This window comes from Oncorhynchus masou, chromosome 28 (genome assembly GCF_036934945.1).
Source record: "Oncorhynchus masou masou isolate Uvic2021 chromosome 28, UVic_Omas_1.1, whole genome shotgun sequence".
Classification (NCBI taxonomy): Eukaryota; Metazoa; Chordata; class Actinopteri; order Salmoniformes; family Salmonidae; genus Oncorhynchus; species Oncorhynchus masou.
Window position 1 is genome coordinate 71,484,493 of NC_088239.1, and position 144,179 is coordinate 71,628,671.

Genomic DNA, 144,179 nt, shown 5'->3' on the forward strand with positions numbered 1-144,179 from the left:
CCTCGACTTTGCGCTCTCCTGCTATCAGATAATTATTGGGAGTGGCGTTAAATCTGTCCTCTGCCCACCTGGTTAGATCGGATGCTGAGGCGAGGTTACGCCATTCAATTTTGTTGCCCCCTCCACCTTTTGTTGTAGAAACAGTGATGATGTAACCAGAGAAGGTTACAGTTCTGAACAAGGAAATTGCAGAGCTTCTGGTGAAGGAGGTGGTAACAGTAGTTCCCCAAGAGCAGAGAAACAACGGGCACTACTCACCCTATTTTCTCATGCCAAAGAAGGCAGGGTGGTGTGAGGCCAATTCTGGATCTGTGGGCTTTAAACAAGTCTGACTTTTCTGCATGATCACGACAAAGCGCGTTCTGGAGCATATCCAGCAGGGCGACTTCTGCACGAGCATCGACTGGAGGGACATGTACTTCCATGTGCCGTTGCTTCGGCATCACAGGACATTTCTGATCTTTGCTTTCCAAGGAGTGGCATACGAGTACACAAGATACGTCCTAGCACCTCACGTCTTTTCCAAATGCGTGGAGGCGGCAATAGAACCGCTGCATTGCCAGGAAGTCAGGGTTCTGGCATACTTGGACCTTCTGCTGGTTCTCACCCCATCAGTAGAGCTGGCGATCGTACACATGACCCGACTGGTGACTCATCTCACGCGTCTGGGTGTCCTGGGAATGGAGCGGAACATGACAATAACTGAGCTACGGCACATCGCACCCATGAGCTACGGCACATGAGCTACGGCACATCGCACCCATGCATCGAGGACACCATGTGTTGGTTTGCTCAGACAACCAGACCACAGTGACTTATGTGAACCGCCAAGGTGGGGTGAGATCTCCTGCTCTTCACACCTTCGTGGAGGAACTGTGGCCGTGGACTCACCAAGTGTCTTCTTTCATTGATGGTACGCCACATTCCGGGCCACCACAATGTGGGGGTGGACCTCATGTCAAGAGGAGGCCCTTGACCCTCGAGACGACGAGTAGCGCCTACAACCCGACATTGTCCACCAGCTATTGGAACTTTCGGGAGAGCCGAGGTATCTTTTTGCTACAAAGGAGAATGCACATTGCGGCCTCTGGTATCTCTCTTTGGGCACAGGACGGACCGCCACTGGGATTGGATGCGTTCACACACTACCCGTGGCCAAGAGTTCTCCTACATGTGTTATATATTTGATAAGGCCATTAGTTATTATTGCCTAGTTATCCTCAACATTGTGGTCTGAAAATCTTGGCTCATGAACCACATCCGACCTGCAAATATGTCAAGGCTCAGGAGAAGACCCAGATGCAGACAGTTTTGAAGAAACAAAAGTTTATTACAAAAGCAGGGGGCAGGCAAACGGCAGGTCAAGGGCATGCAGAGGTCAGTAATACAGAGCAGAGTCCAAAATGTACAGAACGGCAGGCAGGCTCAGGGCAGGCAGAATGGTCAAAGGAAAACAGTAATTAGAGAAAGACAGGAGCACAGAAAAACACTGGTAGGCTTGAAACAAAATGAACTGGCAAGAGACAAACACAGGTATAAATACACTGGGGATAATGGAGAAGATGGGAGACACCTGGAGGGGATGGAGACAAGCACAAAGACAGGTGAAACAGATCAGGGTGTGACAAAAATCACGATATGATGGTATGTGAAGCGAATAGTAATTCCTATTGGAATCCAGCCAGAGAGAGGAAATTCAATAATTTGAATATTTTACCACCCACAACATGCATTCAGAATGACTGCTATGGCGAAGGACTTGACAAACCACACTTACCTTAACACTGAGATTTTAACAATTACAAATTTACTGTGAATATGATTGAGAAGTGTAAAAGAGAACGAATATGTATTTCTTCATTGGTAATCATTTGGGCTGTTTTATGAACGCCTAAAATAATTGAGGCCTATCAGAATGAGAGAACCTAAGGACGCTTTGTGTGATTCCAGTGGAAACAAAACTTCCCTGTGTCCCTACCTGAAGTGCTGTGCATAGCATACTGTATGCCCAGAAGACAGAGCTAAACTCACTACCTGGTCTGGAGGGTCAGTGTGAGCTCTATAGGCTCAGCAAGGTGCCAGGCAGTGTTAAGTTGCAAACCAATGTAACGGTTTTCTTGACTTGAAGGAGAGGCGGACCAAAGCGTAGCGTGGTTATTTTGATTCATGTTTAATAAAGCACTTCACATGAACGAACTAACAAGAACCGTGAATACCCAAAACAGCCCTATCTGGTGCAAACACAGAGACAGGAACAATCACCCACAAAACCCAACACCAAACAGGCTACCTAAATATGGTTCCCAATCAGAGACAATGACTAACACCTGCCTCTGATTGAGAACCATATCAGGCCAATCACAGAAACAGACAAACTAGACACACAACATAGAATGCCCACTCAGATCACACCCTGACCAAACAAAACATAGAAACATACAAAGCAATGGTCAGGGTGTGACAACCAATTTGTTATTACCCACTTACTTGGAAATTAGTTCATAATCAGACAGTCAGTGAAGAGCCTTGATCAAGCGGGCCCTCGCAGCAAACTGCCTGTTATCTGCACAATAAAATAGGTTGTCACAGGTGAAAATGTGTACCGGTAAGAAACCTTTCATGTGCATGAAATATTCAGTCATGGCCTAAAATTTTGAGAATGACACACATTAATTTTCACAAAGTTTGCTGCTTCAGTGTCTTTAGATATTTTTGTCAGATGTTACTATGGAATATTTAAGTATAATTACAAGCATTTCATAAGTGTCAAAGGCTTTTATTGACAAGTACATGAAGTTGATGCAAAGAGTCAATATTTGCAGTGTTGACCCTTCTTTTTCAAGACCTCTACAATCCACCCTGGCATGCTGTCAATTAACTTCTGGGCCACATCCTGACTGAAGGCAGCCCATTCTGCGTAATCAATGCTTGGAGTTTGTCAGAATTTGTGGATTTTTGTTTGTCCACCCGCCTCTTGAGGATTGACCACAAGTTCTAAATGGGATTAAGGTCTAGGGAGTTTCATGGCCATGGACCCAATATATCGATGTTTTGTTCCCGAGCCACTTAGTTATCACTTTTGCCTTGCCTTAAGGCAAGGTTCTCCATCATGCTGGAAAAGGCAGTGTTTGTCACCAAACTGTTCCTGGATGGTTGGGAGAAGTTGCTCTCGGAGGAGGTGTTGGTACCATTCTTTATTCATGACTGTGTTCTTAGGCAAAATTGTGAGTGAGCCCACTCCCTTGGCTGAGAAGCAACCCCACACATGAATGGTCTCAGGATGCTTTACTGTTGGCATGACACAGGACTGATGGTAGCGCTCACCTTGTCTTTTCCGGACAAGCTTTTTTCCAGATGCCCCAAACAATCGGAAAGGGGATTCATCAGAGAAAATGACTTTACCCCTGTCTTCAGTAGTCCAATCCCTGTACCTTTTGCAGAATATCAGTCTGTCCCTGATATTTTTCCTGGAGAGAAGTGGCTTCTTTGCTGCCCTTCTTGACATCAGGCCATCCTCCAAAAGTCTTCGCCTCACTGTGCGTGCAGATGCACTCACACCTGCCTGCTGCCATTCCTGAGCAAGCTCTTTACTGGGGGTGCCCCGATCCCGCAGCTGAATCAACTTTAGGAGACGGTCCTGGCGCTTGCTGGATTTTCTTGGGCGCCCTGAAGCCTTCTTCACAACAATTGAACCACTCTCCTTGAAGTTCTTGATCCGATAAATGGTTGAGTTAGGTGCAATCTTACTGGCAGCAATATCCTTGCCTGTGAAGCCCTTTTTGTGCAAAGCAATGATGACGGCACGTGTTTCCTTGCACGTCACCATGGTTGACAGAGGAAGAACAATGATTCCAAGCACAACCCTCCTTTTGAATCTTCCACAACTACAGGTAACTGCCAAAAATAAAGGAAACACCAACATATAGTGTCTTAATAGGGTGTTGGGCCATCAATCCGTCTTGGCATAGATTCTACAAGTGTCTGGAACTGTATTGGACGGATGCAATACCATTCTACCACAAGAAATTCTATAATTTGGTGTTTTGTTGATGGTGGTGGAAAATGCTGTCTCAGGTGCTGCTCCATAATCTCCCATAAGTGTTCAATTGGGTTGAGATATGGTGACTGAGAGACACAACCCTTTAAACCCCCTAAGCTCCTTTGAGACTCCTCTTTCAAAGTCACTGAGATCTCTTTTTCTAGCCATGGTAGCCAACATAATGGTCACACCTGCCTTATAATAAGGGCATGTGTTTTTACCCTTTATTTTTAACTAGGCAAGTCAGTTAAGAACAAATTCTTATTTTCAATGACAGCCTATGAACAGTGGGTTAACTGCCTGTTCAGGGGCAGAACGACAAAATTTGTACCTTGTCAGCTCGGGGATTTGAACTTGCAACCTTCCGGTTACTAGTCCAACGCTCTAACCACTAGGCTACCCTGCTTGACCCTAAGCATGATGGGATGTATTAATTGCTTAATTAACTCAGGAACCACACCTGCGTGGAAGCCCTGCTTTCAATATACTTTATATCCCTCATTTACTCAAGTATTTCCTTTTGTCTGTTACCTGTAGAAGAGCGTTGAGTGCAGTTTAGTGCAGTTACATTTGGTAGAGTTCTTGGTTTGCCAAAAGTGTGTGGCCACTCCAGCCCTTTATAAGGTGCTGCATAGCAAAGTTATGTTTCTAACTCAAAGTAGTGGATTACATATTTTATTAATCACATTTGTCAGTCATTTATCTAAAAAATACAATAATTGTGTGGTAGGGCCTATTTATTGGACATTTATTAAATATTTTATAATAATTTATTATAGGCCTTGGAGTGTTGACCTATAATTAATTTGTTTAGAAAGTAATCAGAGGCCTACACATCAGTTTCACCATGAGTTTTTTTGTGTTTTTACACCGTGCTGCTGACAAATGAACTATTGGTTGGATGTGTAGTAACTACATATCCAGCGGAGCCCGCATCTAAGGACATAGATGTGACTATATTTATCTGGTATTTTTGTTAAGAAAGCTGTTTGGAGGGCAGTAGTGGAAAACATCCTGTTATCACTGACTACAGTCAAGTTATTGGTAGAGGGATGAGAAGGGTTTTCCAAGAAAAACAATGAATCTATGGCAGCACCCAAGGGGACTGAATGTTTTTAGCTCTACCCATAGATGTTGCTCTCACATATTGTCCCCATGAGTGACAGAACACAGAGCAAGGCTGAAACACCTGCATTTTAGAACTGCCTTACTCAAGAAAGCAAAAAACAAAAAAATGTTTTTATGCGGCTTTATTAACTCAATGATTGTTTTTACATTGTTTGCAAACTGATATGTGACATGTATTAATGCAAAAATAACATGCAAAACAGGTGGGGCTCAAAACAGGTGGGGCTCTGCCCAACCTGCCCTGAATGACGGGCTGCCACTGAACAGGTGACACGTTTCAACGTTACTCTTCCTTATTAGTACAGGGATATTGATAAATGCCGCGTTCATGTGCTAGTCGGTACTAGGAAACTGACATTTCCGACTTGCTAACTGGTTGAACGTGGCACGTTTATGACTACAAGCAGTTAGCAAGTCGTACATTTCGGAATTTCCTAGTACCGACTAGTACGTGAACACAGCAAAAGACAGCTACATACATATGTTTCACTTATGGAAATTAGTCCCGAAGAGCTGCTAATGTTAATGTTTCATGTTGAGAGTAAACACCAATGCTACGGCCGATATCACAAAAGGCCATTAGTTAGACACACACACACACACTAACTTGTTTTCCATTTAATTGGAGACAGATTTTCATGCAAATATTCTAGAATCCGCATAAAGAAAACAACATGTGAATTCTTCAACTAGTGTTTTTTTTCCTCAAAGTGGACTTGCTTTTTTTAATACAAATTACCAGCAATCAACAATTTACATCACTACATCAAACATGTCTAACGCAAAACAAACCACACAGGTAAAAACAAGAAGAGACTTTAAATACATATGTACTAAAAAGAAGGAAAAAAGGGCAATTGTATTCACTCAGACAAAATCGAATTTTAATGACTGAAGAACATGTCATTCTTTTTGTTAGTAACTATGGATGTCTTAACTAGATTATTACATTCAATCAGAAATATTTTACATTTTGGTGTAGAATTATAACAAATTTTGTTTGATTTATTTAACCTTTATTTAACCAGGAAAAGCCCATCGAGACCAAGAGTATTTTTCAAGGCAGCAGCAACAATCAATACATTACAGAACTAAATCATACAATACAATACAATTCAACAACATGATCCGGCCTCAATAAGCATTTACACTCCTCTGTAACAGTCTCCCATCAAAAATGTAAATTCATTCAGAGGCACTAACATATCTAGATGCAGCATGGATTGTAGACTATTCCTTGGCTCTGTTGCACAAGATGAGAAGGCAGTCTTGCCTAATACTGTAAATGTCCTGGGGGCCTTATTAAGTAGCAAACACCTAGCAGACCGGGTATGGTAACTGTTGGTGGTAAAGGAGTCCAGACTACAGAGGTAAAGAGGGAGTTTACCCAAAAGCGCTTTGTAGATGAACACATACAAATGTATCTTTCTGCGCATATAAAGTGAGGTCCAACCAAACATTTGGTACAAGGTGCAATGGTGGGTGAGTGACTTGGCCTTTGTAATAAAGCTCAAGGATGCATGATTAACAGAGTCCAATCTCTGTAAGACAGAGGAGGCTGCATGCATATACAACAAGTCACCATAATCAATTGCAGCGCGAAATGTGGCCTGAACAAGCTTCTTTCTAGCGGGAAGCAAGCCTTATTACAAAAGTAAAAACCCAATTTCAATTTAAGCTTCCTCACAAGATGATCAATATGAACTTTAAAGGACAACTTGTCATCCAACTATATAAAAAGTATTTGTAGGATGACACTTTTTCAATGGATAAGCCACCAGATGTGAAAATGCTAACCTTCTCTGTCTGAGTACGAGCTCTGGTAAAGGTGATACATGTTTTGTACATTCAAGACCAGTTGTAGACAATAAAGGAAGGCTTGCAGTGACTGAAAAGGCCAAAACCTAGGAAGAAACCTAGAGAGGAACCAGGCTATGTGGGGTGGCCAGTCTCTTCTGGCTGTGCCAGGTAGAGATTATAACAGAACATGGCCAAGATGTTCAAATGTTCATAAATGACCAGCATGGTCAAATAATAATTAGGCAGAACAGTGTATAACAATAAGGCAGACCAATGTTACTGAGTCTAGCTAGCAACAATTCATGGTCAACTGAATCAAATGCCTTTGATAAATCAACAGAGTAGCACAATGCTGCTTTTTATGAAGTGCATTAGTGATGTCATTTGTCACTGCCATAGCTGCAGTTGTGGTGCTGTGCACCGATCTAAAGCCAGACTGAACCCCACTCAGTATGTTCTTTTCAATGAAGAAGTTTTTTAACTGGGTTCACTAGGGATTCATTGACTTTGGCCAGGTTAGGGAGTTTGGAGATAGGACAATAGTTATTAGCATCTGAGGGATCTCTACCCTTTAGCAGTGGGAGTACATAAGATGATTTCCAAATGCTGGGTAGGGAATTGGTCAAGAGACTCAAGTTGAAAATGTGAGCCACAAGTTCAGATCTCACACCAGCTGTTACCTTTAAGAGGTAGGGATCCAGGTTGTCTGGACCTGCAGACATTTTAGTGTGTATTGCCTTTAGTGCTTCCTAGACCTCAGCATAAGAAACAGGCTCAAAGTTAAAATGGTTCACATGACGGCCTATATCTTAGTTTACTGTAACAGAGCTTACATTAGAGGCCTGGGACCCACCATTATCAAAAATTGAGCCAGCAGATATGAAGTGCTTGTTAAAAACCCCATACAATATCAGCTTTATCCTTCACTTCACTAGAATCCACCATTAATAAATGGTCAGGAAGGTCAGAGGAGACATTAGAACCTGACACTGATTTGATTGGCTTCCAGAACTTTGTATGGTTGTTTAGGTTCTCTGTGACTGCATTTAGATATAAATCGGATTTGGATTTCCTGGTCAATCCTGCAAATTTGTTTCATAGTGCTCTGAAGGAGGCCCAGTCAACCGGAGCCTTTGTATGTTTGAGCCCAAGAGACAAATGGACTTGCTGCAGATAAAAATGGGTAAGTGATGACAGTGCACAAAATTGTTTTTTTTGCTTAAGTTTTCATGTATCGAATAAAAATCAAAAGTTCAATTCAACGGATAGTTTTGTCACAAAAACTGCTGGGTTAAATAGAGAATGTGCCTATTCTGGTCTTGGCACGTGCGCTCAAACCAACACCTCACAGACACAGTGCAGGTAGGCTGTGCTGGTACAGTAGGCTAGTCTACATGATTAGATTATTATGGATAAAGAGCGAGAATATTTGTATTGGTCAAAAGGCAGTCAAGCATCGATCATCATGTCACCAGAATAAGACCCTCTATATTTATTGTAAAGCAGCATCAAGTTCATCACCGTGCACTTTCACCACCCTGTGAAGTTCATCATAATTTAATCTGTATCCTAATAAACTGCATGGTTTCCGGAGTTGTAGTAGGAGGACCACACACCATATCATCACGTGACACTAAGTTTACTTCCATATGATGGTTATTATATCAATATCTGCGTTTTCACCGCCATTTCACACATAATTAATTTTACAGACACAAAAAGATTCCACCATGGAACACATTTTTTTTAATAAGGTATGACTTTACTCAAATAAAAACTTGATGGAAATGTGGTTATTGATATGAATTAATCTTTTACTTCCTGTCCAGTTGCAGTACTGTCATCCTTTCGCACATCCAAGCATTGCTCCACATTGTATCCACATCAAACACTTGCACTGACCTGAAGCACTAATTACACTCACTACACTCATTATTCATGATGTGCTAACAGCTTGTTGTGTGCTTTTCATCAAGGTCAAAGAGTTTCTCAGTACCTTGTAAACATTAGCAGATCACCGTCACAGTTTGCCCTGGAGGGGAGCCAGTGAGGAGATGTGGAACCTGTCAAACAAAGTGACACTGTATTTGATGCCGTTTTGTAATTAATGATGTCAATGATTTTCAGGGGCGCAATTTCACTGTGGACGGGAACGGGGGAATGTCCCCCCCCACATTCTGAAATTGCATTTTTGTCCCCCCCCAGTCTTATCATTGGAATGTGATACAAAACGAGGCACGGGTGTGCTTTCGGACCATGCAGACACCTCCGAGCAGTCCGGTAGGCTGTTGGAAGTGTTTATCTGACCTGATAAAAAATAAATTATAATAATTATGTCCCCCCCCACTTCTGAAACCAAAGTTGCGCCCCTGATCATTTGTATATATATAAATATATATTTAAAGCCTTTTAAATGTATTGACCTGCATGGGTACTATAATGAGTTTGGATAGCTTGGTTTCACTTTCATGCCTTGTGTGTTTTTCAATATGAATGAGAAAGGGGGGAAAAACATGTATTTCTTCATTGGTAGTCATTTGGGATGTTTTATGAACGGCAAAAAAAATAGGCTACCATTATGAAGGACCATAGGGATGTTTTGTGGGATCCTTGAGGAAACATTCCCAGTTGGTCCCTGCAAAGCCTACCTGAAGTGCATAGCATATGCCTAGAAGATGGAGCTATACTAACTTCCTGGTCTGGAGGGTCTTTGAGCTTTATAGGCTGAGCAAGGTGCCGCGGGCAGTGTTAAATTGCAAACCAATCTGTTATTACCAATTTACTTAGAAATGAGTTGATAATCAGACAGGCGGTGAATCTACACAATAAGAGAGGCTGTCAGGTGTAAATGTGTACCTGTATGATAGACCTATCATGGCCATGAAATATAGATGAACTTTGAGTGTAGGTGGTTTAGTGCAGTTATAGTTTATTTATTCGCATACAAAGATTTGCAGATGTCATCTCATGTGCTGCAAAATGCTTATGTTTCTAGCTCCAACAGTGTAGTAATATGGGGTGGCAGGTAGCCTAATGGCTAGAGTGTTGGACAAGTAACCGAAAGGTTGCAAAATATAATCCCCGATCTGACAAGGTCAAAAGAAAATCTAGCGTTCTGCCCCTGAACAAGGCAGTTAACCCACTGTTCCTAGACAGTCATTGAAAATTCTAAACAAAGTTTTTTAAATTTTTATCTAGCAGTGGAGCTATAGGAGGACAATCTCATTGTAATGGCTGGAACGGTATCACACATATGGAAACCAGCTTCTCCCACCAGCCTCCACGGATACAATAACAATACACATAATCCAAAAAGTACAAAAAGAAATAGCAATTTCTAATTCATAGTAGTGGATAAATGTATTAATCATATATATTAATCATTAGCCTATATTTATGAACCACAACAAAAAAAATGGGTAAAAAAATTGTAATTTGGTGATTTCACATTTTATAATTATCCCTTATCAATAGGCCTTGGAATGTTGACCCATAATTCATTTGTTTAGATGGTAAACATAGGCCTACGCATCAGTTTCACCTTTACTTTTTTTTCTTTGTACACCGTGCTGCTGAGAAATTCATTATTGGAAAGATGTGTGATAACTAGAAATCCAGCAGAGCCCAATATCTCTAACTTTTTGACCTCTACCTCCCACTTGTGGCGTGACGTTGAAAGAGGGATGGAACTTAAAAAAATGGAAAAAGACACGCCGCACTCAGAGCTTCTTCAGACACGCGCAGAGAAATACGAAAACGATCGCGAAACTTCGAATATTTACTTAGAATGGTGTGATAAAAGCTATCGCGGTATACATAATCTAAAAGTCCGTTTCTATATGTGTTGTCGAACCGATTAAATGTAATTGATTACTGCCAGATAGTTGTATACGCATTTGAATAACTTTTCTTTAAGTCTATTCTTTCTTCTCAAAGGCAGGAGAGAGTTGCTTAATGGAGTGAGACAAACGTTGCTAAATTGTTTCGTGTAATACAGTTTGTACGCATTGTTTTGAAACAAATCTCAACAACTTTGTTGCTTTCATTGAGCAAGGCGATTGGGACATCGGCTTCAGTCTTCTGGAGTCATCCCCGAGGAAAAGCTGGACAAAACTCCGGCAGAATGAGCACCGATAAAAACAAGTGAGTATGAAACAGTTTTTTTAGTGACCATTTCCTAAAGTTAATATTTATTTTCCACTAGACTATGTGGTTTTGGTGGTGTCTGTTGGACTGGGCATGTTGCGCTTCAAATATTGTCCCGGTCAGAAGTGAGGTAATTTAATAGCATATCACGTTACTGCTGAGTAACGTTAGCAGATGTTCCTAATACTAGCTACTTGGATTGAGTTCATATTTCAACACACGCTAACCTCGGCCATTATACTGGAATCTACGCGTAATTACGCAAAGCCATTTTGTCGCCAAAAGTGTTCCATCATGGAAAATCTTTATGGCATGGCATTGTTTACCTTTTGAGAAACCTTAAAAACAGGGGGAAACTATGAAATAATCAATTACAACCATTCAAGGAAGGTGCCTTGTGGTAAAGCCAATTAGCCACGTTAAATATTTAGCACCCTACATTGATTAATTCTCAGTAGCTAACAGATCTTAAACACAAATGAGGTCTGGATAAGCTGCCTGTTACCGCCGCTTCTCCAAGGCTGAGGCATGAGAGTGCACGATAATCTTCTTTTCCGAGAGCCTGTCACAACCAATAGATTGTACGTGTCTAAATAAGACACCAGAGCCAAGTGTTATCGCTCGTCAGGGTGAAGTAATTTATGAATACATATATGTCTGAATATTGACAACACCACAAAACGTGGTAACTCTCCTTCGGTCTGTGGAAGAAGCAAAGCGAGAGCGTTTACTCCGCCCTAGCCTCTGCTGAGTCCCTAACAACCGGATGTTCCGGTTTTCAGGGGAAATAGAAAGGTATGTGACACGACTTCCGCTTTTGGACATTAACTTGGCAAGAGGGTGGCGCCTTATATTAACTCCTCCTCCACATTTACTGGATTGGTTGAACAGTACAGAAGATAACCTTAAAACAACGTTTTTTTTCTTGTCCTTAACGTCTGTGTTGTGGATCTAGTTTCAGGCATTTCTTTTACGTTTTCTACGTTCGGTTAACAACATCTGTCCACGAAAATAAGACCACAAAGTGAGATTTTTTTGTATGGTGACTGAGTGAATTTGTAAAACAAAAAATGTAATTGCTAATTTGCAAAGTCGGGCTTATTTGATCGAATAGAAGTTTCGTAATGTTTATGTTTTGATTGCACTGATATGTAGAAGAACGTGGCATTTCGGCAACTTTGCGAAAAACGACTTTATATAGACGTTATCCGTTGTTCACGTGAATATCTGCCCTCTCATTGGCTAGATTGGTCCCGCCTGACTGTCTGGATTCCATCTTCAAGGACATGTCTTTTCGTTGTTAGAGCAGACACTCAACTTTCTTGTTAATATAATAGATCATCTATGGTATAGCCAACCAACATCGCTTGCCTCTCAGGAACATGCACCCTGGTGGAAAGTTTGGTATTGGTTGTATAGGTTTCTAAACTACACGCTCTTTCTCCTTAGATCTAAACCTCCAGATTACATTATTACATTTAACATTTAAGTCATTTAGCAGACGCTCTTATCCAGAGCGACTTACAAATTGGTGAATTCACCTTCTGACATCCACTCTTTGTTTTTTTTGTACATTATATGTAATCCATTCATGCTGTAGATTTATTCTGGTAAAAATGTCTGAAGCAGAAACTGGGTGGTGGAAAAGAGATCATCTGGTCACATGCAATGAAAAATAGAGCAGAGAGAATCTTTGAGATATATTGCCATTTGTGATCTCCTTGTGAATAATTTACATACTCATTCAATATACATTTATTGCTTCATAGTTTGACAAGGAACCACATTGTAAAATACCTTTACTAAAAAATATGATTCCTCATTATTTATATTTAGTTTTCTCAGTGACTGGCCCACTAATCGGATTATGTTTGACAGGGAAATCATTCTTTTCTGTCATGATGTCATCTTTATTTTTTAAATTTTAACTTTATTTTACTAGGCAAGTCAGTTAAGAACAACAAATTCTTATTTATGTTGGCTAGGTCACAATTTTAAATGAGAACTTGTTCTCAACCTACCTGGTTAAATAAAGGTGAAATAAATAAATATTTTTTTTTTACAATGACTGCCTACCCCGGACGACAGTGGGAACTGATTGTGCGCCGTCCTATTGGACTACCAATCACGGCCGGTTGTGATACAGCCTGGAATCGAACCACGGTCTGTAGTGGTGCCTCTAGCACTGAGATGCAGTGCCTTAAACTGCTGCGCCACTTGGGAGCCCCCATCTACTTACTGTCTGGATTTATCAGTGCGTTGTTTCCTGTTGTCTTTACTTTAGAGAGCGGATACAGGAAACCAGTGACAGACGCTTTAGGGTGATTAAGTGCTATGCGGGTTAGATTTTGTAACCTAAAACAAATTTTATTTGTCACATGCTTCAAAAACAACAGATGTAGACTAACAGTGAAATGCTTACTTACAGGGTCGTTTTCCAACAATGCCGAGTTTAAAGATGAAAAATAATGGAAATAGACACAGGAATAAATACACAGTGAATAACAATAACGAGTAAAATAAAACATGGCTATATAGAGGGAGTACCAGTACTGGGCCGATGTGCAGGGGAACCAGGTAATAGAGGAAGACTAGGAAGCTATGTACATGAACAATGCATTCAGAAAGTATTCATACCCGTTAACTTATTCCATATTCTGTTGTGTTACAACCTGAATTCAAAATTGATTAAATATATATTTTTCACTGATCCATCTAGACCTCATAATAACAAAATGAAAGACATTTTTGCAAATTTATTGAAAATCAAATACGTAAATATATAATTTACATAAGTATTCACACCCCTGAGTCAATCAATACATGTTAGAATTACCTTTGGCAGCGACAACAGCTGTGAGTCTTTCTGGGTAAGTCTCTAAGAGCTTTGCACACCTGGATTGAACGATATTTGTACATTATTATTAAAAAAATTCTTCAAGCTCTGTCAAGTTGGTTGTTTATCATTGCTAGACAGCCATTTTCAAGTCTTGCCATAGATTTTCAAGCTGATTTAAATCAAAACTGTTACTAGGCCACTCTGTATCATTCAATGTCGGCTTGGTAAGCAACTCCAGTGTATATTTGGCCTTGTGTTTTAGGTTATTGTCCTGCTGAAAGGTGAATTTGTCTCCCAGTGACTATTTCAAAGCAGACAGAACCAGCTTTTCCTCTAGGATTTTGCCTGTGCTCACCTCTATTCCATTTGACTGGATGTATTGATAACTTCACCACTCTCAAGGGACATTCAGAATCTGCTTTTTATTTTATTTTGACCCATCTACCAATAGATGCTTTTCTTTGCGAGGCATTGGAAAACCTCCCTGGTCTTTGTGGTTGAATCTGTGTTTGAAATTCACTGCTTGATTGAGGGACCTTACAATTATCTGTATATGTGGGGTACAGCGATTAACATGATATTTGAATAATTAACTAAACACTATTATTGCACACAGAATAAGTCCATGCAACTTATGTGACTTGTTTAGCACATTTTTACACCTGAACTTATTTAGGCTTGCTATAACAAAGGGGTTGAGTGTTTATTGACTCAAGACATTTCAGCTTTTCATTTAAAAAAAAAACCTAAACTTAATTCCACTTTGACATTATGGTATTGTGTGTAGGCCAGTGACACAAAATCTCAATTTTAAATTCAGGCTGTAACACAACAATTCAAGGGGTGTGAGTACTTTCTGAAGGCGCTGTAGGTAGGGGTGACTAGGCAACAGGATAGATAAGACAGTAGCAGCAGTGTATGTGGTGAGAGTGAAAGTGTTTGTGTGGCATCATTATGCATATGTGCTTATGTTATGTGTGGGTGGGTGTTGGTGTGAGTGTTTGGGTAGAGTTCAGTGTGTGTGTGTGTGTGTGTGTGTGTGTGTGTGTTGCTGCGACAGAGTTAGTGCAAGAAAAGGGCAATGCAGGTAGTTCGTGTTTCCATTTGACTAGTTATTTAGCACTATTGTTTAGCAGTCTTTTGTCTTGGGGGTAGAAGATATACAGGGTCCTGTTAGTTCCAGACTTGGCGTTCCGGTACCAATTGTCGTGCGGTAGCAGAGAGAACAGTCTATGGCTTGGGTGGCTGGAGTCTTTGACAATTTTTTGTACCTTCCTCTGACACCGCCTGGTATAGCGTTCCTGGATGGCAGGGAGCTCAGCCCCAGATCTACTGCTTCAATGTGCACTATTTCTACACTTCCCGTTTTTACATTTAGTTTTTGGTCTTCAGTTTCGGTATTTTTGGTGATGGAAAATATATATCATAGTGGTTTAGATGGCACAATGATTCTCTACAATATACTTCCTTGTTTTGTCACAAACTGAAATTCAACGCAAAGTTTATTTGTCACGTGCGCCGAATACAACAGGTTTAGTAGACTTACTATAGGTGTAGAATACAACCGGTGTAGTAGACTTACTGTAGGTGTAGAATACAACAGGTGTAGTAGACTTACTGTAGGTGTAGAATACAACAGGTGTAGTAGACTTACTGTAGGTGTAGAATACAACAGGTGTAGTAGACTTACTGTAGGTGTAGAATACAACAGGTGTAGTAGACTTACTGTAGGTGTAGAATACAACAGGTGTAGTAGACTTACTGTAGGTGTAGAATACAACAGGTGTAGTAGACTTACTGTAGGTGTAGAATACAACAGGTGTAGTAGACTTACTGTAGGTGTAGAATACAACAGGTGTAGTAGACTTACTGTAGGTGTCGTATGCTTACTTACCGGCCCTACCCAATAGTGCAAAAAAGGTATTAGGTGAACAATAGCCATTTGATTACCTGTTCAGGAGTCTTATGGCTTGGGGGTAAAAACTGTTGAGAAGCCTTCTTGTCCTAGACTTGGCACTCCGGTAATGCTTGCCATATGGTAGTAGAGAGAACAGTCTATGACAGGGGTGGCTGGGGTCTTTGACAATTTTTAGTGTGACCTATTTGAATTTTAGCAAATGGCAGAGCTATTTCTGCATAGTGCACCCTTAAAAGTGCACAGCGACTAGGAAAGATAGTCTTTGTACAATCCTTTAGAGCTGTTAGTAAGTTTCCCAAATATATTTTTCCAAGCACACTGCAAAAGCAACCATGTGAGAGAGCTAGGGAAGCCAGGGTGCAGGCAATCAAGGTCCTCAACCTGCTCTTCCCCCTGAGCCACTGATGTGGGCCTTGACTAACATGCTGACCAGACTGCCCACGTTGTGTGCGCAAGTTTTGCAAATAAACTACAGTTCAAAAGTTTGGGGTCACGTAGAAATGTCCTTGTTTTTGAAAGAAAAGCAAACATTTTTGTACATTAAAATAACATCAATTTGATCAGAAATACAGTGTAGACATTGTTAATGTTGTAAATGACTATTGTAGCTGGAAACTGCAGATTTTTAATGCAATATCTACATAGGCGTACAAAGGCCCATTATCAGCAACCATCATTCCTGTGTTCCAATGGCACGTTGTGTTAGCTAATCCAAGTTTAAAAGGATACACAGTGAGGACAATGGTTCAGGAGGAAAATAAAAATCCAAGGGCCAAAGTTGGAGAATTCCGGAACTTGGTCGCATCTTCGGGTCATCTACTTCCCACGTGTACAATCAGACATCACCTCCATGTCAATAGGCTCTTTGGAAGGTTTTCTAGAAAAAGCCTTTATTTAGAGGAATCAACAAATGCAAACGCTCGGGGTTTGCTAATCCCTTGGATTGGAACCGACGCTATGGTCAGATGACATGGAAATAGCCACGCACAACAGTGGTGCTACTAGGACATTTTAGCCAAAAACCTGGTTGCCTCTGCCAGGAGACTGAAACTTGGCCTCAGGTGGATCTTCCAGCAAGACACTAACCCCAAGCACACATCAAAATCCAGAAATAAATGATTAATTGACCACAAAAGAAAATGTTTACAATGGCCATCTCAGTCTCCGGACTTGAACCCCATTTAAAACCTGTGGTTTGAATTGAAGAGGGCAGTCCATAAGTGCAGGGAAAGATTCTGTATGGAGGATTGGTCTAAGACCCTCCCAATGTGTTCTCCAATCTCATAAAACATTTTAGAAAAGACTCAGTGCTGTTAACCTCACAAAGGGAGTCAAAATTATTGCTATCCCTATCTTTCTGAAAATGTTTTTATTACTTGTTATACAATTGCTCAGAGAAAGAGATTTTGTTTTAGTTTAAAATAATTTCCCCCCAAAATTGTGCATTCGATATAGCTCAGTATTTATATGATTTATTTTGTACAGTATTTTATACAGTATCGTCATCGTGGTTGCCAGTAATTTTAGAGGTGAATGTATATAGTATAGAATGTGTGTGTCAGACAAGGTGAGAGTCAACCCATGTGGCGGCTTTACAAAAAATATGTTCTTGTGAGGATGTTTTTCATTCATGTTGAAAAGGGGGAAAGGATCTTGTTTTTACCGAGGTGGGAATGCTGAACATTCCACATCTCTCGCCCACCACTGGTGTGGGTATACTGTACGTCTAGCCCTGCACCCCTCGGTGTGTGTACATCCATCCCTGTGCAGTGTTCCCCATAAGACCCACCCTGTTAGAAACCTCATCACAGGCTGATTATGTGGCTCCTGTCCTGGGGGTATATGGGGCCCCTGGTGTGGTAGGAGCTCTAGTCCCATGACCCCGTCCATCCCCAGCATCGAGCCTGCTGCAACATGACTCTTCTCTCTCTCTCGCTTCTCCCCCCTCCCCCTCTTAGGGCCTTCATTCTAGCCTTGCCACATCACTCTGTTACTTGAACCGGCTGCATCCCCTCCCCTCCCTGCCTCACCCCTTCGCACCCTCTGCGTGCAGAAGAAGAAGGCTATCATGGCGAATGCTAAACTAAATGCTACTTGAAGGCTATGTACAGTAAATGCTACATGATTGGATCCGTTAAAGATTTTGTACCTGTCTAGAGGATCATATTTGGTACAAATCAGTCCCAAAGTTCTAGACCTCAGCTGAATCTGGTAATAAATGGTGTGGCTTTTGAACAAGTTGATGAGACTAAATTACTTGGCGTTACCTTAGATTGTAAACTGTCATGGTCAAAACATATAGATTCAATGGTTGTAAAGATGGGGAGAGGTCTGTCCGTAATTAAGAGATGCTCTGCTTCTTTGACACCACACTCCAAAAAGCAAGTCCTGCAGGCTCTAGTTTTATCTTAATTATTGTCCAGTCGAGTGCTGCAAGGAAAGACCTAGTTAATCTGCAGCTGGCCCAGAACAGAGCAGGACATTTAGCGTTTCATTGTAATCAGAGGGCTGATATAAATAATATTCATGCCAGTCTCTCTTGGCTAAGAGTTGAGGAGAGGCTGACTGCATCACTTCTTCTTTCATAAGAAACATTGTGTTAAATTCCAAATTGTTTGCATAGTCAACTTACACACAGCTCTGACACACCAAACCCCATCAAACATGCCACCAGGGGTCTTTTCACAGTCCCCAAATCCAGATCAAATTCAAGAAAGCGTACAGTATAATATAAAGCCATTATTGCATGGAACTTCCTTCCATCTCATTACTTTCCATCATTACCTTCCATCTCCATTACTCAAATGAACAGCAAACCTGGTTTAAAAAAATGGATAAAGCAATACCTCATGGCACAATGCTTCTCCCCCATTTTACCTAGATAGTTTGTGTATGTATTGATATGTAGGCTACATGTGCCTTTTTTAAAGTTGATGTACAGTGCATGTATTCAGACCCATTTCCCACATTTTGTTATGTTACAGCCTTATTTGAAAATGGTTTAAAAATTAAAATGGGTGTTGCACAACGATTTTAAATCAATAAGTCATAGTTTAGTCAAATAATTATATATTTGGGCTTGAAGTGACATCCGAAGTGTCCACTTCGTGCAAATCAGTGTCAATGTGGTGTCTTTTCTTATGATATGACATACACATTATTTTCAGGGGGTGTAGGGGTTTTTGCACCTCCCACGTTTTTTAAACCAGGAACATTTCATAATTTTTCTATTTTAATTTATTTTTTAGCTAGTCTGTATCTTTCAATAGTTATCCATATTACCAGTGCTTCATCCTATAATTCCTAACTATTTCTATGGTGGATTCTCAGCTGCAATTTATGAAAGATTACAAAACTTTGTAGATGGTATAATAATGGTCAAAGAGACCAGTGGTTGCATCTGTGGCAAAGTTTTCACTAAATTAATACTTATGACAAATCCAGCTCCAGAACCAGCCATAGAGCCAGCTGGCAATTTTTTTGATGACGGTGTAGTAAAATGCAACAACTGATAACATTTAGCTTGATGAGGTTAGCATGCTAGCTAGCTATACTGACAGCAGGTTGTTGATGTTTAACAATGCCACATGGAAATTCCGACACCCAATTTGTGAAAATCTACAAGTAGCCTTTGTCATTTCTTTCATTCGGTGGAACCTAAACGTGCATTTCCTCTCAAGGACAGGAAATTAAGTTGAAATAGTGGCAGCAACTTCCTCTGGGTGTATCCTTTTTAAGCTTTTATAAAAGGATGGAAGTAAGCCACTATAACTTAATTCACTCTTGGACCATTATTGCTTGATTTAACATACAACTTAAAAATGTTGAAATGTGGCTTTCTGAGACTCCGAGAGGGTTCTTGGAAACCCTCTCAAACCACCAACCAGATCTTCCTCATCTTTTTAGTTAATGTGAATAGGAATGACCCCTGACCCTGTACATTCCAAGGCTCTCTCACTCTCCCTCTGCGCCTGCAGCTGTCCGAACAGACATTTCCTTAAGTCCTTAAACGGAGCCCCAGAGCCTCAGAGGAAGAGCTGACTTCGTCACATCACCAATGACACCTCAGGGACTCTTGAGAGATTGACTAGTTGAATGACTGACTGACTGGCTGGATGACTGGCTGACTGACTGACTGGCTGGATGACTGACTGTGTGACTGACTGACTGACTGGCTGGCTGGATGACTGACTGAAGCTTTAGCCGGCTCTCTGACAAATATAAGATGATTCTCTATAGCTGTTTGCCTGGAAGGCATGTAGTAACCTGGAGGGGCTGGCTGAACCAATGGCATGCTCTCTGTGTGACAGAGATGACGCTCTGTAACTGTTCTTACCAGGAAGGCACATACTGTCCTAGAGAGACTGTAGAAGAAACAGGACAAGGAGAATGGTGGGAGATGAAGATGGAGTACAGTACAACCCCTCCATTTTACTCCCTACTATACTTCACAATGAAACTCAAGACTGCTTTGATGCTGCTCAACTCTTGAAACTCAACCATTCCTCTATTCTTTCTTCCATTCTTTCAAGACTGAAAAACCAAAGGAGAGTCAGAGTCCAATATTTGTCAGCTCTTGGCAGGATGGCACAACGCCAGGCCCCCAGGCTACTCCTCTCCCCTGTGTGTTTGATGTTGGGGCTTTGCTTTAATGTTATGGTTATGCTCTGGCCCCAATCATATCTCAAGGCCAGATAATGTGATAAGGCTGTCCCTCCGCTGGGGAAATGAAGATGAGATGCTAGTTGGTGCTATCTGTCTCAGGAACAAGTTGTATCCTTCCTGTTGTTGCTTATTTAGTGGTTTGTGTAGAGGCAACCCCCCACAAACTGTATAGCAGCTTTATTCTGGCCTGGGGTGGGGCAGTGTAAAAGGAGAAAGTAAATATTCCCTAGCCTACCTTGCCGTCCAAGGTACTCGAATTAAGGAACAAACTGGATATTCCTGGTGAATATTGGAAGTTTAATTTTAAATACCACATCTTTATCTGCAAAAAACCCCTAATTTGAACATGTCTACAGGACTATATTGGATTATTATTGATAAGTTAAAGTACATTTTCTATTGATAAAAATCTGAGGAAAGTGAGAAGGAGGGATGCTGGTCACAGTTATGACCTCATCCTGTTAATGATCTGTGTTGAAAGCTGGAGGAAAGGGAAAGGGGGATACCTAGTCAGTTGCACAACTGGCTGCATTCAACCGAACTGTGTTTTCTGCATTTAACCCAATCCCCTCTGAATCAGAGAGGTGCGGGGGGCTGCCTTAATCGACGTCCACGTCATGGACACTCGGGAGCACTTGTTGTTGGGGGTTAACTGCCTTGCTCAAGGGCAGAACAGCAGATTTTTCTTAGAGACGGAGGGATGATAAGAAGGGGAACAGCAAGATGGAGAGAGAGAGAAAATAAGAAGGGGGTAGAAAGATGAAAAATGAGCAAACTGTCTTTGTGTTCTGGTTAACCTAAGCCTACGGGTTAATATTTTACTCTTTCTCCTTCTTGCTCCTCTCCCTGTGCTGTTGGTTCTGACTGAGACTGGCTCTCCATGGGGTCTAAACATCTGGTCTTGAAACTAAAGTCACCTATGGGCTACATTCCTATAGGCCTCCCTGCTCCAGGAAGAACCAGCTGGCTGAGGGATCAGGGTAGAGCTGTAGGCCATTTAGCCCCACAAAGTGATCCAACGCTTGGACAGGGAACTAAACATGAGCTCTGAGCTTCCTTATACACCAGGAACTTACCTGTCCTGCAGAAGGTTTTTGGCACAAACTGTTTTGTTCTCTCCGCTCTGACTGGCAGGTGTATTATCATTGTCAGGCGTATGGCTTTAGGCAAAATACACAAGTAGGCCTATATATCAGTATGCACAAATAGGAACCATATTACCATGGACACCAATAAATACCTGCAGGACATGCATGCATGCATGCATGCACATGCTTTAATGGTGTAACATTGTGTAACGAGTGTGTAGAAATCCTGCTCTGAAGAAATCCCGCAAATAATTAATTTCCAGCCCGGGACATCGGGCAGGTATAAGCACAGCCACACACGCTCTCATAGACATCATGCTGTGTTTGGTCAGTCATGGGAATGTGAAAGAGTATCTGACCAAGGCAATGGAGTTGCATTGTGTTTCTTGAGACCTGCAGAGTTGCTATCCAAGAACTTAGTTCTATTATGTTCTATTAAGTCAGGTTCTGTGCCTTCCGATGAAAAGGATGGGCAATAAAAACTGAATGGAGTGAATAACAGAAACTGAACTGATTTTATGTTGTCCTTCTCCATTGTCGTAGGATACTCTGCCCTCTCCTATTGTGATTGCACAATAACCGTTTGACATGTCTGAAATAAAGGAAAGAATTAGTGTTTGTCTGTCAGGACGATGCACAACTGTGTGGGGTTGTGTGTATGTGCATGCTGGATTGCTAAATAGGTTGGGTGTAAATATGTAGACTTGTTTCATGGGAACACAGACCTGACCTTCAAATCAAAGTTTATTTGTCACGTGCACCGAAAACAACAGACCGTACAACCTTACAGTGAAATTCTCACTTACTGGCTCTAACCAATAGTGCGAAAAAAAGGTGTGTGTGTGTGTGTGTGTGTGTGTGTGTGTGTGTGTGTGTGTAGATAAAGAAATAAAATGAGAGTAAAAAGACCTTTGAAAATAAGAGTAGCAAGGCCATATACAGACACCAGTTAGTTGGGCTGATTGAGGAAGTATGTACATGTAGATATGGTTAAAGTGACTATGCATATATGATGAACAAAGAGTAGCAGTAGCGTAAAAGAGGGGTTGGCGGGTGGTGGGACACAATGCAGATAGCCCGGTTAGCCAATGTGCGGGAGCACTGGCTGGTCGGGCCAATGTGCGGGAGCACTGGCTGGTCGGGCCAATGTGCGGGAGCACTGGCTGGTCGGGCCAATGTGCGGGAGCACTGGCTGGTCGGGCCAATGTGCGGGAGCACTGGCTGGTCGGGACAATGTGCGGGGATGTCACTGGCTGGTCGGGACAATTCGGGAGCACTGGCTGGTCGGGACAATGTGCGGGAGCACTGGCTGGTCGGGACAATGTGCGGGAGCACTGGCTGGTCGGGACAATGTGCGGGAGCACTGGCTGGTCGGGACAATGTGCGGGAGCACTGGCTGGTCGGGACAATGTGCGGGAGCACTGGCTGGTCGGGACAATGTGCGGGAGCACTGGCTGGTCGGGACAATTGAGGTAGTATGTACATGAACGTATAGTTAATGACTATGCATATAAGATAAACAGAGAGTAGCAGCAGCGTAAAATGGGTTGGGGGGGGGGGGGGGTTACCTGTCCAGGAGTCTTATGGCTTGGGGGTAAAAACTGTTGAGAAGCCTTTTTGTCCTAGACTTGGCACTCCAGCACCGCTTGCCATGCGTTAGTAGAGAGAACAGTCTATGACAGGGGTGGCTGGGGTCTTTGACAATTTTTAGGGCCTTCCTCTGACACCGCCTGGTGTAGAGGTCCCGGTGATGTACTGGACCGTACGCACTACCCTCTGAAGTGCCTTGCGGTCAGAGGCCGAGCAGTTGCCGTACCAGGCAGTGGTGCAACTGGTCAGGAAGCTCTCGATGTTGCAGCTGAGAACCTTTTGAGGATCTCAGGACCCATGCGAAATCTTTTTAGTTTCCTGAGGGGGAATAGGCTTTGTCGTGCCCTCTTCAAGACTGTCTTTGTGTGTTTGGACCATTCTAGTTTGTTGTTGATGTGGACACCAAGGAACTTGAAGCTCTCAACCTGCTCCACTACAGCCCCGTCGATGAGAATGGGGGCTTGCTCGGCGCTCCTTTTCCTGTAGTCCACAATCATCTCCTTAGTCTTGGTTACGTTGAGGGATAGGTTGTTATTCTGGCACCACCCGGCCAGGTCTCATCGTTGTCGGTGATCAGGCCTACCACTGTTGTGTTGTCTGCAAACTTAAGCAGGTTAGTAGAAGTGGAGGAGGTTACCTGTAGCAGGAGGACTTTTCCATTGTTGCCTTAGAATGAGTACATGAGCATAAAATAACTCTCTTTTGAGATCTTCTACATGGAATCTAATGAGTGTTTATAACCTTCGCTTGATAATCAATCTGTTCATGTTCTTTTCTCTGCATGTATCTGGATATAGACGGTAGGTGGTGTGCATAATATACTTTTTTCAACAGGGCTCATAACAGATCAAAATAAACACGGTGCTCTTGATCTAGTAACTAGGCTCTTATTGCAGATAACTGTAGTAGAGAGGCTTCCCGTGTGTGTGTGTGTGTGTGTGTTTGTATTTGTGTGCTCAGAGAAGGTTTCACTCCTAAGTAAAGCTAGGCTAATCCTGACAGCCAGGGCAGATCATTGTAAGAAGCCCACGTGACTCACAAATAAGGACTCAGGTGATAGAGTGAGAGATAGACGCAGCAAGTGTGAGCCAGATGGAGGACTAAGGCTTTGTGTGTGTCACCCTCATAACAATAGGGGATTTGGGCTGAACGACGTCCCTGGTGTGATGACACACACATCCTGTTCAGAATGCTTCAGCCTCTGTATTAATCCAATCATGTAGCTCATTGTTTCCCAACCGGGTCCTCGAGACACCCTGACCCAGCCTTTCCACATATCTGACCTATTCCAGTACAAGCACACCTGATTCAAATGTGGTAACTAATCAGCAAGCCCTTGATTAGTTGAATCAGGTGTGCTCGTGTTGGAATTAAACAAATATGTGGACTGGCTGCTGGTGGTCCTGAGGACATGTTTCGGGCTCAATTAATGTTGACAGTGGTATATTCCCCTGTTTTACTTATGTTCTAGGTATAGTATCTTGTTCTACCCGTGTCCTAGGTATATTCCTCGGTTCTACTAGTGTCCTAGGTATATTCCCCCGTTCTACTAGTGTCCTAGGTATATTCCCCCGTTCTACTAGTGTCCTAGGTATATTCCCCCGTTCTACTAGTGTCCTAGGTATATTCCCCCGTTCTACTAGTGTCCTAGGTATATTCCCCCGTTCTACTAGTGTCCTAGGTATATTCCCCCATTCTACTAGTGTCCTAGGTATATTCCCCTGTTCCACTAGTGTTCAAGGTATATTCCCCTGTTCCACTAGTGTTCAAGGTATATTCCCCTGTTCCACTAGTGTTCAAGGTATATTCCCCTGTTCCACTAGTGTTCAAGGTATATTCCCCTGTTCCACTAGTGTTCAAGGTATATTCCCCGTTCTACTAGTGTCAAGGTATATTCCCCTGTTCCACTAGTGTTCAAGGTATATTCCCCTGTTCCACTAGTGTTCAAGGTATATTCCCCTGTTCCACTAGTGTTCAAGGTATATTCCCCTGTTCCACTAGTGTTCAAGGTATATTCCCCTGTTCCACTAGTGTTCAAGGTATATTCCCCCGTTCTACTAGTGTCCTAGGTATATTCCCCTGTTCCACTAGTGTTCAAGGTATATTCCCCTGTTCCACTAGTGTTCAAGGTATATTCCCCTGTTCCACTAGTGTTCAAGGTATATTCCCCTGTTCCACTAGTGTTCAAGGTATATTCCCCTGTTCCACTAGTGTTCAAGGTATATTCCCCTGTTCTACTAGTGTTCAAGGTATATTCCCCTGTTCCACTAGTGTTCAAGGTATATTCCCCTGTTCCACTAGTGTTCAAGGTATATTCCCCTGTTCCACTAGTGTTCAAGGTATATTCCCCTGTTCCACTAGTGTTCAAGGTATATTCCCCTGTTCCACTAGTGTTCAAGGTATATTCCCCTGTTCCACTAGTGTCCTAGGTATATTCCCCTGTTCCACTAGTGTTCAAGGTATATTCCCCTGTTCCACAAGTGTCCTAGGTATATTCCCCTGTTCCACTAGTGTTCAAGGTATATTCCCCTGTTCCACTAGTGTTCAAGGTATATTCCCCTGTTCCACTAGTGTTCAAGGTATATTCCCCCGTTCCACTAGTGTTCAAGGTATATTCCCCCGTTCTACTAGTGTTCAAGGTATATTCCCCCGTTCCACTAGTGTTCAAGGTATATTCCCCCGTTCCACTAGTGTTCAAGGTATATTCCCCTGTTCCACTAGTGTTCAAGGTATATTCCCCCGTTCCACTAGTGTTCAAGGTATATTCCCCGTTCCACTAGTGTTAGTGTTCACTAGTGTTCAAGGTATATTCCCCCGTTCCACTAGTGTTCAAGGTATATTCCCCCGTTCCACTAGTGTTCAAGGTATATTCCCCTGTTCCACTAGTGTTCAAGGTATATTCCCCCGTTCCACTAGTGTTCAAGGTATATTCCCCCGTTCCACTAGTGTTCAAGGTATATTCCCCTGTTCCACTAGTGTCCTAGGTATATTCCCCTGTTCCACTAGTGTTCAAGGTATATTCCCCTGTTCCACTAGTGTTCAAGGTATATTCCCCTGTTCCACTAGTGTTCAAGGTATATTCCCCCGTTCCACTAGTGTTCAAGGTATATTCCCCTGTTCCACTAGTGTTCAAGGTATATTCCCCTGTTCCACTAGTGTCCTAGGTATATTCCCCTGTTCCACTAGTGTTCAAGGTATATTCCCCCATTCTACTAGTGTTCAAGGTATATTCCCCTGTTCCACTAGTGTTCAAGGTATATTCCCCCGTTCTCACAGTGCTCCTGTTGTTCCTGCAGGGTGGAGGATGAGGCAGTGCTGGACAGAGGGGCATGCTTTGTCAAGCATGTCTGTGATGAGGAGGAGGTGGAAGGTAAGAGCACTGAGCCTCTGTGACATCCATGATGGCTGCTGTATCAATGATTGGCTAACAATGTTATTCAATAATGTCTCCTCTCATTTCTCTCAAGCACCAACTCCATGGAGTCAACCTATTTCCTTTCTCCTCTCTGTCTTCCATCCCTTGATGTTTCACCACCTCACTCCAGGTCCGGCTCCAGGCATAAGCGACATAAGCAATCGCTTAGGGCCCCTGGCCACTAGACCCCGCCCCCAGTCAGGGTCTCAACTTACTGTTTGATAGTTAGAATAGTGGAATATGCAAGTTCGACATTTGGTTGTGCATCAGCAGTTTCTCTTATGTCAACCATTGACATTCACTCAATTAGCTTTGTCAGCTAACAATTTTTAGATTGGTAAATTAGTCTAGCCAGCTAACAATTTTTACATTGGTAAATTAGTCTAGCGGCAGGGTAGCCTAGTGGTTAGAGTGTTGGACTAGTAACCCAAAGGTTGCAAGTTCGAGTCCCCGAGCTGACAAGGTACTGTTCTGTCCCTGAACAGGCAGTTCACCCACTGTTCCTAGGCCGTCATTGAAAATAAGAATTTGTTCTTAACTGACTTGCCTAGTAAAATAAAGGTCAAATTTAAAAAAAATAGCAAGCTAACAATTTTTACATTGGTAAATTAGTCTAGCCAGCTAACAATTTTTACATTGGTAAATTACTCTAGCCAGCTATCTAAACTTTCAGTAATCATGGCTGAATACTGACCGGGGACCATGAGACCAGGGGCCCTGACCTCAAGTGGGCCCCATTAGATTTTTTTGGGTTACTCTCACTCCGATATCATAACATAACATAAGTCTTGGCAAAATATGTAGAATTGCAGGAAATTTGCTTTAAAACTACAAATATTTTGTTCCACCCCATGGCAAAATGGGTAGAATTACAGGAAATGTAGCTTCCTGAGTGGCGCAGTGGTCATCGCTGTGCAAGCTGTGCCATTGGAGATCCTGGTTCGAGTCCAGGCTCTGTTGCAAGCGGGCGCGACCGGGAGACCTATGGGGCGGTGCACAATTGCCCCAGTGTCGTCCGGGTTAGGGGAGGGTTTGGCTGGCAGGGATGTCCTTGTCCCATCGCACACTAGCGACTCCTGTGGCGGGCCAGGTGCATGCACGCTGACACGGTCAGGTGACCGGTGTTTCCACCAACACATTGGTGTGGCTGTCTCCCGGGTTAAGCGGGCATTGTGTCAAGAAGCAGTGCGGCTGAGTTGGGTCGTGTTTCGGAGGATGCACCGCTCTCGACCTTCGCCTCTCCTATGTCAGTACGGGAGTTGGAGCGATGAGACAAGACTGTAACTACCAATTGGATACCATGAAATTGGGGTGAATTTTTAAAAAAGAATTAAATTCAAAAAAGAATTACAGGAAATTTGCTGTAATTCTACAAAACAATTATCTCTGCCTCATGGCGAAATGAGTAGACTTTCATGAAATATGTTAGAAAATTACGAAATTTCTCTCCGCCCCATGGCAAAATCTGTAGCATTGCGGCTTAGTTGTGCTCCTGATCTCCGTGGCCGACATGAGTAAGACATTTAAAGAAGGCTTGTTTTAAAAATTCAAAATTTTCTGTTCTCCCCATGGCAGAATGTATAGAAATGCAGGAAATTAACTTTCAAACTAAAATGTTTCTCTCTGCAGTCATGGCCACTAAAAGTTTGGCCAGCTGGTTTGCACATGCTCTGAGGACGCGGCTTGGGAAGCTGTCTGGGCCGGCAGGCTTGCCAGTGTTAACACGCTTAAATGTATTACTTATGTCGGCCACGGAGATCAGGAGCACACAGTCTGCGGGGGCCAATGTGAGCGGCGGGGGCCCATGTCGGCGGCTCTAGGTTTTCTTCGAAGCGGGCGAAAAAGGTGTTTAGCTTTTCCAGGAGCAAGGCTTCAGTGTCCGAGACGTAGATGGCTGTGCCTTTATAATCCGTGATTGTCTGGAGTCCCTGCCACATGCGTCTGGCGTCTGAGCCGTTAAATTGCGACTCCACTTTGTCTCTGTACTGTCGTTTTGCCGCTTTTTAATTGCCTTATGGAGGTCATAACTGGTCTGTTTGAACAAGTCCTTGTTCCCAGTCACCTTGCTATGGTTAAATGTGGTGGTTTGCGCGAATGCTGCCGTCTATCCACTGTTTTTGGTTTGGATAAGTTGTAATCGTCACAGTAGGAACAACAGCCTCTATGTAGTTCGTCACAGATTATGCGTATACGTCGATACTCGTCCCAGAAGCGACCCGGAACAGAGCAACGTTGAACAGTCCTTACCACAGGTGCTTCCTGCTTAAGTTTCTGCCTATAGGGGGGAGGAGCAGGATGGAGGTCTGATTTGCCAAAGGCTATATAATACTCTCTCTCTAGGTCTCGCTCTTATTTCAGGATGAAGTATAGGAGGGATTAATATTGAAGATAAAGATGTGGAGCAAATAACTACAGGTTTATCAAGCCACGTAATGCCTGCCCCCACATGAAGATGTTTACTACTTTAATTCCCCTGCAGTGACACACACACTTACTTTTTTCACAAACACACAAACTTGTGCACTCACACATTCCTACATTTTCACTCATTTTGACATACATATATATATATATATATATATATATATATATATATATATATATATATATATATATATATATACACACACACACACACACACACACACACACACACACACACACACACACACACACACACACACACACACACACACACACACACACATAATCATGTCATGTTTGAGTTATAATTGACAGTGTGTGCACAGCCATATCTGCCAGCTAGCTCACCTCTGTGAGATTCTGTGTTAAAATTCAAACAAACCCCAAACCCAGGTTTCACATCACGTGGAGCAACACAGTGAGAAGAATCAACAACCAAAAATACCAGTCCCAGTCACTTTGAATGTGAAATCACTCAGTCAGGACCAACCTCATGTTTGAATGGGTGTCGCCTTTTGGTGAATGACCCCTGGTTAAACTCCTGTTTGTTCTTTGTTTACACAGCCTGTTCTGCAGTGTAGTTGGCACTCTGATTTTAAGTTACCTTTGCAAAGTCAAGTTTATAATATTTATAATATTTGTTTCAAATAAGATGAAAATATATAAGGAACATTATTGAAAAGCGGCCTGTAAAATTCCCTTTTAGATGACCCTCCCAAATCCACTGTAAAGGCTACATACAGGCATGTAGCATGTGTGAGAGATCACACTAGGGAGTGGGGTGTGACTTCTGTAGATTACCCATGCCAACCAATACCTACATTAGTGTTTACCAGTACATGAGGATTGGGTATATAGCCCAGAACATTTGGCCTGTGTGTTAGACAGCTGTTAGCTGGAGCATGTGGCACTCTGTTTCTCTCTCTCTCTCTCTGAAATGGCTTCCTGGATAAGTTTAGCCTTTTCCTGTCTGAGCTGAAGGACAGGAAGTGGTTGGCATTTATTTACATCCTCAGCGTGTGTCAGGATGAGGACAGATTCCGTCCTGATTGGCCCAAGGGAAACGGCCTGACGCACAAAGAACTGACCAAACATTTTACCAAACAAGCTGACTAAATAGCCCATCATCAGTCAGTAGGAGTGTGTGTGCGCCTGTGTGTGTGTGCGCCTGTGTGTGTGTGCGCCTGTGTGTGTGCGTGTGTGTGCGCCTGTGTGTGTGCGCCTGTGTGTGTGCGCCTGTGTGTGTGCGCCTGTGTGTGTGCGCCTGTGTGTGTGTGTGCGTGTTCTTGTGACTCTTGCATGCATTCGCGTGTGGGGTTTATCGGAGGAATTTTGTTCCCTAACAGAAATGCACCAACACTTGCACCAACACCATATTGGTCAGTAAGCTTACATCACTATGGATTCTGTGACATCCAATCCTCCCCTTTATCATATCTAATCCATCCTCCTTATTTATTCTACAGTTTCACTTACCCAACTGATATTCATTGACTTTGTGCATTTCTTCCATTCGATGCAAATTATCAGCATGGTAGTCCAAATCTGACCTGTGTCCCTTGAATGGTGTCCCCTCTTCCTCCCTCAGGTCACCACACCGTGTATATTGGTGTGCATGTTCCCAAGAGCTACCAGCGGAGACGGCGCCACCGACGCAAGTCCAGCCACAAGGAGAGGAAGGGGAGGCCGGCGGACAACGTGGAGGGGGACAAATCAGATGGAGAGAATGCTGAAGAGGCAGCGCCCAACATCCTCAAACCCCTCAGTGAGTAATGACAGCACAAATTACACTACCCAGCATGCAACTCTGCCAGTGCAAACGCATCAAGATAGTTCCAGGGATCTATCAACCAATGATATCAGTGGAAACCAGTGAATAGAATTAAGTAGTGAATTACAACTAAAGGGAATTATCAGCAAATCAGTCGATTGGTCACTTTTCACTCCTGAATATCTTTATACACTACCTACCGTTCAAACGTTTCGGGTCACTTAGAAATGTCCTTGTTTTTGAAAGAAAAGCCATTTTTTTGTCCATTTAAAATAACATTCAATTGATCAGAAATACAGTGTAGACATTATTAACAGCAGATTTGTAGAATGAGGCCCATTATCAGGAGCCTTCACTCCTGTGTTCCAATGACATGTTGTGTTAGCTAATCCAAGTTGAGCATTTTTAAACGCTCATTTATCATTGGAAAACACTTTTGCAATTATTTTAGCACAGCTGAAAACTGTTCTGATTAAAGTAGCAATAAAACTGGACGCCTTTAGACTAGTTGAGTATCTAGAGCAATCAGCATTTGTGTGTTCGATTACAGGCTCAAAATGTCCAGAAACAAATAATTTCTTCTGAAACTCGTCAAGTCTATTCTTATTCTGAGAAATGAAGGCTATTCCATTCGAGAAATTGCCAAGAAACTGAAGATCTCGTGCAACGCTGTGTACTACTCCCTTCACAGAACAGCGCAAACTATCTCTAACCAGAATAGAAAGGAGTGGGAGGCCCCGGTGCACAGTTTTTAGCTGTAATTACATAATTGCAAAAGGGCTTTCTATGATCAATTAGCCTTTTAAAATTATTAACTTGGATTAGCTAACGTGCCATTGGAACACAGGAGTGATTGTTGCTGATAATGGGCATCTGTACGCCTATGTAGATATTCCATTAAAAATCAGCCATTTCCAGCTACAATAGTCATTTACAACATTAACAATGTCTACACTGTATTTCTGATCAATTTGATGTTATTTTAATGGACAAAAAAATGTGATTTTCTTTCAAAAACAAGGACATTTCTAAGTCACCCTGAACTTTCTGAGTTTTCTCAGTTTGTCTGCACTGGAATACTGTATGTTGACATTAGAAAAATATTCATAGACAGCATTACTGACTGAGCAACTAATTCCCCTGGCTTAGTATTGCCTAGAAACACATTGTTGTTAACCAAACCTCACTATGTCAGTGTTCATGGCTGTGTTACTTTTAGCTGTTAGTTCACACTAGACCACTCAACAGTGTTGCTGCGAGTCTCAGTCCAAGGATGCTATTTCTGTACTGCACCAGAGAATAAATGGGTAGAGATGATTGTCCTAACTCTAACCCAGAAACTCACGGTAGACTTGTTCCATAGCTTGTTTCAGTGACACTTTGTTAGTGCCATGTAAATAGAGATGTGTCAAAACCACAATAATTCAAAACACCGTAAGCAACGTGTCACACATTCAGTTCTTCTTGACTCTGCAGTTTTCCCTGCTTACAGTCATCAGATTCTTTAATCCAGCGTGTTCATACTGATAGACCTCAATGTTTGTTTTATTACTTTGGGGCTCAAAGTTGATGACCTAACAGCAGTAAAGAGACAATCACGTGGTGGTCCGATGATTGAGAACGAGGGGACATAAGGAGATTTAATTCTCCTCTGTTTTGGTCACTGGAGGTTAGATCTTGTTGAATAATCCTACTGACCCCATGGATGGAAGTGACCATCAGTAAGCCTACACTTTTTAAAAGGAAGGCAAGTTGAGGTAGACCGAGATCTCAAAGTTATGGAATTGTATAACTCACGTTGACTCACAGAATAACCATCACTGATCACACATGGCTGAAAATGAACTTCTGTGTGTGATTAACTCAAGTTATTTTGGGTTACCTAACCAACCTCCTGTGTTGTATAATGACAGCCAGAATGCCAGAAGCCTCATGGCATTGAGTTGTAACCATAGAGATACTCTTGATGGACATTTGTTATCCATATTATCTCATCTCTGTCAGTGCCTGCCCTTGATTTGCCCGGTAACATTTCTATACGTTTTCGATCCAAACAGCGACACACAGAAATAAAAACAATGCATTATTGGCTTTTTTAATTGAATGTTTTCATCTCTGTTTGGATGCAGTGGAACAGAACGAGACAGACTCAGGGACAGGGGACTCCTTTGGCCGTGACAAGGCTCCCTGACAGCCAGTACCTGCTACTTTATCATAATCTCCTCTCCTCTCCGCATCACCTTGACACCTCAAAACACACACAGACACCTACCCTGCTAGTCTACACTACATACATAATCCTGTTAATGTTGGCAAACTGTGTGAAGCCATTCACTTGAGAGTTGTATTCAATAGCAACATGTAGAAAATAGTCAAAATAAAGAAAAACCCTTGAATGAGTAAGTGTGTCAACTTTGGACTAGTACTGTATATATAGATAAAGTATGTGGACACACCTTCAAATTAGTGGCGTCGGCTATTTCAGCCACACCTGTTGCTGACAGGTGTATAAAATCGAGCACAGAGCCATAAAATATCCATAGACAAACATTGGCAGAATGGCCCAAACTGAAGAGCTCTGTGACTTTTATAAGTGGCACGGTCATAAGATGCCACCTTTTCAACAAGTCAATTCGTCAACTTTTTTGGCCTGCTAGAGCTGTCCCGACCAACTGTAAGGGCTGTTATTGTGAAGTGTAAACATTTAGGAGCAACAACTGCTCACAGAACGGGACCGCCGAGTGCTGAAGTGTGTAAAAATCATCTGTCCTCGGTTGCAACAGTCACTACCGAGTTCTAAACTGCCTCTTGTATACAACGCCAGCGCAAGAACTGTTTGTCGGGAGCTTCATGAAATGGGTTTCCATGGCTGTGCAGCTGCACACAAGCCTAAGATCATCGTGCACAATGCTAAGCTTGCCACCATTGTATTCTGGAGCAGTGGAAACACGTTCACCATCTGCCAGTCCGACAGACAAATCTCGATTTGGCTGATGCCAGGAGAACGTTTGGTGGAGGAGGAATAATGTTCTGGGGCTGTTTTTCATAGTTCAGGCTAAGCCCCTTAGTTCCAGTGAAGGGAAATCTTAACGCTACAGCATACAATGACATTCTAGATGATTCTGTGCTTCCAACTTTGTGGCAACAGTTTAGGGAAGATCCTTTCCAGAATCAGCATGACAATGCCCCCGTGCACAAAGAGCGGTCCATACAGAAATATTTTTTCGGAGATTGGTGTGGAAGAACTTAACTGGCCTGTACAAATCCCAGACCTCAACCCCATCGAACACTTTTCGGATGAATTAGAACGCAGACTGCCAAGCCAGGCCTAATCGCCCAACATCAGTGCCCGACCTCATGAATGCTCTTGTGGCTGAATGAAAACAAGTCCCCTCAGCAATGTTCCAACATCTAGTGGAAAGCTTTCCCAGAAGAGTGTAGGCTGTTGTAGCAGCAAAGGGGGGACCAACTTCATATTAATGCCCATGATTTTGGAATGAGATGTTCAACGAGCAGGTGGGAAATATATCTCTGTCGGCTCCTTGTCTCGTCTGAAATATTCACTCTGGGATTTGTCCCCTCTTTGTTTATTTTGAGCACTTTTGCATTATTTCTTTGTATATGGGTATCTCCTAATGGAACAGGATAAAGTTGTCCTAGAAAATAAATCAGTATAATTAACTAGAACGGAAAACTGTATTTATAGAGCGCAACTACTACCAATGTAGCACAAAGTGATTAGTAATGGATTAAAAGATTACTTTTGAATCCACAGCTAACTATTTCATAATTATTTGCTGAACTATATAAAACAACTCTTAAGTCCTTTCTGGTGTGGTGTGTGAGTGTTTCTTAGTTGTCAGTAAGCAGTGTTTCCCCTATACTCATTTAGCAAAGGCGGGCCACTTTTCTTTTTTTTCCTGTTAAAAAAAAACAAACATTCGGGATAGTCAAATGTTTTAAGTGTAAACTTAAATGACTAAAAGCATATCCAAAGTATGTAGAGATAATGGAGCTATATATTTTTAAATAATAATGTTTGTGTACTATGTCATGATATTGGCCTGATGGGGGAGGTTTATGAGCCCCATAAATATGACCCCCACCAAGAATGTATAACTTTCAGATGAGACTAAAAATAAGGCAAGGATTAAATATTGACTGCCATTGATGTAAAAGATTACTAGGTCTTTAAGAGTTTATTCGGAAGATAACAGCTCTATAAACATTATTGTGGTGCCCCGACTTTCTAGTTAATTACATTCATCTGATTTGCTTAATCAGGTAATATTAATTACAGAGAAATTATTTTATAGAATAGCATGTCATATCACTGCATAACACTGCTGGCTTGCTTCTGTAGCTAAGCAGGGTTGATCCTGGTCATTTCCTGAATGGGAGACCAGATGCTGCTGGAAGTGGTGTTGGAGGGCCAGTAGGAGGCACACTTTCCTCTGGTCTTAAAAAATATCCCAATGCCCCAGGGCAGTGATTGGGGACACTGCCCTGTGTAGGATGCCGTCTTTCAGATGGGACGTTAAACGGGTGTCCTGACCCATGGCACTTATCGTAAGAGTAGGGGTGTTAACCCCGGTGTCCTGGCTAAATTCCCAATCTGGCCCTCAAACCATCATGGTCACCTAATAATCCCCTGTTTACAATTGGCTCATTCATCCTCCTCCTCTCCCCTGTAACTATTCCCCAGGTTGTTGCTGCAAATGAGAACGTGTTCTCAGTCAACTTACCTGGTAAAACAACGGATAAAAATAAATAAATAAAAAATATCACTTAATCCGGCATAGTCAAAGACACAACAACTAACAATTACCAAAATAAAAACTAGACAGTCTGAGATGCTAAAATGTGAAAGTATTCATGGCAAAATGTATAGAATTGCAGGACATTGTCTTAAAAACAGATTTTTTTGTTGTTGTTCTCAGCTACATGACAAAATGTGTAGAATTGCAGAAGCTAACATTGCAACTGCATCTGAAAAGAATCCTGAATTAAGTCAGTCAGTCTGGAGCTTAATAATGGCCACAGGAAACTCTCTTCCTTCAGAGAGTCTGGTGAATAACAGCTTAACAACCTCTTAGAGCCATCACTTCTACAGGTGTTGCAAAACTTTTTTTCTCCTTTTCTTATAAGTGATTGGCGGTGTCAACACTTAATATTTTACTGCATTGCTCACTTATATATACAGTACCAGTCAAAAGTCTCTCTCTCTATCATCCATCCATCTTGTCTGCTCTCTTTCCCCATAGTCTCTGCAGCAGCAGAGAGGATCAGGTTTATCCTGGGTGAGGAGGATGACGGCCCCCCGCCCCCTCAGCTCTTCACTGAACTGGACGAACTGCTGGCCGTCGATGGACAGGAGATGGAGTGGAAGGAGACAGCCAGGTGAGGAGAGAGATTTTCTCTCTCTCATTTATTATTTATATATATGTACAGTACCAGTCAAAAGTGTGGACACACCTACTCATTCAATGTTTTTTCTTTATTTTGACTATTTTCTACATTGTAGAATAATAGTGAAGTCATCAAAACTATGAATTAACACGTATGGAATCATGTAGTAACCAAAAAAGTGTTAAACAAATCAAAATATATTTTAGATTCTTCAAAGTAGCCACCCTTTGCCTTGAAAGCTTTGCACACTCTTGGTATTCTCTCAACCATCTTCACCTGGAATGCTTTTCCAACAGTCTTGAAGGAATATGCTGTGCACTTGTTGCCCTTTTTTAAATTCACTCTGCGGTCCAACTCATCCCAAACCATCTCAATTGGGTTGAGGTCGGGTGATTGTGGAGACCATCACACCACCTCCTCCTTAATTCAGGGTGGGAACCACACATGCTGAGATCACCTACTCTGCGTCTCACAAAGACATAGCGGTTAGAACCAAAAATCTCAAATTTGGACTCATCAGACCAAAGGACAGATTTCCACCAGTCTAATGTCCACTACTGGTGTTTCTTGGCCCAAGCAAGTCTCTTCTTATTGGTGTCCTTTAGTAGTGGTTTCTTTGCAGCAATTTGACCATGAAGGCCTGATTCACGCAGTCTCCTCTGAACAGTTGATGTTGAGATGTGTCTGTTACTTGAATTCTGTGAAGCATTTATTTGGGCTGCAATCTGAGGTATAGTTAACTCTAATGAACTTATCCTCTGCAGTAGAGGTAACTCTGGGTCTTCCTTTCCCGTGGCGGTCCTCAGGAGAGCCAGTTTCATCATGGCGCTTGATGGTTTTTGCGACCGCACTTGACATTTTCATATCTTAAAGTAATGATGGACTGTCGTTTCTCTTTGCTTATTTCAGCTGTTCTTGCCATAATATGGACTTGATCTTTTACCAAATAGGGCTATCTTCTGTGTACAACCGCTACCTTGTCACAATAGAACTGATTGACTCAAAAGCATTCAGAAGTAAAGAAATTCCACAAATTAACAAGGCACACCCGGTAATTGAAATGCATTCCAGGTGACTACCTCATGAATCTGGTTGAGAGAATGCCAAGAGAGTGCAAAGGTGTCATCAAGGCAGCTTTACTACATGATTCCATGTGTAATTTGTAAGTCGCTCTGGATAAGAGCGTCTGCTAAATGACTTAAATGTAAATGTAAATGTAATGTGTGTTATTTCATAGTTCTGACATCTGTAGAAAAATGTAGAAAATTAGTAGGTGTGTCAACTTTTGACTGGTACTGTATACACACACACACACTATATGGTATGTGGACACCTGCTTGTTCAACATCTCATTCTAAAATCATGGGCATTAATGATTATGGAATTGGTCCCCCCCTTTGCTGCCATGACAGCCTCCACTCTTCTGGGAAGGCATCCCACTAGATGTTGGAACATTGCTGCGGGGACTTGTTGGGCGATTAGGCCTGGCTCGAAGTCGGCATTCCAATTAATCCGAAAGGTGTTTAATGGGGTTGAGGGCAGGGCTCTGTGCAGACCAGTCAAATTCTTCCACACAGATCTCGACAAGCAATTTCTATATGGACCTGCTGAAAATGGAAAGGGCCTTCCCCAAACTGTTGCCACAGAGTTGGAAGCACATAATCATCTAGAATGTCATTGTATGCTGTAGCGTTAAGATTTCCCTTTACTGGAACTAAGGGGCCTAGCCCGAACCATGAAAAACAGCCCCAGACATTATTCTTCCTCCACCAGACTTTACAGTTGGCACTATGCATTGGGCAAGTAGAGTTTTTTTGCCATCCTCCAGACCCAGATTCATCCATCGGACTACTAGATGGTGAAGCATGATTCATCTCTCCAGAGAATGTGTTTCCACTGCTCCAGAGTCCAATGGCAGTGAGCTTTACACCACTTCAGCCAACGCTTGGCCTTGCACATGGTGATCTTAGGCTTGTGTGCGGCTGCTCGGCCATGGAAACCCATTTTATGAAGCTCCCAACTAACAGTTCTTGTGCTGATGTTGCTTCCAGAGGCAGTTTGGAACTCGGTAGTGAGTGTCACAACCGAGGACAGATAATTCTTACACACTTCCGCACTCAGCAATCCAGTTTTGTGAGCTTGTGTGGCCTACCACTTTGCGTCTGAGCTGTTCTTGCTCCTAGACATTTCTACTTCACACTTACAGTTGACCGGGGCAGCTCTAGCAGGGTAGAAATTTGACGAACTGACTTGTTGGAAAAGTGCATCCTATGACGATGCCAAGTTAAGTCACTGAGCTCTTCAGTAAGGCCATTCTACTGCCAGTGTTTGTCTATGGAGAGTGCATGGCTGTGTGCTCGATTTTATACACCTGTCCTCAAAGGGGGTTGCTGATATAGCCAAATCCACTCATTTGAAGTGGTGTCCAAATACTTTTATGTGTATATGTGTGTGTATATGTGTGTGCACACACTCATGCATTGGTCCTGTGTGGCTCAGTCGGTAGAGCATGGCGCTTGCAACGCCAAGCGTCGTGGGTTCGATTCCCGCTGGGGCCACCCATATGTAAAAGTAGTGGCCCCAGCCGACTTGTAAGTCGCTTTGGACAAAAGCGTCTGCTAAATGGGATATATTATTACACACTCTTTTTTTGTTGTGTCAATTAATTATATGTATTTATGTGGGAGCAGCACCATTCTCTATTGTCCAAAGTCTAATGTCCCCCTTGGGGACAATAAACTATATTGTATCATAACACACGCACACACACTTTCCTTTAGTACAAGCATCTCAGAGAAGGAGTGGTCAGTTCAACCATCGTGGTCTTACACCGTTAACCCTCTTTGACCTTGGGCCTCCAAGGCTTTGTAATGTTAACCCCCTTGTCACCGACACCTACCCAGCTGTGGTATATCAAAGTCATACTATCTACATCATATTGGTGAGGGACACATTTAACAACATCTCAGCTTGATGTTCTCTCTGTTCGAGAGCTGTGTTTATCTTCATTAGGGTTAAGTGTTTCCTGTTTCAGTGCTCTGCTAAAGTCCAGGGATTGGCTCCAATATGGAGTTGCATGAGTAGGGCAGTAGCGTGTGTATTTACATGTATGCGTGAGTAGGAGGAAGTGTGTGTGTGTGCGTGTGTGTGTGTAGCATGTGTTTGTTTGTGTGTCCATGAATGCGTGCGTAGGGTAGTAGTGTGTCCTCTGGTGAACTACTAGCTCACTCTTATCTGGATGAAACACTGCTCTGTTCCCTCAGTGAACCCAGAACACAACCTCTGTGACCTCCCATGTGATCTGTCCCTCTTCCTGAACAGGTTGCTTTCTGACTTTGGTTCGGACTATGTATCAAGCGTCTCAGAGTAGGAGTGCTGATTTAGGAACCATTTTGCATTTTACATCACAGTGATTAAGATGGACAAGGGGAGACCTGATCCTACACTAGATCAGCACTCCTTCTCTGAGACCCTTGATACATACGGCCCCAGCTGTTTCCAGTTTTACATTAAAGATGACTAAAATCTTAGTTAATGCACATTGTTACATCATTGTCTTACATGGTGACTTTATCTGCACTGATGGTTGGTTGAAGGACTAGGCACCTATTGGAGGACAATTCAATGGAGTGCTTTACTCCCTCCCCTGTAGTGGTGATTGTCCCTGAGGCCTGTCTCCTCCCTCCCTTATAGAAGTGATTGTCCCTGAGACCTGTCTCCTCCCTCCCCTGTAGTGGTGATTGTCCCTGAGGCCTGTCTCCTCCCTCCCTTATAGAAGTGATTTTCCCTGAGGCCTGTCTCCTCCCTCCCCTATAGAGGTGATTGTCCCTGAGGCCTGTCTCCTCCCTCCCTTATAGAAGTGATTGTCCCTGAGACCTGTCTCCTCCCTCGCCTGTAGTGCTGATTGTCCCTGAGGCCTGTCTCCTCCCTCCCTTATAGAAGTGATTTTCCATGAGGCCTGTCTCCTCCCTCCCTTATAGAAGTGATTGTCCCTGAGACCTGTCTCCTCCCTCCCCTATAGAGGTGATTTTCCCTGAGGCCCATCTCCTCCTTCCCCTATAGAGGTGATTGTCCCTGAGGCCTGTCTCCTCCCTCCTCTATAGACGTGATTGTCCCTGAGGCCTGTCTCCTCTCTCCCCTCAAAGGGCCTAAATGGAGGCAAGGTAGGGCAGTTAGATGTGGGAGGCGAGGTAGGGCAGTTAGATGTGGGAGGCGAGGTAGGGCAGTTAGATGTGGGAGGCGAGGTAGGGCAGTTAGATGTGGGAGGCGAGGTAGGGCAGTTAGATGTGGGAGGCGAGGTTAGGTGAGGCAGGTGGAGAACTCTAAAGGGTCAAACCTCTTTGTCTCAGTGCTCTGACCGCCACATCGTTGTGTGTGGTCCTGGTCTCAGTTCAGTGACACGTTGTTGTTTTAAGATGCTTGTTATTTTACACGTACTTGGCAATGTAAAGAAGACCACGATCGGTTCTGTATATGTAGTATGTAGTGTGTTCATTCACTGCTGAACAATGTAAAGAAGACCACGATCGGTTCTGTATATGTAGTATGTAGTGTGTTCATTCACTGCTGAACAATGTAAAGAAGACCACGATCGGTTCTGTATATGTAGTATGTAGTGTGTTCATTCACTGCTGAACAATGTAAAGAAAAATGGGGTAATTCAAAATGGTGTTAGGAAATTTGTTTTGATGAAATAACAAGAGCCAAAGAGTTTTATTGAGCAGTGAACACTTTTTGATCATGCCTGCAAAGGTGGGAAAAAGTATCCAATTGTCATACTTGAGTAAAAGTAAAGACAATTTAATAGAAAATGACTGAAGGGGAAGCCGCCCAGTATAATACTACTTGAGTTAGTCTAAAAGTATTTAGTTTTAAATATACTCAGACATGCAGACATTATTTACAAACGAAGCATGTGTTTAGTGAGTCCGCCAGATCAGAGGCAGTACTAAACACATGCTTAGTTTGTAAATTATGACCAGAATTTTCTCTTAATACAGTAAATGTGTGTCAATTAGACTATTTTCCTGTCCTGCTAAGCATTTGAAATGTAACAAGTACTTTTGGGTGTCTGGGGAAAATGTATGGATTAGAAAGTACATAATTGTCTTTAGGAATCTAGTGAAGTAAAAGTTGTAAAATAGTAAAATAATAGTAAAGTACAGATACTCCAGTAGTACTTTTGAAAGTATTTTTACTTAAGTTATTTTCACTACTGCTTGCCTGTGATGACATTTAATTCACTCTGAACATGCTAAATTCTCAGTGTAAATTGTATGTAACTTTTGAGCCATATGGTAGAGGCATGCGGTTTGGACTATTGTTTTTCTGACAGAATTCTCTATGGAATGGACATATTTGTATAAACCTTGAATTAATTAATCATTTTATGGGTGAACCCTCTATATGTAGATGTGTCCATAAACCAGAATACACATGTATTTGTTGGTAAGATTTACAGCCCCCCTGCTGCCATGGTGGATGCTATTGGTGCTATATCTCTGACTTTGCTGGTTATCCTTCTCAATTTTGGAAAACAGTAAATGCACTGAAGCGTACAAATTCCTCTTCTTCCCTGCCTAAGCGCGTTCTCTCTGATTGCATCATAACTGAGAAATGGGATAACTGATGCTTTTAATCATAATTTTTATCTTGAAGGCTTTATATTTGAGAGAAACAGTGGTTTAACTGACCTTGGTCAGTCAATCGACTGCTCTTCCCTCTGCCAGACTCTAGCTGACTCGACAGAATCTTAGTTTTCATTTGAACAATTTACTATCTGTGAGGTGCTAGATGCCTTGCTTAAGATTGATGTAAAAAAAAAATGTTTTTTAATACACTGGGGCGGATATGCTTGATCCATTTTTGCTGCAGCTCTCTGCTCCCCTTGTTGCTGAATCATTAACCAATATTTTTAACCTGATGATTTTATCTGGTAATATCCCCAAGTAGCCCATGTACTCCCTCTTCACAAAGGTGGTGACCCTTGTGACCTAAATAATTCATCGCCCTGTTTCTCAACTTTCTTGCCGAGCTAAAATATTAGAATCCTTGATTAATTCTCAGCTTAAATCTGATCTTTTAAATGTATTCTAAATGTACATCAGTCTGGTTTTAGACCAAGTCATAACATTGTCTCTGCTGCCTTCCTAGTTTATAAATGATGTGGTTAACTGTATGGATAAAATACATTGTCCTGCCCTCTTCATTGACCTGTTGCTCACTCACTGTGAATTCAGAGGCTTTCCTCAATTGTCCTAGACCAGGCTCCATGTAACTGGTTTAAAAGTTACTTGACATCTTTACTAAACTTGAGACATGCCACACCTGGTCTCAGGGATGATTAACTCTGGAAATTCCATTGGTCTTTACTGAGTTAACTAAAAGCTGATTTACCTTTCCATGTACCTTATTTGTGGAACAATCTTCAAAATGTTCTTAAATGTGATGTTTTTGTACCAACCGGTCAATCTCCAAGCCATTCCTTGTTGATCACCAAACATTTCTGTAAAAAAAAACTATGATAAAGCCTTATGTTCCAATTTTTTATTTTTTTTTCTCCGCTGTTGGCGGTTAGTGCAGAACACTGCCTACCCGGTAGGGCAAGAGAGCACATCAAGTGCAGCTATAACCCTACCGCTGGCCAATCAGATAGCTCAGATCAGTGTCTGCACAGTTTCGTAGCGCCATAGACTGTAAAACTAAGCCTCGAACGCACAGCGAAGTTGATAATGTAAGGTTTCAAAACTTTTAAAACCATAACTAGAGCGAGACTCAACAGATACAGGGCTGCTGTTTTTGAGTAAGTTCATGTTTAAGTTGATATTCAGCACTGTCAACACTTTGTTCAACAGCTTGTTAAACCATAGAATCCTACTTTCGATAAGCTTGCGTTATTTGCAGCTTGTCTTTTTTAATATCAAGGAATATTTCACTTTCCCTGGTCAGAGGAGTAACAACATTAATTGGTGCGTGAGGCATAAGTAATGCAGTGGAACTTAGGTTTCGCCATCAGCTGGAAGACTGTGTCCCCCTTTCTCAGCAGAGAGTGGGAGAAAGAAGGGACGGTGAGTCGGGTGAGAGGCAGCCTCACCACTGCTCCCTCCCTCAGACTGACTATCAGATGCCGGCCGTCACTCCAGTAGAAAAAATAGCCTACTGCGCTAACCTCATTGCTGCAGAACTGTTTTTACTTAGGTAATGTTGAATAGTCTTGTGCTTTTTAAGTAATGTAAAATAAAATGGTAGATCTCGGCATGCATTCTGGCTCAGAAAGTGATCTTGACTCAGAAAAGTTTGCTGACCACTGCTCTATGGCAATTCAAAAAGCTGACTAAGGACGTTATTACTGATGAATGTTCGTTTTTTTTATGACCGTGTTTAAAAATCAAAACAATATGACCGTGTTTTTCTTTCAGCTTGCATTTTGTATTGATATTGATGTTTATAATTTCTGTCATTCAGGGCTCATTTGTAAAATAGACCTTGATCTCCGTATGACTCCCTGATTAAAATAAAGGTAAAATGTACAAGTATTTTTATTGCTTCGTCCCACATCCCCTGCTATTTTCTGTGAACCATGATGAACCCATAACATAGAGGGGTTGTTTTGTAAAGAAAGAACTCTCACTCACACACACTATGTATGTTGTGTCAATTGATTGTATGTACTTATGTGGAAGCAGAAGCACTCTGTTCAGTCAAATTTAACCCTGGAGGACAATTATAGTATATAACACACGGACCCTTTTCTTTAGTCCAAGAGTCAGTCAGTTGGTCAGTAAATCATAGTCACTCTTGTGCGTCAGTTCAACCATCATGGTCTTACACAGTTAACCCTCTTTGACCTTGTGCCTTCAAGGCTTTCTAATCTTAACCCCCTTGTCACCAGCACCCACCCAGCTGTGGTATATCAAAGTCATATCTACATCATATAGGTGAGGGACTCATAACAACACATCTGTACTTGATGTTCTCTCTGTTTGAGAGCTGTGTTTATCAACAGTAGGTTTTAGGGATGGGCACGGATATTCGAATATCCGAAGAGACGTTAGTATTGTAATGAAACAAGCAGGGAACAGGTCTCGAAGACCTTCTAGCCCGAAGGCCAGCGCGCTATCGACTGTGCGCAAAAGCATGCTCAAGCGGCAGTCGATATCCGTGCTTATAAACCCAGGGTCGTCACATTACTCGCTCCTTTCAAAGAGCGCGTCCTCGCGCTAGCTTGCGACTCAACGTCTTATCGGACCGCGCTCACCGGCCGGGCACACGCACTGTCGTGGATGCAAGGTCCGATCACTTCTGACCCCAGTGTAATGAAACGGCAGGGAGCAGGTCGACCTTCTAGCCCGAAGTCCAGCGCGCTATCGACTGTCACAAAAGCATTCTCGGGCGACAGAGTCCTCATACAAATATTTCAAAACAGGCCTATTTTTTTTTAAAGGCTTTGGCTAAAATTGTATTATCTATGGGACATTGCTAAATAACCTACAAGGAAAGACCATGACATTTTACATTCTAATAAACGTTTTATGACCGTTTTTATCATAAACAAGACGCACATATAGTATATTATTGTTGGTCAATCAATGCGGCGCTAGTCGGATGTTCCATATGTCGCAAGTGAAGTGGGAGGTTTCCAATCAATGCAACATTGAATTCAAATTAAATTGGCTAAACGAGGAGTAGGCTACAATGATCAACAAACAGGTAGTCTTGTTTCATATGAATGGAGTTGTTGTAGACAAGGATGCCTCAAAATAACCTAAGTTAGCCTTGCTACTTTAGCTATCAAACTTAGCTTGCAGATATCCAGGAAGATGTATGGACTACCCTGGTATAAATACAGTACACGTCGTTTCGATTACAAAGATCAAGTCAGATAAAGGTTTATTGGGAGATAAACAAGAATACAATGTAGTCTCTGTAACCTTCTCTAATGAAAACATTCAAGTTGAGAACTGCACCCAGACCAAAGAAACGATTTACAAAGATGTCACCATATCCAATATTTTTCCTAATTGGGATCCAAATAAAGAATACATACAGTAAACTTGTGGAAAGTGATCAACTGTTATGTAAACACATACTTGGTAATATATAAATAGACTAGTGCAGTGGTTAAATGGTAGCAGTTGTGTGTTGTAAGGTGCAGTCTGAATTTGGAGCTGTCTGTTGGTACTGCTGGAATGTAAATTGTAGAACAGTTGTCCATGTTCTTATAGTGATGGTGCCTCGTTCTATCCTGCTCACTCATTTGTACAGGGAAAAATACATGTAAACCAAACTGTAATATTCAATAGGCCTACATCATCTATTATGTACAAAGAGTTGAGTATCTCACTTTCACAATCAATACACATCTTGATAATCAATGTAGCTAAATCACCACTTCTACAGATGAAATTAATCAGTGCAGTCTATGATTAGCTTACATTAGGCTGCATTTTCTACTTCACAGAGGTATAGTGTGCCCACAGAATGCCCACTTAGGTTCTCAACAGCTACTAGCTAAGGCTGGGCGATATGGCCAAAATATCATATGGTATTTTTGACAGTATGACGGTATTTTATGTTTTTGATTAATAAAAGTTCTAAATTTGCTTTGAGTAGTGAGTGACCCTAGAGTGGCAACACATATATTCTAAATTATTTTAATGTGTCTTTCTCCATTTTGGATTGTTTTATACTGTTCAATTCAACTTCAACCTAAAATAATTTCCTGCACTCATTTGAGATCATTTCCACAACTGCCACGATATGGGCAAAAATAACAAAATTTAACCAAATGTTGCAATTGTGATTTAGATCAAAACACTTGGGTGAACTTTTGGAATCATGGAAATAGAATGTTTATAATTCTATAGTTAGAATATAAATAACAGTGGGCACTTTGAATACAGTGTTTGACATGACAAAGAATGAAAATGCCATGGAGGAGTCATTGTCACAGGGTAGGAACCAAAGTGATGTTCCATGTTTCCTAGGGGGCCCTATTATCTTTGGCTACATTAAATCTTTATTAATATAGCCAACATATCCATGCTTCTCCTATTCCTCTTTTTTTGATTTAAAATATACTGTTGCACAAACAACATGATGATTTTAGGCCTCCATCAGCACTGGTATCAGGCTGTATTAGCTAGCTACGTTTGCTCTGACTCAGTATTTTTAAATTTTTTTTAATCATGAGCTCTTGAAAGATGGAATTCCAAGTTGGATGACCGTTCAAAACTATTTTTCCCAGTCGGAGCTGGTTTCTTTCAAAGTTCCCTGTTGTCTTGAACGCTTGGAAGTCGGAGATTTCAGAGTTCCAAGTTGTTTTGAACGTGGCATTAAATGGGTTGCATGTTTCGTCACAATATTGTTTTGATTGTTCATTTTAGAACTGATTCCGAACTGAGGATTCTACTCCATGCATTCTCAATGGGCGCAGATTACGTCTCAAGTGCATTGCTGTTGCTTAAAAACGCGATGACATTTCAAAATAGGGCACATTATTAATAGGATAACCTTTTGATATCGCCAGATTGACTTTAGTTTCAGTATAATGTTAGCTAGCTTGCTAAAATTGAGGGGAGGCCACTGGATTTCAGCTAGCTAATGTTGCTAGCTATTTTGAACGGACTTTGCTAGCTAATGACAACATAAGGTTAATTTGATGACATGATGGTGACGGCAGGGTTGTTTCCTACTAAATAATTGCCTTATGGTGTTTCCAGGCCACTATAGTGTAATTTAGGCGAAACAGTCATAGTTTGCTCCCGTTCAAAGTGATTAGCTCCCATTCTACTTTTCCACATCAATATGGCTGCGGTGTCTGTAGAACGTTGATTACAATGACAACGATGTGATCGAGTGAAGTGCAACTCATGAACCCTAACGTTATAGTGTTGTAAGAAGGACAAAGTACTACCAATGCTTGTCAAAGTAATGTTCCGATTTTTACACTGCTTTATCTACAAGTGTGATAGCTATCAAGTTAGCTTGCTAGCTAAAGTCAGTTTGGTAGCTGTTTTTCCTTGTACGTAACATTGCAAAAAAAAAAACTAGAATTATACCCAGTCTATTATGTTTTTACTTGTTCTATATTATATTATAACTCAGCGGAACAATAAACGTCCTCAATGTCAACTGCGTTTATTTTCATCCAACTTAACATGTGTAAATATTTGTATGAACATAACAAGATTCAGCAACTGAACAAGTTCTACAGACATGTGACTAACATAAATGGAATAATGTGTTCCTGAACAAAGGGGGTGTAAAAATAAAAAGTAACAGTATCTGGTGTGGCCACCAGCTGCACTAAGTACTGCAGTGCATCGCCTCATGGACTGCACCAGAGTTTCCAGTTCTTGCTGCGAGATGTTACCCCACTCTTCCACCAAGGCACCTGCAAGCCCCCCCTCCCCCAGGCTCCCATGGCAGAACACTGATGTTCCTGTCTTGCAGGTAATCACGCACAGAACAAGCAGTATGGCTGGTGGCATTGTCATGCTGGAGGGTCATGTCAGGATGAGCCTGCAGGAAGGGTACCACATGAGGGAGGAGGATGTCTTCTCTGTAAGATGCAGCGTTGAGATTGCCTGCAATGACAACAAGCTCAGTCCGATGATGCTGTGACACACCGCCCCAGACCATGACAGACCCTCCACCTCCAAATCGATCCCACTCCAGAGTACAGGCCTCGGTGTAACGCTCATTCCTTCGACGATAAACGCGAATCCGACCATCATCTCCAATGAGACAGAACCGCAACTCGTCATTGAAGAGCACCTTTTGCCAGTCCTGTCTGGTCCAGCGACGGTGGGTTTGCCCGTTTGCCCGTAGGCGACGTTATTGCCAGAGATGTCTGGTGAGGACCTGCCTTACAACAGGCCTACAAGCCCTCAGTCCAGCCTCTCAGCCTATTGCGGACAGTCTGAGCACTGATGGAGGGATTGTGTATTCCTGGTGTAACTCGGGCAGTTGTTGTTAACATCCTGTACCTGTCCCGCAAGTGTGATGTTTGGATGTACCGATCCTGTACAGGTGTTGTTACACGTGGTCTGCCACTGTGAGGACGATCAGCTGTCCCTCTCTGTAGTGCTGTCTTAGGCATCTCACAGTACGGACACTAATTTATTGCCCTAGCCACATCTGCAGTCCTCATGCCTCCTTGCAGCATGCTAAAGGTTCATTCACGCAGATGAGCAGGGACCCTGGACATCTTTCTTTTTGTGTTTTTCAGAGTCAGGAAAAAAGGCCTCTTTAGTGTCCTAAGTTTTCATAACTGACCTTAATTGCCTTCCGTCTGTAACAGTAGCGTGCCGTGTTTCTGGGGCCTGGGCCTTCAGTGAATCCTACACAGTCCCACCCGAATTAATCCACCTCTTATTACCATCATTATGATGCCATGGCTCTTGACACTATACATTTAGACAGAAACGCAGTATAACCAGGCGTTGCGTCACCTTGAAATTGACATTTTTATTCAGAGAATTGCAGGGGAAGAGTACAATACCTTTTCATTGTGCAGCTTTGTTGCCCTGCGCGCTTGTTCGTTGAGCTGTAGATCCACTCGGGTGTCCCCAAAAGTTTTCAAAAGCACCATTGTTTGTAAGTGCCCAGCCGTACTTTGGTGTCTCATTGCTGCTTTGGTTAGACAACTCAGGTTTGCAAAGCCAGTGTGGCTCCAAACACCAAATCGATCACTTGCAAATAATAGGCATTCCCAGCAGTACAGTTTGCAGTGCTTCTCGGAGCCTGTCTTTGTCGCGTCGGCTTTGTAGCGTCGGCGTCTACCTCTCCTGACAATGTCTAACTTTTCTTGAAAAGTTAGTCTTGAGAATGGCGTTATAATTATATCCTCGACCAAATCGATATCTTCTCCTTCCGCCATTGTGGGTTGAAAAAACAGCTTAGTAGTAATTCGTTGATCAATTTCAGTTTCCTAGTTCTGAGACCTGCCCATATAGGACCTGCCTTTCAATATTGGTAATCCAATCAAAAGACGCGCAGGCACTACGCCTGCTAGCTGGCTCCTGTGTAACACTGGAGCCAGCCAGCAGGCATGCAATAGCCAACTCTAAAGCTGATTGGTTGACACTAAATTTTAATTTCCATTCACTTTAATCTACAAGCGCCCGCATTGTTGATTCTGAAGGCCTGAGGGCAGATATTAGACCCCTGGCAACACATGATGGCTGAATATGATTGGATAAAATATCTAACATAAAGACCAGCCCTCCAAATCTTAACCTTGGGCTGGAAGCAGTCCAACCAAGAGGAACGCTATGAAATGAAGAGTGTAACTCTTACTCTGGGGAATAATTTAATATATATTTGTGGGAAAATATATTTAAAAAAAATTATATTCTGATGATGTTTAGGCCAGCAGAGAAGGCCTTGCTGGCCCTGACGGCCCACCACTGGTCTGTAAGCTGTTAGTGTCTTAACGACCATTCCACAGGTGCATGTTCATTAATTGTTTATGGTTCATTGAACAAGTATGGGAAACAGTGTTTACACCCTTTACAATGAAGATCTGTGAAGGTCCTTGGATTTTTACTAATTATCTTTGAAAGACAGGGACCTGAAAGGGGGACGTTTCTTTTTTTGCTGCGTTAAATAAATATATATGTCCTCTGGTGAACTACTAGCTCACTCTTATCTGGATGAAACACTGCTCTGTTCCCTCAGTGAACCCAGAACACAACCTTAACCTCAGAACCCCATGACATAACCTTAAACCCAGAACCCAGGACACAACCTTAACCTCAGAACCCAGGACATAACCTTAACCTTAACCCCAGAACCCAGGACATAACCTTAACCCCAGAACCCAGGACATAACCTTAACCCCAGAACCCAGGACACAACCTTAACCTCAGAACCCAGGACATAAACTTAACCCCAGAACATAACCTTAACCTCAGAACCCAGGACATAACCTTAACCTCAGAACCCAGGACATATCAGGGCAGGTAGCCTAGTGGTTAGAGCGTTGGACTAGTAACCAAAAGGTTTCAAGATCGAATCCCTGAACCGACACGGTAAAAATCTGTCATTCTGCCCCTGAACAAGGCAGTTAACCCACTGTTCCTAGGCTGTCATTGAAAATAAGAATTAGTTCTTAACTGACTTAAATAAAGATAAAATAAAAATAAATAAATATCCTTAACCTCAGGACCCAGAACACAACCTCAAAACCCAGAACACAACCTCAGAACCCAGAAACCAACCTCAAAACCCAGATATCTTGTGATATCTTCCTGGACAGGTTGTTTTCTGACTGTCTCTGAGGCCTTTCTGTCCAATCCCCCCCTCGTTCTGTACATGTAGTATATAAAGTATTTTGGTAACACTTTATTTTAAGGGTCTGTAATAGGTGTTTAAATTGTGTGTTCACCATTTATTAATCATTACTCCCGCATGAATAAACCATTTACTAATCATTAGTAAAATATTTTTGCAAGTTAGTGCTATTTATGCTTTATAAACACTTTATATTAATGTTTGAGTGACCACTGTAATTTCTCCAAAAATATGGGCATTCCAATGGTAGACGTTCCTGCAGTACCTGATAAAAGAGTAAGAACACAAAACAGGATGTTTAAGGAAATATATACAGTATACATGTGTGAATAACTAACTTACTAATGTTTACAAATGTGGGAGTAATGATTACTAAATGGTGAGCAAATAGTTTGTAAATGCCTTCTAAATGATTTACTCTGGACCCTTAAAGTAGTCTTACCAGTATTTTTATTGTGTCATCCCGCATCCGCTGCTATTTTTCATGACCTGTGATGAACCAATAACATAGAGGGGCTGTTTTGTAAAGAAAAGAAAATTCTCCTTGTCTCCTTTTGTCAGCGGCCTGTATTTGGCAGTGAAATGATATGAAAGGTTTTGTCTACAGACCTTTATTGTGATGTGACCTACTGTACCTTGCAGGACCTGCTGTGCACATGCATCTTTGTAATTATGAGTATTATTTTTAAATCAAACTTAAGGTTATTCCCTCTACTTCTGTATCTCCCTCTCTCTCTCTCTCTCTCTCTCTCTCTCTCTCTCTCTCTCTCTCTCTCTCTCTCTCTCACACACACACACACACACCTCTCATGCTTTCGCTCTGTCTGAATCTATTCCTCTCTCTCTAGGTGGATAAAGTTTGAGGAGAAGGTGGAGAAGGGAGGAGAGCGTTGGAGTAAGCCCCACGTGGCCACATTGTCCCTTCACAGTCTGTTTGAGCTGAAGACCTGCATCGAGAAAGGCACCATCTTGCTGGACCTGGAAGCCTCCACTCTACCACAGGTGGTCGGTAAGACAAGTACACTTCCCATAAGTTAGAATTGGAACGTTCCAAAACTGTGCACTTTGAAACCAAGCGTCCTCAGTATTGACATTCTCACCATCCCCTTTTGTCTCTCTGTTATCCTCCCCCTGCTTGTTTCCCCATCCTCTATCAGAGCTGATCACTGACAGCCAGATTGAGATCGGTCAGCTGAAGCCTGAGCTAAAGGATCAGGTCATGTACACGTTGCTACGGAAACATCGTCACCAGACCAAGAAGTCCAACCTGCGCTCGCTTGCTGACATCGGCAAGACGGTGTCCAGTGCAAGTAGGCTGTTTTCCAACCAAGACCAGAACGGTAAGGTAGATGACTGTTTGGTGCAGCCTTTTTTACTAGTATTGTTTGCCTCCTAATTCCTATCTTTTCCCAATCAATTCTACCAATCACATCCTTTTTCCTCTGGTGGTCATCAATACTATAGGATAAGGTGTAGTGTATGTTCAACTTTTATATGCCATCATTTGAGTGCAGTAAAGATGTTACAGGTACATATATCTAGGTGGCTATAGTTTTAACTAGTAATGTGAATGTGACTGGCAACATTATTTTATGCCTGAGTGTTGATGCTTGTTTTTGTTATTCTTCTAAATACTGCTATCTCCAAAGTGAGATTGTTCTAGTTTTCTGTCTTCTATCTGTACTCTCACTCTCCTGCACAGATTAACATTCCCTCGTGTTCTCTTCACTTTTTGCCTGCCTGCCTGCCTGCTTTCTTCGTTCCTTCCTTTCTTCCGTCACTCCATCTCTCTTTCTCTCTGTCTCTCTCTGTCTGCACTAAAGCACGCAGTCTCAATGAGCCCCCCCAGCCCTTTCCCCACTTGCACACCCAGTCCCGACCCCAGTCTGTGCCTTATGCGACCACGCTTGGCCATGAGGAACCGATAAAGGACATCCAAAGAAGCTCCAGCATGCAATACATCAGTAAGTCAGGTCACAACACATTTATAACACATGCAATACATCAGTAAGTCAGGTCACAACACATTTATAACACATGCAATACATCAGTAAGTCAGGTCACAACACATTTATAACACATGCAATACATCAGTAAGTCAGGTCACAACACATTTATAACACATGCAATACATCAGTAAGTCAGGTCACAACACATTTATAACACATGCAATACATCAGTAAGTCAGGTCACAACACATTTATAACACATGCAATACATCAGTAAGTCAGGTCACAACACATTTATAACACATGCAATACATCAGTAAGTCAGGTCACAACACATTTATAACACATGCAATACATCAGTAAGTCAGGTCACAACACATTTATAACACATGCAATACATCAGTAAGTCAGGTCACAACACATTTATAACACATGCAATACATCAGTAAGTCAGGTCACAACACATTTATAACACATGCAATACATCAGTAAGTCAGGTCACAACACATTTATAACACATGCAATACATCAGTAAGTCAGGTCACAACACATTTATAACACATGCAATACATCAGTAAGTCAGGTCACAACACATTTATAACACATGCAATACATCAGTAAGTCAGGTCACAACACATTTATAACACATGCAATACATCAGTAAGTCAGGTCACAACACATTTATAACACATGCAATACATCAGTAAGTCAGGTCACAACACATTTATAACACATGCAATACATCAGTAAGTCAGGTCACAACACATTTATAACACATGCAATACATCAGTAAGTCAGGTCACAACACATTTAAAACACATGCAATACATCAGTAAGTCTGTTCACAACACATTTATAACACATGCAATACATCAGTAAGTCAGGTCACAACACATTTATAACACATGCAATACATCAGTAAGTCAGGTCACAACACATTTATAACACATGCAATACATCAGTAAGTCAGGTCACAACACATTTATAACACATGCAATACATCAGTAAGTCAGGTCACAACACATTTAAAACACATTGGATACGTCAGTCAGTAAGTCAGGTCAGAACATATGGGATCAAATCAAATTTTATTTGTCACATGCGCGACTACAGCAGTGAAATGCTTACTTACAAGCCTTTAACCAACAATGCAGTTTTGGGATACCTCAGTAAGTCAAGTCAGAACACATTTATAACACATGGGATACATTAGTAAGTTAGTTCAGAACACATTTATAACACATGGGATACATTAGTAAGTTAGTTCAGAACACATTTATAACACATGGGATACATCAGTAAGTCAAGTCAGAACACATTTATAACACATGGGATACCTCAGTAAGTCAAGTCAGAACACATTTATAACACATGGGATACCTCAGTAAGTCAAGTCAGAACACATTTATAACACATGGGATACATTAGTAAGTTAGTTCAGAACACATTTATAACACATGGGATACCTCAGTAATTCAAGTCAGAACACATTTATAACACATGGGATACCTCAGTAAGTCAAGTCAGAACACATTTATAACACATGGGATACATTAGTAAGTTAGTTCAGAACACATTTATAACACATGGGATACCTCAGTAAGTCAAGTCAGAACACATTTATAACACATGGGATACATTAGTAAGTTAGTTCAGAACACATTTATAACACATGGGATACCTCAGTAATTCAAGTCAGAACACATTTATAACACATGGGATACCTCAGTAAGTCAAGTCAGAACACATTTATAACACATGGGATACCTCAGTAAGTCAAGTCAGAACACATTTATAACACATGGGATACATTAGTAAGTTAGTTCAGAACACATTTATAACACATGGGATACATTAGTAAGTTAGTTCAGAACACATTTATAACACATGGGATACCTCAGTAAGTCAAGTCAGAACACATTTATAACACATGGGATACATTAAGTTAGTTCAGAACACATGGGATACATTAGTAAGTTAGTTCAGAACACATTTATAACACATGGGATACCTCAGTAAGTCAAGTCAGAACACATTTATAACACATGGGATACATTAGTAAGTTAGTTCAGAACACATTTATAACACATGGGATACCTCAGTAAGTCAAGTCAGAACACATTTATACCACATGGGATACCTCAGTAAGTCAAGTCAGAACACATTTATAACACATGGGATACCTCAGTAAGTCAAGTCAGAACACATTTATAACACATGGGATACATTAGTAAGTTAGTTCAGAACACATTTATAACACATGGGATACCTCAGTAAGTCAAGTCAGAACACATTTGTAACACATGGGATACATTAGTAAGTTAGTTCAGAACACATTTATAACACATGGGATACCTCAGTAAGTCAAGTCAGAACACATTTATAACACATGGGATACATTAGTAAGTTAGTTCAGAACACATTTATAACACATGGGATACCTCAGTAAGTCAAGTCAGAACACATTTATAACACATGGGATACATTAGTAAGTTAGTTCAGAACACATTTATAACACATGGGATACCTCAGTAAGTCAAGTCAGAACACATTTATAACACATGGGATACATTAGTAAGTTAGTTCAGAACACATTTATAACACATGGGATACATTAGTAAGTTAGTTCAGAACACATTTATAACACATGGGATACCTCAGTAAGTCAAGTCAGAACACATTTATAACACATGGGATACCTCAGTAAGTCAAGTCAGAATACATTTATAACACATGGGATACATTAGTAAGTTAGTTCAGAACACATTTATAACACATGGGATACCTCAGTAAGTCAAGTCAGAACACATTTATAACACATGGGATATCTCAGTAAGTCAAGTCAGAACACATTTATAACACATGGGATACATTAGTAAGTTAGTTCAGAACACATTTATAACACATGGGATACATTAGTAAGTCAGGTTATAACACATTTATAACACATGGGATACATTAGTAAGGCAGGTTATAACACATTTATAACACATGGGATACCTCAGTAAGTCAGGTTATAACACGTATAGCACCTGTGATCCATTTAAGTCAGGTTATAATGCATTATAGCACCCTAGTGTGGGATACTTTTGTAAGGCGGGTTATAACACTCATATACAGAGTTTATAACAGGGTATAACACATACCTTCACAATAGTCTGGCCAAGACAATTTGTGACCCACATTCATATTGTTGATATGAGCATTGATGACCGAAAACAATACTGTCATGGGTATATTCTCATGGGATATGACAATCCACCATTTTTTAATGTTTCAAAAAAAGGGCATCATCAAACAGCATCTAAGTCACAGTCCTTCATGCCCAGAGAAACAGCAAACAAACAATTAGCTAATGTAGATGCTACTCGGCTATTGACCAACTTTTATAGGTAATCATAACTCCAACGTAAAGCCAGCCTTCTCACTGAGTCTGATACTGCTGGCTAAAAGAGGCTAAAGAAAAATGTCTATCTCTCCCACCAACCCCATCATGGACTACTAATAACACACTGTCCGTGCCCCCTCTGCTCTGCCGTGCAAGTGAATGACCAGTTGGCATCAGATCAGTGAAAGACAGGGCACGGCAGTGGGACATTTCAGGCAGTACATCTGATCCACTGCAGCTGGCATCAGCCCGAAAGCTTAACTTAGTCCTTGCTGCCTTCCACATTTATATTAGGCCTTGTGAAGTTTCTATTTCTCTTCATCTTCTGTTTCTCTTCATCTCCTTCTCTGAGATCAGTCTAATCTAACTGGGCCTCTGTCTGTTCTGGGAGTTGCGATCTACCTTTCATCCCAGTGACTTTGTTTGACCCCTGGGTTGTGTTCATTAGGCACCGACAAGAAGAAAACAGACTGAAATGGGGAAAGACTGCCTGGTCCAATAAGAAACACTCATTTCTGTTTCAGAAGGCTTTAAGCATTTTATTCCTGTTTTTTTGCCTTAATGAACACGACCCTGGTGAACCCTCTCAGGCCTGGTCTTTGAGCTCTTGACCTCTGATTCCACAGGTAGCCCAGCCACGGCCCATCGGAATCTGACCTCCAACAGCCTCAACGACTTTTCTGACCAACCAGATAGAGACCAGGTGAGGATATAACTGTGTGTGTGTGTGTGTGTGTGAGAGGGAGAGAGAGATCTAAGCGGGAACTTTAAGAAGCGATTGCTGTTCCCCGGGCACTCTAAATCTTAGCTCCTGCTGTAACAATATGCAGGGTCAAGGAGTCGACACCGTGTGTGTGGGAACCAGAGCACGGCCTTACTCTACTGATAAAGTCTGAGCCTCACACACGACGATAAGAGCCCTGACCCTCTCTCTCAAATGTTTGGTAACAATGTTACCACTCCTCCTGAAGCCTGCGGAAACTACACAGACACAATAACTAACTCATGGAATTACACGGACAACAGTAGCTAATTTGTCAAATTGATCTGGTCTTTGATAAAACACCAAGGCCTTGCTTTGTTAATCATCTCCTTACACCCGAGGTCTCTGGTTGCTTAAGTTTTATGCATTTCACTGTGACTAAGTACTCAGTGTACCACTTGGACGTTAGGTTTAATTTAGCAGTCTATTAAGATTAAGATATTAAGGTTAATATCACTTTATTTGTCAATTGTACAAGTTCCAACTAAAATTTGACTTCTGCTCTATCCCAACCCCTCCCAAGACACACATACATATACGGGTTGGAGCAGGGGTCTGCCACACTGGGCACCGGGGAGCAGTTGTTGTGGGGATTAAGTGCCTAGCTCAAGGGCACAACGGAAGGCAATTACATCTAGGATTTGATACCAGAAACCCTCCAGTTTCCAGCTCACTTCCTGTCTGATTTTGTTTTTCCCGTCAGACCCTGGATTCGAACAGTTGCTGGCTCGCGCCTCTAACCACTAGGACCCCAGTCTCCCCTTGACCTAAAGTGAAGGGCTCGTATGCATTCACCTGGCCTGTTCTTTTGTATACAGTTGCACAGAGGTTAATCTTTTTTGTTGCTACCTCATTCTCATTACATATCATTATGTAGACTGGTTCAAGTGTATAACAGCAATGAACAGAAAGGGCTTTATTGTGTCTTGTTAATCATACAGCTTGTGTCATAGTGACTCACAGAGTGGTAACGACGCTTTAATCTGTTTCTAAAAAGCTACGACCTGCAGTGGTGTTGCCACACAATACAACATGTAATGCCTATGTGCCAGGGACGGGCTGTACTCGCCTGCCCCATTTCATCCATGCAACTGTGTACATTTTTGGGGCATGTGAAATGTCCATTGTTACGGTACCTTTACTGCTCTTCTCATACTACTTTGATAAGGACGGTCGTTTCAAGCACCGCTTCTCTCGAATGTGTGTAAAGGCTCATTGCTTTCCTTCTCTTTTTTCTGTCTCACTCTATATTTGTGCGTGTTCCTCTCTTTCTCTCTGTCCATCTTTGTCCCCCCCCCTCTCTAGCTGAAGAATAAGTTGATGAAGAAGCTTCCACGTGATGCCGAGGCATCTAACGTCCTGGTTGGAGGGGTGGACTTCCTGGACACACCCTTCGTGGCGTTTGTCCGCCTGCAGCAGGCTGCCATGTTGGGAGGTTTGACAGAGGTCCCCGTCCCTACCAGGTACCCTACTGATTTACATATATATATCCCATTTAGCAGACGCTTTTGTCCAAAGCGACTTACAAGTCGGCTGGGGCCACTACTTTTACATATGGGTGGCCCTAGCGGGAATCGAACCCACGACGCTTGGCGTTGCAAGCACCATGCTCTACCGACTGAGCCACAACCAACTTAGCAAATCCACCAAATATACCACATATCTCTCTCATAGATATCTCCTATGTCATAGAGGCTGATGCTATATTTATATAGTTTTACCACTAGTGACCACCAGTTATATTCAATTTGGGCTTTTTTATTGAACATGCTTCTGCTTTTCTCTTCATCTCCTTTTAGGTTCCTATTCGTGCTGCTGGGGCCCAAAAGCAAAGCCAAGTCCTACCATGAGATCGGACGAGCTATCGCCACCCTCATGTCTGATGAGGTACATTACCATCGTGTCCAACGCGCATATACAGTAGCTAGTGAAAGTCTACACACCCCTTGGACAGTTGTCACATTTTGCTGCCTTAAAATGTTATCTAAAAGGGGATTCAATTAGATTTACACACACACCCTACATACATTCACATTCACACACACAAAACACACACACACACACACACACACACACACACACACACACACACACACACACACACACACACACACACACACACACACACACACACACACACATGCATATTGATGCCACACACACGCTCACAAATAGACACACTTTTACACTCTTCACATACGTGGATGCTACTCTGTGTATTATTTTTCACGATTGCCTGGTCACTTTTACCCCTACCTCAATGTACATATTATCTCAATTACCTCAATCAACTACCTCGTACCCCGGCACATTGACTCGGTACCGGTACTCCTTGTATATAGCCTCGTTATTGTTATTTTGTGTTACTATTTCAAATTGTTATTTTGTATTTTTTTTTTAAACATTTCAACTGCATTGTTGGGAAAGGGCTCGTAAGTAAGCATTTCACTGTAAAGTCCACCTGTTGTATTCGGCACATGTGACAACTAAAATGTCATTTGATTTTGAACCTGCTCGACATTTTCAAAGTGAAAGAAAAGGTATAAAACAGTTCCTATAATAAAATTGATTGAGTATGTGTTCACACCCCTGAGTTAATACTTGGTGGAAGCACCTTTGACAGTAATTACAGCTGTAAATCATTTTGAATAAGATTCTGACAACTCTGCACAATTCTTAGGGCAACATACAGTGCCTTGCGAAAGTATTCGCCCCCCTTGAACTTTGCGACCTTTTGCCACATTTCAGGCTTCAAACATAAAAATATAAAACTGTATATTTTTTGTGAAGAATCAACAACAAGTGGGACACAATCATGAAGTGGAATGACATTTATTGGATATTTCAAACTTTTTTAACAAATCAAAAACTGAAAAATTGGGCGTGCAAAATTATTCAGCCCCTTTACTTTCAGTGCAGCAAACTCTCTCCAGAAGTTCAGTGAGGATCTCTGAATAATCCAATGTTGACCTAAATGACTAATGATGATAAATACAATCCACCTGTGTGTAATCAAGTCTCCGTATAAATGCACCTGCACTGTGATAGTCTCAGAGGTCCGTTAAAAGCGCAGAGAGCATCATGAAGAACAAGGAACACACCAGGCAGGTCCGAGATACTGTTGTGAAGAAGTTTAAAGCTGGATTTGGATACAAAATATTCAAAATATTCAAACCTTGTCTCTGATTTTCAAGCAGACTGAGACTGGACCCCTCCAGTTAATCATACTGCACCTGACTCACGTTCCCACAGGTCCCAGCCACACCCCCTGCTTCTATCCACACTGTTGGAATTAGACAGGGACTCCCCCCCCCGGGATTACCTTAAGTTATAGTTAAACAAAACCCTCAGGATCCCTGTGAACACTCAGTCCCATAGAGATCTTTATCTGACTGACTGTGGCTCTGAGTGACCTTCCCTGGCCTGGGTGGCCCAACGCTCTGTGTCTGAGATTGACAGGGAGATACTCTGGGGCAACAAGATATAATGGCATATGGCTTATATAGATGGTGATTACAAACACACCATCTGGAAGTGATTATATGATTGGGGATAATTATAATGATTGGGATCCAGTTATTCACAATATCAGGAAGAAACAAGTGTGAAAAATGATTGGTTGTTGGCTGGTGTTGATGTTAACATGGTTTCTGATTGGTTGTGTTGTGGTATGGTGTTCCATGACAAGGACAGACAGGACCTGCGGTGGGTTTGATTAGTTATGTGGGGAAGTAACATAGCTGTTGTTAATGTTAACATTGTTTATGATTGGTTGTGTGCTGGTGTTGATGTTACCTTGGTTTCTGATTGGTTGTGTGGGGTCAGGTGTTCCATGACATTGCCTACAAGGCCAAGGACAGACAGGACCTGCTGGCAGGCATTGAGGAGTTCCTTGATGAGGTTATCGTCCTACCTCCTGGGGAGTGGGACCCTGACATCAGGATAGAACCCCCCAAATCCCTGCCCTCCTCAGATAAGAGGTACAGCTCTGCTACTGACACCTCTAGTCCTAGTACAGTTGTATAATTCTGTAAATTGTCCTAGTTCCAGAAAATTATTTCAATTGTGCATATTTCCTTGGACAGTTTTGAAAATTATGTCAATATTGGGTGCTCGTGATGAACCTTCAACACTGTGTTGGAGAGTGACGTCTGTAGGCTAACCTGCTGTTTGTGACTGTATAGGAAGAACCAGTATAATGCTGGAGGCGGAGGGGATGGGCCCCAGATGAACGGGGACATGCCGGGACATGACGGGGGTCAAGGAGGAGGAGGGGGACATGGACATGTTGGAGAAGAGCTCATGAACACTGGAAAGTAAGACTGCTCATTACCACTAGCCTAGCCCATAGTGTATGGCGTAGTATTGAATAACAGAGCAGTCTTCAACTGTTGCCAATACCAACCAGTGGAGGTTGCTGAGGGGAGGATGGCTCATAATAATGGAGTAAATGCAGTGGAGTTTTTAGCATGTAAATCTTGGTGGGGCCAAGAAAATTGCCAGCAAAGTCACTACACAGCATTAAACCATACATTAATTGCACTTTAACAGTGACAAACTGTGCCCACAAACTGTTAGAGTCTACATAAAGCTGTCCCAACAGCAGAGCTTTCTTTCCAGCACCATGGAGTGAATCTTTACCATCACTACACCTGGCTATCAGCAGAGCCTTGTCAGTGAAACAGTTCATTCAGCCTCATTTACTGCCTTTTTAAAAAACACGGCTGATTTGCTTAAATAAATGCGGTTTCTACTGACAATTGAGATGTACAAACTATGGCATAAAGGAACAATGAGCGGATAAGAGGCGTTCTATAATTTTGATTAAGACATTAATGAGCGAGCGACGACGGATGTAGTCAAAATAACTATGAGTTCAGCATTTTTTAAATGTACATGGGCTGTACATGGGCTGCTCTTACAGTATTTTTCCTGTACACCAAGTCAGAGCCGTAGGATAAATAAAGGGTGAAAATAAGCAGACAATGAAACCTCTTACAATATTAGATGATGATATTTCTGAAAAACAGGTTATATGTGCAGCACCACCAAGTCAGAACAGTAACGTTAGGTGAAAATAAGAGGAGAAAATAAATTATTAGGGTGAGGCACATGGGCTACTAACAACTTTGTATACATACACTTTGTATGACTTTTTTTGCTACAGTATTCATATCTCCCTGGCATATTACATCATTTATGCAGCGGCATATAAGCCATTTTTGGACTCCCCTTGTTGTGTGCGGCAGTCCTCCGTTGGAAAATGTTGTCATCAGAGAAAGAGAAAGGTTTTGAGTTGGATGACCGTTCAAAGCGTATTTTCTCAGTCTGAGTGCTTTTATTCCCGACTTCCCAGGTTAGCTACTGTCACCAATTCCTTCCAAACAACTCATTGTTGAATTTGCAATTTCCAACTTGTTGATGGATGTTTATGGTTGATGAGCACCGATACGTTTTATCTATAATTTCTCTTCATAATTTCTCTTCATATGAAAAGGATTTAAAAGGATTTACCTGTAGATTGTTGACTTGATTCATGATGATGACTGCTAGCTAAGATTTTGAAAGTAAGATGTTGACATGATCAGTCCAATCAAAGCTACTGTAGATTTTATCTGTGGCCAATGATCTTGAGCTTTCTTGGAAGGGCACTTCTAATCTAAGCCTATGGCAGGACCCAAAGGGCTCACATTCTTGATGTCTGCCCTTACTAAAGGCGGGTGATGTAGTGTCCCCATGAGTGACAGAACACTGAGCCAATCACGGTGCATTGCTCCTATTTTCTGCTGGCCTGCTCCACCACCACAGAAAGCCAACTGATATGTGACATGTATTAATGCCAAAATAACACAAAACAGGCAAACCCCCCTATTTTTAAAATGTTTTTTTTTGTCGCTAAAATGTGGTGCTCAAAACTTGATGGGTCCCCACTGAGTAAATGGAATGACATCTAACACATGGAAACCATGTATTTGATACCATTCCACTCATTTCACTCATTTCACTCCAGCCATTGCCACAAGCCCCAACCTCCACAATTAAGGTGCCACCAACCTCCTGTGATACCAACATATAGTACAGTGACAAAATGTTACTCAGCAGGGCCTCTCACTGATATTGGAATACAGTGGTAAAATGATTTACTGTAACACTACGCATGTTACTAAAGAATTCCAGTGAAAAGCATGAGCTGGTTCACACCCAAAATAGTTATTAGAGGTGCTGACTAACAACGAGTAAACTGTAGGATATGAAAATAAAGACATTCGCGCGCTATATACAAGTGCCCCGCAAGTTATTGGGTAAACCACCAACGGTTCGGCATCACTGTGCCTTCTTCAGGGTGAAAGAATTTCGGAAAATAACACTTTACTGTTGCCTTTTAGTTATGCTTTGTGCAGACACTGATTTGTGATGAAACAGCATCTTTACTAGTCTCGTAAATCAGACAAATAGCTACGCTCACCAAAACAGCATGGGGATCGTAGAGATCCGTCTGCTTTACAAGGCTACATCTTAAGATCATTTTACCATAAATAAAGACTTTGTGGCATAAATGTAATGTCTCATTTTCATTGTTAAGGTTTTGTGGTGGCCTCATCCTGGACATCAAGCGAAAGCTGCCGTTCTTCGCCAGTGATTTCTACGACGCCATACACATCCAGTCGCTTTCCGCCATCCTGTTTATCTACCTGGGCACCGTGACCAACGCCATCACCTTCGGAGGGTTGCTAGGAGATGCTACAGAAAACATGCAGGTGAGTCTCTTTCTGTTCTCTCTTCTCGAAACAGAAGCATTTGAAAGGAGAAAAACAGCATAAGTGAATGTAAGTAAGGGCAAAGACCTGACTGTGTCCCGATTCTCCACCCTTATAACATAGTGTGCACTTTAATACTTTCTGACATAGATTTAAAATGACATAACTCCCCTAAATGTACTCTGAACATTTCAAGACTCTAGGACCAAGAAAATGTATTCAAATTAGCTTCTGAAGTTTGGTTGGTTGTTAATTGTAAAATATGGCCATTTTTAAAATTTCCTAAAAAGTTTATGTTTGGGAGATAAGAGGTTTTTGTCAGACAGCGAAGATATTGTTTTATCGCTATGTGATCTGACCAGGTGACATGATTACAGAGAACTCCTGAACCTATAAACAAGCACAGCCACCCCCGGATGTGTTGGTCAAGGAAGGCATGCGCAGGGAGGGCTGGCCTCAGGGGATTTGGCTGCCCTGGAAATAACCACAGATCCAGATTACTCAGATAGCCTTGTCACTGCCCCGTCTCACCCTCCCCTGTCTTCCCAATTGCATGAGAGAAGGGGAAGGGAATCCCTCGACTGACCTCTGACCTTTCCCAGAAGCCTTAACTGTCCAAGCCACAGGAGCACAGTGTTCCAGGTAGCGCAGCTCTGATCCTGCATCCCAGCTGTCCACTGTCTCCCACCCAGGCCTGGATATGCTGTGTAAATGACAGCTAGTTAAAACACATGATGTCACAATGTGAACTTGAATAGGGCTGTCTGTCCTGATGGGGCAGTATAACAGCTTTCTGTGTGTCTGGAGCTGTGTGATGGGGGAAATAGAGATCTCGCTGAGAAATAGAGATCTCACTGAATCAGCAGATTGATATCATGATGTAGTTAGCTTCAATTGCACACTTGACAATTCCCAGTTCCCATACATACACAGAAACTAAATGGATTTCTTTAGATGATAAAAATGTTACCATGTGCTTCGTTTTATTTGTGAGGGTAGGGTGCCAGAACAGTAGTTTGGAACCAAACCTTGCCGCCAGTCTTCCTCCAAACGCTCTCTGTCCAGCCCCATTTGGTTTAAACATATACAACAGTGGGTTGGAATGTGACCATCACTGTTTACTGTGTCCTTGACCTTTACCCCCACCAGGACACCCACTAACACTTTCAATGGATTTGGGACAAACATATCCATCTGCGTGTCTCTATCTGTATGCTGTTTCTTTGACTCACCAGCCTATCTGTGTCCCTCTCCTCTTTCAGGGTGTGTTGGAGAGTTTCCTGGGCACGGCACTGACGGGGGCCATATTCTGTCTGCTGGGTGGCCAGCCCCTCACCATTCTCAGCAGCACAGGTCCTGTACTGGTGTTTGAAAGGCTCCTCTTCAACTTCAGCAAGTGAGCTCTCTTACACCTGCATTTTGAGCACCACAGATATTGATACTTCATCTCTCTCTCTCTCTCTAGCTCTCTCACTCGCTCACTCAATTAAATTCTAATGGCTTTATTGGCATGGGAAACCCATGTTTAGATTTCCAAAGCAAGTGAAATGGATAATTAACAAAAGTGAAATAAACAATCAAAAATGAACAGTAAATATTTCACTCTCAAAAGTTTCAAAGGAGTAGAAACATTTCAAATGTCATATTATGGCTATGTATAGTGTTATAACGATGTACAAAAGGGAAAATAAATAAACATAAATATGGGTTGTATCTCTCCGTCTGTCTGTATCTCTCCGTCTGTCTGTCTCTCTCCGTCCATCTGTCTGTCTCTCTCCGTCTCGCCGCCTCTCTGACTGTCTGTCCGCCTCTCTCTCTCTCTCTCGCTCTGTCACTCCGCCTCTCCATCTCTGTCTGCCTCTCCGTCTGTCTGTTCACCTCTCCGTCTGTCTGTTCACCTCTCCATCTCTCTCTCTCCGACCATTCTTGATACACACCGGAAACAGTTCGGTGTGAAAACCTCGGCTGAGTTGCAGTTCTTGACACAAACCTGTGCGCCAGGCACCTACTGTACTATACCCTGTTCAAAGGCATTTACATTTTTTGTCTTGCCCATTCACCCTCTGAATAGCACACATGCACAATCCATGTCTCAATTGCCTCAAGGCTTAAAAATCCTTCTTTAGCCTGTCTCCTCCCCTTCATCTACACTGATTGAAGTGGATTTAACAAGTGACATCAATAAGGGATCATAGCTTTCGCCTGGATTCACCTGGTCAGTCTGTCATGGAAAGAGGAGATGTCCTTAATGTTTTGTATACTCAGTGTATGTGTCTGTGAGAGAATTCAATAGAAGTAAAACAAATTAGCAGCTATAATGGTCCTAGAGATGTTTTGTTTGTTTTCAGAGTTGGACTGTTGTTGTGAGGATTACCAGTGGTACAGTATGTGGAACTGGCTCAAGGGTACCATGGTGCCCACCACATATCCTAACCCCAACCACAAGTGTTTAGTGTTCCTTTTGGGCAGCGTAGAATCTTGATTTTCTATTGACAACCTCCGGCTTCCTGTTTCCTTTAATAAAAAATCTAGTTAAACAAAAATATAAAAGCAACATGCAACAATTTCAACGATTTTACTGAGATACAGTTCATATAAGGATATCAGTCAATTGAAATGAATTCATTAAGACCTAATTTATGGATTTCACATGACTGGGCAGGGGCGCAGTCACTTGGGAGCCAGGCCCACCCACTGGGAAGCCAGGCCCAGCCAATCAGAATTACTGTAGTTTTTCCCCCACAAAAGGGTTTATTACAGACAGAAATATTCCTTAGTTTCATCAGCTCTCCGGGTGGCTGGTCTCAGACGATCCCACAGGGGAAGAAGCCGGATGAGGAGGTCTCGGGCTGCCGTGGTTACACGAGCTCTGTGGTTGTGAGGCTGGTTGGACATACTGCCAACTTCTCTAAAACGATGTTGGAGGCGGCTTATGGTCGAGAAATGAACATTACATTATTGGGCAACAGCTCTGGTGGAAGTTCCTACAGTCAGCATGCCAATTGCACACTCCCTCAAAACTAGAGACATCTGTGGCATTGTGTTGTGTGACAAAACTTCACATTTAAGAGTGGTATTTTATTGTCCCCAGCACAAGGTGTACCTGTGTAATGATCATATGATAATGCTGTTTAATCAGCTTCTTGATATGACACACCTGTCAGGTGGATGGATTATCTTGGCAAAGGATAAATGCTCCCTAACAGGGATGTAAACTTGTGCACAATTTGAGAGAAATAAGCTTTTTGTGCGTATTGACAATTTCTGTGGTCAGTTATTTCAGCTCATGAAACATGGGACCAACACTTTACATGTTGCGTTTATATTTTGTTCAGTATAATAATACTCATGATAGACATAAACAATATGAATTTCTTCTGCAGTCAGACGTTAGCCACTGTCAAGTATTTGTATCTTGAACAAAAATTATTCACAGTAACAAACAAACTGCCCTCAGTTCCATTGCCAGGCTGATTGTCCCTCAATTTCCCCTGCATCCTGCTCACTACTGCCTACTTCCTCACCTGAATGGGATCACCGGTCCAGACCTGCTCCCACACAGACCAGAGCAGAATTCTCTTCTCCTCTTTCTTCTCTCTCTTCGTTCTCTTCCTCCTTCCCTTCTCTTGCCATCCCAGAGAGTAGACCCTCTTCTAGCATTACATTACAGACAACACTGGCTTAGCTATGTTCCATTATCAATCATTTACATTCATTGAATGTCACACCGTGAATGGAAACTATCAACGATGAGCCGACGGGGGCCATGTTTCCTCGGGTCGGGTCTGACCCTATGCCGCCATGCACTCTATTACTTCATGAGCTGGATTTACAGCCTCCATCAGTCTTTCTTTTGGTACTCTAATACACGCATACATGCTGTGAAAACATTGATTTCCAAGTGCCTTAGAAGGGACTTCCGGTTTCAACAAAGGTTAATACATTAATATTAAACTATGGTTCTACCATCTCTCCGACCTCTCCGTCTACAGAGACCATGACTTTAACTACCTGGAGTTCAGGCTGTGGATCGGCCTGCTCTTAGACTAACTAACCATGGTCGTACCTTCACTCTCTCTCTTTCCCCTCCAGAGACCATGACTTTGACTACCTGGAGTTCAGGCTGTGGATCGGCCTGCTCTTAGACTAACTAACCATGTTCGTACCTTCACTCTCTCTCTTTCCCCTCCAGAGACCATGACTTTGACTACCTGGAGTTCAGGCTGTGGATCGGCCTTTGGTCAGCCTTCTTCTGCCTGGTGCTGGTTGCCACAGATGCCAGCTCCCTGGTCAAGTACTTCACACGCTTCACAGAGGAGGGCTTTTCTTCCCTCATCTCCTTCATCTTCATCTACGACGCCTTCAAGAAGATGCTGAAGCTGGCCCACTACAACCCCATCAACGCTGACTATGACCCCAACTACGTCACAATGTACGACTGCCGCTGCATGCCCCCACCGGACGACGGTACGCTTATCAGCACTGTGCTCGCAGCTCATTGGCTGTTTTGTAGTTTAAACCAATCAGATCAGGAAGTGGTAATGATTAAGGTGGGCCTGTCCAGGTGACAACAGTGGTGTAGCTACCGAAGAGGGTTTAGCCAATATAAATGTAATCTCTTTCTGGTTCTGTGGTTTGGCCCGTGTTTCTTGGGCTCTCAAATTGCTCTAACTTTAAGTCGGTGAGCTCACTTCCTATTGCTGTCGGAACAGTCCAGAAAGCAAACATTACACAATTTTTCACAATATTTAAACTGGAGATAATCACATGGTCCAAGTTTGTGTTCACTTAAGAGATATCATTAGTCCACTTTGTTCATAACAGATTATAGTTTTGGGAACAGAAAACTGTATCGAGATCAAATGTTTCATCGATGAGAAAATGTGCAGAATGACGGCCAAAATCCATGTCGTTCCATCTTCTCCCACTGCCGGCCAGTGGGCTTCCTCTCACTACCATATTTGGTAGTGAGTGGAAACGCTAAGCGGATGCTTCATTTATTTATCCAGTGAAATATCTGTCTCTTTGTTCTATCTGTGGTAACTCTGCATATGCTTGAGGAAAATTCATATGATAGTTTTGACAAGTGCCCTGTAAAGTGGTTTTGTGGAGACCTCACTGTTTGTTTGTTTCCATCCAGGCAATATGACGGGTCTCTATATCGACGCCTCTGCCTGGATAAACAATGCTGATCTGGTAAGCAGCAGTCACTGGAGTATTTCTTCTCTGACAGCCATATATTCTTCAGTCACAAGAAGGTCTGAAGGAAATCTATATTTCTGAGTGTGTCTCAGACAGGAATGTGTCTGAGCTGATGTGGGTTAATTAGGTTATGACAGTGTTATCCATCAACCATACAGACACATTGTTGATAGAGAACACTATCATTGCCTGATTTTAAATTAGATCAATATTTCAATCAATAGTAAAGGTGTTCATTTCACTAATGTTGTGAAAGAATTTTCTGGGCTGGTTTTAGCAGCTTCTGTATGTACTGATTCATTTGAACCCGAAGTCATGACCAATGAGGTAATGGTTTTGTCTGTGTGTGCCTGTCTCTCCCGTAGTCGGTAAATGCCACATGGGCGTCTCTCGACAAGAAGCAGTGTGTGGTGTACGGCGGAGAGCTGATTGGTCCAGCCTGTGGCTTCGTCCCTGACGTCACTCTGATGTCATTCATCCTTTTCCTGGGGACCTACACCTGCTCCATGTCCCTCAAGAAGTTTAAGTTCAGCCGCTTCTTCCCCACCACTGTGAGTGACTGACAGCCCCGACCGCCAGTCACGTTTCAGGATCAAAATTGTGACAGCCCCGTAGGCCGATCATGTTGCAGGTTCTTAGTTTTACTGCCCAGCTGGCCAATCATGTTTCAGGATCCAAGTTTGGTTGATTTTTCAAAAGGGAAAAGGGCGAAAGAAATTAAAAGGTCAACATTGTGTAGACAATACAACCAGGTTATTGTGCATACAGATGGTATTGATGTACAGAAGTCATATGCCATGACGTTCCTACCATATCTTTACATGTTTCCTTGGCGAATTTCCATGAGCCATGTTTGGGTTCAGTGGAGTGAAACTTACTTCAGAGGAACCCCCCCCGACAGCCCTGACCCTTTGATCCGGTTAGTATCTACTGAGATGCTGGTATTCCAGGTTTTATTACGTTGTGATTTCTCATGATGTACAGCACATCGCTCTATACACCCATGCTCCCTCCTCCTTGCTGTGACATTCTCAGGTTATTTGATAGGCTCTGATGTCAAAGAGAGTCTTAGCAGGAAAGTCAGATGTCACTCTCTGACACTGTTTAAGGTGCTATGTATCAAACAAACTCACACCTACACTTGCACTTCAGTGTCCTAAAACACACAAACCTAGTGGACAAACTGCTTAAGATGCTGTGTATTAACCCCACACTTCACACCAACACTAAACAACTACACTTGCACCTCATGAATCCTAAAATACATGAAGAGTCTGATACATGAGAAGTAGTACTCATCTCTGTCTTGCCTATTGAAGATCTACCCACCTCCTCTTGTTCTCATTCACGCAAAGACATTAGTTTTCTTTCCTTTTAGATAATAACTTAAGATCCTATGGACAGGTGGGACCTAATCCTAGATAAGCACTCTGACTGTGAGACACCTTTTGAATACAGGCCCAGAGCAAGGCTCACTTCACCCTGCTCGTTGCTCCTCTCTCTGCCAACTGCCTTATCTGTTCTGCATCTCACGGCATGGCTGGCTGTTACTGTACAGCCCGGCAGGACCATAGATGTTAAAATATCACTCATTCATTTCCCCATGGCAGGGACAGAGAGGGAGGGCTGAACTTTCCCAGGAGGCCATGCACTGTAGCTTTCCTCCATCACCCAGGCCAGGCCAGGGAGGGCCCTATTGAACATCGTAAAGGCTTTGAACTATTGGTTATTGCACAACATGAGTCCAGTATCTGGTTTAGGGGGTTTCTGTGGGTTCAGTCAGTGTTTGAAGATGCCTGCTACTTCTTTACAATATGGCTATATTTATGGAGTTATGAGCTAAATGATACTGTGTAGTGCAATAAGTTAACACTTATTTACATATAGAACACACACATATACAGTCGTGGCCAAAAGTTTTGAGAATGGCACAAATATTAATTGTCACAAAGTCTGCTGCCTCAGTTTGTATGATGTCAATTTGCATATACTCCAGAATGTTAGGAAGAGTGATCAGATGAATTGCAATTAATTGCAAAGTCCCTCTTTGCCATGCAAATTAACTGAATCCCCCAAAAACATTTCCACTGCATTTCAGCCCTGTCACAAAAGGACCAGCTGACATCATGTCAGTGATTCTCTCGTTAACACAGGTGTGAGTGTTGATGAGAACGAGGCTGGAGATCACTCTGTCATGCTGATTGAGTTTGAATAACAGACTGGAAGCTTCAAAAGGAGGGTGGTGCTTGGAATCATTGTTCTTCCTCTGTCAACCATGGTTACCTGCAATGATGGTTACCTTCATCATTGCTTTGCACAAAAAGGGCTTCACAGGCAAGGATATTGCTGCCAGTAAGATTGCACCTAAATCAACCATTTATCGGATCATCAAGAACTTCAAGGAGAGTGGTTCAATTGTTATGAAGAAGGCTTCAGGGCGCCCAAGAAAGTCCAGCAAGCACCAGGACCGTCTCCTAAAGTTGATTCAGCTGTGGGATCGGGGCACCACCAGTACAGAGCAGGATTGGCAGCAGGCAGGTGTGAGTGCATCTACACGCACAGTGAGGCGAAGACTTTTGGAGGATGGCCTGGTGTCAAGAAGGGCAGCAAAGAAGCCACTTCTCTCCAGGAACAACATCAGGGACAGACTGATATTCTGCAAAAGGTACAGGGATTGGACTGCTGAGGACTTGGGTAAAGTCATTTTCTCTGATGAATCCCCTTTCCGATTGTTTGGGACATCCGGAAAAAAGCTTGTCCGGAAAAGACAAGGTGAGCGCTACCATCAGTCCTGTGTCATGCCAACAGTGAAGCATCCTGAGACCATTCATGTGTGGGGTTGCTTCTCAGCTAAGGGAGTGGGCTCACTCACAATTTTGTACCAACACATCCTCCGAGAGCACAGTTTCTGCAGATATTGACTCTTTGCATCAACTTCATGTAATTGTCAATAAAAGCCTTTGACACTTATGAAATGCTTGTAATTATACTTCAGTGTTCCAGAGTAACATCTGACAAAAATATCTAAAGATACTGAGGCAGCAGACTTTGTGAAAATTAATATTTGTCTCATTCTCAAAACGTTTGGCCACGACAAATACATTTAAACTCAGTTTTCACAATTCTTTTATTTATTTCATCACATTCCCAGTGGGTCAGAAGTTTACATACAATCAATTAGTATTTGGTGTCATTGCCTTTAAATTGTATATCATACCGGGTAGCCTTCCACAAGCTTCCCACAATAAGTTGGGGGAATTTTGCCTCATTCCTCCTGGCAGCTGGTGTAACTGAGTCAGGTATGTTGGCCTCCTTGCTCGCACACACTTTTTCAGTTCTGCCCACAAATGTTCTATAGGATTGAGGTCAGGAATTCGTGATGGCCACTCCAATACCTTGACTTTGTTGTCCTTAAGCTATTTTGCCACAACTTTGGATGTATGTTTGGTGTCATTGTGCCAAGCTGTTTAAATACACAGTCAACTTAGTGTATGTTAACTTCTGACCCACTGGAATTGTGATACAGTGAATTATAAGTGAAATAATCTGTCTGTAAACAATTGTTGGAAAAATTACTTGCCAAAACTATAGTTTGTTAAAAAGAAATTTGTGGAGTGGTTGAAAAAGGAGTTTTAATGACTCCATCCTATGTGTATGTAAACTTCCGACTTCAACTGTGTGTGTGTGTGTGTGTGTGTGTGTGTGTGTGTGTGTGTGTGTGTGTGTGTGTGTGTGTGTGTGTGTGTGTGTGTGTGTGTATGTATTTACGTGTATATGTATGTATGTATTTACGTGTGTATGTATGTATGTATGTATGTATGTATGTATGTATGTATGTATGTATGTATGTATGTATGTATGTATGTATGTATGTATGTATGTATGTATGTATTTACGTGTGTGTGTGTGTGTGTATGTATGTATGTATGTATGTATGTATGTATGTATGTATGTATGTATGTATGTATGTATGTATGTATGTATGTATGTATGTATGTATGTATGTATGTATATATGTATTTACGTGTGTGTGTATGTATGTATGTATTTACGTACGTACGATGTATGTATGTACGTATGTATGTATGTATGTATGTATGTATGTATGTATGTATGTATGTATGTATGTATGTATGTATTTACGTATGTATGTACGTATGTATGTATGTATGTATGTATGTATGTATGTATGTATGTATGTATGTATGTATGTATGTATGTATGTATGTATGTATGTATGTATGTATGTATGTATGTATGTATGTAGTGCCTTCAGAAAGTATTCACACCCCTTGACTTTCCCCACATTTTGTTTTGTTACAGCCTACATTTCAAATGGATTACATTTAGATTGTTTGTCACTGGCCTACACACAATACCACATAATGTCAAAGTGGAATTATGTTTTTATTCTTTTAAACAAATTCATTACAAATGAAAAGCTGAAATGTATTGAGTCAATAAGTATTCAACCCCGTTATTATGGCAAGCCTAAAAGTTCAGGAGTAAAAAATTGCATAACAAGTCACATAATAAGTTGCATGGATAGTGTGCAATAATAGTATTTCACATGATTTTGAATGACTACCTCATCTCTGTAGCCCACACATACAATTTTCTGTTTGGTCACTCAGTCGAGCAGTGAATTTCAAACACAGATTCAACCGTAAAGACCAGGGAGGTTTTGAGAAGAAGATAAATCAGACAGAAAAAACAAACCGTCATTGAATATCCCTTTGTGCATGGTGAAGTTATTAACTACAGATATAGGCATCCTTCCTAACTCAGTTGCGGGCGAGGAAGGACACCACTCAGGGATTTCACCATGAGACCAATGGTGTCTTTAAAACTGTTACAGAGTTTAATGGCTGTGATAGGAGAAAACTGAGGATGGATCAACAACATTCTAATTGCTCCACAATACTAACCTAATTTACAACAAAAAAAATGAAAAATGGAAGCCTGTACAGAATAAAAATATTCCAAAACATGCATCATGTTTGCTACAAGGCACTAAAGTAATACTGCAAAGAAAGTGGCAAAGTAATTAACTTTTTGTCCTGAATACAAAACATTATGTTTGGGGCAAATCCAATACAACACATTACTGAGTACCACTCCATATTTTCAAGCATGGTGATGGCTGCACCATGTTATGGGTATACTTGTAATTGTTAAAGATTGGGATAAAAAATCAATGGAATGGAGCTAAATACAGGCACAATCCTAGAGGACAACTTTGTTCTGTCTGCTTTCCACCAGACCCTGGCAGATGAATTCACCTTTCAGCAGGACAGTAACCTAAAACACAAGGCCAAATCTGCACTGGAGTTGCTTACCAAGAAGTGGTAAGAGTTGCCGAGTTACAGTTTTGACTTAAATCTGCTTGAAAATCTATGGCAAGACTTGCAAATATTGTACAACCCAGGTTTGCAAAGCTCTTAGAGACTTAACCAGAAAGACTCACAGCTGTAATCACTGCCAAAGGTGATTCTAACATGTATTGACTCAGGGGTGTGAATACTTATGTAAATGAGATACTTCTGTATTTAATTTTCAATAAGTTTGCTTATTGATACTTAAATGGAAGAAGTTTGGAACCACCAAGATTCTTCCTAGAGTTGGCCAAACTGAGCAATCGGGGGAGAAGGGCCTTTATTCAGGGAGGTGACCAAGAACCCGATTTTTCACTAAGACAGACCTCCAGAGTTCCTCTGTGGAGATGGGAAAACCTTCCAGAAGGACAACCATCTCTGCAGCACTCCACCAATCAAACCTTTATGGTAGAGCGGCTAGACGGAAACCACTCCTCTGTAAAAGGCACATGACAGCCCACTCTGAGTTTGCGAAAAGGCACCTAAAGGACTCTCAGACCATGAGAAATAAGATTATCTGGTCTGATAAAACCAAGATTGAACTCTTTAGCCTGAATGCAAAAGTGTCACGTCTAGAGGAAACATCCCTACGGTGAAGCATGGTGGTGGCAGCATCATGCTGTGGGGTTGTTTTTCAGAGGCAGGGACTGGGAGACTAGTGAGGATCAAGAGAAAGATGAACAGAGTGAAGTACAGAGAGATCCTTGATGAAAACCTGCTCAGGACCTCAGACTGGGGCGATGGTTCACCTTCCAACATGACAACAACCCTACGCACACAGCCAATACGACCGAGGAGTGGCTTCGGGACAAGTCTCTGAATGTCCTTGAGTTGCCCTGCCAGAGACCATACTGGAACCTGATCGAACATCTCTGGAGAGACCTGAGAATAGCTGTGCAGCGACGCTCCCCATCCAACCTGACAGCGCTTGAGATGATCTGCAGAGAAGAATGGGAGAAACTCCGCAAATATAGGTGTGCCAATCTTGTAGCGTCATACCCAACAGGACTTGAGGCTGTAATCACTGACAAAGGTGCTTCAACAAATTACTGAGTAAAGGGTCTGAATACTTATGTAAATGTAATATTTAAATTTAAAAAATTAAAAATCTGTTTTTCCTTTGTCATTATGGGGTATTGTCTGTAGTTTGATGAGGGGGGGGGATCGGATTTAATCCATTTTAGGATAAAGCTGTAATGTCATAAAATGTGTAAAAAGTGAAGGGGAAGGAAAACTTTCCGAATGTACTATCGGTCAAAGGTTTTAGAACACCTACTAATTCAAGGGTTTTTCTTTATTTGTACTATTTTCAACATTGTAGAATAATAATGAAGACATCAAAATTATGAAATAACACATGGAATCATGTAGTAACCAAAAAAATGTTTAACAAATAAAAATATATTTTATATTTGAGATTCTTCAAATAGCCACGCATTGCCTTGACAACTTTGCACACTCTTATTCTACAATGTAGAAAATAGTAAAAATAAAGAAAAACCCTTGAATGAGTGGGTGTTCTAAAACTTTTGACAGGTAGTGTATATGTATGTGAAACGTGAGAAAATGTGATTATTATGGCTAGAACACCCTGATTAGCTCAATGAGTAAAGAAACTACACAGGCCATAATAAACATTCTGCTCCACCTTAGAACATGTTTTGTGTGACGTACATTCAGTCTTTCCCTGGACGTGACATTGAAAAAGGAAGTCCTTACTGTATTGCCTCAGCCAAAAGCCTTGCCTAACTGTCAACTGTCAAAATCAACATGATGTTCCTCCCCCTATTGTACCGTAGGTGAGGAAGCTGATCAGTGATTTTGCCATCATCCTGACTATTGTTATCTTCTGTGGAGTGGATGCCTTTGTCGGAGTGGACACACCCAAGCTCATCGTGCCAACTGAATTCAAGGTGAGAACCTGGGTGGATTACAGTAGCATTGAGACAGGCCTTGTTCTACAACGTTGACCTTGTATAATGTCCACAATCCTCTATTTTTATTTTGTTCTATAGTGCACAGTTTCACACATGCATTCACGTTAGTGATAAGGCTTTACATTCAAATACAGGCAAAGGAGTATGTAGTACACTCTGGTCCAGGTTTTGATTGATAGATTGAGGTGCTATTGTTTTCTAGAATTACACAAGAGGGTCTGGTGTATCAATCTGATCTCTGCCTGAACAATGCTGCCTTGTCTTAGGCAGACATAATTATAAAGTCTTATATAATCCAGGGTACTACTGCCGAGATCCTGAAACTCAGACACAGAACCAGTCACTGACTTTATTACCTTATCTTAGTTTACCTAACTTCACTGGGGTGCTGTCTCGAGTGGTGGAGGGCCTATGCTGTCTCGAGTGGTGGAGGGCCTAGGCTGTCTCGAGTGGTGGAGGGCCTAGGCTGTCTCGAGTGGTGGAGGGCTATGCTGTCTCGAGTGGTGGAGGGCCTATGCTGTCTCGAGTGGTGGAGGGGCTATGCTGTCTCGAGTGGTGGAGGGCCTATGCTGTCTCGAGTGGTGGAGGGCCTTGCTGTCTCGAGTGGTGGAGGGCCTATGCTGTCTCGAGTGGTGGAGGGCCTATGCTGTCTCGAGTGGTGGAGGGCCTATGCTGTCTCGAGTGGTGGAGGGCCTAGGCTGTCTCGAGTGGTGGAGGGGGCCTATGCTGTCTCGAGTGGTGGAGGGCCTAGGCTGTCTCGAGTGGTGGAGGGCCTAGGCTGTCTCGAGTGGTGGAGGGCTATGCTGTCTCGAGTGGTGGAGGGCCTATGCTGTCTCGAGTGGTGGAGGGCTATGCTGTCTCGAGTGGTGGAGGGCCTATGCTGTCTCGAGTGGTGGAGGGCCTATGCTGTCTCGAGTGGTGGAGGGCCTATGCTGTCTCGAGTGGTGGAGGGCCTATGCTGTCTCGAGTGGTGGAGGGCCTATGCTGTCTCGAGTGGTGGAGGGCCTATGCTGTCTCGAGTGGTGGAGGGCCTAGGCTGTCTCGAGTGGTGGAGGGCCTAGGCTGTCTCGAGTGGTGGAGGGCCTATGCTGTCTCGAGTGGTGGAGGGCCTATGCTGTCTCGAGTAGTGGAGGGCCTATGCTGTCTCGAGTGGTGGAGGGCCTATGCTGTCTCGAGTGGTGGAGGGCCTATGCTGTCTCGAGTGGTGGAGGGCCTATGCTGTCTCGAGTGGTGGAGGGCCTATGCTGTCTCGAGTGGTGGAGGGCCTATGCTGTCTCGAGTGGTGGAGGGCCTAGGCTGTCTCGAGTGGTGGAGGGCCTATGCTGTCTCGAGTGGTGGAGGGCCTATGCTGTCTCGAGTGGTGGAGGGCCTATGCTGTCTCGAGTGGTGGAGGGCCTATGCTGTCTCGAGTGGTGGAGGGCCTATGCTGTCTCGAGTGGTGGAGGGCCTAGGCTGTCTCGAGTGGTGGAGGGCCTATGCTGTCTCGAGTGGTGGAGGGCCTATGCTGTCTCGAGTGGTGGAGGGCCTATGCTGTCTCGGGTGGTGGAGGGCCTATGCTGTCTCGAGTGGTGGAGGGCCTATGCTGTCTCGAGTGGTGGAGGGCCTATGCTGTCTCGAGTGGTGGAGGGCCTATGCTGTCTCGGGTGGTGGAGGGCCTATGCTGTCTCGAGTGGTGGAGGGCCTATGCTGTCTCGGGTGGTGGAGGGCCTATGCTGTCTCGGGTGGTGGAGGGCCTATGCTGTCTCGAGTGGTGGAGGGCCTAGGCTGTCTCGGGTGGTGGAGGGCCTATGCTGTCTCGAGTGGTGGAGGGCCTAGGCTGTCTCGAGTAGTGGAGGGCCTAGGCTGTCTCGAGTGGTGGAGGGCCTATGCTGTCTCGAGTGGTGGAGGGCCTAGGCTGTCTCGAGTGGTGGAGGGCCTAGGCTGTCTCGGGTGGTGGAGGGCCTAGGCTGTCTCGGGTGGTGGAGGGCCTATGCTGTCTCGAGTGGTGGAGGGCCTATGCTGTCTCGAGTGGTGGGAGGGCCTATGCTGTCTCGAGTGGTGGAGGGCCTATGCTGTCTCGAGTGGTGGAGGGCCTATGCTGTCTCGAGTGGTGGAGGGCCTATGCTGTCTCGAGTGGTGGAGGGCCTATGCTGTCTCGAGTGGTGGAGGGCCTATGCTGTCTCGAGTGGTGGAGGGCCTATGCTGTCTCGAGTGGTGGAGGGCCTATGCTGTCTCGAGTGGTGGAGGGCCTATGCTGTCTCGAGTGGTGGAGGGCCTATGCTGTCTCGAGTGGTGGAGGGCCTATGCTGTCTCGAGTGGTGGAGGGCCTAGGCTGTCTCGAGTGGTGGAGGGCCTATGCTGTCTCGAGTGGTGGAGGGCCTATGCTGTCTCGAGTGTTGGAGGGCCTAGGCTGTCTCGAGTAGTGGAGGGAGTGGTGATGTATCGGTTCTGAAGTTAACCACCCCGTTCTGCTCCAATCCCCCCCAACTGGAAGCCTCTTCCCCAGAATAAAAAATATATATCACATTCTTTGCAAGTGTTTCTTTACCTCTACTTTACGCACACATTTTTGTGGTCACCCTCCCTTCACAGTTCTTACTGTCATTTGTGAGAACAGAGTAAGTAGTAACTTTTTAGGTTATTGTCTGGGCAACCGTAATATAAAATATATTCCATGAGTTAGTGTAATGTTATAACAACAAAATGACATTTCTAACAACATCCTGCAACCATGAATGTTTACTTGGCAAGGATGATGTGTGTCTGTTGTCTTGTGTGTTTATCCACCCTAACCTACTATATATCTGACTGGCTGTGTCTCTCTGCTCCTGGTCCCCAGCCCACCAGCCCCAACCGTGGCTGGTTCGTGCCCCCATTTGGAGGGAACCCGTGGTGGGTTTATCTGGCAGCAGCCCTCCCTGCTCTCCTGGTCACCATCCTGGTGTTCATGGACCAGCAGATCACCGCCGTCATCGTGAACAGGAAGGAGCATAAACTTAAGGTAGAGGGGATGGAGGGGAAAGGGAGGGGTGCATGTAGAGGAAGGGAGGATGGGAGGGATGGAAGGGGAACATTGAGGGATGAAGGGCCACTGGGTCAGAGGGGTAAGGAGATTAAATAAGATAATGTCTTAAGATAAGAGAATGAGGCACAGCAGAAGAGGGAAGAAATGGCTTTCGGGGGTAGGTGAAGAGGGGTAGAGACTGAAATGGGAGCTCTGGGGGGGGGGGGGGGGGGGGTTCAACACTTTGTATTGGATGTTACATCAATAGTAACTTGTTTAAGGAACTAGACTCTGTTTGCTTGTGGTTAGTGGTTACTGACACACCTTATCCTCTCCTGGTCCTCACAGAAAGGGGCAGGCTACCATTTGGACCTGTTCTGGGTAGCAATACTACTGATCGTTTGTTCCTTCATGGGCCTGCCCTGGTACGTGGCTGCTACTGTCATCTCCATCGCCCACATCGACTCTCTGAAGATGGAGACCCAGTGCTCTGCCCCTGGGGAGCAACCCAAGTTCCTGGGTGTCAGGTGGGTGAGCGGAGAGGGAGGTGGGGAGGAGGGGAGGGAGGTGAGCAGGGCGGGTGGGAGGGAGGGAGTTAGAGAGTTGGGAGGTAAGCGAGAAGAGAGGGTCAGTGGAGTGAAGACAGTTACCAGAGCAGAACGATTCCTGGCTCTTTCACATGCAGCCTACAAAGGCCTTAGTTTCACTTTGTTGCCAATCCCACCTAAGGTATGTTTTTTGTTTTGTTTTAAATTGATACATGACATTTTACAATCCCATAGACAGGGCTCTAAAGTGCCACCAATTTGATCTCAAAAGTAGTTTTATTTTGGGAGCACTGTGCATCTAGAAAAAATATCTCCCAGATAATGTTGTAATAATACGGTTTCACTATACCGTTGTTTCCGAGTGCCCTCGAGTAAAAACACGAAGCCGATAGTGGCCGGGAGATCTGAACTATCATCTAGGATTGATGTGCATTTCTGGCTCGTACATAAAGCATCCTCCATTCAGGCTGCGAAGGCATCCTTTTCCTCCTTAACCAGCTTTAATGGTGAGCTGCCATGAAACACTGGGGAAAATATGTAATGTCTTAATTCATAAAACAACATTTTCTACCACCATTTTCGTATTTTCTGACAACTTAGGATATTGCACACAGCATTCAGTCAAGGGTGTGCAACGTCCTAAGTTGTCCCATATGGCGCAGCATTTTTACCTTCTTCCTATAAGCGGATCACGAGACCGCATTTTATATTCAAAATTCATAAACCACGTCATGGGCCATTCTAAAACTACTTGTGTGTCATGAACCATTTGTTACACTTTACACTTAAGTCATGTAACATCATTGTAACACCCGCTAACAACCTGGTGGCTACCAGTAGACCTATATCCAAACATTTAGGGGCACAGAAAGGAAAAGGGATAGCTTCTTCAGGAGACCAATGATCACAGCAATTGAATGAATGAAATCTCTTGCATGTAGTCATCACAAACCTGACGTTTTTAAAGAGATAGTGTGCAATTTTACACAATGCTTTTAGACAATGTAAAAACCTAGTATAGGACAACTGACTTTGTAATTTCAGTGACAGGTATAAGTATAAACATTTGAGCTTTTATAATAAACACATCTTTACAGTGTTAAATATTCATTTCTAGGGCTTTAAAAGTAGCTAGAATTCATATAGGTCTAATATAAGATTTATCTCAATCAACAACAAAAACATTTAATTGTATTTTCTGGTGCTGCTAAATTTCATGTAGCACCAGTGCTAACAAATGATCATTTAGAGCCCTTCCCATAGCACTGCATGAACATGTTGAAGTTATTTGATTGTCATATCAGAACAGTGGTCAATAGTTTGGACAGGAACGTTAGAAAACTGACTGTGGTGTCTGTGCAGTGTGATGTGATGAACTATGCGTTTTCTTACCTCAGAGAGCAGAGAGTGACCGGTGTCTTTGTCTTTGTTCTGACTGGACTGTCTGTCTTCATGGCTCCCATCCTCAAGGTAACACTTCAAACACCTGTTCCCTTTAAACCTGCCTATTCATTTCCACTCAATCTATAATAATATATGCCATTTAGCAGACACTTGTATCCAAGGTGATTTACAGTAGTACTTGCTTACATTATCATATGTGTGGTCCCAGCGGGAATCTAACCCACAAATCGACATGGTCATTCCCTTTAAATCTTACTGGATCACTGTCCTCCCCTTTTAGTGGAAAATCCCATGACTCATTCAAATTGTGAAAAATTGTCGTCATTCAATTGGTGAGTGGCCTAATTGAGGTGATGTGAATTGGTGCGTAGGCTCAGTTTGCAGCTCAGTGAGCAGGTTAGTCAGGTTTCTTGTTCTCCTGTTAACCTGACTATTATAAATATAAAAGCTGTCATTGTCCTTACAGTGAGTGGGAATGGTACTCCCCCTTGTGGACTCTTTAGGGTAGTAGAAATTATGAGGCCGCCTGTGCTCTTTAAAGGTCCTTTTTATCAAATAGTGTTAGTTCCAGGTGCGTAGGTAACAAAACTAGGAATACTTAGATGGAAACCCACACGCTGGTGAAAATAAAGATCCAAAACTAATTACTTAAATACAAAAATCTAAATTATTTTATTTGGTCGTCATGATGCCAAAAAGGTGAAAAACAAAATATAAATGTTTTGGCAGAAATCACACCATCAGTGTAATAGGTAGGCACCCACACCTGGCTTCTGTTTAAATAATAATCACATATGTCACATGCTCAAGAAAGAAAATCAGGAAACCTATAAATCAGTACCTAGTACAAGTTAGGCTCCCGAGTGGCGCAGCGGTCTGAGGCACTGCATCTCAGTGTTAGAGGCGTCACTACAAACACCCTGGTTCAATTCCAGGCTGTATCACAACCAGCTGTGCTTGGGAGTCCCATAGGGCGGCGGATTAGGTCGGACGACGCGCCTGGTTAAATAAAGGTTACATTTAAATAAAATGTAAAAGAAAAAAAGAAAAGTACGATAGAATGCATGATCTATACATTATATATATAATATACATTAGCAGACAGCGAAATGTCATGTGAACATTTCATCAGAATAAAGAACACATGAAAGTAATGGGTCAACAAGACCAGAATAGAGAGCGAGAGACGACAAGCTACTACCTGGGGGATATCTCTATCTCTAATGAAGATGAGATCTTAAGCTTCTACTGTAGTAGACTCTCGTAACAGCACTTTCTATCAGATCTGTTCAGAGGTCAGCCACATGACAGGTTGACTCTAGTAACAGCACATTCTATCAGATCTGTTCAGAGGTCAGCCACATGACAGGTCGACTCTAGTAACAGCACATTCTATCAGATCTGTTCAGAGGTCAGCCACATGACAGGTCGACTCTAGTAACAGCACATTCTATCAGATCTGTTCAGAGGTCAGCCACATGACAGGTCGACTCTAGTAACAGCACATTCTATCAGATCTGTTCAGAGGTCAGCCACATGACAGGTCGACTCTAGTAACAGCACATTCTATCAGATCTGTTCAGAGGTCAGCCACATGACAGGTCGACTCTAGTAACAGCACATTCTATCAGATCTGTTCAGAGGTCAGCCACATGACAGGTCGACTCTAGTAACCGCACATTCTAGTAATGCCAGATAAGGTGCTTTGGCCATGTCGACAGACTGCTATTTTAGGCTGGTTCTGACTGTAAATGCACAATGTAGAATACATTTGTGTGTTGTTTTGTTATACAACATGTTATTTAGTAGAAGCTAACGACATACACTAAAAATGTTAACGAGGTGCAGACTGACCGACTATAAACTTGCAAAACATTAGAAGGTAGCACACCCTATCTATGTGTATATACTGTATATCCCAGTGATTAATTGGAGAGTTGACTTTTGACGACATGTTGCATCGTTATTTGTCTCTCACTGATGTTATTGAAAACAGGGTTAACCCTAACTTCATATCAGCACTAAAAAATAGTAAAAGGGAGGAATGCTGTTTTTTGGTTATTATTTCTGTGGAAATACAGCCTCTATTACCTTTCTCTTGTTCACCCATTCCTGTTCTGTCTTCCCAGTTCATCCCTATGCCCGTGCTCTATGGCGTGTTCCTCTACATGGGCGTGGCATCTCTCAACGGTGTCCAGGTGAGTGACTCTGACCCAAAATGCAGTACCAACATGGTACACCAGCCGCATCCACTCCCATGTATCTGGGCCTTACCTCTGTACAACTGTAAGTCAAAGAACACTCAGATTGAGCCAAAATGGAGTCTGTAACTCTATGCCTGTTAGTTATTAGCCCATCAATAATATTGTCTGCGATGCCAGTCGCTCCCCACCCCATGTATCCTGGCCTTACTTCTGTATGACTGTGTCTGTCCATCAGTTCTTGGACCGGCTGCAGCTGCTCCTGATGCCAGCCAAGCACCAGCCTGACCTGATATACTTGCGCCACGTTCCCCAGCGTCGTATCCACCTGTTCACCTTCATACAGGCCCTCTGCCTTGCCCTTCTCTGGGTCCTCAAGTCCACTGTCGCTGCAATCATCTTTCCTGTCATGGTAAGATTAAGCATGCAACACACGTGCACACACACACACACACATACCAAAGTTTATTTGTCACATGCGCCGAATACAACGGGTGTAAAGTAGACTTAACCAGGATATGCTTATGAGCCCTTCCTAACGATGCAGAGTTAAAACAGTACCACCAGGAATAAAATCCACAAAAAATGAGCTATATTCAGGAAGTACCAGTACCAGATAAATGTGCAGGGGTAATAGCTATATACAGGAAGTATCAGTACCAGATAAATGTGCAGGGGTAATAGCTATATACAGGAAGTACCAGATAAATGTGCAGGGGTAATAGCTATATACAGGAAGTATCAGTACCAGATAAATGTGCAGGGGTAATAGCTATATACAGGAAGTACCAGTACCAGATAAATGTGCAGGGGTAATAGCTATATTCAGGAAGTATCAGTACCAGATAAATGTGCAGGGGTAATAGCTATATTCAGGAAGTATCAGTACCAGATAAATGTGCAGGGGTAATAGCTATATGCAGGAAGTATCAGTACCAGATAAATGTGCAGGGGTAATAGCTATATTCAGGAAGTATCAGTACCAGATAAATGTGCAGGGGTAATAGCTATATTCAGGAAGTATCAGTACCAGATAAATGTGCAGGGGTAATAGCTATATTCAGGAAGTATCAGTACCAGATAAATGTGCAGGGGTAATAGCTATATTCAGGAAGTATCAGTACCAGATAAATGTGCAGGGGTAATAGCTATATTCAGGAAGTATCAGTACCAGATAAATGTGCAGGGGTAATAGCTATATTCAGGAAGTATCAGTACCAGATAAATGTGCAGGGGTAATAGCTATATTCAGGAAGTACCAGTACCAGATAAATTTGCAGGGGTAATAGCTATATACAGGAAGTACCAGATAAATGTGCAGGGGTAATAGCTATATACAGGAAGTACAAGTACCAGATAAATGTGCAGGGGTAAAAGCTATATACAGGAAGTACCAGTACTAGATTGTTGTGCAAGGGTGCGAGGTATTTGAGGTATAATGTACATGAAGGCATGGTTAAGTTACTAGGCATCATAATAGATAATAATAAGAAAGAACAGAGTATCAGCAGCAAATGAAGGTAAAAGTGTGTGTGTTTGTGTTGTCAGTATGTTTGTGTGTGTGTGCGTATGTAGTGAATGTGTGAGGGTTTTGTGTGAGGGTGTCAGTGTAGTGTGTGTGCATATAGTGTGTATATAAATGTATAGTTTTGTGAATGTGCATAGAGTCCGTGCAGACAGTCCAGGTAACCATTAATTAACCATTAATTAACTCAGCTCCGACTTGGGCCGGAGCTGATCGGAACGTGGTACCGGCACATCTTTGGGGAATTGCGTACCGGCTCCTCTATAAAAACAAAATATCTCTGGCCCAGATTCACACACGAGGCAAAAAAGGTTGATCAAAGCAGAATGAAGGCAGGATCTTCATTGAATAGTAATGGAGAATGGGCATTAATTTACTGATTCTGCTTTGTTTCAGTTTATTTACTGCTAGTCTGTGAATATGTGTGTGACAGTAGGCTGTTTGAGATTTCGCCAGCCTGAATGGCATGATGCACTGTGCCAAGTCGTCAAATTAGGGTTTGTAAGGTCATGGAAATTAGTTTCATAATTGTTGTTAATGTAATTCATGAAAGGACACATTTGAATAAGATCAATCAATAATAAAACTACATATCAGCCATTATTTACATTTACATTTAAGTCATTTAGCAGACGCTCTTATCCAGAGCGACTTACAAATTGGTGAATTCACCTTCTGACATCCAGTGGAACAGCCACTTACAATAGTGCATCTAAATCATTTAGGGGGGGGGGTGAGAAGGATTACTTATCCTATCCTAGGTATTCCTTGAAGAGGTGGGGTTTCAGGTGTCTCCGGAAGGTGGTGATTGACTCTGCTGTCCTGGCGTCGTGAGGGAGTTTGTTCCACCATTGGGGGGCCAGAGCAGCGAACAGTTTTGACTGGGCTGAGCGGGAACTGTACTTCCTCAGTGGTAGGGAGGCGAGCAGGCCAGAGGTGGATGAACGCAGTGCCCTTGTTTGGGTGTAGGGCCTGATCAGAGCCTGGAGGTACTGCGGTGCCGTTCCCCTCACAGCTCCGTAGGCAAGCACCATGGTCTTGTAGCGGATGCGAGCTTCAACTGGAAGCCAGTGGAGAGAGCGGAGGAGCGGGGTGACGTGAGAGAACTTGGGAAGGTTGAACACCAGACGGGCTGCGGCGTTCTGGATGAGTTGTAGGGGTTTAATGGCACAGGCAGGGAGCCCAGCCAACAGCGAGTTGCAGTAATCCATTATCGTTTTGACCCTTCATTTCCTGTCTGTGGTGCTGCGAGTGTACCAGTGTGAGTGGGTCGTTGCCCGCGGAGAAAGAGCAGGTATACAATAATGACAGAAAGACCAACTAGATCACCAATTCAAAACATAACTAGTAGCATTTATCTCTCTAGTTAACTATAGCTAACTAAGCATTCATTTAGCTGTGGCCTTTCCACCGGCACTGTAGAGCCTAAATAAATCTGCACCATTGGAAAGCTGGGATTCCCCTCTATTAAACAGTAGCCATGTAATTGTGACAACGTAAAAAACATGCTAAGAATAGTCTAATTTACAACTAACTTACTGTGCATAGATCTCGCCTGAAACATTCATATTTGAGCCTTATATATATATATATAAACATGTTTAGTTAGATACCTTGCTTTAAAGTAGCCTACCTTATCCATTTGATCCCTGATTTATTGAATGACGGCATCATTATAAAAAGACAAAAGTATTTGGATGTATTGTTACAATATTTTATATCTACTGTGGCAACCATCCTCCAGGATAGTTACTGGGTGTGCAGGCTTTTGTTCAGGCCCTGGTCAAACCCCATTGCAGCCTAAACATCAGCTACTTGACAGGACCTTGAGAAGCAGACTTGGGTGTTTCAGGGCTGGATCAAAAGTCAAGACTTCACACCCAGGTGCTCTCTAGATGGAGGGTTGACCACATGTTCAAATCAAATCAAATTTTATTTGTCACATACACATGGTTAGCAGATGTTAATGCGAGTGTAGCGAAATGCTTGTGCTTTTAGTTCCGACAATGCAGTAATAACCAACAAGTAATCTAACTAACAATTCCTAAATTACTGTCTTATACACAGTGTAAGGGGATAAAGAATATGTACATAAGGATATATGAATGAGTGATGGTACAGAGCAGCATAGGCAAGATACAGTAGATGGTATCGAGTACAGTATATACATATGAGATGAGTATGTAAACAAAGTGGCATAGTTAAAGTGGCTAGTGATACATGTATTACATAAGGATGCAGCCGATGATATAGAGTACAGTATATACGTATGCATATGAGATGAATAATGTAGGGTAAGTAACATTATATAAGGTAGCATTGTTTAAAGTGGCTAGTGATATATTTACATCATTTCCCATCAATTCCCATTATTAAAGTGGCTGGAGTTGAGTCAGTGTCAGTGTGTTGGCAGCAGCCACTCAATGTTAATGGTGGCTGTTTAACAGTCTGATGGCCTTGAGATAGAAGCTGTTTTTCAGTCTCTCGGTCCCAGCTTTGATGCACCTGTACTGACCTCGCCTTCTGGATGATAGCGGGGTGAACAGGCAGTGGCCCGGGTGGTTGATGTCCTTGATGATCTTTATGGCCTTCCTGTAACATCAGGTGGTGTAGGTGTCCTGGAGGGCAGGTAGTTTGCCCCCGGTGATGCGTTGTGCAGACCTCACTACCCTCTGGAGAGCCTTACGGTTGAGGGCGGAGCAGTTGCCGTACCAGGTGGTGATACAGCCCGCTAGGATGCTCTCGATTGTGCATCTGTAGAAGTTTGTGAGTGCTTTTGGTGACAAGCCGAATTTCTTCAGCCTCCTGAGGTTGAAGAGGCGCTGCTGCACCTTCTTCACGATGCTGTCTGTGTGAGTGGACCAATTCAGTTTGTCTGTGATGTGTATGCCGAGGAACTTAAAACTTGCTACTCTCTCCACTACTGTTCCATCGATGTGGATAGGGGGGTGTTCCCTCTGCTGTTTCCTGAAGTCCACAATCATCTCCTTAGTTTTGTTGACATTGAGTGTGAGGTTATTTTCCTGACACCACACTCCGAGGGCCCTCACCTCCTCCCTGTAGGCCATCTCGTCGTTGTTGGTAATCAAGCCTACCACTGTTGTGTCGTCCGCAAACTTGATGATTGAGTTGGAGGCGTGCGTGGCCACGCAGTCGTGGGTGAACAGGGAGTGCAGGAGAGGGCTCAGAACGCACCCTTGTGGGGCCCCAGTGTTGAGGATCAGCGGGGAGGAGATGTTGTTACCTACCCTCACCACCTGGGGGCGGCCCGTCAGGAAGTCCAGTACCCAGTTGCACAGGGCGCGGTCGAGACCCAGGGTCTCGAGCTTGATGACGAGCTTGGAGGGTACTATGGTGTTGAATGCCGAGCTGTAGTCGATGAACAGCATTCTCACATAGGTATTCCTCTTGTCCAGATGGGTTAGGGCAGTGTGCAGTGTGGTTGAGATTGCATCGTCTGTGGACCTATTTGGGCGGTAAGCAAATTGGAGTGGGTCTAGGGTGTCAGGTAGGGTGGAGGTGATATGGTCCTTGACTAGTCTCTCAAAGCACTTCATGATGACGGAAGTGAGTGCTACGGGTCGGTAGTCGTTTAGCTCAGTTACCTTAGCTTTCTTGGGAACAGGAACAATGGTGGCCCTCTTGAAGCATGTGGGAACAGCAGACTGGTATAGGGATTGATGGAATATGTCCGTAAACACACCAGCCAGCTGGTCTGCGCATGCTCTGAGGGCGCGGCTGGGGATGCCGTCTGGGCCTGCAGCCTTGCGAGGGTTAACACGTTTAAATGTTTTACTCACCTCGGCTGCAGTGAAGGAGAGACCGCATGTTTCCGTTGCAGGCCGTGACAGTGGCACTGTATTGTCCTCAAAGCGGGCAAAAAAGTTATTTAGTCTGCCTGGGAGCAAGACATCCTGGTCCGTGACTGGGCTGGATTTCTTCCTGTAGTCCGTGATTGACTGTAGACCCTGCCACATGCCTCTTGTGTCTGAGCCGTTGAATTGAGATTCTACTTTGTCTCTGTACTGACGCTTAGCTTGTTTGATAGCCTTGCGGAGGGAATAGCTGCACTGTTTGTACTCGGTCATGTTACCAGACACCTTGCCCTGATTAAAAGCAGTGGTTCGCGCTTTCAGTTTCACGTGAATGCTGCCATTAATCCACGGTTTCTGGTTAGGGAATGTTTTAATCGTTGCTATGGGAACGACATCTTCAACGCACGTTCTAATGATCTCGCTCACCAAATCAGCGTATTCGTCAATGTTGTTATCTGACGCAATACGAAACATGTCCCAGTCCACGTGATGGAAGCAGTCTTAGAGTGTGGAGTCAGCTTGGTCGGACCAGAGTTGGACAGACTTCAGCGTGGGAGCTTCTTGTTTTAGTTTATGTCTGTAGGCAGGTATCAACAAAATGGAGTCGTGGTCAGCTTTTCCGAAAGGGGGGCGGGGCAGGGTCTTATATGCGTCGCGGAAGTTAGAGTAACAGTGATCCAAGGTTTTTCCACCCCTGGTTGCGCAATCGATATGCTGATAAAATTTAGGGAGTCTTGTTTTCAGATTAGCCTTGTTAAAATCCCCAGCAACAATGAATGCAGCCTCCGGATAAATGGTTTCCAGTTTGCAAAGAGTTAAATAAAGTTCGTTTCGGAGCCATCGATGTGTCTGCTTGGGGGGGATATATACGGCTGTGATTATAATCGAAGAGAATTCTCTTGGTAGATAATGCGGTCTACATTTGATTGTGAGGAATTCTAAATCAGGTGAACAGAAGGATTTGAGTTCCTGTATGTTTCTTTCATCGCACCATGTCTCGTTAGCCATAAGGCATACGCCCCCACCCCTCTTCTTACCAGAAAGGTGTTTGTTTCTGTTGGCGCGATGCGTGGAGAAACCCGTTGGCTGCACCGCTTCGGATAGCGTCTCTCCAGTGAGCCATGTTTCCGTGAAGCACAGAACGTTACACTCTCTGATGTCCCTCTGGAATGCTACCCTTGCTCGGATTTCATCAACCTTGTTGTCAAGAGACTGGACATTGGCAAGAAGAATGCTAGGGAGTGGTGCACGGTGTGCCCGTCTCCGGAGTCGGACCAGAAGACCGCCTCGTTTCCCTCTTTTTCGGAGTCGTTTTTGGGTCGCTGCATCCTCGCTGCATTGTCCTGTTTGTAAGGCAGAACACAGGATCCGCGTCGCGAAAAACATATTCTTGGTCGTACTGATGGTGAATTGACGCTGATCTTATATACAGTAGTTCTTCTCGACTGTATGTAATGAAACCTAAGATGACCTGGGGTACTAATGTAAGAAATAACACGTAAAAAAAAAAAAACTGCATAGTTTCCTAGGAACGCGAAGCGAGGCGGCCATCTCTGTCGGCGCCGGAAGTTGCGCCGGATGTTGACAACATGTGACTAACAGTGCATTTTTATGTGGGGATTTAAGTGCCTTGGTCAATGGCAGGAGGTGGTAGGTCTACATGGGATCAGACACAGCAGCTTTCCAGTGTCAATAATGCTTACGTTTTCATGTAGGCTATAATACTAGCCATGAACATTTGGTTAAAGGTCATAGAGAGGTCATGGAAAAGGTGTATGAACCCTTAACAGTGAATATTCAGAGGTCTCTATAGCATAATGTAATTTAGAATTTCGGTGAACTTAGTCTAATGGAAAGACTAGGAGCACGGCCCCAGTGATGTACTGGGCTGTCTGTACCACCCTCCGTAGAGCTTTGTGGTCTGGTGGTGCATTTGCCATACCAAGTGGTGATACAGCCAGTCAAGATGCTCTCGATGGAGCAGATGTAGAACCTTTTGAGGATCCGAGGGCTCATGCCAAATCTTTTCACTCTCCAGAGGGGGAAGAGGCGCTGTCGTGCCCTCTTCACGACTGTGTGGGGTGGTCCAAGGAACTTGAATCTCTCAACCCTCTCCACTACTGCCCTGTCAATGTGGATGGGGGCATGCTCTCCCCTCTTTCTCCTGTAGTCCTTAGTTTTCCTGATGTTGAAGGAAAGGTTGTTGTCATTGCACCACACTGCCAAGTCTCTGACCTCCCTGTAGGCTCTCATCACCATTGGTTATCAGGCCAGCCACTGTCGTGTCTTCAGCTTGATGATGGTGTTGGAGTCTTGCGTTGCCACACGAACGCGGGTAAACAGACTAAGGACACACCCTTGAGGGGCCCGCATGTTGAGGGTCCACTTAGCAGTGGTGTTGTTGCCTACACTCACCACCTTGGAGAGTCCCATCAGGAAGTCCAGGAACCAGTTACAGAGGGAGGTGTTCAGTCCCAAGGTCCCCAGCTTGGTAATGAGCTTGGAGGGAACTATGGTGTTGAACGCTGAGTTGTAGTCTATGTACAGCATTCTCACATAGCTATTTCCCCTCTTGTCCAGGTACGAGAGGGCACTGTGAAGTGCAGTTGAGATTGCTTTATCTGTGGATCTGTGTGATCTTGGGGCAATATGCGAATTGGAGTGAGTCCAGGGTGCCTGGGATGATAGCGTTGATTTTTGTCATGACCAGCCTTTCAAAGCACTTCATAATTACAGATGTGAGTGCTACAGGTAGATGGTCCTGGTTACCTTGGAGTCCTTGGGAACAGGGACAATGGGTGGTCAGTTTAAAACATTACAGACTGGGACACGTGGAGATTGAAAATGTCAACTTGTTTAAAAGTTTTACATCGGCCATGGAGAGCGAGATCACACAGTCACCTGGAACAACAGGACTCAATATTGTTTTCCTTGAAGCGAGCATAAAATGCATTTAGCTCGTTTTGGAGCATCACTGGGCATCTCACGGCTGGGTTTCCCTTTGTAATCCGTTATCGTTTGCTAGCCCTGACACATACAGTACGTTTAGCATTGAAGCCGTTGAAATAGGATTCCACCTTCCTTCTATATTGTTCTTTTGCATGTTTGATGTCTGATCAGAGGTCGTAGCATGCTTTCTATGTATGCGTCCATGTCCGTGTCCCTTTTCTTTTAAGCAATAGCTCTAGCCTTTAGCCCAGCAAGGATATTGCCTGTAATCCATATTTTTTGGTTTGGATACATTTGTATCGTCACTGTGGGGATGACATCATCTATGCACTTATTAATGAAGCCCTTTTTTTTTGAGTGATGTGATAAACTCCTCAATGCTATCAGAAGAATCCTGGAACATATCCCAGTCTGTACTCCCAGTCTTGTAGCCTCGTGTCTGCTTCATCGGATCACTGCTTCAACGCGTCACTGGTACTTCCTGTTTGAGCTTTTGTTTGTAAACAGGAAGCAGGAGAAGAGAGTCATGGTCAGATTTGCCAAAGGGAGGGTGAGGGAGGGCCTTATATGTGTTTCTGTGGGGAGAATAAAAGTGGTTTAGAGTTTTAGTACACCTAGGCATGCACAGAAACACACACTCACAGGTACGTGTGTGAGAGTCCGACATACACAAACAAGTACACCTACACGATGAAATGTACCAATGAGCCAATAATAAACCATTCATACACGTGTACAATACAGTAGTGACACATTCACTTAAGCAGTGTGGAAGCCGTTACTAACAGACACAAACACACAATACTATACAATGCATCCAGCCATGTACCCTCCAACACAGTATATAGTAGCCATTATCTATCCCCACTGACGTGTCTGTGTCCGTCTCTCCAGATCTTGGCCCTGGTGGCAGTCAGAAAGGCCATGGACTACATCTTCTCCCAGCAAGATCTCAGCTACCTGGATGACGTCATCCCAGAGAAAGACAAGAAGAAGAAGGAGGATGAGAAGAGGAAGAAGAAACAGAAGAAAGGAAGCATCGACAGTGAAATCGATTTTGTAAGTCATTTTGAGGCTTTATTGAAAGTGGATCAGTCTGCTTGATTTCATGTGTTTCCCCCAAGGGATCTACCTTGTAGTAGTATTTGTAGTAGTAACAGTAGTAGTAGTATGAACAGTAGTAGTAACAGTAGTATGAACAGTAGTAGTAACAGTAGTAGTAGTTGTAGTAGTAGTGGTAACAGTAGTAGTAGTAGTAACAGTAGTAGTAGTAACAGTAGTAGTAGCAGCAGTAACAGTAGTAGTAGTAGTAGTAGTAACAGTAGAGGTAACAGTAGCATGTTACTTTTTGTAGAACACTAGCACGCTTAACTCATGACCTGTCCTCCCTCCTAACAGTCACACCACTCCTCCTATCCGAAACTATCCCTTCTGTGAACACTGTTCTCCAAATGAGAACTGGCTAACACTTTATGTTACGGTACTGAAATGAACGCTGTCTGTCTGAGCACTGTCTTTTCCTACGGACATACATATGGTATAGATATCACCAGGTATTTGTGTAGAAACTACATTGTAAAATGATAATTACACAGCATGGATGACATTATGAATTACTTGTTTGTTTGTTTAAACGGCACACCACTGGACGCCATTACAATAGATACATGGGTCGTATTCATTAGGTACCAAACAGAAGAAAACACAATGAAACAGGGAGGGACTACAGTACCTGAACTTATGAGAAACCCCCGTTTTGGTTTTCCATTGCAAAATTATTTGCTATAGTGTGCCCTAATGAGTATGACCCATGTAGTTAGTTGCCAATGTGTTACATGAGTTGAAGTAAGTAGCAGACAGTATAGCAATTGTTATTCTCTCCCTCCAGCCCCCTGAGTACCCCTACAATGACAAAATCCCCAGTATTAAAATCTCCATGGATATAATGGAGACGGAGCCCATGTTGGGGAATAAGGATAAGGCCTCGGACAGTGAGTACAAGACTGCATGGGGTCTCGTACCCACAACTGTACGGGGCTTAGAGCCTTTTTACACTATACTTCTTTGACGACACATACCAGTTCCACAACACATATTTTGAAGTGTAAAGAGACGGATCTAGATTCAAATCTCTTTTCCAAGCCACCTCTTTAGGTAGTGTTGGACACTTCTGCACCACATACCACCCCTCTGAGGGGTATAGTGTAAAGAGAATGGGAGAATCTCAATTGCATACTCCTCGCCTCCTCAAAATCCATTAGATGAGGAAGCCAGAGGTCCATCCCCTCTGACCTTCTCTTCCAAGAGGTTTTGAGAAGGAGGCACGGAGAGAGGACGCGAGGAATATGTAATTGAGATTCTCCCAATGACTCTCTGATGCTAATTACAATTATACCAGTAGAGTAGACAGCGTTTGTTGTCAGCCAAGACTTTTAAAAGGTCCACATTTTTGTGAATCTTTTTATTAATCAAGTGTGCAACAGTATGTGCAATATGGTTTAGATCACAAACTCCTGTATAGTTTGAATAGCTATCCTTGTTTTGTTTGTCTATGTACTGTGTATTTACGGTATGCTAATAACTGCACACATGGGTAAAGTAAGGATAGAGTAAGCAGGAAAGTTGCACATCTGTGGTGAAGAGAAAGAGATATTTACTACACATATTTACGTATTATGTGTAAAAGCAGTCTTAATGAGTGCTGCTCAGGCCTTCTTGGAAATGTTTCTCTTACCTTCTTTCCTCCTTCCCCCTCTGTCTCTATTTGTCTCGCTCGCTCTTTCTCTGTCTGTATTCAAACCCCTTGACTTTTTCCACATTTTGTTAGCTTACAGCCTTATTCTAAAATTGATTAAAAAACATTTTTTCTCATCAATCTACACACAATACCCCATAATGACAAAAAAGAAAAGAATATGGAAATATAACATTTACATAAGTATTCAGACCTTTTACTCAGTATTTTGTTGAAGCACCTTTGGCAGCGATTACAGCCTCAAATCTTCTTGCGTAGGACTCTAAAAGCTTGGCACACCTGTATTTGGGGAGTTTCTCCCATTCTTCAGTGCAGATCCTTTTAAACTCTGTCCGGTTTGATGGGGAGCGTTGCTGCATAGCTATTTTCAGGTCTCTCCAGAGATGTTTGATTGAGTTCAAGTCCGGCCTCTGGCTGGGCCACTCAAGGGCATTCAGAGGCTTGTCTCAAAGCCACTCCTACATTATCTTGGCTGTGTGCTTAGGGTTGTTGTCCTGTTGGAAGGTGAACCTTCACCCCCCAGTCTGAGGTCCTGAGCGCACTGGAGCAGGTTTTCATCAAGGATCTCTCGGTACTTTGCTCCGTTCATCTTTGCCTCAATCCTGACTAGTTTCCCAGTCCCTGAAAAACATCCCCACAGCATGATGCTGCCACCCCACACTTCACCACAGGGAAGGTGCCAGGTTTCCTCCAGACGTGACACTTGGCATTCAGGCCAAAGAGTTCAATCTTGGTTTCATTAGACCAGAGAATCTAATTTCTCATAGTCTGAGAGTCAATTTAGGTGCCTTTTGGCGAACTCCAGGCAGGTTGTCATGTGCCTTTTTACTGAGGAGTGGCTTCCGTCTGGCCACTCTACCATAAAGGCCTGATTGGTGGAGTGCTACAGAGATGGTTGTCCTTCTGGAAGGTTCTCCCATATCCACAGAGGAATTCTAGAGCGCTGTCAGAGTGACCATCGGGTTCTTGGTCACCTCTCTGACCAAAACCCTTCTCTCCTGATCGCTCAGTTTGGTTGGGCTGCCAGCTCTAGGAAGTCTTGGTGGTTCCAAACTTCTTCCATTTAAGAATGGAGGCCACTGTGTTCTTGGGGACCTTCAATGCTGCAGAAATGTTTTGGTACCCTTCCCCAGATCTGTGCTTCAACACAATCCTGTCTCTGAGCTCTACGGACCATTCCTTTGACCTCATGGCTTGGTTTTTGCATGTCCGAACAATTGAATTGACCACGGGTGGACTCCATTCAAGTTGTAGAAACATCTCAAGGATGATCAATGGAAACAGGATGCACCTGAGCTCAATTTCGAGTCTCATAGCAAAGGGTCTGAATACTACAGTTGAAGTCGGAAGTTTACATACACCTTAGCCAAATATATTTAAACTCAGTTTTTTACCATTCCTGACATTTAATCCTAGTAAAAATTCCCTGTTTAGGTCAGGTCAAATATTGATTCCTTGCATCAACTTCAAATAATTGTGTCACGCCTTGGTCTTAGTATTTTGTGTTTTAGATAATTAGTTGGTCAGGCCAGGGTGTGACATGGGTTTATGTTATTGTGTTGTTGTATTGTTTTTTTTGTAGGCATTGGGATTGTGGTTGATTAGGGGTGTGTTTAGTATAGGTTTGGCTGCCTGAGGCGGTTCTCAATCAGAGTCAGGTGATTCTCGTTGTCTCTGATTGGGAACCGTATTTAGATTGCCTGGGTTTCACTTTGTATTTCGTGGGTGATTGTTCCTGTCTCTGTGTAGTTTCACCAGATAGTCTGTAATTAGGTTTCACGTTCCGTTTTGTTGTTATTTATTTATATCAGTTATTTCATGTACCGCGATTCATTTGTTTAATTAAAAAACATGAGTAACCAACACGCTGCATTTCGGTCCGACTCTCATTCAACAAACGAAGAACGCCGTTACAGAATCACCCACCACACACGGACCGAGCAACGTGTTAACAGGCAGCTGGAGCAGCGAAGGGAGGACGTTATGGACAGCAGAGGCTTGGAGTATACGACGTGGGAAGAAATAGACAGGTGGGCGGCCGACCCAGAGAGAGTGCCGGAGCCCGCCTGGGATTCGCTGGAGCAGTGCGAAGAGGGCTATAGGAGAATGGAGTCGAAAAGAAAGACACGGCGGCGCAGAGCGAAACCCGATAATTAGCCCCAAAAATTTCTTGGGGGCGGCCCAGAGGGAGAGTGGCTGAGTCAGGAGACAGACCTGAGCCAACTCTCCCTGTTTATCGTGAGGAGCCAAGGAGGAGACCAGAACCGGTGTTGGAGGTGAGCGAAACAGAGACTGTGAAGGAGTTAATGGGGAAATTGGAGGAGAGAGTAATGAGGGAGTTGCTAGTTTGGTGTTTTAGGTACAAGATTCGTCCGACGGAGCGTGTCGGGGATTTAATGGCACCTGGGTCAGCGCTCCATACTAGTCCTGAGGTGTGTGTTAGTCGGCTGGTGAAAAATGTGCCAGCCTCACGCACTAGGCCTCCTGTGTACCTACCTAGCCTTGCACGTCCTGTGCCAGTCCTGCTCTCAGGATCTCCAGTACACCTTCACGGTCCAGTCCATCCTGTGCCACCTTCACACACCAGTCCTCTGATGGCAGCTCCCCGCACCAGGCTTCCTGTGCGTGTCCTCAATCCAGTACCACCAGTTCCAGTACCACGCACCAGGCCTTCAGTGCGCCTCGCCTGTTCAGCGCAGCCAGCGCTTTCTCCCTCTCCTGCGCTGTCGGAGTCTCCCGCCTATTCAGTGCTGTCGGAGCCTTTCTTCTCTCCTGCGCTGTCGGAGTCTCCCGCCTGTTCAGCGCTATCAGAGCCTTTCTCCTCTCCAGCGCTGCCGGAGCCTCCTGCCTGTTCGGAGCAGCCAGAGCTGCCAGTCTGCATGGAGCAGCCAGAGCTGCCAGTCTGTATGGAGCAGCCAGAGCTGCCAGTCTGCATGGAGCAGCCAGAGCTGTCAGTCTGCATGGAGCTGCCAGTCTGCAAGGAGCTGCCAGTCTGCAAGGAGCTGCCAGTCTGCATGGAGCAGCCAGAGCTGCCAGTCTGCATGGAGTTGCCAGTCTGCATGGAGTTGCCAGTCTGCATGGAGTTGCCAGTCTGCATGGAGTTGCCAGTCTGCAAGGAGCTGCCAGTCTGCAAGGAGCTGCCAGTCTGCAAGGAGCTGCCAGTCTGCAAGGAGCTGCCAGTCGGTAAGGAGCTGCCAAAGCTGTTAGTCTGCATGGAACAGTCAGAGCTGTCAGTCTGCAAGAAGCCACCAGAGCTGTCAATCTGCATGGAGCAGCCAGAGCCGCCAGTCAGCATGGAGCAGCCAGAGCCGTCAGTCAGCATGAGCAGCAGCCAGAGCCGTCAGTCTGCCAGACTCTTCCAGAGTCTGCCAGACTCTTCCAGATCTGCCAGTCTGCCAGACTCTTCCAGTCTGCCAGACTCTTCCAGATCTGCCAGTTCTTCCAGATCTGCCAGTCAGCCAGACTCTTCCAGATCTGCCAGACTCTTCCAGATCTGCCAGTCAGCCAGACTCTTCCAGATCTGCCAGTCAGCCAGACTCTTCCAGACCTGCCAGTCAGCCAGACTCTTTCAGATCTGCCAGTCAGCCAGACTCTTCCAGATCCGCTAGTCAACCAGATTCTTCCAGATCCGCCAGTCAGCCAGGATCTGCCGGATTCAACTGCCTGGCTGGGCTTCCTCTCAGTGCTGGGCTTTCTCTCAGTCCCGAGCTGCCCCTCAGTCCCGAGCTGCCCCTCAGTCCCGAGCTGCCCTTCAGTCCCGAGCTGCCCCTCAGTCCCGAGCTGCCCCTCAGTCCCGAGCTGCCCCTCAGTCCCGAGCTGCTCCTCAGTTCAGTGGGGTTCTGGGTGAGGACTATTAGACCATGGTTGGCGGCGAGGGTGGATCATCCCAGGACGCGAAGGGGAGGAACTATGACAATTATGGAGTGGGGTCCACGTCCCGAGCCGGAACCACCACTATGGACAGACTCCCACCCGGACCCTCACTATGGTTTTGAGGTGCGTCCGGGAGTCCGCACCTTAGGGGGGGGGGGGGGGTTCTGTCACGCCTTGGTCTTAGTATTTTGTGTTTTAGATAATTAGTTGGTCAGGCCAGGGTGTGACATGGGTTTATGTTATTGTGTTGTTGTATTGGGGTTTTTGTAGGCATTGGGATTGTGGTTGATTAGGGGTGTGTTTAGTATAGGTTTGGCTGCCTGAGGCGGTTCTCAATCAGAGTCAGGTGATTCTCGTTGTCTGATTGGGAACCGTATTTAGGTAGCCTGGGTTTCACTTTGTATTTCGTGGGTGATTGTTCCTGTCTCTGTGTAGTTTCACCAGATAGGCTGTAATTAGGTTTCACGTTCCGTTTTGTTGTTATTTATTTCAGTTATTTCATGTACCGCGATTCATTTGTTTAATTAAAAAACATGAGTAACCAACACGCTGCATTTCGGTCTGACTCTCATTCAACAAACGAAGAACGCCGTTACAAATTGTCAATAAAAGCCTTTGACACTTATGAAATGCTTGTAATTATACTTCAGTGTTCCATAGTAACATCTGAGAAAAATATCCAAGGATACTGAGGCAGCAGACTTTGTGAAAATTAATATTTGTGTCATTCTCAAAACTTTTGGCCACGACTGTATACAGTTGAAGTCGGAAGTTTACATACACCCAAGACAAATACATTTAAACTCAGTTTTTCACCATCCCTGACATTTAATCCTAGTAAAAAGTCCCTGTCTTAGGTCAGTTAGGATCACCACTTTATTTTATGAATGTGAAATGTCAGAATAATAGTAGAGAGTGATTTAATTCAGCTTTTATTTATTGCATCACATTCCCAGTGGGTCAGAAGTTTACATACAATCAATTAGTATTTGGTGTCATTGCCTTTAAATTGTTTAACTTGGGTCAAACATACCGGGTAGCCTTCCACAAGCATAACACAACAAGTTGGGTGAATTTTGGCTCATTCCTCCTGACCGAGCTGGTGTAACTGAGTCAGGTTTGTTGGCCTCCTTGCTTGCACACACTTTTTCAGTTCTGCCCACAAATGTTCTATGGGATTGAGGTCAGGGCTTTGTGATGGCCACTCCAATACCTTGATTTTGTTGTCCTTAAGCCATTGTGCCACAACTTTGGATGTATGCTTGGGGTCATTGTCCATTTGGAAGACCCATTTGCGACCAAGCTTTAACTTCCTGACTGATGTCTTGAGATGTTGCTTCAATATATCCACATCATTTTCCATTCCTCATGATGCCATCTATTTTGTGAAGTGTACCAGTCCCTCCTGCAGCAAAGCACCACCACAACATGATGCTGCCACCCCCGTGCTTTATCCCCTTGTGCAGTTGCCTTAGTCTGTTTTTTTTAATGGCGGTTTTTCAGCAGTGGCTTCTTCCTTGCTGAGCGGCCTTTCAGGTTATATCGATATAGGACTTGTTTTACTGTGGATATAGATACTTTTGTACATGTTTCCTCCAGCATCCTTTGCTGTTGTTCTGGGATGGATTTGCACTTTTCGCACCAAAGTATGTTAATCTCTAGGAGACAGAACACGTCTCCTTCCTGAGTGGTATGACGGCTGCGTAGTCCCATGGTATTTATACTTGCGTACCATTGTTTGTACAGATGAATTAGGTACCTTCAGGCGTTTGGAAATTGCTCCCAAGGATGAACCAGACTTGTGGAGGTCTACAATTTTTCTTGGCTGCTTTATTTTGATTTTCCCATGATGTCAAGCAAAGAGGCACTGAGTTTGAAGTTAGGCCTTGAAATACATCCACAGGTACATCTCCAATTGACTCAAATGATGTCAATTAGCCTATCAGAAGCTTCTAAAGCCATGACATAATTTTCTGGAATTTTCCAAGCTGTTTAAAGGAACAATCAACTGTTGACCCACTGGAATTGTGATTCAGTGAATTATAAGTGAAATAATCTGTCTGTAAACAATTGTTGGAAAAATGACTTGTGTCATGCTCAAAGCAGATGTCCTAACCGACTTAAATGAGCAAAACATGTCTTAAACCTGTTTACACTTTGTCATTATGGGGTATTGTGTGTGGATATCTTTAAAAAAAACAATTTTAGAAGAAGTCTAATGTAACAAAAATGTGGGAAAAGTCAAGGGGTCTGAATACTTCCCATGGGCACTGTATATATCTCTCTCTGTCTCTCCTTCTCCCTCTTCCCCTTTGTGAAGCACTAACCTCATCTTTGAGTCTTGATCAGATCTCTCGCTTTTCTCTGACTCTGCAGACATCCAGCTTTAGTCTGCACACTAATGCAGATGAGCTTACTTTTCTAATCCTTTCTCATTGTTCTATTTTCAGCTGCTTACAAATGCTTAATTAACAGCTGCTTACAAATGCTTAATTAACAGCTGCTTACAAATGCTTAGTTAACAGCTGCTTACAAATGCTTAATTAACAGCTGCTTCTACTGTGAAACATCATGGCTTTGCAACGCTTGCTCGAATTTTCCTCTTTTGCTGGACCTGGTCTGAAATATGATGATATTTTGAGAGTGAATATTTAAGTGGCTGAAACTTGTTAATATTGTGTGTGTTTTGTCTTCTCTCTTAGGGCCCCCGTCATCTTTCCGTGACCAACACTCACCATGTTGAGGACTACTTTGAGCCCACAACTGTAGCAAGGTATCTGTGTGAGCGAGCCTGCGTGACTTATTCTATACCCCCAGACACCCACAGATTTATATAGTGTGACAATCAGTCATAGAGTATAGCGTGTCATGGTTGTTCAATCTTTCTACCTTCTCTCTGTCTCCTCTCTCTCGCTCTTTATCCCTCTCCTCTCTTTCTATCTCTCAGTCTGAATCTGTTGAAAAAAAGCTGTGCCTCAGATTAGAATCGACCTGGAGCCAGAAGACAACGGTTTCTTCTGGAAAAACTAGTCTCCGGGATCTGAAATGTCCCTCTAGTCTAACAGAAACAACCCAACAAAACCAGCACTAATCAACACAGCACAAAGTGCATCTGAAATTGCACCCTATTCCCTATATAGTGCACTACTCTTGTCCTCTTAGTGCACTACTTTTGACCAGAGCCCTATGTAAGGAATGAGATTACATTTTGGATGTAAACAAAGACCCCTACAGCAGCCTCATTTATACTGTAGCACTGTTTTATAATTCTCTTTTAAATGTCCTGCTGAAGTACATATTTTTCATTTAAGATAACTGACAGAATTCTTTGTTTTGAGAATAGAAGTATAGGAGGGAGCCTTGTGAAACGGGGAGATGTAAGTGTTTGTATGAGAGGGGGAGGGGTTGCATTTGAAAATCCTTAATTTGCTGTAGAGGTCATGCTCTACACCAAGGAAAACGTTGAAGTTCTTTGGAAGCCATTCATTGCTTATTCATGGGTATGGTATTAATGATTTATAAAGCATTTAAACTAATACAATGCTTCATGTATTCATAATTCATGCCTGTTAGGTAATTAAGTACAACACACTTTATTATGCAACTCTTATGGAGCTGTGAAGTTGGACTTGACTGTCCTATTCTATGCCTGCCAGAACAGATCAAACTTAAAAATCCCATTATCATTTCATGTTCAACTGTCCATCATAGGCCCATAGTGTCCTTTTTGGATTTCATGTGTTTCTGTCCTTCACACCTGTATTGTCATATTTATATATGCTAAATATTTTTTGCTCTTGAACCAAAATGTTGGTTTGGCTATTTTCCTTCCCAGTGTGTATGAAACGGATAAACTTTTCTGATTGGTCTGTACTATTTGTTATGTTTATTGCAGGGTTGAGGTCAATTGCAATGTCATTAGAATTTCTAATTCAATTCTTGAAATCACTCATGAAGTGGAGAATTTCTGTTGAATTACATTCTAATTTAAGGAATTTTAAAGTTTTGGAATTTAATTGGAATTATACTGTTTGAATTGGAATTGAAAAGAAAATGTTTTTTTGAATTGAATTGAATTGTACATTTCCCAGGTAATATAATTAATGAAAAAAGTGTCAAATCGACTGCAGGATTTGTTTTAAATCATTTAAACTTGTATTTCTATATTTCTAGTATTACTTGACTATCTGAACACTGACATCAGCCTTAAAGCCTGAGGGAATTGATGGGGATCATTTCAATTGGGAATTAAAATATTTTAATTGACCTAACATTGGAATTCAGAGGAAATTAATTATCTCTTAATTCAACGACTGACCTGGAATTATAAATGATTTGTGGAATTAACCCTCGTCTGCTGTTCCTATCGGCTTAATAAGAGACAGGAGGACACCAACTACGATTATCTGTAGTAGGGATTGAAATATATAAATATACTTATTTGTAGCTCTACCTCTTTGACTTAATTAATGTACTGTAGGTGCCAGGCATTATAAGTACAGTATGATGAACACGTTATTATTATGCAATGATTTGTCATAATTAATACTGAATTATTTGCATGAAAGGGCACAGCACAGGATCTCTACCTTATCACTTTCTGAGTTTCTTTTGCTCTGTAACTAATTAATTAGAGATTTTTATTTGTATCACATTTAAATAAATGCAATAACAGTGACGTATATTATATCGCTGAGAGATTAAGTGAAATAATAATTACGTGTATTTACAATATGACAATTTTTCCAGTTGTCTGTGTGGCAACATTTTTATTATTACGTTTTTTAATGAAGTGATCATTTAGTAAGTGTTTTTAAGGATATTAAATAATATTATGATTATGATCTACGATATCATTGAAGAATCACTGTGAGACAATGCAATATTGAAGTTACTTGTCTTGCATTTCTGCAAGAACTAATGTTGCATATAGTGTACAGCTTTTCAAAGTTCCATGACCAAATATTCATTCACAACCATTCAACATTTAATCTCCTCCACCAGCCAGCTTTCTCGGTTGCCAGCTCTCACAGATGCATTGCAGCCCTTGTAGAAATGTAGGCTTAAATTATTTACTTGTGAAAAAATTCCTGGACTGGATTTGGACTAATTGCAGTTTCTAAGTGGCTTGAAGATAGAGCTTTTGGTTATGTGGTCTTATTGATTACTGGGTTTGTAAATTATTTAAATTGTAACATCTTCAAGCATTCATCTCAGCCAATTAAATGAGATGAATCAAAACTTTCACTGTGATTCTTATCTATGCTGTTATCTTCATGCTACTCTTACAGGAGTGTATGAAAGCTAATATACTGCAGCGATAATATAATACCATTATATTTGTAATCTTGCGTGGTATAATGTCAAAAGAAATATTGTATTGTAAGTGTATCTGAAGAATGATAGAACTGATGAATGTCAAAATGATGGTACACTCTTAATCATGGTCCCTATTGATGTCATGTTTTCTATCCCAAATATGCCAGCTCCCATCTTGATCTGTCTTGGGGCAAATGTTAGTTGTCTGTATATCTTGACAGCATATTCATTTTCTAGGTTTCTAAGTTTAGGATTAGTCCATGTTTTGCTGTAAAATTTGTTGATTCATAGGGGGCTAATTTTATAAACTTTTATTCATAGGGGGCTGATTTTATAAACTTTTCTTTTTAATAAAATTGACACATTTGAGAATCTTTATCTACAAACATGGTTCATATTTAACAAGCACAAGCACTGAGATACAAGTGTCAGTTTATTGTAAAACGTAGAACAAAATATTCAAGCAATAAAACTATACTTTAAGATAAATGAATACCTGTAAGATTTATGGTAATTTCATTAATAATCGGTATAGACTATTTTTGAATGAGTATGTTACTTAAAGTGAGTTATTTGGCATATTTTTCAAATGACAATTTGAATTGACAGCAATAAAGTCACATACAAAATTATTCTGTGTTGGTTTCAGTCTGTATTAAATGTTTATATTTGATCTAATGTAACAGTCAGGCCTGGATTCACAAAATGTCTTATCCTCAAAAAGGTTATTGGAAAACATTCATTCTTATATTTCTCTGGGCTCTGATCTCTTTGCAAAAATACTTATAAAGCCTACTGCTGGTGGTCAGATGCTGTAATTGGTTGATACGCCACTACCATAAACGTTATGGTAGTTTAATGAGCCATAGCACTCTAAATGGACCAACAGTTTAACTGGGATTAGAAACATAATTGAACTGATGAGACCAAGTGAGCAAGTTAAAGAACTTACTTGTCTTGCATTAGGCCGAGCTTAATCTCCTGTCCGATAAATAGGCAGAGAGTAGACGCAAGGTCCCCAGTCTCTCCACACATGCTTTGGATGGATAAGCTGTGTTTTGTGTGCGTCTAGCCTATTAGGTCAACATGACAGCCTTTTCTCAAGCATTATCAAAATGACCTATCACAGCAGCGAGTCTGCATAGTGACTGGAATCACAGGTAAGGAATGAATGGCTAATTAACTCAAACCTGTTATCTTTTACTGTGTACTGGACACTGTCATTGTTGCCAGGGAAAAGACATTCACCCACAGTTAACCGTTACTTTGGTCTTGAGAGCCACATAGTATGTTCCCATAAATGTTCGTTATCCACAAGCATGATTTGAGATTAGAGGTGTCTCTATAGTGAAGGGTGAAGGATGATGCTATGAAAGTGATATCTCATAGAGGGCTATTGGTACTGTAATGCCTACACATGTGGGTAGGGTGAAAGAACACCCCTAGGTTACTACTTACAGTATGTTGTCTTGCCCTTGTGGTGTGATAACATAGGTCTACATGAACGTTGGCTCTACTGTAATTGACAGGCAGGGCGAGGTATTTTCCAACAAAAGAAAACAGAAATTCAACAGGCTTGTCCTTACTTTGGTCAGGCTTACTGTCAAGTAACGTCCAGTTAGGTTCGATATCCCTCCCAGTGTTGGAGGGCCCTGCAGGTCAGCTCTTGCTGCTCCAGACCAAAAACAGATCTGGGGAAAGCCAGGTAAAAACAGACACAACCCAACCTTCAAGCTAATTATATTCAAATGTGTGTAATTAGGCTCTTCCTCTTCCGGGCAAGCAGATGTAGCCAACTGTCAGCAATATATTGGCCTTCACACACCCAACCTGTCACTCCATCACACACCCCCCCATGTCAGCTCTGACCCGGCGGGCGGGGCGGCCATCGTCCACAGAGCGTTGTGACGGGACAAGGCCTCTCCATTCCCGTGTTTTGACCAGGACCTGTGGACAACAAAGAAACGATACTGTTGGAGTGAGAGAAACCACCTGGTCACTCTATCGTGGATTTCCTTGTTCCTGGACATCCAGTCTAGAGGAGTATAGTCCGTGACCAGAGTGAGGTGTCGTCCCAAGAGGTAGTACTTTAACTTAGGCACTCTTTCTCCACTGTTGAGTATTTGGTTTCTCGGGGCAGCAGCTTCCGGCTGATGTATAGGATAGGATGCTCTTCCCCTCGTACTTCTTGGGACAAGACCGCCACACCCCTGTGTCGAGGGAATCTGTTTGGATAACCATCTCTCTCCCAAAGTCCGGAATCACCAAGACCGGTCTGAAGTACAGGGTCTCCTTCAGGTTCTGGAAGGCTTCTTTCGCTTTGTCAGTCAACCTGACCACGTTGGGCTGGGTCCTTTTGGTCAGGTCTGTGAGATGACAAGCAACAGTTGCATAGTTAAGAATTAACCTACAGTAATAGCTGGTTAGCCCCTCAAAGATTTTCACCTGAGACTTGGTTTGAGGCTGTGGCCACTGTCAGATGGCTTGAAATTTCATCTCTTGCAGTTTGATGTTGCCCCTCTCGATGGTGAAACCCAGGTACACTGCTTCCTCAAGTCCCAGTCTACATCTTTTTGCATTGGCAGTTAGACCTGCTCTGCGAAGAGCCTCCAAGACAGTGTTGAGCTGCTTCAGGTGAGATTCCCAGTTAGGGCTGTACACAGTCACGCCATCCAAATATGCTGCTGTGTACTCACTGTGGGGTCTGCATTGAAAAGATATACCAGGTGTTGCTCAGGCGGTCAATCAGCTCATCTACACGGGGCATATGATAAGCTTCAAATTTCGATATCTCATTTAGTTTTCAAAAGTCGTTGCAAAAGCGTACCGACCCATCCGGCTTCGGTGGCTCTCCACGGACTGTGGATTGCCCTGCCTGGCCACCTTCTTGGCATCATAGGGAAGGGCCCGTAGGAAGTGGTTCACTCTCTCTACCACGCTGGGCCCTGCAGGGTCACTCTGCAACCAGGCCTTCGTCAGCTGGATGATGTCGTGCATCTGGGTCTTAACTGACTGGGCGCGAACAAAGGTCCATTCCTGGAACTTCAAGACCGGGTCATTAACATGTAGCCATTCCGGGCAAGAATCGCTGCCTTAACCACCTTGTAGCCTTTAGCCTGGTCATATGATAGGTCAAAGTAGGCCTGTTGTTCTTCTCCAGCCAGGACGGGTCTGAGCAGCCCAGCTTTCAAACACCCACCCACTCTCTCACCCCATCACATTTTGTTTTGTCAGTCACTGACAGTCACTCAATTAGCCATGTCAGCTAACACATTTTGTATTGGTAAGTTATCATGGCCGAATACCGATGTGCCCAGGGGCCCTGACCTCCAGGGGGGTCCCATTGATGTTGTTAGTCATTCTCACTCAGATATCATTAACATGGCATAAGTCATGGCAAAATATGTAGAACTGCAGAAAACGAACTTTAAAATGTTACGTTGACTTTCCACCGTCAAGGGGGGGGGGGGGGGGGGACACTAAAAAACGATTCGCACTTAGGGCCACTTAGAGATACAAGAAGAGGAGAAGTGGATTCTGGCCTATGAGCGCCACCTAGATGTTTACTCTGCACACCCCTCACTAGGTATTCAATATGGGTTGAATTAGGGTATTTGAATGTAACATTTTAAGAAATGCTAAGATTGTGGTTTTGTCCAAATGGAGTTTAATATTGTTTTCAGGCATATATGCAGTCCATGTTGTGGGCTTGGAGCCTCCAGTCCCTAGCATGACCACTAAGGCATAGATATACTGTAAATATGTTTCATTGACTGAAGACAGAGGTGGGGGTTCTAACTTCTACTAATCCCTGCCCCGATGTTCAGAGGCCTCGTACAGGTATTTATGTATGTCCAGCATATATATCATAGATGTCTTGGAGAAAACTAATCCTGCCCCTCTGGTCCCTCTTTGGTGTCTCTCTGGTCTCTCTCTGGTCCTTCTCTGAACTCTTTGGTCTCTCTGGTCTCTCTCTGGTCCTTCTCTGATCTCTTTGGTCTCTCTGGTCTCTTTCTGGTTCTTCTCTGATCTCTTTGGTCTCTCTGGTCTCTCTCTGGTCCTTCTCTGAACTCTTTGGTCTCTCTGGTCTCTCTCTGGTCCTTCTCTGATCTCTTTGGTCTCTCTGGTCTCTCTCTGGTTCTTCTCTGATCTCTTTGGTCTCTCTGGTCTCTCTCTGGTCCTTCTCTGATCTCTTTGGTCTCTCTGGTCTCTCTCTGGTCATTCTCTGATCTCTTTGGTCTCTCTCTGGTCTCTCTGGTCTCTCTCTGGTCCTTCTCTGATCTCTCTCTGGTCTCTTTCTGGTCTCTCTCTGGTCCTTCTCTGATCTCATTGGTCTCTCTTTGGTCTCTTTGGTCTCTCTCTGGTCCCCCCCTCTCTGATCTCTAGGGTCCTTATCTGGTCTCTCTCTGGTCTCTCGCTGATCTCTTTGGTCTCTCTCTGGTCCCTCCCTCTCTGGTCTCTCTCCCTGGTCCCTCTTTGATCTCTCTGGTCTCTTTGGTCTCTCTCTCTGGTCTCTCTCTGGTCCCACTCTTGCTGATCTATCTGGTCTCTCTGGTTTCTCTGTGGTCCCTCTGGTCTCTCTCTGGTCCCGCTCTCGCTGATCTATCTGGTCTCTCTCGTCTCTCTGGTCTCTCTCTGATCTCTTTGGTCTCTCTGGTCCCTCCCCCTCTGATGTATCTGGTCTCTCTCTGACCTTTTTGGTCTCTCTCTGGTCTCTCGCTGATCTTTTTGATCTCCCTCTGGTCCCTCTCTCTCTGGTCTCTCTGGTCTCTCACTGATCTCTTTGGTCTCCCTCTGGTCCCTCTCTCTCTGTGGTCTCTCTGGTCTCTCACCGTACTCTTTGGTCTCTTTAGTCTCTCTCTGGTCTCTCTCTTGTCCCTCTCTGATCTCTGGTTTCAACCAAATCTTGCTTATGGATACCAAAAGACAAGAGATGGCCCTGTATGAGATACAAAAAGAGGAGAAGTAGGGTGTGGATTCTGGCCTATGAGATCCACCTAAAGGTTCACTCTGCACACCCCTCACTATGTACTCAATATAAGTTTAATTAGGCTATTTGAGTGTAAATAGATTACATTTATTATTTTAAGATTGTGGTATTGTCCAAATTGTGTTTCATATTATTTTCAGGCATATATGCACCCGGCAGTCCATGTTGAGGCCTTGGAGTCTCCAGTCCCTGGCATGACCACTGGGTGGCAGTATAGACCAACCAATCACATATAGCCCTTGGTCAGAGGTCTCTGGTGTGCCACAAGGGGACGTGGTTTCACCATATCTGTTTCCCCTTCACATGTCAACACGAAAAGTTGTTTTCAGTGACACTCTGGACACTGGGTATGCAGACCATGTAGGGCTGTCCCGGTCTATACCATTAACCAGCATCCAAGAGGACACTTCCATGGGCTTGGAGGCAAAGCAGCTGGAACAGTGGGTCACACCCAACAACATGCTCCTGAATGGGAAAAAGTCTGTGGAAATGCGGACATGTTTGGCTAGAGACCATCCACAAACTGCACCGCTCATCATAGGAGGACAGGAAGTACCATTGGTAACAACAACCAAGTATCTTGGTTTGCATCTAGACTCTAGCCTCAGTGGTGACACACATGTGGAGCAGTCTGTGAGGAAGGCCTCAAAATGCTGGTCACAGTCTACACTACAATGGACAGCCCTTGTCTGATATATGGTGGAGTGCTGTTAGTTGGATGTAGTAAAAAGCAGCAGGCCCAACTAGACAAGGTGCAGAGGAGGGCCTTGAGGATCATTTCCAGAGGTGGAGCAGTCCAATCACAGCTCCCGTCACTGCAGAGCAAGTGAGAGCATGCTGCAGTGCACCTGGTGAAGGACATGCACACTCTTGACCATCCACTGAACAACCTGCTCCCTCCAAAAAGAGGTAACTGCACCACCAGGCACCTGAGAAACAGCCACCAACTGTCCTGTATAACTTCCTGTACGAATCGCCAGTGAAACGCCACTCTACCCTCTGTTATCAGACTGTATAATAACTCTAGCTCTAAATGGCTTTCCCAATCATATTTCAATTTCCATCAGGAAAAATGTCCTGTAATGTTTCAAGTGTTCTGTATTCTATTTAAAGTGCCTTGCAAAAGTGTTCACCCCCCTTTTTCCTATTTTGTTGCATTACAACCTGTAAATAAATATAAGGCTAATTATTACATTAAATTATTACCTGAAAGAGGTTGGCTTGGACTCCCCCTTGGTATTTTTCCTATTTTGTTGCATTACAACCTGTAATTTAAATCAATTTTTATTTGGATTTCATGTAATTGACATACACAAAATAGTCCAAATTGGTGAAGTGAAATTTTAAAAATTACTTGTTTCAAAAAATGAATAAAATCTAAAAGGAAAAGTGGTGTGTGCGTATGTTTTCACCCCCTTTGCTATGAAGCCCCAAATAAGATCTGGTGCAACCAATTACCTTCAGAAGTCAAATAATTAGTTATTAAATAAAGTCCACCTGTGTGCAATCTAAGTGTCACATGATCTGTCACACAATCTCAGTATATATACACCTGTTCTGAAAGGCCCCAGAGTCTGCAACACCACCAAGCGAGCGACACCATGAAGACCAAGGAGCAGTACAAACAGGTCAGGGACAAAGTTGAGGAGAAGTACAGGTGTAAAAAAAATTGAGGAGAAGTACAGGTTGTAAAATAAATATCCCAAACTTTGAACATCCCACGGAGCACCATTAAATCCATTATTTAAAATGGAAAGATTGTTTATGGTCATGTACCAAAATACAAAGATACCGGTCTGGTGTTCTTCAAGAAAATGAAAAGATCCTAGGGGTTGATCTAGAATTGGACCCAGTTTCTTTACTGTTAGGTCTCCCTAGTAGGCATGTTACTTCTGTGGGTAAGAGGAGGCTTTACAACATCCTTACCTTCGCAGCGAGGAAAAACATCCTCTTACAGTGGATTAGTGATAAGGTTCCTTCTATTAAAGATTGGCATAAGATACTATTTGAATGGGTGCCACTGGAATATCTGACATGTACATTGCATTCTAAAACAGATCAGTTCTACATAGTATGGGAACCTTATCTAAATCATCTAGAACCTGAGATATCAGCTATTATGCTGCAAGGATTGTCTTAGAATGGTGGTGATCTATGTATTTCAGAATTGCACTGTATGTTCCATGTGTTGAACCTAACTTCTTGGTTTAAACTGAGCTTTTGTGTTTAATTTCTGTTTGTATGTGTGTTCAAAATGTATGTATTGAGAGACGCAATAATGGGGATGGGGTGAGAGAAGTGCCTAGCAGGGAGAGGAAGATTGTGTATGTATGTACAGTATATTTATATGTGTATATATGTGTGTGTATGTAAGTGTGTGCTGTTTTTTGCTTTGTCTTTGTTGTTGTATCTCTTAATTTGGGTGAAAATTGTGAAATTCCAATAAAAATACTGTTATATAAAAAAGGAAAGAATATGGCACCACAACAAACCTGCTAAGAGAGGGCCGCCCACCAAAATTCACAGACCAGGCAAGGAGGGCATTAATCAGAGAGGCAACAAAGAGACCAAAGATAACCCTGAAGGAGCTGCAAAGCTCCAGGAGGAGATTGAAGTATCTGTACATAGGACCACTTTAAGCCATACACTCCACAGAGCTGGGCTTTATGGAAGAGTGTCCAGAAAAAAATAAGCAAACATGTTTGGTGTTCGCCAACAGGCATGTGGGAGACTCCCCAAACATATGGAAGTTACTCTGGTCAGATGAGACAAAAATTTAGCTTTTTGGGCATCAAGGAAAATGCTATGTCTGGCGCTAACCCAACACCTCTCATCACCCCGAGAACACCATCCCCACAGTGAAGCATGGTGGTGGCAGCATCATGCTGTGGGGATGTTGGTCATTGGCAGGGACTAGGAAACTGGTCAGAATTGAAGGAATGATGGGTGGTGCTAAATACAGGGAAATTATTGAGGGAAATCTGTTTGTCTTCCAGAGATTTGAGACTGGAACAAAGGTTCACCTTCTAGCAGGACAATGACCCTAAACATACTGCTAAAGCAACACTTGAGTGGTTTAATGGGAAACATTTACATGTATTGGAATGGCCTAGTCAAAGCCCATACCTCAATCAAATTGAGAATCTGTGGTATGACTTAAAGATTGCTGTACATCAGCAAACCCATCCAACTTGAAGGAGCTGGAGCAGTTTTGCCTTGAAGAATGGCAAAAATCTCAGTGGCTAAATGTGCCAAGCTTTTGGAGACACCCTAAGAGACTTGCAGCTGTAATTGCTGCAAAAGGTGTCTCTACAAAGTTTTTTTTGTCTTATTTTTTGTTTGTTTAACAATGAAAAATATTTTGCATCTTCAAAGTGGTAGGTGGTAGGCATGCTGTGTAAATCAAATGATACAAATCCATTTTAATTCCAGGTTGTAAGACAACAAAATAGGAAAAATGCCAAGGGGGTGAATACTTTTTCAAGTTACTGTATGTCACGTATTATGTGTTATGTATTTTAAATGTGCAATTATTAGTAATGTAAATTCTGCATTTCAGTTTATCTGTGAGCAAGAATAAATAAGCTCAAACCCAAACTCAAGTTTGTCACTAGTCTAAGCCATAGACTGTAAAAAGTAGGGCTAAACTCATGTTTCATTGACAGAAGACAGCAGTGGGGGTTCTAACTTCTACTAATCCCGGTCACAATGTTCAGAGGCCTCATACATGTATTTCTGTATATCCAGCATATGTTGGAAAGAACATTGATCTTTTGAAATTCTGTAGAGAGAAGAAACCCACCAAACCTGAATCCAAGATGGCGTAGCAGTGAGACGTATTTGTCCTTCGTCTTGTCGTGTCCCATGTATATATATTTTTCTTTGCATATCTTTTTATTTTTCTAAACCCTTACTTCAAAATACTCTCCTGCAACCCGCCTCACCCAATGTGGTGTGGACCTGTTTTTTCTCGAAAGTATTTTTCTCTGCCTGTATTACTGGAATCTCTCCAACATAAACTGGCCAGCTAACTAGCCAGCTAACGGTCATCAGCTAACCTCTAGCTCGGAAAGCTCTCGCCAGTTTGTACAACGCGATTCAACCAGAGCATACCGGACCTATTTTTCTCTCCATATCCCCGGATTCCTATCGCAAGCTCTGAATCTTCTCACCTTCCGACCTTTGCAGCTAACGTCCCCTGAATGCAAGCTGTCGAGAGCACAACGGACTGTTGGCTTACGAGGCCCATCGAATCCATCCCGAAGCCACTAGCAAGCAGTCAGCTATCCTTTGCTAGCGGTCATCGGCTACCTTTATCCGGGACAACTCCCACCAGTCTGTACAGCGCGACTCAAACCAGAGCTCGTCTGACTTTTTATTCACCATATCTCCGGATTCCTACCACAAGCTCTGAACCAATTTGTTTTTTAAATTTTTATTATGATATTTTTCCCCCCACCTGGAATTATAGCAGCTAACGACCCCTGAACGCACAGCCGCTAATCTGCGGCCTGCTAGCTATCTAAAGCACATTGGACTCTTGGCTTAAGAGGCCCTTCGGACATATTTATTTGGCCACTATACATATTTTGCCAATTGGCCTGGTTTACCCTGCTGATCCATCCGCTGATGTAACTGAACGAGGGGGCCACAACAGACTTTCCTCTGTCGCGTCATCCCTCTAAGGCCTTTCTGTTAGCCTGCTAGCCCCGTGCCGCTAGCTACCTGAAGCCACACACTGGACTTGTATGATCACCCGGCTACGCATGCCTTTCCCTAACGTCACCATGCCGTGTCAATTGCTGTTCTGGTTTGTAACTATTGATTTATTTCACTGTTGGGCCTCTAGCACTGCTCAACACGCCTCGGCTAACAATTTAGTTCCAATTCCCAGACACGCAGTGACATCACCTGGTTTAAATGCTATTTCTAGAGACAATATCTCTTTCATTATCACTATATGCACAGGTTTACTCCCACTGTATTCACATCCTACTATACCTTTGTCTGTACATTATGCCTTGAATATATTCTACCGTGCCCAGAAATCTGCTCCTTTTACTCTCTGTTCTGAACATACTAGGCGTCCAGTTCTGTTAACCTTTAGCCGTATCCTTATCCTACTCCTCCTCTGTTACTCTGGTGATGTAGAAGTTAATCCAGGCCCTGCAGTGTCAACCTCCACTCCCATCCCCCAGGTTCTCTCATTTGTTGACTTCTGCAACCGTAAAAGCCTTCGTTTCATGCATGTTAACATTAGAAGCCTCCTCCCTAAGTTTGTTTTATTCACTGCCCTAGCACACTCCACCAGTCCGGATGTCCTAGCCGTGTCTGAATCCTGGCTTAGGAAGACCACCAAAAACCTTGAAATTTCCATTCCTAACTATAACATTTTCTGACAAGATAGAACTGCCAAAGGGGGCATTGTTGCAATTTACTGCAAAGATAACCTGCAGAGTTCTGTCTTACTATCCAGGTCTGTACCCAAAAAATTTGAGCTTCTACTTCTAAAAATTAACCTTTCCAGAAACAAGTCTCTCACCGTTACCGCTTGCTATGGACCACCCTCTGCCCCCAGCTGTGCCCTCAACACCATATGTTATTTGATTGCCCCCCATCTATCTTCTGAGCACGTGCTGCTAGGTGACCTAAACTGGGGCACGCTGAACACCCCGGCCATCCTACAATCTAAGCCTGATGCCCTCAATCTCACACAATTTATCAATGACCCTACCAGATATAACCCCAAATCTGTAAACACGGGCACCCTCATAGATATCATCCTAACTAACTCACCCTCCAAATACACCTCTGCTGTTTTCAACCAAGATCTCAGCGATCACTGCCTCATTGCCTGCATCCATAATGGGTTTGCGAGCAAACGACCACCCCTCATCACTGTCAAACGCTCCCTAAAACACTTCTGCGAGCAGGCCTTTCTAATCGACCTGGCCTGGGTATCCTGGAATGACATTGACCTCATCCCGACAGTAGAGTATCTATTCCTGGTTATTCTTTAAAAGTGCCTTCCTCACCATCTTAAATAGGCATACCCCATTCAAAAAATGTAGAACCAGGAATAGATATAGCCCTTGGTTCACTCCAGACCTGTCTGCCCTTGACCAGCACAAAAACATCCTGTGGCGTTCTGCATTCGCATCGAATAGCCCCCGTGATATGCAACTTTTAAGGGAAGTTAGGAACCAATATACACAGGCAGTTAGGAAAGCTAAGGCTAGTTTTTTTAAACAGAAATTTGCATCCCGCAGTACAAACTCAAAGAAGTTCTGGGACACTGTAGTCCATGGAGAATAAGAGCACCTCCTCCCAACTACCCACTGCTCTGAGGCTAGGAAACACTGTTACAACCGACAAATCCACTATAACTGAGAATTTCAATAAGCATTTTTCTACGGCTGGCCATGCTTTCCACCTAGCTACCCCTACCCCGGTCAACTGCCCGGCACCCTCCACAGCTACCCGCCCAAGCCCCCACCATTTCTCCTTCACCCATATCCAGATAGCTGATGTTCTGAAAGAGCTGCAAAATCTGGACCCCTACAAATTAGCCAGACGAGACAATCTGGACCCTCTCTTTCTAAAATTATCTGCCAAAATTGTTGCAACCCCTATTACTAGCCTGTTCAACCTCTCTTTCGGATTGTCTGAGATTCCCAAAGATTGGAAAGCTGCAGCAGTCATCCCCCTCTTCAAAGGGGGAGACACTCTAGACCCAAACTGCTACAGACCTATATCTATCCTAACCTGCATCTCTAAGGTCTTCGAAAGCCAAGTTAACAAACAGATTACTGACCATTTTGAATCACATCGTACCTTCTCCGCTATGCAATCTGGTTTCCGAGCTGGTCATGGGTGCACCTCAGCCACGCTCAAGGTCCGAAACAATATCATAACCGCCATCGTTAAGAGACATTACTGTGCAGCTGTATTCATCGACCTTGCCAAGGCTTTCGACTCTGTCAATCACCACATTCTTATTGGCAGACTCAACAGCCTTGGTTTCTCAAATGATTGCCTCGCCTGGATCACCAACTAGTTCTCTGATAGAGTTCAGTGTGTCAAATCGGAGGGCCTGTTGTCCGGACCTCTGGCAGTCTCTATGGGGGTGCCACAGGGTTCAATTCTCGTGCCGACTCTCTTCTCTGTATACATAAATGATGTCTCTCTTGCTGCTGGTGATTCTCTGATCCACCTCTACGCAGACGACACCATTCTGTATACTTCTGGCCCTTCTTTGGACACCGTGTTCACTAACCTCCAGACGAGCTTCAATTCCATACAACTCTCCTTCCGTGGCCTCCAAGTGCTCTTAAACGCAAATAAAACTAAATGCATGCTATTAAACCGATCATTGCCCGCACCTGCCCGCCCATCCAGCATCACTACTCTGGACGGCACTGACTTAGAATACGTGGATAACTACAAATACCTAGTTGTCTGGCTAGTGGTGAATTCACCAATTTGTAAGTCGCTCTGGATAAGAGCGTCTGCTAAATGACTTAAATGTAAATGTAAATGTAGACTGGAAACTCTCCTTCTGGAGATGTAGTCTATTACAGTGCCATCCGTTTTGCCACCAAAGCCCCATACACTACTCACCATTGCGACTAGCCACTGCATTCACTAGCCACTTTAAACAATGCTACCTTATATAATGTTACTTACCCTACATTATTCATCTCATATGCATACGTATATACTGTACTCTATATCATCGACTGCATCCTTATGTAATACATGTATCACTAGCCACTTTAACTATGCCACTTTGTTTACATACTCATCTCATATGTATATACTGTACTCGATACCATCTACTGTATCTTGCCTATGCTGCTCTGTACCATCACTCATTCATATATCCTTATGTACATATTCTTTATCCCCTTACACTGTGTATAAGACAGTAGTTTAGGAATTGTTAGTTAGATTACTTGTTGGTTATTACTGCATTGTCGGAACTAGAAGCACAAGCATTTCGCTACACTCGCATTAACATCTGCTAACCATGTGTATGTGACAAATAAAATTTGATTTGATTTGATTTTGTACGCTCTCGTTGGCTGGCCCTCGCTTCATACTCGTCGCCAAACCCACTGGCTACAGGTTATCTACAAGTCTCTGCTAGGTAAAGCCTCGCCCTATCTCAACTCGCTGGTCACCATAGCAGCACCCACTCGTAGCACGCGCTCCAGCAGGTATATCTCACTGGTCACTCCCAAAGCCAATTCCCCCTTTGGTCGCCTTTCCTTCCAGTTCTCTGCTGCCACTGACTGGAACTAACTGCAAAAATCACTGAAGCTGGAGATTCCCATCTCCCTCACTAGCTTTAAGAACCAGCTGTCAGAGCAGCTCACAGATCACTGCACCTGTTCATACCCCATCTGTATACAGCCCATGTCACGCCCTGGTCTAAGTATTTTGTGTTTTTCTTCATTTATTTGGTCAGGCCAGGGTGTGGCATGGGTTTTTGTATGTGATGTGTTTTGTATTGGGATTGTAGCTTAGTGGGGGGTTCTAGATAAGTCTATGGCTGTCTGAAGTGGTTCTCAATCAGAGGCAGGTGTTTATCGTTGTCTCTGACATTGTTTTTGTAGTTTTTGTAATTGATTCGTGTTTCACGTTTGTTTATTAAACATGGATCGTAATCTACACGCCGCATTTTGGTCCGACTCTCCTTCACACCTCAAAAGCCGTAACAGCCCATCTATCTACCTCATCCCCATACTGTATTTATTTATTCTTATCCTTTTGTACCACAGTATCTCTACTTGCACATCCATCTTTTGCACATCTACCATTCCAGTGTTTAATTGCCATATTGTAATTACTTCGCCACCATGGCCTTATTTATTGCCTTAACTCTCTTATTTGACCTAATTTGCACTAACTGTATATATACTTTGTTTTCTTTTTTTCTACTGTATTATTGGCTGTATGTTTTGTTCATTCCATGTGTAACTCTGTGTTGTTGTATGTGTCGAACGCAGTTGCAAATGAGAACTTGTTCTCAACTAGCTTACCTCAATGAGGCTCTGGTTTCTCTGGTCTCTCTCTGGTCCCTCTCTCTGGTCTCCATCTGTTCTATCTGGTCTCTCTCTGGCGTCTGGTCCATCTCTCTGGTCTCTCTCTCTGACCTCTATGGTTCCTCTCTCTGGTGTGTCTGTTCTCTCTCTGGTCCCCCTCTGTTCTCTGTGGTCTCTCTCTCTGGTCTCTCTGTGGTCCCTCTCTCTGGTCTCTCTCTGGTCCCTCTCTCTGGTCTCTCTTTGATCCCTCTCTCTGGTCCCTCTTTGATCCCTCTCTCTGGTCCCTATCTCTGGTCTCTCTTTGGTCTCTCTCTGATATCTCTGGTCTCTCTGTGGTACTGCTCTGTGGTCTCTCTGGTCTCCATCTGATCTCTCTGGTCCCTCTCTCTGGTCTCTGGTCCCTCTCTCTGGTCTCTCTCTAGTCTCTCTCTCTTTGACCTCTCTGGTGCTTCTCTCTGGTCTATCTCTGGTCTCTCTCTGGTCTCTCAGATCTCCGGTCCCTCCGGTTCCTCTGATCTCTCTCTGGTCTCTCTCAGATCTCTGGTCCCTCTGGTCTCTCTCTGGTCTCTATGGTCCCTTTCTCTGGTCTCTCTCTGGTGTCTGATCTCTCTAGTCTCCCTTTGGTCTCTATGGTCTCTATGGTTGCTCTCTGGTCACGTTCTGGTCTCTCACTGATCTCTCTTGTCTCTCTCAGGTCTCTCAGGTCTTTATGGTCTCTCTTCTACTTTGTCTCTGTACTGCTGTGCTGTTTGTTGCTACTTCACTACCTGATTTGTACTTTTCAATTAAACTCTGTATTTAACAAGTTTGCAACGTCTTAGTTTTTTCCTCACTCGACTTTTGTCATTCACCCTGGACGCTTTCTCTGGACATGGATCTGAAGGACCTCCACCAGGCGAAAAAAGCTAAGTAACATTATGCCTTCTCATTGCAGTTGCTGTACTCATAATATAATATTCAGGAGAACTAACATCTTATTGTGAGTCGGAGTTCTCATTCACCCGTTACATGGTCTGAAGCCTCCCACCATTAGCTCTGACAGATTGAAAACGCTAGTCATTGGCGACTCCATTAACCACAACATTACACTTAAAAAAATATATTGTTTACTAGTAGGCAGGGCTACCGAATTAAGACTTATCTGAAGATGGTGCTGGCTCAGGCTAAAACTGGCGAGTATAGGGATACTGTTATCCACGTCAGCATCAATGACTGTTTCACCCTTAACGTCGGAGGTCACCAAGTGCAACATAGCTTCAGCATGTAACTTAACTAGAAAGATGTGTCGGCATCGAGTAATTGCCTCTGGCCCTCTCCCAGTTAGGGGGAGTGATGAGCTTTGCAGCAGACTTGCACAACTCAATCACTGGTTGAAAATGGTATTCTGCCCCTCCCAAAAGATATAATTTGTAGATAATTGGCCCAAGCCTGGCCTGCTGAAGAAATGGACTCCATTCTAGCTGGTACTCTCATTTTATCTATCGACATAGACAGGGCTCTAACTCCTCTAGCTTCACAATGAGATAGGGTGAAGGTCAGGCAGCAGGATGTTAGCCAGCCTGCCAGTTTAGTGGAGTCTGCCCCTTGCAGTAGTCAGCTCAGCTTTCCCCATTGAGACCATGTCCTCCATTCCTGCCATTATTGAAAGAGATTGTGATTATACCTCACATCTCAAAATAGGACTTCTTAATGTTAGATCCCTCACTTCCAAGGCAGTCATTGTTAATGAACTAATCATTGATCATAAACTTGATGTGATTTAACTGACTGAAACATGGCATAAGCCTGATGAATATACTGCGTTAAATGAGGCTTCTCCTCCTTGCTATTGCAATTGGCCCAGCATCGTCTGGGTTTGGCCAGTGTAGGCTGTCATTGTAAATAAGAATTTGTTTATAACTGACTTGCCTCGTTAAATAAAGGTTAAAAATATATAGCGACTGTTTACAGGCCTCCTTGAATTCCATTCGAACCTCGTAGTCATGGCGGATAATATAATTTTTTGGGGTGATTTAAATATTCACATGGAGAAGTCCACAGACTCACTCCACAAGTTTTTCAAAGCCATCATCAACTCAGTCTGTTTATTCAACTGTCTCAGGACCTAGGCCACAATCATACCCTGGATCTAGTTTTGTCCCATGGAATAGATATTGTGGATCTGTATGTTTTTCCTCATAATCCGTGACTATCGGAAACACCATTTTATAAAGTTTTGCAATTGCAACAAATAATTTGCTAAGACTCCAACCAAGGATTATCAAACGCTGTGCTAAAATTCTCGGACAACACAAAGATTCCTAGATGCCTATATCGAATCTCCCATTCCTCTACATTTTTGGGAAAAAAGCTGTTGTTCAGCAACTCACTGCCTTACTGAAGACAAATAACGTACACAAAGTGCTCCAGTCTGGTTTTAGACCCCATTAGACATCATTATAGTCGTGCAACAAAATAACAGAGTTCTAAAACTGGGTGCAACTTGGTTACTTCGCAACAGTAGAAGCTAGCTGGTACAAGATTAGCAACTGTAACTAGCTAGCTAACACCATTTGGATGAGAAGCAAAATGAAGGTTGCAAGCTAGCTAGCTAGATAGATAGATATATTTTGCTTTGGAAGGTTTTTTATGTGGCTGAAGTTATCTGTGTAAACTGTTAACCTGGACACTTGTGTGTAATCAGAGTAGAAACAAATAAGCTAGCGAATGTCCTTGGCTGCTATTAAAGCCAATAAGATACACCAAACTCCAATTGGTAGTTACAGTCTTGTCCCATCACTGCGATTCCTGTACAGACTCGGGAGAGAGCCATGCGTCCTCCCTGAAACACAACCCAGCCAAGCTGCACTGCTTCTTGACACAATGCCGCTTAACCTGGAAGCCAGCCACACCAACGTGTCGGAGGAAACACCGTACACCTGGCAACCGTTTCAGCATGCACTGCGCCTGGCCCGCCACAGGAGTCGCTAGACCGCGATGGGACAGGAACATCACTGCCGGCCACACCCTCCCCTAACCCGGATGATGCTGTGCCAATTGTGCACCGCTCCATGGAAATTCTATCCCTGACCAGTACTTTCCCTCCTCTGTCAATGCAACTTTCTTCTTGTCATTATAACAGTGGGAAATTACTTTTTAATGTGTTTTTGTGTTTCCAAAATCCTGAAGTCACCATCCACAAGAGATGAGATGTTCAACGAGCAGGTGTCCACATACTTTTGCTCATGAAGTGTACTTGCCGTAGGCCTACTTGCTCAATGCTCTGAACTATGCAAGGCGCTGAACTGTACACACACACAAGTTAGCCCTGTTGCGCTGCCTGCACACTCTCTCTCTCACTCCCTGGATTTATTTCAAATAACAGCTGCCCACCAAAACCGGTCTGTGTGATATGTCAGACTTGCTTCAGCAACAAGGGTCAGAGTGTTTCTCAATTCAATTTAATTCAATTCGTTCTTGGAGAAGGACCTGAGCCCTAGGACCAGGCGTCAGAACTACCTGGCCTGACGAATCCTGGCCGTCCCTGTCCCCAGTCCACCTGGTCGTGCTGCTGATCCAGTTTCAAATGTTCTACCTTCAGCTATGAAACCCTGCCTGACCTGTTGACCGGATGTGCTACCTTGTGCCGAAGCTGCTGTATTCGACCCTACCTCTACCTCTCTCGTCGTTCTGTATAAGCACTTTGTGATTTCTGCTGAAGTAAAAAGGGCATTATAAATTCATTTGATTGACTGAAGGCTTCATACTTACTCTCTCATAAAATGTCCACGTGCCAGGCTCCTTTCAGTATAGTTGAAAAGCTGGTCATGCCCTCAGTTGTGGATGCTTGCTAAGAGGTTTTACGCCCAACTGCTGCTACAAAGATCAGTGAAATCCCACTTTACAATGACACGGTCACGTGTTGAATCCAGGATATGGCAGATGATATTGAATCACATGTATGTTTTAGACAGAGCCCGCACATCAGATTGATTTGCAATCCAATTAGATGAGACGACTGACATTTCAAATGCCCGCTTCTTCTTGTATATATTCGATACATATATGAAGAATTTCTTTGTTGCAAAGCGTTGCCTCAGAATACAACTGCAGGTGAAATATTCTGTGTTCTAAACGAGAACATAACGGGACATGGATTAGGATGAACCGTTGTATCGGGATCTGTAGGCCTACCAACAAGACTGCTGCTCAACCTATCCATACAGGGATACTCAAGTGACATTTTCCAAAAAAACAGATAAAATTGCAGATTTCAAGAAAAGATTGGTGTCTGGAGAGTGGGAGTGACATTTTCGATATGTTCCCCCTATTCTCAACTCTGGCTGGGTGATGTAGACATGGATGACATGCATACATTGATGGGGTCACATCTGAGCAAAACTTTGCTCAAATTCGAGGATTTACTTCCCCTCACAATCTGATCCACACCCGGGAAAGCAATAGGTGCATAATCCGTTCACCAGTACTAAAAAGACTCACAGCTGTCACCGTTCTTGATGACTATTGGATCTGTTCTTTGGCCTGTGCACTCGTTTTTAATGAGATGCTCATGTCAACATGCTGGCTGTTCAGCAGCTTAGAATACCCACGACTGTGAGATGGCAGGGAAGACGTTAATCCCCTTTTCATTCTACCTAGATATGTGAGATCAGCTTCTCCTTGCTTGATGCAAGAAAATCAAAATGTAATTTAAAGTTTCATAAAAAATTTAAATGAACCCCCTTAACAATTATAAAAATAATTTTTAAATGACCCTCTCCTTGTACTGTAAAATAAATTGAACACACTCCCCTCATAGAATTAACCCAAAATAATGTTTAAGACCACAAATAACAATATCTGTTGCGACCCTATTTTTAATCATCTTGGCCATTTCAGCATGCTTTTGTGGCACCTTCGATGCCACGCAGGGCTACGGGCCAAAAGGTTGAGGGTTTGCCGACCCCCACAGACGAGCTCTCTCCCTGCCTGTTTCATTACTTCATGATCAGAGCCATTTGCTGACAATGATCAGCTACGGGGAATCAGATTTTCAACATTTTGATGCCATATTTATAATTCTATAAAATATATGCAACAATTTTTCCAACAACAGGTTTCTGTGCCAATGCACCACACAAACAATAAACAAAACATACTGACTTTGAGTACTTCAATATCATGGTTTGCATTTTCAACACCACAATAAATCGAATATGTCAATCTCCACAAACAGAAACACTTCCCTCCCTACCAATGTTCCCTCAAATTCTTTTCATTACTGAGCAAATTTCAGGTCTGCTGAGCGCAAACTTGAACATTGTGAAAATTCTGTGCAACTTCCAGCGTACATTTACTGTGAACACTGAGGCTGTACCCGCTTTAAGTTACAGTTTCAGACACTGATCAAGTAGGGTACTGTGGCTATTTGATCATAATGTAGGCCTACCAGAGTGACCTACCTTCAAAAACAATAGAGAAAATGCATCCCATAACATTTAACATGGAAATAGCTGTGCTATCATTCAGGCCGCAGTAGCAGCCAATGTGTGGTGTTCAATGTCGACCTAATTCCGTGAGACTTAAAAAAACAAAAACATGTAGGGCTTGACATTAACCTATTTATCCACTTGTCCTTCAGACAAGGAGGTGACTGAAAATGTTGTGTTGTTTGATGCAAGAAACCACTTTACAAAATAAAAGTAATTATTATTCCCATACCATTATTTCAGGGAATCAGACAAATTATTCTACCCTCTGCCTGTTGTCTCAAAATACAACACTGCTTCTTTAAGACGTAAAAAATATGTCTAGAAATGTACAGGTTTTGTGCTCTTGTAGGAAGCAACCACTCCCCCATTGCTGACTAGAAAATAGCCATAACTGGGCTAATGACTCACTAACTATAAAATAATATGAACAAATGTACACAGTTGGCTACATGTAGCTCTCGCTTTGATCTCAAGCACATCTACTCATGACCACTCATGCTGTCTAGTTAATAGTGAACAGATCCATACATGGATACAATTGAACAGATCCATACATGGCCATGGCTATTTGCATATAGGCCTACTGCAGCTCTGATTGGTTATGGCGCACCAGCCTGTGTTTATTAAGGGCCTGAGTCATGCATGTCAATGCAATAGAATCCTACTCCAACTACAAGAAAATCTCTTGCACAGTTAGTTTTGCATACAAAGTCTTGCATAGTTCATTTTGTTTCGGTATGTTACATTGAAAGAGTCTAATATTGCATTGATTCGAGCACAATTCCACACAGCAGACCGATACCTCCATAGTGTTAACTAAACAGGAAAACTCTAGAAAGTTGAGTGAAGTTCAATTTTGTGTTTCTCTGGGCATACTGATATTTCATCTGCATGGCAGTCCAAGTGGAGCTGCGCGACCACGCGCATTTTAGATGGAAGACCGGCTTACTGTATTGAAGGCTTGGCTTGACAAGCTCTGAATGTCATTAAACCTTTCAGTGTTTTGCAACAGATGTCTCTTTCCATTCATCAAATTGCAGCTGCACAGTTTGGATTAATTGATTGATTGATTTGATCTGTCAGTAAAAAAACAAATATAGTGCCATGAAAATGTATTTGCCCCCTTTCTGATTTTCTAAATGTTTGCATATTTTTAATACTGAATGTTATCACATCTTCAACAAAAACCATTAGATAAAGCGAACCTGAGTTTACAAATAACAATTTTTAATTAACAAAATTACGCAAAACTCAATTTGAAAAAGTATTTGCCCCATTACACTCAAAAATGGTTTGTGCCACCTTTAGCGGGAATGACTGCAACCAAATGTTTCCTGTAGTTGTTGATCAGTCTCTCACATTGCAATGGAGGAATGTTGGCCCACTCTTGCATGCAGAACCACTTTAACTCAGTGACATTTGTGGCTTTTCAAGCATGGAACTGCTTGTTTCAAGTCCTGCCACAATTTCTCAATTGGGATTAGGTCTGGATTTGGACTAGGCCATTCAAATGTCTTGCTTTTTAACCATTTTCATGTTTTGGAACATTGTCTTGCTGTATGACCCAGATGCGCTTCAGCTTCAGCTCACAGGATGGCTTGACATTCTCCTGTATAATTATCATATACAGAGCATAATTCATGGTTCTTTCTATGAAGGCAAGTGGTCCAGGTCCCGAGGCAGCAAAGCATCCCCAAACCATCACACTACCACCACCATGCTTGACTTTTGGTATGAGGTTCTTACTGTGGAATGCAGTGTTTGGTTTTCACCAGACATACAGTAATAGGATCCATCTCGTCCATATACAGTACAGGGCCTTCAGAAAGTATTCATACCCTTCGACTTATTCCACATGTTGTTGTGTTACAGCCTGAATTCAAAATTAATTTAAAAAAACAATACAATACACAATATCCTATAATGAGAAAGTGAAAACATGTTTTTAGAAATGTTTGCCTCTGTATTGAAAATGAAATACAGAAATACCTAATTTACATAAGTATTCACACCCCTGTGTCAGTACTTTGTAGAAGCACCTTTGGCAGCTATTACAGCTGTGAGTCTTTCTGGTTAAGTGTCTAAGAGCTTTCTACACCTTGACGGTGAAACATTTGCCCACTATTCTTGAAAAGATTATTCAATCTCTGTCAAATTGGTTGTAGATCATTGCTAGACAACTGTTTTCAGGTCTTGCTATAGCTTTTCAAGTAGATTTAAGTCAAAACTGTAACTCAGCCTCTCAGGAACATTGTGTCTTCTTGATAAGCAACTCCAGTTTAGATTTAACATTGTGTCACTGTCATGCTGAATTCATCTCCCAGTGTCTGGTAGAAAGCAGACTGAATCAGGTTTTCCTCTAGGATTTTGCCTGTGCTTAAGTACTGTAAATACTGCTTAAATTCTGTTTATTTTATATCCTGAGAAACTCTCCATTCCTTAACAATTACAAGCATACCTTTAACATGATGCAGCCACCACTATGATTGAACAATTTGAAGAGTGGTACTCAGTAATGTGTTGTATTGGATTTGCCCCAAACAAAACATTTTGTGTTCAGAACAAAAAGTGAATTGCTTTGACACATTTTTTGAAGTATTATTCTAGTACCTTATTGCAAACAGGATGCATGTTTTCAAATATTTGTATTCTGTACAGGCTTCCTTCTATTCACTCTGTAAATTAGGTTTGTATTGTGGACTAACTACAATGTTGTTGATCCATCCTCAGTTTTCTCCTATCACAGCCATTAAACTCCTATAACTGTTTTAAAGTCACCATTGGCCTCATGGTGAAATTCCTGAGCAATTTCCTTACTCTCCAGTTAGGAGAGGAAGTTAGGAAGGATGCTTGTATTGATACACCATTCAAAGTGTAATTCATAACTTCACCATGCTCAAAGGGATATTCAATGTCTGTTTGTTTTACCCATCTACCAATAGGTGCCCTTGGTTGTGAGGCATTGGAAAACCTTGCTGGTCTTTGTGGTTGAATTTATGTTGGACATTCACTGCTTGACGGAGGGACCTTATTGTCTGACTTGTTAAGCACAATTTTACTCCTGAATTTATTCAATCATGCCATAACAAAGTGGCCGAATACTTATTGACTCATGACATTTCAGCTTTTCATTTTTAATTAATTTGTAAAAATAAAAAATAATTCCACTTTGACATTATGGGGTATTGTGTGTAGGCCAGTGACCTAAAATATCAATTTACTCCATTATAAATTGAAGCTGTAACACAAGAAAATGTGGACCAAGTCAAGGGGTGTCAATACTTTCTGAATGCACTGCATATAGGCTTTCCACAAGATGCTGGAACATTGCTACGGGGACTTTCTTTGATTAAGCCACAAGAGCATTAGTGAAGTCAGGCACTGATGTTGTGCTCGCAGTCGGCATTCCAATTCATCCCAAGGGTGTTCGATGGAGTTGAGGTCAGGGCTCAGTGCATGCCAGTCAAGTTCTTCCACACCAATCTCAACAAAGCATTTCTGTATGGACCTCGCTTTGTGCAAGGGGGCATTGTCATGCTGAAACAGGAAAGGGCCTTCCCAAATTGTTGGGCCTTCCCAAGTTGAAAGCATAGAGTCATCCAGAATGTTATTGTATTCTGTAAAGTTAAGATTTCCCTTCACTGGAACCCAAATTATTTATATTCCACCAAACATTGCAGTTGGAATTATGTGTTTGGGCAGGTAAAACCAAAATTCATCCATCGGACTGCCAGATGGTGAAGCGTGATTCATCACTCCAGAGAACATGTTTCCACTGCTCCAGAGTCCACTCCAGCCGACGCCTGGCATTGCGCGTGGTGATCTTAGGCTTGTGTGCAGCTGCTTGAATCCACTAATTTGACGGGGTGTCCACATACTTTTAATATACAGTGCCTTCGGAAAGTATTCAGACCCTTGATTTTTTCCACATTTTGTTATGTTACAGCCTTATTCTAAAATGGATTAAATATATAAAAATCATCAGCAATCTACACACAATACCCCATAATTACACAGTAAAAACAGGCTTTTAGAAGTTTTTGCTAATTTGTTAAAAAATATAAAACAGAAATACCTTATTTACATAAGTATTCAGACCCTTTGCCATTAGACTTGAAATTGTGTTAAGGTGCATCCTGTTTCCATTGATCATTCTTGAGATGTTTCTATAACTTGATTGGAGTCCACCTGTGGTAAATTCAATTGATTGGACATGATTTGGAATGGCACACATCAGTCTATGTAAGGTCCCACAATTGACAGTGGATGTCAGAACAAAAACCAAGCCATGACGTCAAAGAAATTGTCCGTAGAGCTCTGAGACAGGATTGTGTCTAAGTTCATCTTCCAACAGGACAACAACCCTAAGCACACAGCCAAGACAGCGCAGGAGTGGCTTCAAAACAAGTCTCTGAATGTCCTTGTGTGGCCCAGCCAGAGCCCAGACTTGAACCCGTTCAAACATCTCTGGAGAGACCTGAAATAGCTGTGCAGCAACGCTCCCAATCCAACCTGAAAGGTTGAGAGGATCTGTAGAAAGAAATGGGAGAAAATACAGGTGTGCCCAAGCTTGTAACATCATATCCAAGAAGACTTGAGGCTATAATTGCTGCCAAAGGTGCTACAACAAAGTACAGAGTAAAGGGTCTGAATACTTATGTAAATGTGATATTTCAGTTTTTATATTTTTATGAATTTGCTAAAATTTCAACAACAACATTTTTTGCTTTGTTATTATGGGATATTGATTTATGAGGCAAAAACATTAATCAATTTTAAAATAAGGAAAAAGTAAAGTGGTCTGATTCCTTTCCGAATGCTTAGGGTCATTGTCCTGCTGGAAGGTGAACCTCCGTTCCAGTCTCAAATCTTTGGAAGACTGAAACAAGTTTCCCTCAAGAATTGCCCTGTATTTAGCATCATTTTTTGTACATTTCAGTATTTTCATGTCTAGTCATTTTTCAACAATAAATAAGAGTAACCACCACGCTGCATTTTGGTCCGCTCCTCCTTCAACAGAAGAACGTCGTTACAGAATCACCCACCACAACAGGACCAAGTGGCGTGGTAACAGGCAGGTGCAGCGAAAGGAGGAATGAACATGGGAAGACGTTTTGGATGGCAAAGGTTGTTACACTTGGGAGGAGATACTGGCTGGGAGAGATCGCCTCCCATGGGAACAGGTGGAGGCACTTAGAAGAACAGAGGCAGCCGGAGAGAGGAGCCGGCGATACGAGGGAACACGGTTGGCTAGGAAGCCTGGGAGTAAGCCCCAAAAATTTCTTGGGGGGTGGCTCACAGGGAGTATGGCTACGCCAGGTAGGAGACCTGCGCAAACTTCCTGTGCTTACCGAGGGGCCAAAGAGACCGGGCAGGCACCGTGCTATGCTGTGGAGCGCACGGTGTCTCCAGTGCGGGTGCATAGCCCGGTGCGGTACATACCTGCTCCTCGTATTGGCTGGGCTAGAGTGGGCATCGAGCCAGGTAAAGTTGGGCAGGCTCGGTGCTTAAGAGCTTCAGTGCGCCTGCACGGTCCGGTCTATCCAGTGCCACCTCCACACACCAGTCCTCCGGTGGCAGCTGCCCGCACCAGGCTTCCTGTGCGTGTCCTTGGCTCAGTACCACCAGTTCCAGCACCACGCATCAGGCCTACAGTGCGCCTCGCCTCTCCAGCGCTGCCGGAGCCTTTCTCCTCTCCTGCGCTGCCGGAGCCTCCAGTCTGTTCAGCGCTGTCGGAGCCTCTCGCCTCTCCAGCGCTGCCGGAGTCTCCCGCCTGTTCAGCGCTGCCCGAGCCTTCCTCCTCTCCTGCGTTGTCGGAGCCTCTCGCCTCTCCAGCGCTGCCGGAGTCTCCCGCCTGTTCAGCGCAGCCAGAGCCTTCCTCCTCTACAGCGCTGACAGAGTATCCCGCCTGTTTAGCGCAGCCAGAGCTGCCAGCCTGCATGGAGCAGCCAGAGCTGTCAGTCTGCATGGAGCAGCCAGAGCTGTCAGTCTGCATGGAGCAGCCAGAGCTGTCAGTCTGCATGGAGCAGCCAGAGCTGTCAGTCTGCATGGAGCAGCCAGAGCTGTCAGTCTGCATGGAGCAGCCGGAGCTGCCAGTCTGCAAGGAGCTGCCAGTCTGTAAGGAGCTGCCAGTCTGCAAGGAGCTGCCAGTCTGCAAGGAGCTGCCAGTCTGCAAGGAGCTGCCAGTCTGCAAGGAGCTTTCAGTCTGCAAGGAGCTGTCAGTCTGCATGGAGCTGTCAGTCTGCATGGAGCAGCCAGAGCCGCCAGTCAGCATGAAGCAGTCAGAGCTGTCAGTCAGCATGGAGCAGCCAGAGCCGTCAGCCAGACTCCTCCAGATCCGCCAATCTGCCAGACTCTTCCAGATCCGCCAGTCAGCCAGACTCTTCCAGATCTGCCAGTCAACCACTCTTCCAGATCTGCCAGTCAACCAGACTGAGCTTCCCCTCAGTCCTGAGCTTCCCCTCAGTCCCGAGCTGCCCCTCAGTCCCGAGCTGACCCTCAGTCCCGAGCTGACCCTCAGTCCAGTGGGGTTCCGGGTGAGGACTACTAGGCCATGGTCGGTGGCGAGGGTGGACTATCCTAGGACGCGAGGAGGGGGGACTAAGACATTTATAGAGTGGGTTCCACGTCCCGCGCCGGAGCCGGAGCCGCCACCATGGACAGACGCCCACCCGGACCCTCCCTATTGTTTTGATGTGCGTCCGGGAGTCCGCACCATAGGGGGGGGGGGGGGGGGTGTTCTGTCACGCCCTGGTCAAAATGTATTATGTTTATCTTAATTTATTGGGTCAGGCCAGGGTGTGACATGGGTTTATTGTGGTGTGTTTCGTCTTGGGGTTTTGTGGGGTGTATAGCGTAGCCTATGGCTGCCCGAGGCTGTTCTCAATCAGTCAGGTGATTATCGTTGTCTCTGATTGGAAACCATATTTAGGTAGCCATATTCTTTGAGTGTTTCATGGGTGATTGTTCCTGTCTCTGTGTTTAGTTTCACCAGATAGGCTCTATAGTTTTTTCACGTTTCCGTCTGTTGTTTTTTGTACATTTCAGTATTTTCATGTCTAGTCATTTTTCAACAATAAATATGAGTAACCACCACGCTGCATTTTGGTCCGCTCCTCCTTCAACAGAAGAACGTCGTTACACTATTGGAAGAGGGATGCAAGCCCTTGTTTGCTTACTGTTAAATACAGCAGCCAATAGAACTCATGGCCACGGCCGAGAAGTTTGAAAAAATAGAGAACGCGGGATGGCGGTGGGCTATAGCAGTTATTTGTTCATACCCTTAACTATTTAATCTCCATGAAGAGTAAATAAATCCGTCTGCATCTTATTCTAGTCCTATATTATTCAAGCATGTCATTACAATGATGATGCATAATCAAAGTGACACTGGACTAGCGCACTTGCCACAGTCTTTAGGGTGTCTATAGTTTTAGGTTTCCATCCAACTGCTGACAGATTTTCATGCTAATATTCTAAAATCTACATATCAACAATAGGAGCATTTCTGGGGTTTCCTTCAGGGAATGTTTGGCGCCTGGGAATACATTTACCAGACATCCATATGCATTCAGATCTGACTTGAGCAGCCAGTGACATCAATAAATGAGGGAAGTTGGCCAAATAAGCCACATTTACATGTCCTTAAAAACAGCCTATAACAAATTACAAAACACTATTCCTTGTGTAGCATATGCAAAACTTTATAGTCAATTATTTTATAGATTTTTAGGGTACTTTCATAAAACAATAATCGTTCACTTCACATGCATCAGGGAATTGCATGTATAGGCTTTTAGGCTTAGGTGTCCACTGTATAATATTCATATTTAAAAATGCTATGACACTTCTTTATGTCAGATGGGTAATGCGTCTGCTATACAGATATAGACTTACAGAAGGAGGTCATTCGTTCATTTTCAATCAGAATATGTTTTTATAAAGATAAGCATTACATTGTTATATTATAGGAGTAACTCTGGCACGCCTGAAACATTCTTCCTCACCTCAAGCTCAACTGTTGGAGTCAGTTGGAGTGCTGGTTCATGTCATAGGCTTGCAGTAGCTAAAGCTTAATAAAAACCACACCACACCAAACCTTCACAAGAGTTTCTAAACTTTATTAAGGTAATATCAAAAGTAAGTCAAGCCATTGCTCATAAGAAATATAGGAGCAGGTTATTATATTGCGGAAAACACACCACTACAGTTGGAACTTAATTTGGCCAAAGAAAATGGCACAACTGAATGAATGTGGTTTAAACCTTCACAAACGTTCTGCACAGGCTATATTGCAGCAATTACCAACAAAGGCAGTGCCCACCCTACCCAACAAATTACAGAAACTAGCCAATGTTATTTATTTTACAACAGACCTACTTATACACCATCTTAAACTAAATATGGAGCACATATTTAAAAAGACAGTTCATTTTAATTTAGCCAATGAAAATGTCTCAACAGAATTAAACAAAACAGGTTTTGCATATTTAAAAAGCTGGGTTCAATTAATAAATAGGTTTACAATAATAACAATGATGTACAATAATAATAATAATAATGATTAAACAAATTATTATACATAAATGTCAGTTCCATAATTGCATCCTACCTGAATAGGGAATTGCACAGTAGCCTGCATTTGGCCGTGCAACGTTCTTCTCATCTCCCACTGCAATATTAAAACATAAATTCAACTTGTAGGCTTTTCACTATAGGCATACTTTTTTCCCTCAACTTTTGTTTTACTTCAATGAAAAAGGCTTCCATCTTCACAATTCCATCTTCTTCCTTCCGTGGCCTCCAACTTCTTTTAAATGCTAGTTAAACTAAATGCATGCTCTTCAACCGATTGCTGCCCGCACCCGCCCGCCTGACTAGCATCACTACTCTGAACGGTTCTGACTTAGAATATGTGGACAACTACAAATCCCTAGGTGTCTGGTTAGATTGTAAACTCTCCGTCCAGACTCACATCAAGCATCTCCAATCCAAAATTACATCTAGAATCGGCTTCCTATTTTGCAACAATGCATCCTTCACTCATTCTGCCAAACATACCCTCGTAAAACTGACTATCCTACCGATCCTTGACTTTGGCGATGTCATTTACAAAATAGCCTCCAACACTCCACTCAGCAAACTGGATGTAGTCTAACACAGTGCCATCCGTTTTGTCACCAAAGCCCCTTATATTATCCACCTCTGTGACCTATGCTCTCATTGGCTGGCCCTCGCTACACATTTGTTGTCAGACCCACTGGCTCCAGGTCATCTATAAGTCTTTGCTAGGTAAAGCTCCGCCTTATCTCAGCTCACTGGTCATGATAACAACACAACAGCGCGTAGCACACGCTCCAGAAGGTATATTTCACTGGCCATCCCCAAAGCCAACACTTCCTTTGGCCACCTTTCCTTATAGTTCTCTGCTGCCAATGACTGGAACTAATTGCAAAAATCACTGAAGCTGGAGACTTGTATCTCCTTCTCTAACTTTAAGCATCAGCTGTCAGAGCAGCTTACCGATCACTGCACCTGTACACAGCCAACATGTAAATAGCACACCCAACTACCTCATCCCCATATTGTTATTTATATATTTGCTCTTTTGCACCCCAGTATCTCTACTTGCACATCATCATCTGCACATCTATCACTCCAGTGTTAATGCTAAATTGTAATTCTATCGCCTCTATGACCTATTTATTGCCTTACCTCCCTAATCTTACTACATTTGCACACAGTGTATATTGACTTGTCTATTGTGTTATTGACTGTACGTTTGTTTATCCCATGTGTAACTCTGTGTTGTTTGTGTCGCAGGTAGCAGTTGGCCAGGTCGCAGTTGTAAATGAGAACTTGTTCTCAACTGGCCTACCTGGTTAAATAAAGGTGAAATAAAATAAATAAATAAATTGCTGCAGTGTCAATTAAAATCTCTACTTGCACGTTAATCTTCTGCACATCTATCACTCCTGTGTTTATTGCTTAATTGTAAATATTTCACCACTATGGCCTATTTATTGCCTTACTTCCCTAATCTTCTACATTTGCACACACTGTACATAGATTTTTCTATTGTGTTATTGACTGTGTATTTGTTTATGTGTAATTCTGTGTTGTTGTTTCTGTCGCACTGCTTTGCTTTATCTTGGCCAGGTCGCAGTTGTAAATGAGAACTTGTTCTCAACTAGCCGACCTGGTTAAACAAAGGTGAAACAAAAAACAAAACAAAAAAACAATCACTCTCTCTCCTAAGCAATAGGCTCACGTGCTCGCAAGGCACGAAAGAATGATGCTGAAGGGTGAATTTGGGGTGTAGACTATGATAGACAGTCTCTCCTGGACAATTTGGCTTGCTACAATTTGACTTATTTCCTTTTCATTTTTTTATTGGCCAAAAGCTGCAATTAGCCTACTGGCTAAATTGTGTTTCCATCAAAAATGACTTGTTGCAGATAGAAGTCTGTGCATCAATACGTAGTGTACATAAAAATGACCTTTGAGGTCAAATTCCCATGTACTGAATAAAAAATACAAGTTAAATGGGTTTCCATGGCACTTTCAACTCTAGGCCTACTGATGGTTTTGTCACAAAAAATAGGTATAGCAAATGTGCCCACTCTGGTATTGGCATGTGCTCTCTAGCAAACCGTTTGCAGATACAGTGCAGGTATAGCCTACTACATGATGAGATTATTAAGGACACAATTGCTAGATTATTTTTATTTGTCAAATGGCAGCCAAGCGTTTATCATCATGTCACCAGAATAAGACCCTCCATATTTATTGAAAGGAACATCAAACTATTCACTGTGCACTTTCACCACCAGGTGAAGTTCATCATCATTTATTTCATCTGTAGCCTAATAAACTGCATGCTTTCTCATCATGTGTATTTTTTTGTCCTACGTGTAGGATACTTTACTGAATAAAAAGGTTGGATGGAAACATGGTTAATGTCAAGCCATTTTGAGGATGCAGGAATTGTATTTTGGATGAATGTGTGCATGCCCACAGGAACATGTTGAAGTAGCCTAATCAGATGAAAATATTGTGACTGGTTGTGTTAATGCCACATATAAAAGGTCATAAAGCAAAGCAGCGTTAGGTTTTAGGCGTAGGAGGAATAGTGCTCGGATTGGAGAGGAAGCAGAGCATGTGTTAAGCTTTCCTGAATAACTGGGCCTGCAGGGAGGGAGCATATGTGGCCGCATTATTATAGGACGACTTAGAATAACAATGATCTGAAACATACAGCGCATTCAGTATCAGAAGGAGAAATACAGCCAGACTGGCCTGCTACTGTGCCTTTCTAGACCGTATCAACTGTCTAGAGTCGACCCACATTTGATCCAAATGGAATGAAACAGTCTTTATCACAGGGCTTTTGCGCTGTTATTATGACATTGTCACAGCCTAGAGTAGAATGTTGCATTTGAAAACAATACTGCAATTATTCATTGCATTGTGGTGTTGTAGGCTACTATAGTCTAGACACCTTGATATAGGGGAGGCGCATGCAAGCAGATGAGGACCACCCCTCCCCACAGTAAATTGCGATCTGGCCCTTACTAATGTATACCCTTTTGTGCTGCCTAACCAATGACTTTGCTGTGCATGGTGGCACTTCAGGAGGCGATTCAACTTGTCCAATGCAATATCTGTGTGAGCGGACTAGGCCTACGGATGTCCTGCTCAGTTTGAAAGGGATAGCATGAAGAGGAGAAGAGAGACCAGAGGTGAACTTGTTATTGCTATAACTCATTTTAATTAAAACAATATGTTTCGTTGCCCATAATGAAGTTATTTATCAGAGTTATTGACTTCACAATAAGCCATATTCGAGTGATTACTATACATACATTACTATAAAGCAGCAGCCTCCAAGATGGACAGCGCATGGGTTCTGAAAGTAGGCAAATTTGAGAAGACTTAAGTCATTTTAATTTGATTTTAGACTACTAACAAGAGGGCATTGTTGTAGCCTATTTCTTACTATTCAAGAAATAAGAGGTTGGCCTACCGGTTTGACAGACAAAATTATAGTCTACTATCCATAAATTGTCAGCCAATTCCTTCAGTCACAATGCTTGACCTGGTTTTAAACTCAGCAAAAAAAGAAACATCCTCTCTGTCAACTGCGTTTATTTTCAGCAAATGTGTAAATATTTAGTATGAACATAACAAGATTCAACAACTGAGACATAAACTGAACAAGTTCCATAGACGTGATGAACAGAAATTGAATAATGTGTCCCTGATCAAATTACTGCAGTGCATCTCCTCCTCATGGACTGAACCAGATTTGCCACTTCTTGCTGTGAGATGTTACCCCACTCTTCCACCAAGGTACCTGCAAGTTCCCGGACATTTCTGGGGGGAATGGCCCTAGCCCTCACCCTTTGATATAACTGGTCCCAGACATGCTCAATGGGATTGAGATCCGGGCTCGTCGCTGGCAATGGCAGAACATGGACATTCCTGTCTTGCAGGAAATCACGCACAAAACGAGCAGTATGGCTGGTGGCATTGTCATGCTGGAGGGTCATGTCAGGATGAGCCTGCAGGAAGGGTACCACATGAGGGAGGAGGATGTCTTCCCTGTAACGTACAGCGTTGAGATTGCCTGCAATGGCAACAAGCTCAGTCCGATGATGCCGTGACACACTGCCCCAAAGCCATGATGGACCCTCCACCTCCAAATCAATCCCGCTCCTGAGTACAGGCCTCATTATAACTCTGATTCCTTCAACGATAAACGCAAATGCAATCATCTCCCCTTGTGAGACAAAACCGTTACTCGTCAGTAAGAGCACTTTTTGCCAGTCCTGTCTGGTCCAGCGATGGTGGGTTTGTGCCCATAGGTGACGTTGTTGGCGGTGATGTCTGGTGAGAACCTGCCTCACAACAGGCCTACAAGCCCTCAGTCCAGCCTCTCAGCCTATTGCGGACAGTCTGAGCACTGAAGGAGGGATTGTGCGTTCCTGGTGTAACTCGGGCAGTTGTTGTTGCCATCCTGTACCTGTCCCGCAAGTGTGATGTTTGGATGTACCGATCCTGTGCAGGTGTTGTTACACGTGGTCTGCCACTGCGAGGACGATCAGCTGTCCCTCTCTGTAGCGCTGTCTTAGGCATCTCACAGTACGGACATTGAAATGTGTTGCCCTGGCCACATCTGCAGTCCTCATGCCCCCTTGCAGCATGCCTAAGGCTCATTCACGCAGATGAGCAGGGACCCTGGGCATCTTTCTTTTGGTGTTTTTCAGAGTCAGTAGAAAGGCCGCTTTAGTGTCCTAAGTTTTCATAACTGTGACCTTAATTGCCTACTGTCTGTAAGCTGTTAGTGCCTTAACGACCGTTCCACAGGTGCATGTTAATTAATTGTTTATGGTTCATTGAACAAGCATGGGGAACAGTGTTTAAACCCTTTTAAATGAAGATCTGTGAAGTTAATTGGATTTTTACGAATTATCTTTGAAAGACAGTGTCCTGAAAAAGGGACGTTTCTTTTTCTGCTGAGTTTATAAAGCAATCTATAATGGAGCTGTAGTCTGCAATGCTTTATGTAAGAAACAAGCTGTAAAATGCCAGGGAAAGACGTGGCTCTGATGCATATGGGATATATTTGGTGTGTCTCTGACATTCAGAGGCTGCGCTACAACCTTCTATAGCCGAGGACTCAGAGACAAAAATGTTACTTTTTACTTGGGAAGCAATGATTCTGTCACTATCAACTGACATTGGACATTTCAACAGGCTATTAAACAATATACTCTAAATCAGTCAGGGGCAAGATGTTTTGCCTAACAAGGAACGGAAATGTATTATTTAGGCTGTATCATTATTTCAAAGCTATAGTGAATCAATTGTGAAGCATCTGTGAGACACTGCAGGCTGGCAGGAGTGCTCAGCATTTCAATAACATGCCTCTGAATGTAGCATTTAGGCTGTATAAAATATTTTCTATTTTTTATTTTTAACCTGGAATTAAATAATAATGAATTAAATAATAATGAAAAGAAAAGTGCCTTATTAGGCTACAAAGTCAGTCTACAGTGCCTTTCAATTCACTTTCAGAAACAGAAGGTTGGCCAGTCTTTGGTTTGAGAATCATGTGGTGATCTATGTATGACTAGTTTGTTAATTTAGCCTAGCAGATAGTCTTATATTCCCATGCCCTAATCACAGTCAACACAAATCTATTTTGTAACAACAATGAAAAAAGTGACAAATAAGATAATAGATTCATGCAGTGCTTTTATTACAATGGTTACCTTTTCACCCTTGTCCGTGGCTCCCTTCTGGCTTACAAAATGAAGAACAGTTATCTGTTAAACTGCATTTCTAATGCTTTAGTCTGTCCTGAAGGTAAATGGTAGGCATGTTCTCTGCTATCCACTTGATGTTTTGATTATTATTTTTGGTATAGGGAAGGGTCACTTGTTTTTTTCAAGTATTCAGGGAGTGTCAGAGAAAAATACATTTTATTTAAGGGATGACCAACCATTTTAATTTCAGAGAGATCCGATTTTCTCCAGGTATCCCTCATTATAAATAACATACAGTCCCTTAGATGACGCACAGGTGCGTCAATAGACTCTTAATGTTAATAGTACTTACACCACACTTGTGAAAGTGGTACATTTCCTTTTAAAGGTATCAGAACAAGGCTCTGCATTTGTTCTCCTGCTCCTAGACCTTAGTGCCGCTTTCGATACCACCATCGATCACCTCATTCTTTTGGAGAGATTGGAAACCCTAATTGGTCGACACTGACAAGTTCTAGATCTTATCTGTCAGAAAGATATCAGTTTGTTTCTGTGGATGGTTTGTCCTCTGACAAATCAATGGTACATTTGTGTTCCTCCAGATTCCCTTCTAGGACTACTACTGTTTTCACTATATACTTCACCTCTAGGTGATGTCATTCGAAAACACAATGTCAACTTCCACTGCTGTGCAGACAACACACAGCTACCCTGGAAACCTGTTTCAGACAAAAGGAAGTGGATGGCAGCAAATGTTTTACTTTTAAAGTCAGACAACACAGAGATACTTTTTCTAGGTCCGAAAAAAACAAAGGTATTTGCGGTTGAATCTGACAATGAATCTTGATGGTTGTACAGTCGTCTCAAATAAAACAATGATCTCTCATTGGTGAACATATCAACATATCATCTTCGTAACATTTCAAAAATATGTCATGTTTATATAATTTTATGGTGTAGAATGGTGTAGTCTGCGTAGAGGTGGATCAGGGAATCGCCCGCAGCAAGAGCGACATCATTGATATATACAGAGAAAAGAGTTGGCCCGACTTGAACCCTGTGGTATCCCCATAAAGACTGCCAGAGGTCCGGACAACATGCCCTCCAATTTGACACACTGAAATCTGTCTGCAAAGTAGTTGGTGAACCAGGCGAGGCAGTCATTAGAAAAACCAAGGCTATTGAGTCTGCCGATAAGAATGCTGTGATTGACAGAGTCGAAGGCATTCCAGTTGACTACCTCATGAAGCTGGTTGAGAGAATGCCAAGAGTGTGCAAAGCTGTCATGAAGGCAAAGGGTGGCTACTTTGAAGAATCTCAAATATAAAATACATTTTGATCGTTTTAACACTTTCTTGGTTACTACATGATTCCATATGTGTTATTTCATAGTTTTGATGTCTTCACTATAATTCTACCATGTAGAAAATAGTAAAAATAAATAAAAACCTTGGAATGAGTATGTGTGTCCAAACTATTGACTGGTACTATATGTTATTAGTGCATATGGTGATTTTCTCCACAACTAGTGTAGTACATATCCATAGTATACTTTAAAATCACTAACTTTGTGGCAAGTGAGGGTCAGAGTGGTAGTGTGGGTATCACATAGAAACATTCAACCTTCTTTGTTCAATCAAAATTAGCTGTTTCAATACATTGATGGCATTCTCCACAATTAGTGCTATCAGACCTCAGGATAAGAACCAGATTCAGACAGTTCGAAGTAACAAAAGTGTATTACAAAAACAGGGGGCAGGAAAATGACAGGTCAAGGGCAGGCAGAGGTCAGTAATCCAGAGCAGAGTCACAAGGTACAGAACGGCAGGCAGGCTCAGGGCAGGCAGAGGTCAGTAATCCAGGGCAGAGTCACAAGGTACAGAACTGCAGGCAGGCTCAGGACAGGCAGAGGTCAGTAATCCAGGGCAGAGTCACAAGGTACAGAACTGCAGGCAGGCTCAGGACAGGCAGAGGTCAGTAATCCAGGGCAGAGTCACAAGGTACAGAACAGCAGGCAGGCTCAGGGCAGGCAGAGGTCAGGAATCCAGGGCAGAGTCACAAGGTACAGAACGGCAGGCAGGCTCAGGGCAGGCAGAGGTCAGGAATCCAGGGCAGAGTCACAAGGTACAGAACTGCAGGCAGTCTCAGGGCAGGCAGAGGTCAGTAATCCAGGGCAGAGTCACAAGGTAGTGAACGGCAGTCAGGGTCAGGGCAGGCAGAGGTCAGGAATCCAGGGCAGAGTCACAAGGTATAGAACGGCAGTCAGGGTCAGGGTAGGGTATTGTACCCATTGTATTGATTGTTCTGTTTATGGTGATTTTTATTATTAATCTGAGCCTTTGTAACACAATTTTTGCTCTCCTGCACCTGACTTCTCTGCCGCCAGTACGCATCCCTTACAGAATTCCGGACCAAACTTATGGAGTTAGCAGGAGCAGGTACCCCGGGTATAGAGGTGGAGGAGTGTGTCCGGGAGCACGCAGCAATGCTCCACCATCTTGGCACTGCCATGGATCGCGTTGTCCAGACAATGGACCCCTGGCAGAGACAGGGAGTTCTACCAGCACCTCCACCAGCACAACTGGGGTCTCCATTACGCACCCCTCCTTACGATGGGACGGCTGCGAACTGCCAGGGGTTCTTGTTGCAGCTGGACATATACCTGGCAACCGTCCACTTATACCTGGTGGACCTGTTCATCCTGCTGGATAACCTGCTGGCTACCCGCGGATGTTCAGATCGGGGTCTGGTGGTTCCATCCCCCCGCATCCCCTCTCCGATACCCATGGAGCTGGGAGGGGAGGTGCGCAGGGAGACCGGAGGGGGTTCCAGCCCGTGCACCATCTGTGGCCGCAGAGGTCAAACTATCGGTCGGTGCCGGGTTGTTTCCTGGGTATCGAGGCAGCAGGCAGGGTGCTCTGGCGTTACTCCAGGTGAGTCGGCACCATTCTCACCCAAAGCCCTCTGTTGAAGATATGTTTTTGTATGCCACTTTTCCTGAGTTTTCCCCGCATTCCCAGCATAAGGCTGTCGCCGATTCAGGCATGGCTGGGAATTTCATAGATAGATCATTCGCCCATAGTTTAGGGATACTGTTCCCGTGAACAATGAGAGTAAACCAGGTGTACGACGGGTATTGTACCCATTGTATTGATTGTTCTGTTTACGGTGATTTTTATTATTAAACTGCGCCGTTGTAACACAGTTTTTGCTCTCCTGCACCTGACTTCTTTGCCGCCAGTATGCACCCCTTACACCCAAACCTGCTCAATGGGTGACATGTCTGTTGAGTATGCAGGCCATGGAAGATCTGGGACATTTTCAGCTTCCAGGAGTTGTGTACAGATTCTTGTGAAATGGGCCATTATCACGCTGAAACATGAGATGATGAAGGTGGATGAATTGCATGACAGTGGTCCTCAGGACCTCGTCACGGTATCTCTGTGCATTCAAATTGCTATCAATAAAATGTAATTATGTTCGTTGTCCGTAGCTGATGCCTGTCCATGCCATAAACCCGCCGCCATCATGGGGACTCTGTGTAGAATGTTGACGTCAGAAAACCGCTCACCCACACGACGCCATACACACTGTCTGCCATCTGCCCGGTATAGTTGAAACTGGGATTCATCCGTGAAGAGTGCCAGTGGCCATCGAAGGTGAGCATTTGCCCACTGAATTTGGTTACAATGCCGAACTGCAGTCAGGTCAAGACCCTGGTGAGGACGATGAGCATGCAGATGAGCCTCCCTGAGATGGTATCTGACAGTTTGTGCTGAAATGTTTTGGTTGTGCAAACCCACAGTTTCATCAGCTGTCCTGGTTGCTGGTCTCAGATGATCCCGCAGGTGAAGAAGCTAGATCGGGAGGTCCTGTGATGACGTGGTTACACGTGGTCTGCGGTTGTAAGGCCGGTTGGACGTACTGCCTAATTCTCTAAAACGACATTGGAGGCAGCTTATGGTAGAGAAATTAACATTAAATTCTCTGGCAACAGCCCTGGTGGACATTCCTGCAGTCAGAATGGAAATTGCACACTCCCTCTTGAGACATCTGTGGCATTGTGTTGTGTGACAAAACTGCACATTTTAGAGTGGACATTTATAATGTAATGATTATGCTGTTTAATCAGCTTCTTGATATGCCACACCTGTCAGATGATTATCTTGGCAAAGAAGAAATGCTCAATAACAGGGGTCAAAACAAATTCGTGCAAAACAATTGAGAGAAATAATATTTTTGTGCATATGGAACATTTCTGGGATCTTTTACTTCAGTTTATGAAACAAGGGACCAACACTTTTTTTGTTCAGTATACAAATGGTTTTGGGAAAGATTATTTGATAAGAGAGATGAAAGTGAAATAAATTGAAGATTCTATGTTATTTGTTGATGTAAAAATGTAAATCGATCGATATTAAGGTTGTCATTAGATTTGGGAAGGGTGGGGTCACCAGAACCTCTGCCAAAAAAAACGGGGTCCCTGCTGAAAAACCTTGAATTCCACTGTATGTGAAAACTTTTTAAACAAACGTTCTTGAATTTCACCCTTCCTCTTTCCTCCTCCCACATCCAAAACATTTTAAATGGACATTTTAGTCATTTAGCAGACACTTTTATCCTTAGCAATTTACAGGAGCATTTAGGAATAAGTGCACATCGATAGATTTTTCACAGAGAAGACTCAGGGATTCAAACCAGGGGTCTTTCAGTTACTGATCCAATGCTCTTAACTGGTAGGACACCTGCAGGCAAAGCAGATTTGAAAACAATTGTTTTGACATCCGATTCTGCTTGCAGGCTTTGTTCAGGAGTGCAGGATGCTTGAGACACTTTAATAATGAATCACAAATTCTGCAGAGCAATCTGTTCTGCATATATTTTCTCTTTGGGGTGTAAGAGGAGCCCCATAATTATTGTTCTTTGTTTTAACTGAGATCTAGCATAAGTCTCAGACAAAGGGTTAATTATCTTCACATACCAGTGAGTGTTTGATATTTTCTCTAGCTCAGGCCTAGGCAATTATTTCCCATGGAGGGCCACATTACAACCACGGACAAAACTTTTGTTGACGGGTATGCACAAAAAAACAAGAAAGAGAGATGGCTCAACATTACATATAAACTACTCAATCAGTGTGAGGAGTGAAGTCTCTGATGGGCATTGACTAGAGCAGTGAAGTCAGGTATCATTTCTGACATCGCTATGCTGCAGGATTGCTGAGAGGTGAGAGTCAGTAAGAGATGATCTGTGCCTTGAATTTTTATATTTCATCATTGAAAATGTCTGTTCACATACATAGGTTGACCCAAACAGTACAAATCAAATCAAAGTTTATTTGTCACGTGCGCCGAATACAATGTGTATTAGACCTTACAGTGAAATGCTTACTTACAGGCTATAACCAATAGTGCAATAAAAGGTATTCGATAAACAATAGGTAAGTAAAGAAATAAAAAGTGAAAAATAACAGTAGCGAGGCTATATACAGTAGCGAGGCTAAAAAAGTACAGAGGCTACATACAGACACCGGTTAGTTGGGCTGATTGAGGAAGTATGTACATGTAGATATGGTTAAAGTGACTATGCATATACGATAAACAGAGAGTAGCAGCAGCGTAAAAAGAGGGGTGGGGGACACACACAGGGCAAATAGTCCGGGTAGCCATTTGATTACCTGTTCAGGAGTCTTATGGCTTGGGGGTAAAAACTGTTGAGAAGCTTTTTTGTCCGAGACTTAGCACTCCGGTACCACCTGCCATGCGGTAGTAGAGAGAACAGTCTATGACAGGGGTGGCTGGGGTCTTTGACAACTTTTAGGGCCTTCCTCTGACACCACCTGGTGTAGAGGTCCTGGATGGCATGCAGCTTAGCCCCAGTGATGTACTGGGCCAGGAGGACAGAGTTTTGGTCGGATTTACCAAATGGAGGGTGAGGGAGAGCTTTGTACGCATCTCTGTGTGTTGAGTACAGGTGATCTAGAATGTTTTTCCCCTCTGGTTGCACATTTAACATGTTGATAGAAATGAGGTAGAACTGATTTAAGTTTCCCTGCATTAAAGCTTCCAGCCACTAGGAGCGCCACCTCTGGGTATGTGGTTTCTTGTTTGCTTATTTCCTTATACAGCTGACTGAGTGCGGTCTTAGTGCCAGCATCTGTCTGTGGTGGTTAATAAACAGCCATGAAAAGTATAGCTGAAAACTCTCTAGGCAAGTATTTGGCCTGCAATTTATCACAATATATCACTAAAAACATCTTCTGAGCATGACTCCTAATCTTTTGAAAGTTTTGTTCATCGAGAGATGCTTAGAACCTCATCAGTGGCATTGTTTTGAATAGTTCTCCAGTCACTGCATCATATTGATAGGCTCAAGTTGCAGGTCAGTAGGAGCGTTATCCACATTGAAAGTGAAAGCAGAGGAAACCAACAGCATGTCATTTTCCAACACTTTGAAATCCTTAAAACGACAAGAAAACTCAATGTTCAAAGCACGCAGCAGCGATGTATACTTCTCCCACTGGTTATCTTATAGGGAACAGACTAGTAGTGTCGGAATGTGGGTGAGATTGTTGGCTTCTACTTGGCGGGTCAGGATGAGTAATTTTCCCTTCAAGGCTTTGAAGGCTTTAGGGCGGCAGGGTAGCCTAGTGGTTAGAGCGTTGGACTAGTAACCAAAAGGTTGCAAGTTCAAATCCCCGAGCTGACAAGGTACAAATCTGTTGTTCTGTCCCTGAACAGGCAGTTAACCCACTGCTCCTAGGCCGTCATTGAAAATAAGAATTTGTTCTTAACTTACTTGCCTGGTTAAAAAAATTAAAAGGCTGTACATCTGATGTGCAAAAAGGCCCTTTCCTTGTAGTTTAGAATTCAGTTCACTCTTGAGGGCCATGATGTCCACGGTGAAGGCAAAATTACTCAACCTCTCTTTATCTTGCAGTTGAGGGAAATCCACATACAGTACTTTCCTTTCATTTGCAAAAATCAAATCAAATCTCAGCAATCTCCGACTTCAGGTCCCATGCCCTTTTAAGCATCTTCCCTGAACTGAGCCATCTCACGTTTGTATGGTAGGGGAGATCTGCATGACCCGACTCTGTGTCTTCCAACAGTGAGACAAACCGCCTG

At 43.0% G+C, this 144,179-nt stretch overlaps 1 protein-coding gene and 1 long non-coding RNA gene across 3 annotated transcripts; both read left to right on the forward strand.

Moving 5' to 3' along the window:
• Window positions 1-10,669: 10,669 nt before the first annotated feature.
• Window positions 10,670-103,906, forward strand: LOC135518188 (electrogenic sodium bicarbonate cotransporter 1-like). 2 transcript variants are annotated; one of them, XM_064943153.1, is made up of 26 exons: window positions 10,671-11,110; window positions 26,510-26,583; window positions 30,641-30,817; window positions 36,088-36,223; window positions 51,379-51,539; window positions 51,688-51,870; window positions 56,494-56,570; window positions 57,936-58,093; window positions 58,430-58,517; window positions 60,456-60,610; window positions 60,815-60,946; window positions 63,214-63,388; window positions 64,651-64,784; window positions 67,581-67,855; window positions 68,529-68,584; window positions 68,956-69,141; window positions 75,765-75,878; window positions 78,721-78,882; window positions 79,234-79,412; window positions 80,831-80,903; window positions 82,967-83,035; window positions 83,277-83,450; window positions 92,222-92,386; window positions 93,216-93,318; window positions 100,658-100,728; window positions 100,903-103,906. In XM_064943153.1, exons 1-25 carry the CDS (start codon window positions 11,091-11,093, stop codon window positions 100,696-100,698), a joined length of 3,267 nt encoding a protein of 1,088 aa, XP_064799225.1. In that variant the 5' UTR covers window positions 10,671-11,090; the 3' UTR covers window positions 100,699-100,728; window positions 100,903-103,906. The 2 variants fall into 2 exon arrangements, with proteins under 2 accessions (XP_064799226.1, XP_064799225.1); XM_064943154.1 differs by lacking the exon at window positions 93,216-93,318 and having other exon boundaries at window positions 10,670-11,110.
• On the forward strand, window positions 69,151-75,091 carry LOC135518189 (uncharacterized). The gene is made up of 2 exons (XR_010452119.1): window positions 69,151-69,509; window positions 73,853-75,091. It is a non-coding gene; the product is annotated as an uncharacterized LOC135518189 (long non-coding RNA).
• Window positions 103,907-144,179: the final 40,273 nt, after the last annotated feature.

Excerpts from the sequence above, each read along its gene's own strand:
- LOC135518188 (XM_064943153.1), top strand. The coding sequence starts at position 11,091 with ATGAGCACCGATAAAAACAA. Across the intron at positions 64,785-67,580 it reads CTCCTCTTCAACTTCAGCAA|AGACCATGACTTTGACTACC; the intron begins GTGAGCTCTCTT and ends TTTCCCCTCCAG. Across the intron at positions 83,036-83,276 it reads CATCTCTCAACGGTGTCCAG|TTCTTGGACCGGCTGCAGCT; the intron begins GTGAGTGACTCT and ends TCTGTCCATCAG.